This window comes from Nyctibius grandis, chromosome 6 (assembly GCF_013368605.1).
Source record: "Nyctibius grandis isolate bNycGra1 chromosome 6, bNycGra1.pri, whole genome shotgun sequence".
Classification (NCBI taxonomy): Eukaryota; Metazoa; Chordata; class Aves; order Nyctibiiformes; family Nyctibiidae; genus Nyctibius; species Nyctibius grandis.
The window spans coordinates 2685938-2820018 of NC_090663.1; the positions used below are offsets into that span (position 1 = coordinate 2685938).

Sequence of the window (134081 nt, forward strand, 5' to 3'; positions counted from 1 at the left end):
AAGGGAAAAATAGATTTCTTTAAATACTGACCTTTTTAGCTTAACTGGCACCCTCATCAGTTCATCAGCACTGTGTATTTGTGGGTGACAGCTCCTTTCTCCTGAAGGAAGGATAGTAGGGGTAGTGATCACACATCTTGTTATATTTCTTCATCCTCGTGGCTTTAACCTCTTTTTGTTGGCTGATACTGATGTCTTGTTAGCTTGGTTTATCTTTTTCCCTTTTTGAAAACACTGCATTTTTTTAGCTCTTCTAGCAAGCTGATAAATATATTAATCATTAATTGTTGTGGTTTTGCGCTGATGCGCATCTCAAGTGTACCTTGTTCCCATTGCTGATTCCTGTGGAGGTACGAGAGCACCATAAGTCCCTCTGCTTTTTCTCTAGTGACTGTTGGTTCAAAGTAGGAATTCAGCTCTTGTCATGCTGACAGGTATGTCAGCAAGTTGTCACATCCCTGCAGAACTAAAAATCTGCCTCTGATGTGTGAAACTAACTATTGACCTGAGCTTGGTGTAGCTTAAAGAGAGTGCCATGGATGAAGATTATCATCAAATGCCCCAACCCTCCTATTCAACTCTTCCAGAGTTTGCTGTGTGCCATGGGTCTCCAATATCTTGCTTACTGTCTCAGATACAGCTTTTTTTTTCACTCCACTTTCCACCTCCTAGAAGGTAGAATGCTTACTGATCTAGATGCGTATTTTATATGCAGGCATATGTTTATGGTGTTTATCTCTTGCTATACATGTATCTCACCTGGGAGGTGGTTAATTATGATGTCCCTGATGTAAACCAGTTTCTTTAAGAGCTGAGATAGTGTTCGTCAGAAATGATACTTGACTCTGAAAACAAAGCAGTTGGAAGCTGAGCCTCTTAGGAAAGCCTAATTGCTTAGAAATTAAAGTAGCTTTGCTTTCACTTTCAAAAGGCAATAGGTGACGGCTCTGCAAATTAATCAAGAGTGTGAGTAGAATGTCAAGAAACTCAATGTCTTGATCCTACAGTGCCTTGACTATCTGCTCTTAACTCTATGCACTTGGTAACATCCACGTCATTGATGCTGTGTATTTGAAGTTTAAAAGAATCTCTTCAGAGGATTGGGGTCTGTGCAACACAAGTACTTCCCTGTGAGACAGAGCAAGTGGCATCCCTTAGCAAAATGTCTTTGCAAAACTTCTAGAGATCCTAAGGCTTGGTCTGGGAGATGGGTGACTTCATCACTGGTCAAATTCCAGCTGAATTCTGCCTGCTGGCAAGCTGCAAGGGCTCTGGTATAATATGGTTGTCATCCTATTCCATATGAATTGTTAGGTGGATCCTGATGTGTTGATGCTGGATTGTTGCCTTCTGCCAAAAATGATGGAAGGTGTGATGTAGGTACTGTGTGCAGCAGTGCAAGGACTCTTGGAGAAGAGGTCTGTGTGTGTAACTCTGACTCAGTGTTCACATGCAGATAAATTTAACTGGAGAGTATTCAAATGTCACGAGTGTGCCATGGTCACTTGGTCTCTCCAGCTTTGCAGATGAGAGAATGTGAGAATGACATGTTTTTGGAGGAGTCTTAAAGGATAGCCTGCTTTATTTAAATATGCATCCGGGGAGGCGGGTAGTTGTGTGTCTTGGAGAAGAATGCAAGTTTATTTGCTTGCTTGGATGGTTGCTTGACCACCACTTGTAGTGTGAAATATGATTTTGGAGAGCAACTAATAGAATGGCTCCAGTGACTGCAGGCAGATGTGGGGTGGGGCATGCTGTCTCCAATGTCTATTTAATGAGCTCTGTGTTGAAGGTTGGATATAGAAACACAACTCTGCATGCACATCTTCTGTAACCCTTACAAGAAAGACATTGAGGTGCTGGAGCAAGTCCAAACAAGGGCTACGAAGCTGGTGAAGCGTCTAGAGCACAAGTCTTACGAGGAGAAGCTGAGGGAACTGGGGGTGTTTAGTCTGGAGAAAAGGAGGCTCAGGGGAGACCTTATCACTCTCTACAACTACCTGAAGGGAGGTTGTAGGGAGGTGGGGGTCAGTCTCTTCTTCTGAGTAACAAATGACAGAACAAGAGAAAATGGCCTCAAGTTGCACCAGGAGAGGTTTAGATTGGCTATCAAGAAAAACTTATTCAACCATTGGAACAGGCTGCCCGGTGAAGTGGTGGAGTCACCATCCCTGGAGGCATTTAAAAGCCGTGTAGATGTGGTGCTGAGAGACATGGGTTAGTGGTGGACTTGGCAGTGCTGGGTTAATGGTTGGACTCAATAATCTTAAGGGTCCTTTGCAACCAAAATGATTCTATGATTCTAAGGCCTTTGACTGTTGGATTCTTATTTAATTGCATCTTTAATTATACTGAGCAGGTTTGTGAAAGAATTGAGGGGAACCTTGAAAACAGTGTCCTGGGGAGGGGAGCACTGCAAGTTTGGACTTGCTTTTCACTTCTGATCAGCTTTGGAGGCTTTTGAACCCTTAGCTGTTGCTTGAGTATGTAAAAGCACAGAGTATTGCTTTTACCTCCTTGGGGTGAGAAGGAGCAACCTTCTCCCCAGGGTGACATGCCATCCAGTAGCTCTTCAGAGTTATTTCTGAGATGGGGTGACAGGGTCTGCCCTGCATGACACAGGGCTGGATGACCACATGGAAGTACAGCACGAAATGCATCTGTAGTCCAGCTTCAGATAAAATACACTGCACACATGCAGTTTTTGCTGCATCTAGAGTCCAGCTAAGAACCAATCTGGCACTGACAGCTTAAAAAAGAATTTATGGTAGGATTTTTTGTATGCTTACTATGAATAAATACAACTGATCTTCTCTATCCAAGTGCTAGCAAAAGCAGAGCAGGAGTCAGTCAACACCCACCATATTTTGCCTGAAAACCTCTTACAAAATAAATAGTGCTGCACGATAGACTGAACTATTTACAAGCCTACTTTCACTGCAGATAAGAGTGGATGGGAAGAAAGAACATCTTTAATACCTCTAATATCTTTTTGACTTCTGCACAAACTGTGGACAATCCAGAGCACTCAGCTGCAGGTCCATGGATGCCCTTAACATAAAAAGGTCAATAATGTCCACCAGCTAGTCTGTCTGCCTAAAACAAGCTCTGTGGCTGCCTGTAGGTCCCTCCATAAGGGTGGATTTAGAAGTCTGAAGGTAAAATTCCAGTTGCTCTGGTCACCAGTATCTGAGGTAACAACGCTTCCAAAATTAGGAAGTCAGTCTGCTCGTGAGGTTATTTGTTGGGGTACTGTGATGTAGAGGGTTTGTGCTAAATGACCACTAGTGATGATCTTACTGAGTGCTTGAAATTGCCAGTGCAGAAGTATGAGGCAGTTGGTGTTTAGAACAACATTCTAATACATGCTTATATTACCAGGCATTATCTTAATATAGAAATACTGGTATCATCTGAGCACTTAAAATTAAATTTTACTTAAGGGTCCCACCAGGGCAAGGCCGTGTATGTATTACATAGCACTCAAAATAACCACTCTTAGGTACCTAAAGTTCCATGTGGGTCGCTGAGCCTTTGTCTCATCCTGTGGGTTGTTGCAACAAGAATCTGCTAACAAATATCAGCTCTTCCCTCAATGTCATCAACTATTTGGGGCTCTCCTCTTGAATAAAACACATGGCCTTCTAGGGGAGAAGGGATCAGCGTTGTGGCTTGTGTGCTGTAGTGTTGCAGACCAGAGGTGTTCCCTATTTTCCTCTCCTCTAGCAGTGCTGGTATGGCTTTGGGATGCTCTGTTTTGCCTGTGAGCACTCCTTGCCTGTAAAAGGAGGGAGGATGACTGCAGTAAGGAACATTTTTCTGTAACAGGGCATGCCCTTTGCAGAGTATAAGAGGGATGAGCTGTTGGTGGTTGCATATCTTGCATGAACCTTCAGTTAACTAATGCACACAGAGATGTTAGCCTGGAGCATTCCTCCTATCTTCTGTGATGGTGGTGTTTCTTTCAATCCAAATGAACTTTGAGATGAAATGCAAAATAACTCTTTGAAATTAAAGCTTCTTAAGCTTAAAGCACTGTGCAAAAGTCATGCTGGGTAGCAAGATAGGTCAGTGTCTGCAAAACCCCCCAAGAAGTCTCCCATGTGAGTAATTTCTGCCTATTAAAAATCTAAAATTAACCCCTGGGATAAACACCCCATGTTACAACTGGAGAATTAATTTATCTTTTTCTGAGGCACTGAGCGTTTAATCCCTACAGACTCTCTCCCTTGAGACACGGCTTGACAACTTATAGCAGATTTGAGTCTTTTGAACTGGGGCTCCAGCAACACTTTTTGGCTAAATGTCCAGTTTCACATTTAACAAACTTTTAACTTGGAGTGTGTGAAAACAAATTCAGAACTTATCCATCCGCAATCCAAAAGGGCAAGGATTCAGGCCCACTGGAGAGGGCTTTTTGTCAAACAATCCCGCTCAAGGGTTTGATGGCCAACTCATACTGCAAGCCTGTAGGCTAAGGTGGTGTTGTAGAGGCGGCATGAGAAGTGGCTGTGATAATGATGTGTGAGGTTGGCAAGGTTGCAAGGGCTAAATCGTGTGTGTAATCTCGCAGGAGACTTTGCTATGAAACAACAGATGTCATAGCAAGGCCAAGAGGAATGCTAGCCAGAACTGAGCAGAGCAGACCGTGCGTACCTATTCTGGACCTCATTTTGTTTGCTTACAAAAGCATGGTTGTTGCATGGTGGTCAGGGTTCCTCCTCACGCTGTCTTTGGCTCTTCTGGCTGTACAAACATGACGTCCCCAGAAAAGCCTCTGACACTCAAAGGTGCTCACGCTGGGAGATGTCAGCTCTCTAAAATGTTCTTTCAGGAAAAAAAGCAGAACTCTGCAATTAAATTCAGGCAAATTCAAGATGTGCAGAACAAGAATCCTATGGCGTTGGACAAAGCAGGACATGCTGTGCTGTGTATTCTGCTGGGGTTTCCTTTCTTATTAAATGACTTAACAGAAGGCAGTCATAACCCCCTCAGTGTTCCCTCTTTTGTCTGGAAGAGTTAACTTTGCAGCACAAAAACAATCTGTCACAGTAGAATGACTGCATTGAGTGCAACGTAGAAATCCATTTGCTAAGTGGTAGCTTTCTCAGTGGTTTTGCAGAGTGCCTCTCTCTTTAGAGAAACTCTTATGCTGCTGCAGGGATCTTTTAGACGTAGTAAAGTCCATTTTGACAAATTCAAGATGTTTAAGGCGTGTGACCTTGCTATAGACTGCATTGAAGTGCATCTACCTACTGAAATGGCCTTGGTCACCAGCTTGACTTTGGCCACCCCAGGAGTAAGGGTGTGCATACCAGGATGGAGTGGTCAGGGGGGAGGTGGATGTGAAACGCTTGTCACTAACAAAGTGAGGGAGAAAAACAGACTGCACATTGATTCCTACCTCTAGAAAAAACACTCTCAGTCTAAGAGACTTCTGGTTTCCCTTGGAGACCTTGCCAAGAGGAAAATAACCAGCCAGCTTATCTGGCTCCAGCTGGAGAAGTGAAACACCAGTGGAGGTAGATGAGACCCATCCAGAGACAAGGCTATAACCAGGAGTCAAGAAAGGTGTTAGCAGCCCTGGTGTCCCTTGCTCTGGAGGAGATCGGAAGAAGCCCACATGTTTTCTCCAAGGTCAGCTAGTGCTGTGATGCTGGGTTAAAGGCTACAGGAATTGGGGGAAATCTGAAGAGCAATTTTAAATGAAGATGAACTAGCTGTAGATGCTGTTCTGCACAGCACCTGTGTCTGTCTACACCTGGTTAGACCTCTTTGGATCTAGGAAACATGTGGAGATTGCCCAGACTGCTTTTTTTCTGGCACCTTAAAGTCTGTTACAGGTATATATGCTCAAAAGCAGCAGATACATCTGCTTTGTGTGCCTCTGGCTTCCTCTAGACAGCTGAAAACCTAGACAGCAGAATTTGAAGGTCTGCTGCTTGCTCCCATGCCTGCTGCCTTAATATTTCTAAGAGTTGAATGCTGTGAGCAGAGTATGTTTGTGCTGGGAATATTGTGACACTCGGAAGTGACACCCTTATCTCAGATCTGCCTTATAGACAAAGTTGTTCAGTAATAAAACACAGCATTTCTTGCACACAATTTTAAACACTTTATTTTTTATTATTTTTCCTACCGTTCTGCTGAGCCAAGAAGCTTAAAGTGAATGTGCTGTTCTCAGCTGTAGCTTTCTTCCCTGCTGCTCCTGGTAGGGATAGCCTCTGTCCAAGCAACAGCTCCTTTCCAGGCAATAAAGGAACAGGGATGGGGGTATTGGGTTTATCTGAGCAAGGAATGAGCCACAGGTCATTGAGAAGAGGAGGAAGGATCCACCCAGATGCACGGCTGGGATTGAAGAGACCTAAATTTTGCTCCTGTTGCTCTAGTTCCCTCTTGAACTTGGGCAAGAAGCTTTATCTTGGCCTCAGTCTCCTCCAGCCCTTTTTCCTTTGAAGCTTGGGGGTAGAGGGAAGCTCATGCAGGAGCAGGGGTACCTCCTCAGGAGATGCTGAAAGGATGAGCCATTTTTGGACACTATTATCTGCTCCTGTGGCTTTGTTCCTGATGCGTGAGCGCAGCCCTCGGGGCTGTCCCTGGATGTGGGTAATTGCTACAAGCTGAGATGAAATGCAGTGGCATCCCCTGGCCAGGGCTGCCAGCACAAATAGCTTCGCTGGCCAGCGGAGCCAGGAAGCTGCTGAGTGTGAGTGCTTCCCCTCGGAGCTCCTTCCGGAGGCAGGGGGCCTTCCTGCACGGGGACGCCCTTTCCCAGCTATATTTGGAGGATCTGTGCAGCACAGCCCTGTGTAACTCTTGCAGCATTGGTCCAGCCTTGGGCTGCTGTGGTGGAGGGGGAAAAAAACACTCCTAGGTTAGGATGGAGCAGCAGGTCTGTAGGAGGCAAGGTGGTTGCAAGGTGGTGGAGTGGCCCATGGGCATGGTCTGCCTCCCCCCAGTAGAGGTGGTGATAGCAGGGCTGACAACTAGCACTGATTTTTGGATGGTGAGGCTGGAGGCAAGGCTAGCCCTAGGAATCTGCTCAGCTTATGTCTTTCTGCTTTCCCTCTTGGGACTGGAGGTCCTGAGCGGGCTGTGAAGCAGACGGCAAGAGCTTGTCCTAGTGCAAGTTGGCTCTTGTTGCTTTGAAACTCACTATTAGCCTGCAAAGATACACCTTGTTTTTTGTTTTATCTGGAAGGTGAGTGTCCCATGGATCAAACAGGTTGCTACGTGGTGGGGCATGTGGTTGGGGATGAGGTCTCTGCCCTGCAGAGCTGCAGGATGGATGGAGGAGGAGGGGGGCTTTGGCAATACCCTGGATAGCTCCAGCAGCTGGTCTTGCAACTTCCTTCATGCTCCTAGTATAGGTATGCAGGCAGCAGCCCAAGTTGGTCATGACTGGGATTCCCAGCCCTCACCAACTCTTGGGAGTTTGGGTTGGCCAGGAGCTGTTTGTGAAAAGTACTTGGAACCCACCCAAAAATTGCTGGTCTTAAACTTATGGAAACCTTTAGCTCTGAGGAGCTGGCTCCAAAGGCTGCAGGTAGAAACAGGTTGCTTTCATGTTTTTCTGTGCCAAGAAACCATGTTCCAAGATTGTAATGGTGTTAAGAGGAGCTTTTGGCAGCCTTGGGGTCTCCTGGATATTGAGGGCTACCTGGTCATCTTAGATGTGGTGTCCCCAGCGACTTTCCAGGACTCCAGTACCTGTATCACATTGGCACAATGGGCTGGCAATAGGAATACTACCCTGAGGGCACTGTCTTTGCTCAGAGCATATGAAAGTCCATGCTGTAAAATGTAGGAATGGTACAGTGGGGGAAGACTTGTTGCTTCTCCTGTCCTGACTCACCCCATACTCAGTCTGTTCTCAAGGAGTGTTGATCAAAAGTATGTTTATCTCTCCCTCTAATAGGGAAGCCTTTACCTGCAAGATGCCTGTTTCAAAGCATCTTGGCTGCTTCCCTGTTCTGTTCTTCCAGGCTGCCATGCTTTGGACCTTCCAAAAAAAAAAAAACCTTCCAGCTGGCTGAAATCACTGTGCAAATCATGTTGTTTTGGAGCAGAGATGCTACTGCTTCATCAAGCACCAAACTTCTGGAAATCTTTTACGTTAGCAGCAAGTATTCTGTTAGGATAACAACTGGACAATTATTTAACTCCCAGCTTTGGTTCTGTGGTTCTCTTTCGCACTGTTAATCAACTCTATCTTCATTAAACTCTGTTCCAGTGTCGTTACTGGGGCATAATTCCCAGAGGGAGGTGGAACATAAACTTGTGTTTCTGAGCCAAATTTGCTTAACCTACCTAAAATAGTCTGTCAAAGTTGTACTTCTTCAGGCCACCACTAATTCTCTCTGTGCTGCTGAAGATCAGAATGACACTGTATGATCCGATTGTCCTTTGATTTAAGGCCTCTTGCTTACTGGAACTGCAGTGAGAAGTTTCTGGCTTACCCAGATGATGATGGAGGGAAAGCTCTGTGACCTCTGGTGGGCAAGGAGAGGTGTCCTCATGTGTCTTTGCTCCCCTTGTTCCTTGAAACCTGGCTTGTCTTCCTGTAAAGTGCAATTCTCCAAAATGCAGAGGTGCTTGCACTGCCCCTCCAGCAGCCCCAGGCATCACTGGAGCGTTGAAAGGCAACAGTGAGGGCCAAGGTCAAAAATAGCTTCTGTACAAGAAATAACAAAAAGTTAGATTATCTCCAGCCTGGAAAAGGTCACAAGGAAAGAGACTGAAGAGTGCAATGGTGGGAAATGGAGGTACATTTGCTAGATTTTTAAGAAAAAAAAACCTGCATAAAGGAAACTCTTCTTGTGACAGCATGCTTGGCTGTGGAGCTACGTGCTGCAGGATTTTGGAGATGCTGAAATGCAGATGACCTCAAAGAATGAATGAGCCCTTCTCTGGAAGGGACATGTGCTGCAGGTTGTGGAGCACAGAGACCCACCTCTAACTCTGAAAGTCCTTGGTCTCCAGACTTGTTGGAGGATGCCCTAGGAGGCCTCCCTATGAGGTGGTGCTAAAGCTCTCATCTAGGTATTCATTGGTAGCCGTTGTCCAGCCCAGGTCACTAGGCTGGATGCAGGTTTTGTTGATCAGTGGAAGGTGCTGTTCTTGAGATGCTCTTGCTTTGCACCATACCCATCACCAGCAATTCCCATTATGTTCAAAGCTAATGGACTGATAGAAACAGTGCTCCAGGCTTTAATTTTCTCTGCAGGACCAAAACCTTAGTGGGATGTTTGTGTAGGAAGCGTGGCCAGAAACACTCACTCTGTGGACGTTGTAAGGAGATGGGCTGTGTCTTTAGCTGTCTGCATCCTCCTCTCTTCCCCAGTTCTTACTAAGCTATTCCTCATGTTTTTCATAGGACTTTCTAAACCCTTCCTCATAGTTTCTACTGCTTGTTAATGTTTGTAACTCTCCTTACAGAGGAAATGTACCAGGTGAACCTCTTAGTCTTTCAGAAAGTCAGATAATAACTTTGAATCTGGCTGGGATGGTGCTCTCAGCTCTTCAGTATGCTTTGTGGGATAGGGACACTGCTAGTTAGTGATTTCAACCTTTTTCATGAGTGAGGCTGAAAGCAGTCTGGTGACTCAACCCATAACAGATCTAGGCAGTGATAAGTCTGATATAGACTGAAATAAACTGCAAATTCTGCAAAACTGTTCTGAGCTGGAGCACGTACCTTGGGCAATAAGGGATAAGGCTTTGAACTTCTCTAGGGCTGTAAGATCTCTTTTATGTTTCTTGGGGTAAAGCTTGAAACCTGAAGTGGTTTTGGTATTGAGACAGAACCAGCCTGTTTCTGGTGAGGACACAAATTACTTCTCTGGTCTGCTGCTGGAGGACTGAAATGAGAGATGTGATGTCTAGGCAGGCTGCTTGGTGGAGGGTTGCTCGTGGTGAAGACACACAAAGCTGGGGAGCAAGCTTGGGTCAAATCTTTAGTGAAGATTTCTTGCTAAAACTAACAAGGGTACTTAATTTACCAGTGTGGACCAAGATGAATACCTTCATCCCAACTTGTTGGGCACTGAATGTCTACATTTTGAGGAGGTGACAAAAGGCCTGAGGAGATTGTATTACTCAACCAATATGACCGCAACTGGCTCTCAATAATTAGCAATCCACATAGCTTTGCTTCAGAGTACAGTAAAGTATTTTGACTGTGATAGTTCAGGTAGCAATTGTCAAAATAGCCCGACTAAGCTAGAGGGGAGTCCTGGAGCACGTGTTGACAGGAGATGACTGGCAGTTAACCGCTGTGGTGTTCTCAGTATACAGTCAATAAAATACTTGTAATGGCATGCAAGCCCTCTATTCAAACGTGCTGTGGGTATCTGCTTTGTATCTCCAGGCTGAAAGCAGAACTGTGCTAGAGCAGCAGCCTGCACAAGTCATTCCCTTCAAATGCTGCCTTGATTTGCTCCCCTCTGTTTTTGCCAGCTGACAGCAGTACAGCCTGTTGGTAGCTTGGTCTGACAGTGAGACCATGATTTGAAGAAATAAAGTTAATGTCAACTGTGACCCGGGTGGGGAGAGATAGACAACCGTCTTGAAATAGCTGTGTGACCAAGGAGATGAAGTGTATGCAATGCAACTTCTTACCCAAACATTTTTGCATTGTTTTAGGGAAGAGCAGTGCTAGATCCTTAATGTACAATATAAGAGCTTGTCATGTTTGTGCATAAAAGCAAATATCCTTGCAGGAATTACTGGTTTTTTTTACAAAATATATTTTGTGTTTGGCATGTTACGTATCTGGAAGGGGATGGAAGGTCAATCTCTTGCTGCTCTGCAGGAGGGTTGCTCTGGGAAAAGCATCATTGGGCCTTTCCTTCCTTAAAGCTTAGAACAGTATGGGGTTACAGTAAACTTGATCACTTAAGAACCTCCACTCAGCAGCATCATGCATTAATTGGTTTAATAATGTCAACTCTGTGACCCCAATTCTAGCTACTTATCTGGTTCCCAGCAAGTCTTGAGTTCAAGATCTCAATGTTCAGAGACAAAATGATCTGAGGCTGGCACTGTCTTGGGGAAAGAAAATGCTGTGAATAGAGGAGTTGTTTCTAGTTCTGAACTAAAATGTTCCCAAAATCAGACTGCTGTCTAGCTTACCAGGGTGTAAAAATATTCTCTTGTGGGAATAGCAATTGAAGACCAGTCGGAGCTGAATCTAGCTGCCTTTCTTCATATCAGTCTGTCAGAGTTTCTCACGCACTAGAGGTTTTCAGAAGATTTAAGATGCATGATTCTCAGAAGTCTGGTTTTCACCAGGGGAGTGAGCAAAACCTTTAGTCCACCAAGAATATCTGACTTCATTTAGAGGCCAAATGGTTGCTCTGTAGTGGATGTTAAAGCAGTGCAATGGAACATTCCCCTTCAGTAAAAGAAGTCCTAGTTTTGGGTGTTCTGGTGCTTGACAGATCAAAAATGGCATTGAGGCTCCTTCTACAAACCCATCCTTGTGAATGTTTCAAACTGGTTGAACTCTTGTGGACTTTGACCACCCAAAAAAAAAAGCGGGGGAGGACATAGTGTTGTGATGAAGGGTTGTGTTCCTAACATGCTTTACTCAGTCTCTGGGTGTAATTAGTTGCCACATCCCAGGACTTATTGCTCACTGGAAGGCTGGTAAAAGGGCAGGGCATGTGGGAGCTCCCCAGAGAAGGAAATTACTGTCAAGTCACTCTCTGCTTTAATTTCAGTCTTTTTTACCTACTTCCTCAGGATTCCTAGCCAGGAGCCAGTCTGTCTGCAAGAGGAAACCATATGAATGGATGATAGTGTGCCAGCACTTCTGTAGGTGGCTTTTTGAAGTCTACTTGTTATCTTCAGCTAGGACACCCAAAAAATCTCGATGTGAAGGACAAGGGGTAGGTGTTGTAATTGCAGCTGTCTGCAGAACAGGATCTGCAGCTTGGCATACACAAGTCTGTCATGGTGAACAACTCTGAATGCAGCTCTTAAACTGGCAAATAAGGGTTGGTTTCTGTTAGTTTGGTGTATAAAACTTGTTTCCGCTCATTGTTGGGGTAGAAGCCCTCCTAACAGAAGTACTTAAAGACATTTCATATAGTTCAGCCTCAGGTGGAGAAAACAGAAGGGGAGAATCCATGAAGCATGGCTGGGCCATCTCAAAAATAAATAAAAATTAAGTGGTAGAGTCCCAGAAATATTAGATTGTAGCTTTCAAGCTTGGCTGGATGTTCTGTGGGTTCAATGTGTGCACTGAGGCTGAATGTGCCCATTCACATCTGTATGAGTTGAAGGTACCTGGATGGGTTACAAACTCTTGTCTAGGTAAGAAAAGCTTACAGGTATCTTGAGGTGTCTGTGCACCTGAATGCAGTTAGTTGTGTGCAGGTGCAAGGTTTCAGAAATGAATCCTGCACTTGAATATCTTGCACCCTTTTACATGTAGGGATCTTTCCTGTGGTGAGGAAGTAATTTTATGCTCTTCTGACACAGGACTGATGGTAAGACACTAAATTCAGAGACAAAAACAACTTGTTTTTTAATTCTAACTCTGCTATTAAAAAAAAAAACCACCAAAAACCCCTGTTTGCTACACGGCAACCTTTGGGTTTTACCAGTTTGTGCAGGAGTAATACTCTTCTGGGAGAGGATGATTAGACTTCAGCCTAACTGGCTTAATTGTTGAAAACTTTCCTGCTAGTCAGCCAAAATTACCTTGCTCTGTTTTGTTCTGTTCCTTTCCAGTTCCTCTGTCTCAAAGCTTGTCCACAATTGCTTTCCTCACAGGTCAGTTTTCTGAGAAACTCTAATCATTTTATTGTTTGCTCTCGGGATCCTGTTTAGCTCTGCCAACAACATCTGAGTGAGTGATTCCAACTGCAGGCTTTAAACCTACTTGCCCAATGCTTTATGCCAAGCAATGGAGCTGAATTATTAAAACACTGAGTGTTAATGATAAGCTGCTTGATTACAGATATGAATGGGACAAACGTAAGCCACAAAACAGGAGCTGTAAAACATGGAAACCTTACAGTCTGCCTGGAAGTGTCCATGGAACAGTTTCTCCTTGAACCCTTTGTAGACTGGCAGGTGACTTCAAGATTGCTACTGGGGTACCAAATGCTTAAGAGTTTCCCTTTCTGTCTTGCAAAGACTGAAAAGAAAGTTCAAAGCCCCCAGACCACTCTGCAGCAGTTTCTCCCTATTACAAAGGGTTGCAGAAAGCAGGCTTAATCACCTGCCTTAATCAACCTACCAATCATAGTTGGACTTAGATGATTGTTGGTAGGTCCCTTCCAACTGAAAATAGTCTATTCTCTCTCAAGAATGGTTTGTCCAACTGTTTATTCTCTCTTCCCTCCCATGGAAAATGGAGGTGTGTGGCTAGTGTTAGAGGGAGGAAAAAAACAACTGGTGAGGTGGTAGTTGGTGGTGGGGAAGATGCAGATGGATATGACCCAGCCCTCAGCTAGGTGGATCTGCTTGCCTGCAAGACCCTCAGTTCCTGCAGAAGGTCTCTTCTGAAAGTGAGCTTAGCCTTGCTGGAAAGAAGCTTGTTGCTTAATATTTAGGAAAGCCCTGGGTTGAATGCAAACTGGCTGGTTCAACACAGGCCACGGATAGCTCACAGTGGACTGAAATGCAAGGTCAAGAAGGAAGGTCATGAGCTTTGAGTTAACTCCACCTACACTTGAGACAGCTTCACAGCGTGACTACTTGCATTTCTGTTGGTTAATGTGTGTGCTTGAACAAGAAAGATGGTTATTTGTAATACTTTGAGACTCTCTCCTGCTTGGCCTTATACTTTGTCACTATTCACTGAGGGAGCAGATAAGTCCCCGATGGCATAATAGTCTGTGGCATTTAAGGCAAAAATATGTGTGCATTGAGCTGCTTCATAACAGCATCAAGGGATTTATTTATCCAGTTCTCCAGGCAGTGGGAATGCTACTGGTCCAAACCAGTTTTAAAGAACAAGTGCTATCTAATAGCTTGTGTACTTGAGCCAACTGGGCTTTTAACATCAAAAGAGCTTGGTTTTGTTTAATCTGGCAGTAGGGAGAGTAACTCTTTCTCCTTGTCTGGGAGGTGGATCACAAAATCCTGAATTTGCTGTTGAGAGGTGCTACTAGTGTTTATGCTGGAGTGATGGCGAGGACTGTCCCAGCATCCTAAACCACACTGGATGATGGTCCCTCTGCAACAATGTGGCCTGTGTGTGGAAATAAGGCAAAACTGTGGCTGTATCTTCAGGCAGTGGCTTCTGCAGTCTATTTTGCCAGTGATCATCAGGCAGCTGATTTAAGTTTGATTCATGAGAATGCTATTTTAATGGTCTGTGCTTCAGTATGGGCATACCCAGTTACTGCTTTCATGCTCTAATTAGCTCTGAAAGGGTCACTTGTAAATGGCAGAATTTCTATCCCATATCTGTAGGGCTGGAATGGGATGGAAATCTTTTATAGCTAAACTTGAGTGATATTTTTTTTTAAGGAGGGAACTGGCTGCTCTGTTAGTGTTTCTTACCCAGGAAGGTGGTGAAGGTGGCTAATACCTCCTTAGATATGTCCTGTAAATGACCAAAGCGTGTCCCTCCATTCCCTAGAAGGGGTAGGGGACTGCAAGCTAGACAGTTCTACACTTGTCCCTTAGTGCCCCCAACCAAACTGAAACAGCTGTTGAAAGGGGTTTGTCCTGCCTGTGCTATTGAGGGTGCGTTGATAACTACTATGGGCTTTTATTTAACAGTGAGAAAACAGATCCCCTTGTTGCTTCCTTATTGCAGCCTGGAAGTTGTGCTTGTGCTACTGGTGGGGAGGTAAAGCCATGAACTGGTCTGTCCAGAGGTGAGACTAAACTCCTCAATCAGCTTGGCTTAATAGGAGCATCTATTTCTAAGCTTAGTTCTAACACAGCTTTATTGCCAGCGGAGCCTTCAGCTCACCATAAACTTATGTATCTGGCTGGCCCTGTAGGGACCAGGTATTGGCATCCATGTTCCCTTCCTAACAGATGAGCTGAGTCCCAAAGTGTCGTTCCACTGTTGGGTTGTGCTGCATGAGCTTTTACTGTCATTTTACTGGCTTCACAGAGCAGGTGTCTCCTTAAAATTGATGTTCCTTTGAAGTGGTGGTCTCAAAGCTGAGCAGACGTGAGAACCCATGGGTATGTGGAGACCTTCTGTTCTTGGTCCCTGTGAATCCTCCACAGAGGATAGTGGTGCACCTCCTCTAAGAGGACCTCTACACGGATGCTGCATTTCTCACACTCAATTCAAACTCTTTGTTGGCTACTTGGACTTGACATGTTTCTTAAAATGCCTCCTCTACTGCATCCCTTTACCTAATATCCAGTTCTGATCCCACCCTGTGCAGGGTTAAAGGTGTCAAGTTGGTAATCACTTAATTTGGAAAATTAATGCATCCCTGCTACTTGTTACCCTACTGTCCCATCGCTGGGGGAAGGTGGCACTTCAAGGAGAGAAAAGCAAGAGGCTTTTCATGCAACTGAAGCTAAACAAGCATAGCAAACTGTGCATCTGTTTCAGCAGAGAGTAAAACACTGTTGGGCTTTGAAGCTTGTTGTGGAACTTGAAGGGTTTTTTCTGTTCTTGTGTATTTGCTGCCAGCAATTGTATCTGCTCAGTGAGATGAAAGTCATCGTCCCTAAGTGTGAAGAATCTTCACAACCGCATCCCAGCATATGATCCCTTTTTGTGTTAAAAGCGGGGTTTTTAGCTTCTCTGGAAACCGTTACAGTCACTCCTGACTACCAGCTTCTCTGTGCTGCAAGTCCTCATGAACCTGCTGCTGAGCTCCATAAAAACTACTCTTTGCCTGGAAAATGTTGGTGTACGTTAGGCTTGTTTTCATCTCCACTGCTTCCCATGGGCTTTTGCTTGGTACGAAACTGCACTGGCGCCTGGTGCCCTCCTCTTCTTGGTCATGAAGGTTTCGGGTAAATATTTATGTCCGCGGATGTTGTGTGATCTAACTGGATGTGTTAGGCAAGGGGCTTTGCAAGCGTGCGTAGCTAAGACTCAAGGTTATTCCGTATTACATCTTGAGATGTTGCTGAGTGTTCCTGTTTTTTATCTGTTGCCCTCAGTTGTGTAATCCTTTATTGCTCTATTACATGACATCATCTGGATCTGCTGCTCTAGTCTGTTCTCTGAGCTTCATAACATGTTCAGCTGAGTCTTGGGTAAGGACCATCATTTATTTCTAAATCCATTAGCGTTCTCAAAATAACTAAATAAACACCATGCTAAACTCCTTATCGCCGGCATGTTGCCTCTAGCAGCAGTGAAAATATTCACATTGTTTGAGTCGCTGCTAACTGCAGAAGAGAAGGCTGGGTTTGCCAGTGGCTGGACTAGTTACTGAGGGTTTTTTATTTTTCTTTAAGTTGTACTCTTGCACAAAAAAGGCTGGCAAGTGTGTTCCCTACTGGAATCAACAATCTCTTAATGCTCTGAGGCTAAACTAAAGCTGAAGTCAGCTATTCAGCTGCGGCTTTCTGCAAATCTATTGTGTGTTTATCTCTGCCTGAGACCTACTCATTAGGCTGCAGGACTCTCTGTGTAGCTGCAACATCATTTAAGGGTAGGCTTTTCCCATGGACTTACCCACGTAGAAACCAAAGCAACAGAAAAAACATCCTGTGCAAAATGTCACCTCTTAAGGTGACTTCAGTGGCATGGCTGGGTCTTGGCAATCCTGCTGTACCAGTATATGCCGTGTCCTGCAATGGGATGTGTTGGTTCTCAGGCATGTGCTGACAGGAGGGAGATGGAGCCTGGGATCTCTTGTCCTTGGTTGACTGCTGCTACAGGGTCCAGGGAGCAATGACACAGGCGGAGACACTGTGTCCTGTTGTTAATGAGCCACGAAATGGAGATGTGCTTTGGGCTCCATGGAGATGTCCTCTGTTTAATTGCTACAGAAAGGTAAACTGACACTCGGGCACTAAAGTGGCAGGCTAGAGCTTAAGCTACTGGTTGGGAGATGGATTTCAATCCCACAGTCCCTTAGAAGTAACTTTTTCCTTTATACCAGAATAACCATGAGCAATGTTCCTTCAAACTCTAATTCAAATCTTGCCGTCAGGTGGAGCATGCTCAGGAGCCTGAGGAGAGACCATAGCTGCAAGAGCAATGAAGTCCACATGATATTGCTCCTCTCTAGAGCTGCTCTCTCTACATCATCTCCCTTAGCTCTCTTCACCTCTCCTACCCTGTTTACGTGTGATGAACCTCTCCTTTCCTAAAAGAGGTGGAAAGACTTGAGATGATGGTGTTTGGTGTGTTGTAGGGCTCCAAGGTCTGGATTAGATTTAGATAAGGCTTTGTGTTGGCACTTCCCTGGGGAAATATCTCTCTTCTGCTTTCCACACCTATCTAGCAGGGAGCCTGGGAGGCCTTGCGATGTGCTTTAATCAGTCAGCCAAGGTGAGTGCATGGGGCTGCACTGTCTAGTGGAAGCTTTCAGTGGCCACAAGTCCATGCCAAACTTGCAGCTCGCTGGTTGCAGCCTGAAGGGATCTCCAGGCAAATCTTCTGCTAACTAAACTTTTTAGCAGACCACCAAATATCCCTCTTGCTCCCTTTGTTTCCAAGTTAAGCCCAGCTAGTGGGGACCTAAGTCTGACCAAGCCTTGTCTTAGTGTTGTGACCCTATCTTTCTAGTAAGGTGTGAGTTTAGCTAGTTGGACTGCCTGATCTCAAACGCTGCTTGTGAAATGCCTTGTGAAAATAGGTGGCTGGATGAGGAGCAACTCTTTAAGGTCCCTGTAGAGAAGGCCTGAACATCCCCTGTTCCTGGACACATGGGAGGGGGATGGCTTCCTCACCCTGTGGTCTAGGCAGCTTTCAGGGATGGCCAAGTAGTCTCTAGTTAATGTTTTGGCCCTTAAGGCCCCAGACAAGGAGAACAGGGTTTGTTTAGTCCCTGCTAACCAATGTGGACAGGAGAAAAAGCCCAGGCAGCATTGGTGTCCATCATGTGAACGACAACTTAGGATTGCAGGTGTCCAGCCTGCTCTGCTGGCAGGTGGGATCTTCACTCCTACAAACCCTTCCAGTCAGGATGCCTAGGTTTTGTTAGGCAGTCCTTATTCCTGCTGCTCCTGTAGATCCAAGATATACCTGGAAAACTCCTCCAAAGAGGAAAAGGCTTATTCCTCCCACTATCCCCTGCCCCAAATGTGTGCTCCTTAGGAGGGCTGGAGCAGGGACTTTGCAGCCAGATCCTCTCCAAGCTGCAGTTCCCTTCTGTGGCATTCAGCTCCTTTCCAAGCAGGCAATGGTTGGGTGAGAGTTGCTCCCTTTATGTGCTTGCAAGCAACCCTGAAATACCTTCTGGAGATGAGAGCATCTTTGTCCCAGGAAAAATAAATCATGTTTTGGGGCACGGGGAGGGGGCTGTGTCCAGAGTAAGGACTGTGCAGCAAACACAGTTATGATGTCTGAGCACTCAGTCCTGCTTGCATCTCCCTGTTCTAGTTGGTGGTAACACAAGTTGGCTGCGTGGTCCTGGCCTAATAAAACCTGCATGCTGGCCTGACTTTTGCCAGGGAGTTTCTGCCTCTAGCTCTGGCAGAGCATGCTGGAGAGACTGGCTGCCTTCCCCAGCTCCTACCAGTGCCAGGAGGAAATCACCATCTGGGTGCAATCTGCATCTAAAGGAGCCTGACCTTCCCAGCAGCCCTTGCTTTGCACACCAGCTCTGGGCTTTGCTGGCCCCGCGTAGCTCCAAGCATCTGTAGGACAGAGCCAGCAGTGCTTGAGGAGCTGTGGAAAGCTGCAGGAAAACTAAAATCTACCGGAGGGAGACAAAGGAATGAGTATGTACTTCTTAATCAAATATAACTAATTTCTCCTTTTGTCAGACATGACCAGCTCTTCCCTTCGTTGTGAACATCACCAAGGAGAAGCAGAGTGTTGTCTTTGTTTGCCTTAAAGCATCAGGCTTCTGAGTCAGCTCCTTGTGCTGCTGCCTCTCAAACTCCCCTGATCCCCCCTGTGCTGAAGGGATGGTTGTGCCTCTTCTTGGAGTTTTGTGGCTGTTTCTGTGGTCTTCTCTCTATTTGGATGAGTTTCTAGGGGGAAAAAACTCTTAAAGGGTAACTTGAGATGTGCTCCCATGTATCTGGAGGTACTGATACAGTTCTGCCTAATGTTTATTTGAGCCTTTGCTGTGAGCTGGAGGACAGGCACTGAAAAAAAGGTGATAGTTGCTAAACTCACCCCAATGTCTCAGGCTGCAACTGCTCAGACTGAAAGGTCGCTAGTTACCTTGGCCTCTAATACTGAATTTCCTTAACAAATCTGATACCCCAAACCAGTCTGGGCTTCTGCAGACTGTTGGGCCAGAGCAATTTCAAATGTGTGTCCTGCAATGAGATCCTTAGTGCTGTGGTTGAGACCTGTGGGGTTCAGCTCCAGGTGTGAGACCAAAGAGCACTGAGGCAAATGAAGGTGGGATAAACACTTAAAAACCCTTCCAAGTGACAAAAATTCAAAAAGGAGCTGTTATCTGGGGGTTCCCAGCAGCACACTGTGCTCCCTCTGCTGTGCTGCAGCATTTATGGCACTGTCCTGGGAGCAGAGCTGGCCCCTGCAGCTGAGGGAGCTCGATTTGTAAAGCAAAATGACATTTCACTTGAGTTGTAGAAGCAGAAGGCAGGAGGGAATTTAAGGAGCTCGGAGCATGCTTGAAACATAATAAAACAACTCTGCAGGTATGGTGGTACTTAAATATATTTTTTTGTTTTTTGATCCCATGAACAACTTCTTTGCTGTTGTTTAAAGTCTTGGCTGTGTCACAGGCGTGGGAATCCCAGCAGTGCTTCATGCATGAGTACCGGAGAAGAGTTTCTCTGCAACGCTTGGTTCCACCTAGTGTTTCTTTCTGGGCTCCGAACTCCTGCAGTCTCCAGTGCTAGCCCACCAGAAAAACCATATCTTGGTGAAAGCGTCCTATTAAAAAGCAAGTATACCTAGTACCTGTCCCTGGCTTGGAGAAAACCCAAGTGTCTTCTGCTCTTATACATGGCTGATCCTGCTGGACCAGGCAATCAGGTCCTGTATGATCTGGTTGTGAAGGCAAGCATAAAAAAAAATCCTACTTCCCACTGGAGTCTAGCCCCAAACCAGCCTAGGTACAAAGAGCTACTTAATGCCAATCAGGCAGTCAAAAAAAAAAAACAAACTTGATAAGAAAGGATAATGAACATCTGCCTTGAAGGGAGGTTCTCTTTGTGCATAAAGCTTCTTACTTGCTGGAGGGGAGTGCTCAGATGAGGCTCCTCAGAAGCTGAAGGGCTCCGGGTAGGGGTAACTCCTGCTCCTCAGATCTAACTCCCTCTGGGTGACTGTGCTTAGCTGGGTCAGTGGAGACAGCTTGCAAAAAGCAGGTCTGGAGACACTGGGATAGACCAGATAGCGCCAGACAGAAGGTATGGATATCTTCTGTGGTGCCTGGCATCGTATCAGATAAGCTGATACCTTCCAGAAGGCTATACTGGTGGTGGGGCTAATATTTCCATCAAGGGACACCTACTGCTATAATAATTCTTCATCGTCATAGGGAAATATGGTTTGGGGTATAAAAGGAAATTAATACAGTGTCCAGTTTTCCACTGTTATCTCTGTGTCCATAGGATGTAGGTCTTGAAGGAATCCTACAAACCCCTGCAGAAGACTTGTATGAAATACAGCCCTGCAAAGTTGTCCGTGTGTGCTCTTGTGTGTATTCCCATAGTCACCTCTTTCCTGGTCATCATCTTCCAGGAGGAGCTGGCAAGGAGACTGGGTTCCCCATCACTTGATGTAACTGAATGCCATATATCAGCCTGTGCAAGGAGTTAAATGTTGTATTAAATCTGTACAGTTTAAACCTTTAAAACAACTATTAGCTTCTGCAATGTAAGCAGAACTTCAGCAAAACCACAAATTGTTACTTTAAAATACACCCCTCTTCCAAACCAACATAATTGGATTAAAACTAGATCTTCTCACTCTTCTTCCCAGGATGTTTTTTGGGTGGGAGTGGGTTTCTCTTGTGAGCTGAAGGAGATGGCACTTAGCATTTGAAACTGGAAAATGACTTGATTCTTTCAAATCAATCTGGGTTCTAAATATGCATAAAGACTCTTTTCTCCAGTATTTGCTGGATCTATACAGTAGCTTAAGCCTTCAAATTTTGGTGGGGGTTTTCCCACTTCCAGCTGAAGTGGTGTCAAATGGGTTTTCTAGGTGTTTTTTTTCTGGATGTGGTTTGCTGATCTAGAGAATGGGGAAGGTTCACTATGGATATGCTGCCTTCAGACCAAGATCTGTAGCAATCAAAATGAAGATGTCTTAAAGACTTCTCTAAACCCCCTTTACCCCTAATTTCCAATTTTCCCAAATTGCTTGCTGCAGCTAGATCAGCTCAGGGACCCTTCTGGAGGAAGGAAAGATGGGGAAATGGAGAAACAAAACAGTCAGAGTCCAGCCTTTATGGCAGTATAATTATTTATCCTAATATGATATAGTGGACACGCTGGAGGTGATGCAAATGTCCTCTTGCCAGTCCCTAATTGCTACCTTGCTTTTATTTCAGCTGAGGAGTGTTAAGCTTCATTCACCGCTTTCCCAACTGCTTTGTGGTCAGTGCTCCTGGTATTGGCACCTGCCTCTTTGTAGTGAGAGTTATTTGGGCAGGGAGGTGAAAGAAAAGCCACCAAGGCTGCTCAGGTTGTGAGCAAACAAGGTAGCAGCGGTTGGGGAAGACTCGCCAAAAAAAAGCAGCAATGTCTGTAAGAACTCGAGAAATGTGCCTGTTTTTTCTAAAAGCAAAGGCTGCAAGTTGGAGAACATCACTGTGCACTTGTTTATAAAAACTTTAGTGTTGTTGCCACTTGGTTTTGTAAAGAAACTCGAGGTACATCACTGCGCTGTGCCCCAGGGATTCATTTTGAATCCCAGATGGCTGCTTTTGACTCAAATATACCTGTGCCAGGTTATTTCAGAGGAAGTTTTGAAGGGGCAGAGAAAACTGGTGCAGGTGTTGGGACCCCGTGGGGTACATCATCTTGCTTTATGGGAAAAGCAAGATTTACCAGCTCGATGCTTTTTTCCAGCTCTGAAGTTATTAGCAGCATCTCACCTGCTAACGCTTCTAGTAGCCTTGCATCCCTAGAAAAGGGAAAACTGCCTTTTTTTTTTTTAATTGAAGTGACGAGCCTCAATATAGGAGACTGGGGGGAGGGACTGACTTTAAATCGTGCCTTTTGAGCGCACCTGGGGCTGTGCCGGAGTGCGGGCGGTGGGGCCGGGGCGGGCGCTAGGACCCGGGCAGGGCTGGGGCACCGCTCGTCCCTTCCCCTCCCAGCCCGCACCCAGGGGCTACCGGTTATTTCGGGCTGTCTCTTATTTTTCCTCTTGCCAATAAAAAAATAATAAGAAGAAATAAACAGAACGCCCTCGAAACCACAAGAAAAGCCGAAAAGTGTCGAGATGGTGAAGACGGGATGAGAGGAAAAGCCGCGGCAGCCATGGCAGCGAGACGGGTGTTCCACCTCCAGCCGTGCGGTGAGGGGCAAAGCTGGCAGGAGAGGGGGGGGAACAAGTGTGATGAGTTTTGCCGGCAGCTTGTGGGGTGTCGTCGTGTCCCCCCTCCCCTTTTACCCCAGCTCTGCCTTTTGCAGCAGCGGGAGGGGTCGGGGATGCGATGGGGAGGGCGGTCTGGGGGGGTGTGTGTATCCCGCTTGCCCCTCTGGAAGGGTCCTGCGTGGGAGGCAGAAATTTGGGGGAAAAAAATGGAAAAATCTTCATTTTGCATCGTTGCTCAAGGCTTTTTGTTCAGGAGCCGGTTGTTATCGGCGGGGAAGTGGTGCCACCCCCCAAATCTTGGGCTCCTCGGGCAGCAGCGGGATGTCCCAGCCCAGGGAGCGCAGATGCGGCGTGAAACAAGTAGCGGGGGATAAAGGAGCGATGTAAACTTCGTGGCTGGTTGTTCTGGGGGTGTTTTTCCCTCTTTTCTGGTACTTGTTTACACCTAACTAAGGGAGGGAGGGCACGGTGTGGTGGTTAGCTCCGCTCCGGCGCTTTGCTTGTGGATGCGGTTGGCTGATTTCGTGTTGGTAATGGTGTAAAAGCCGCAATAAAATTAAAAAAAAAAAAAGTGAAACTATATGGCTCAAGCTGGAGTAGTGTAAAGGGCTTGGGCAGTCGTGTGCATTGGCAAAAACCCCAGCGGTGTGTGTTTTTGAAAGGCAGGGAGAGGGTGGGTTTAAATGCACTTTGTGATTTACGCTAAACTTTAAAAGTTGTTTTCTGAAGTGCCTCCCCCCCCCGCCTCACCAAAGGAAGCACTTCCTTAATCAGCATGGCTGCGTTAGCGCCGGTTTGACACCGAAATTAAATGACAGGGACTTGGGTTCGTGTAGGAAAGTTTGTTCTGGAGTAAAAGCAACTGTAGGTGGCACAACAGCTTTGCCTGCAGAGCGGGAGGCTGGTCCTCAAACTTCTCCCGAGGATCTCCTCTTGGGGAGGATTGTGCCCTTATTTTTCCCCCTCCTAGTTTAATGAAAAAGTTTGCTTCAGATCTGATGTTCTCCCTCAAGGCTTTCTTCTGCACTGCTGTTTGTCACGTTCAGGACTGTCATTCTCCCTCTTGAGACCCGGTGGTGTGGACTGGCTGTCCATCAGCAATGTGCATGTGAACAGTCTCTGTTGGGAATCTATAACTCTTTTCCCGACGTACAATGTTTGCAGGACTTCTCTTGTGGGTTTTCTCTAGGTGTGATCGTAGCCCTGTCCCTCCTTGGCATGGTTACTGTCCCTCAAATGCTGTAGCTGAAGTGTGGGATAAACTGCTTGACCCACGGGCAGATAAATTCAGTGGTATTTCAGCCTTCTCACCTGGCTTGCTGTTGGAGTTGGGTTCTGTGGCTGGGTTTTTGGAGGCTGGAAAGAAACAGTGATGCAACACTTCACTCCTGTCTACACTGCGACCTCAGTCATTGCTACCACCCCTGCGAGCCGCGCGTCGCTGTTTCCCCGCTATAATCGAGACGCGTTGGCTAATAAATCTCAGCCAGAGTCCTCTAGTTTTGAAATATCTGTGGCTTTTACACAGTTGCCACTCTGTAAGAGTTATGTACCGCAGAGGAAGTTCCTCTCCGGCTCTTGTGTTATTCCTTGGCAGTTTGAACGCTTCAGCTTGTTTAAATGAACACAGCTAGAAATACGAGTTGGGCTTTAAATGGAGCACTCGCTCGACTCCCCCTGTGGCATAAGATATCTGGATGTAAACTCGTAGTGCCTGGACTTCTAGTAAAGCTGTAGTAAATCACTTTAAGGCTGTAAACAGTTGTTAAAGCAAGCTTTCTTCTGTTGAGGCAATATGAAAACAAAGATGTCTTGGTTTTAAAAGCAAAAGGATGCGAAATAGAAGCTTTTTATATTGTCTTAAAGAAAAGTGTCAGTGAAAAGTTTGCTGTTTCTTGCAGAAGGGAGTTTGAGGTTAGCTACGAAGCTGGATTTTAGTCCAGAGTTAAGGGATTTAACCTGGTGTGCTGTTTTATTTGCCTGTATAAGACTAAAACCTCAAACCTTGTCCTTGCCCAACTGTGGTGATGCTCCGTGTATGTACTTTATGCCTGAAGACGGGTACTAAATCCCATTACCTAGGGGGAAAGCTGGTTTGTGGGTTTTTTTTTTTCAGTGAGTAATTCTAATACTGTGCTGTGATTTTTTTAGGTGTCTCTGGGAAGCCGCAGCGCTTGCTCTCCAAAAGCTTTCTATTGCTCTAGCTTGGGTGGCACTTGAGTTACCTCTTGGTAATGCAAAACCACTAAGTTGCATCTTCCTAATGCAAAACCGCTTCTAGAAAAGTCCCGTTTCCTTAGGTAGGATTTCTCTGGGAGTAAACAACTCTCTGGGATGCTTTAATGACTCATCATCATGAAACTGTCATCTACCCTCTAAATATGCAAATTACCGCCAAGCACACCAGCAGACATCCAGCATATGTTAAATCCAAGCTACCTTTGCTGCTAGCAGCAGCTGAGGCATGGCGTGGTGCCGTCACTGCCAAAGGGGCTTAAGGGCTCCACTGTGAAGGATGCAGTGCAGTAAGGTTAAAACTGGGAATGCGGAGGCAATTCCTTAAAGTTCGTAGTTCATCCTAATTTGGATCTGAGCAGTGTTTTTGTGATCATGAAGGTTCCTTCAGGAGTCTGTTCTGGGACCTACTGAAACTGAAAAGCTTTTTTTTATTACTGCAATATAACTTTCTAAATATGATCTAGGATAAGCTCCCCATAAAGCCTTTCTGCAGAGCATGGTGACATGCTGGCCCAGAGCAGAGCACTGCATCTGTCAGTGCTGGCTTTGATATCAAAGCACTTAGCTGTCACTTATAACTCCATGGGTTTTTTCTATTCCCCCTTTCTAAATTCATCCCTGGCTCTGACTTGGAATAAAAAAAAAAGCATTAAGGGCTTCAGTCTAACTCTGTTACTGAAGAAGGGTCTGCAAGCTCTGATGGACTGGTGGGAGCTGTGATTTGGGCAGGACATGGAGGGAATAGAGTCCAGTTTCATTCCTCATAAATGCCCTGCTGAGAAACTGGAAGATGATGGGGAGAAAAGCATGAAAACCTGATATAAGCCACTGGAGTGGGTAACACTGACTCTACACTCGTGTTGGGCAGGAATTTTTCTTCCCCATGTGTGCTTTTTCGGTTCCCCAGGTTTGAAAGACATGATGCAAATGGCAGCAGAAGGGCTTGTGGGGCTGTGGCTGCCCCAGGGGCATCCTTGCAGCCATACCATGGTGGGATGGATGGAGACTAGTGATAATGTGGGCTCTGGTAGGGGGAAAAGTCACAAATTTGAAGCTTGTGGAGAGATGATCTCAGCTGGTTGGTGCTTGGAGCTGGGTAAGCTTTGTATCAAGGTGCTGCGGGTGGTTTTCGAACAGTGAAGGTGATGGAGCAAGTTATTGCTGGGTGCTGCCCACTCATGGGGGCACATAAGGAGGGGAAAATTAGGAGGGGGGCAATTGGGCTGAGGATGAGGTGGTCTTCCTCCCCTTTTGGTGTTGGGGCAGGTGCTGGCACCCTGCAGTGGTGGGAGCTGCCACTTGGGCTCACCCCTGGGGAAAAAGCACCCTACGGGGCAGTGTTGGGCATCAGGTTTATTCTCCTTTTCCTCTCACCTGCTGCCATCTCCGTCTCCGGGAGTTAAATGCTTCTTCCCTCTGCTCCGAGCCTAATTGCATCCCCAGGGTTTAACATGCGTGTGTTTGTTTTATTCAACGTGTTGGCTGTTCCCACCGGAACAGGCTGATTTCTTTCTTTTTTTTTTTACGGATTGGGTTTTTTTTTTTTGCTTATTGTGCACAACAAGCTACTGCACAAGATATTCATTGAGGGGGGAGGAATTGTAGTAATGCCAATACTTCTTGAATATTATAAACCTGGCTTATCAGCCCGACGCAGAGCTGGAATTTGTCTCTTCCTGTGCTGCATCTCTGCTTTCTGAGAGGGGCGTTTAAATACAGGCTGGAGACGCAGCCTTTCCAGTGTGCTCTGCTGGGCTGTGACAGCAGCAGCGGGGCTGCTGGAGCAGCTCTTTTTATTTTTTTTGCACTAATTCCTCTCCAAAAAGGAACTTCTCGGGGAGAAAGCTCTGAGACTGCATGTCCCAACAGTACCCGCTGAAGGAGGTGAAGGGAGACGCGGTTTGCTTCGTACCTGGCTCTCCTCTCTTCTCCGTCCTAATGGAGCCAGCTTCTTTCTGCTACCCCCGACTCACCTTTCTCCGCTCGCCCTATGGCCAGTTCGGGGCAAGTGCTGGCTCTTCGCAGGATTTGGCCCCGTGGCCACAACGTTTGGTGACGCAGAGGTGGACCGGGCCGGTGGACGGTGCGTGACTGGGGATGAAAGGGTTGGGGACCAGAGAGGGGTGGTGATATGGTTTAGTAGTGGACTTGGTAGTGTTAAATTAACGGTTGGACTTGATGATCTTGAAGGTCCTTTCCAACCAAAAAGCTTCTGTGATTCTATGGGGTAGCAGAGAAGCCCCACAGAGATTTGGGGGGGCTTTGGAGATGGTGGGTAAGGAGGGAGGCAATGCAGGTAGGACTTGGTGGATGCATTGGCGTGGTTGTGTTGATGCACTCCTCTCTTGGACCTCTCCTGATGGCGTTCACTTGGCTGCTGTCATCTCCACCAAGGAGCAGCTCTGGTCCCTGCTACACCCTCGTGCCTGGGCAGGCTGGACAGGGAGAGCTGATAAACAACCTCGGCACAGAAAAAAAAATAAAAATAGAAACTGATCTTAGCCAGTCTTTTGTTTCATGAGCTTGTCCACTTGCTGAAATGAATCTGTCAGTGTTTGAAACCTGAAATACCTGCTGGAGGCTAGGTGGGCTCGTTTTGCCTTTAGGGCTCTGATGCTGTCAGCTCTGTCATTTGAACTGTTATTAAAGGTATCAGGTGTGGGTATAGGGGAAGGTACTAAGATCCTCTATTGCAGGTTTGTCTCACTGCAAGGAAATACCTTAAAAGCATCAGCTTGGCTCAAAATTTTACGTGTTGCTTTACTGCAAAGAATCTATGTGGGGAAATTCAGTAAATCCTGCTGTTTTAGGAGCTGAGCCCTGCTGTAAGTGCTGATCCCAAGGACAGGAGTCTCGACTGTAAAACTTTTTCTGGGGAAGGTATCAGGCTTGATGAGATGAGGTCCTGAGCAGCCTGATGTAGCTTTGAAGGTGGTCCTGCCTGGAGCAAGGAGTGGGGCTGGAGACCTCCAAGGGTCTCTTCCACCCTCAGATCCCTTATAAACCATGGTATACTTCCTTTACATCTTATTAACAGCCTGAATATGATGTGCCCTACCTGGAAAAGCTTGTCAGGTGGCATGCAAAAAAAAAAAGTAATGGAGGAGACTGGATGAGCAGTCTCAGCAGAGAGAATGCGTAGGAGGTGTTTAAAAACATGCGTTGCCTGTGGTTTCGTGCAGCGGAAACAAGTCTGTAGCAGGGACTGAGAACGGGGGTATGTGGCTCTGACTGAATCCCTCTGCTGAAAGCGATGCTGTGCCCTGCCTCGCCTTGCTTTGCCCTGGGAAACCCTCGCTGCCTCCTGGTAAATATGATCCCTGGGAAATTTTTACTTAAGTCGCAGTAATTGTCAGAGTTACTGTAGGGGACTCGGAGATGGAAGTGACCCAGTCTTGCCAGCATTTGGATAACTCACTGTTTATTTCTGTTTAATTTTTTTAGGGTTCTGCATTTTCTAAGGCTGACTTGATGTTGCTTTGGGGAGTTATGGTTTTTTCCCTTTTTTTTTGGCCAGCATAGACCATTCCTCTGGGCTTTAAATATCCAGCTGGGGGAGACTTGGCTTTATTGTTATGAAAATCTTGAATTGTAAGGAAAGTGAAGCAGTAGAATAGGCTGGAGGGAGGGGGGAGAGGATGTGGCATCTTCCCTCCAAAGCTTTTTAGGCACTGCACTGGGCAGACAGGCTTGGATATAAGTCTCCTCGGATGAGGTGAGGTCTCTTCAGCTCTATTTTGTGCAACTTGCTATTAGAGCACAGACTTAGTGCCCTGTTTCTCGTTCCCTTATGCAGGCTCCTCAATGAATGCATGTGTTAACCCTTGCACTGCTGCTGCCTGTGCAGCTGAACTGTCATGCTGGGTAGCGTGGAAAAAGCCATCAGTGCCCAGCCCTGCGATCGGGAAGGCACTGTGCTCACAGCATACAGCTGTATCTTTAAGAAATTTGCTATATCTACCTCTCGGCAGCAATTTTTTTTTTTCCCCTCCCTCTCTTCTTCCTGCATCTTCACATCCTCTTGTTTCCCCTGTACTTCTGTCTGTAAGGTACAGTATCTTCTCACTTCAGTTGAGTCAGGCTGCTATAAAGCTTTTTTTTTTAAGGAGGCACACGAGCTCTCTCCGTACAGCATCCAGCAAAAGCCACCAGCTCAGAAGCACAGGGTCACTTTAATTATTCTATTCTTCTTCCTTGCTACCAGAGGCAAATAGCTCTGAGGAGCAGTGGGATCTGGGTGGCTGGAGGAGAGGACCCAAAGCCGGGGCTGCGGTGGCGTGCGGAGCGGTGCCGCTGCTTAGGCGTGAAGTTAGCGGCTCGCTGGCATCGCTGCTGCGGTTGGGAGAGCTGGGTTGGAGGTGCCCATCTGGGAGCTAATGGGTCACGCTCTCACTCCACCCATTCGCCGCTCGCCAATTGGAAGTGAGGGAGAAAGATGCTCTGGATGGATTAATATTGGAGCCATTGAAAAAGCACGAGCCGTTGCTGCCTCAGCCACCTGAGCAAGTGGCGTTGGGGACCAAGTGTGGTGGCTCAGGGGGAGCAGCCAGGAGGGGAGCGGAGGCTGCTTGAACAGCATCTCTAGTAAAGAAGTAGTGCAGGTAAGTTGTGGTCTTAAAAAAAGAAAAAAAAAAATAAAAAAAACTGAAGCACTACTGTTGCTGGGCGATGCATTTGGACAGGAAATCTAGAAAACCAGCTCTGTCAGCTCTTTATTTAATTCACTAAAGTAAGGCAGTACTTGATGCATTTTCAATGGGCTTTGCTGCTTACTGATGATATCTATTGCCTGTGCCGGATGTCTCTGTGCAGTTGTGTTTAAGGCTGGAGAAGTACCTTTTGAATTCAATTTACATTAACCAGAGTGCTGTCTTTCAGGGTTGGAATTTAGTTTCCAGATATGCATGGGGAGATGAGCGCAAGAGATCTTACCTGTTCTGAATTTCTTCTAATTAATGCTAAAACATTCTAACAGTCTGTCTGCGAGGCTTTACATACTGATGTTTCACGTGGGGAAAGTGCGGTGCTGAGTGGAAAACAAAATGCATACGTGTAATCTGTCTAAAATGCGAGCGAGCATCATTCCTGTTGCTGTAGCCATGGAAGCCATGTAGACGAACCATAAACAATGTCCTAATGAATAACTTGATCGTGTATTGTCAGTCTGAAATTATTTCACCACTGGACTGGGGCATTTTTATTTTGGGTTGACAATGGACAGCAAAATCAGGTCTGGTGCTGCTGGGTCTCCCCCGGTCCGTGGTGGTGTCACTGCTGCTGTTTCGTGGTTCCTAGACATAGAAACTGTATGGGGTGGTTTGTGTTACCCTGCCAAGCCTGTCGTGATTGGAAATCCCTGTTTCTGGGGTGAGGGTTGAGGCTGCACAGGGCAGCTGGGCTGCCATTTGGGTATCCTTGGACTGTTTTCACTTTTAATGGCAGGGGGAGGTTTTTTCTTTCAGAAAAAAAAACCTGGAACCAAAACTGAAAATGTGTTTGGTGACCAGTGGCTGGGTTTACTGCTTTGCTTCTGTGTCTTTACATGTTTCCAATATAGACTTTGTTTTTCACTTAACTTCTGGTTTTGGGTGAATTAGAGCTGGTCTCCCGTTTCATCCAGATGCCTTCTGGGTGGTGGTGGTGGGAAGGGGGTGCAGGAATAGCTTTGTTGCAAAGCTTGGCCCAGCCGCTGCTGCCTCTTCAGCAGCTGTTTTCATTTCTGGTGGCAATACGATAGGGGATAAAAACTTTGTAGTAATGCACTTCTGTGTTCCAAAACATGATCCTGGTATCCTGGGGGGATGCTGAAGTGTGGAACTGGTGGTGCTGGAGCATCTCTTCCACTTAACCCCTAACAAGAGGTCTGTAGCTACTAGTTTACACCTTGCAACTGCTTAATTTTGACAGTATTTAACACCACTGAACTACTGCAGGGGACAGCTCCCTTCCTCTGAATAGCCCCAAGCAAGTGAAATGGTGATAGACTGTCACTTAACCACTTTTGCAGGTTTTACACAGTACCACTGTGGATAAGTGGCAGGTGGTGGCCTCTGGAAGACCTGCCTGTACAAGGAGAACATTTCAGCAAAGAACAATATCTTAAGCACCTTTTCGAATCCACATTCAACCCTGACCAAGAGCTGGGGCCATTGCAGTATCTTTTTTTTTTTGATTAAGAGTTATGAGGTTTTTGATAGGGCCCTGCAAGTGAAAGAGCTGTCTGAAAAGCTGTCAGTGAGAGTTAATGCTTTCTAAATTATTTAAATGCTTCAGGAGGAGTCTAGTGAAAAGCCTCAACTGGTCTGTTCTTGGGCCTTTGCCAGCTTGTGGGATCTCTGGAGGTATTTGCTTTCTTTCCTATCCACGTAGCACTTATGCAAGAAATCTTTGCAAGTCTTAAATCTCTTTTTTTTAGAGGGCCCAACAAAATTGAAATCTCCCCCTTCAACCTGGATGAAAAAAAAAAGGCAAATAGCCCAAATTCTCTGTCCGCCAGCCAAATCCCAAAGTGTCGTTGTTCCCCCACTTCTCCTGCTCACCTGTGAAATGCTGGCCAAGAAACATGGTAGAGGAGGAAAAGATATCCAGTTAGCAAAGCAGCTGCATGGCTCTCAGTTTACAGGGTCGCTTCCTCTTGCAGCTCACCTCTGGGAGGCACCCTTGGATATTAATTACCCGGGTGGGCTAAATTGTGATGAGTCAACCTGGACAGCCTGGTGCTGCTGGTAAATCCAAGCTCCGCTGACACCAGCCTTTCATGTGCATGGGTTTTTTTTTTTTTTTGGGGGGGGTCTCTGGTAGTTGTCACCGCTGCAGCCAGTAATCTTTTATTAGCTGGTTTTATTGTGATAGGTGCTCTGGATGAAGAGGGGAATTGTTCAATGCAGTGAGGAAAATGTGTTGAAAGCAGACATGTCTGATCCCTGAGCTGGTGTGTGGGTGTGTGTTTGCCTGGGAGGGAGCAGGCAGGAGGATGCTTCCTGCTTTATCCTTTCAATATGATGCTTTCTACTTTCACAGCCAGCGACTGTGAAAACTAGTTTTGGGGTTTTGTTTACCAGAGTGACCATGGCATGATTTAAGACCTCTGCATGTCACTTCCCTTCATCAGAAGAATATCCAGCTCCTTGCATATAATCCCTGCTTTGATACTTTGCCTGCTGAGCCATGAAGCTACAAAGTTGTGTTTTCCACCTGGAAAACTGGTCATGCTGTGGTGGAGGATACTGTTTAGATAGATTCATGGAGCAAAGCTTCGTGTCCAAGTGACTGGTACTCTGTGGGATAGCCTAGGAAATGTCAGAGGGTTGGTGTCACGTCCTCCAAAAATCAGAAACAGGACACTTCCCAGGGGTATTGAAGATGGTTCATTTTGGTAATCCAGACATCTTAGTCCTAAAAGTGGGAATTTTGGGGAAATGAAACCCCTGTGGGAAGCAAAGAGGTGGTGAAAGTCTTAGGGATACTTCTAGTGGAGAGGCAGGGGAGACAAGTGACACATCTATACAATTCTGTGGCAAGAAGAGTATGTTAAACGTACATAACTCTTTAGAAGTGCCCTTTGCTAACAGAAACATCCTCTCCTGTAAGGATTGCTAGATGACTCAGCCATCTCTAAACATAAAGAGGGCAAAACTTGTGTCCCTGCAGGTCTGAGTCTCTTGACTAAAGCAGCAATTTGCCATTGGATTGGGCTACTTAAAAGCACCTTCCTTCTCAGTGTCTGCTCTGGCCAGCACTTCATCATCATCTAAAAGCTTACCAAGGTGGAGAGGTTTGGAGTAGACTTAAATCTTCCTGGGGCATGGCTCTCTTCTATGTTGTTTTCAAGACCTCAGAAGTTGATTTCTGGTAGGCGTTTGCACGCAGACGATGTTTTAATCAACCCATTTAGGTAAAGCTCTCCATCCCAGCTTTATTACAAAGTGGTGCCGGCATGTACTGGTATACTGTACTGCTGCCTGTGTTAAACCTACGGGCATGCCACGTGGGGATGAGCCCCTCATCCATCCTTCAGTGTCTGGCTGTTTTTCAAAGGCTTGACAGCTTCATGAGGAGAATAAGCCAAGAAAAGCGGGGGGCAGCAGTACAGGAGGGGAATGTAGACAGAGGGAAGCCTGCCCTTCCTGTGAGTACTGGCTGGAGTGTACCTTTAGGCTTTCACCATGATGACCAGTACATTGCTAACTCTTTACTCCACTCTCATGAGACCCCACCTGGAGTACTGCGTTCAGCTCTGGGCCCTCCAGCATAAGAAGGACATGGAGCTGTTGGAGTGAGTCCAGAGGAGGCCACAAAGATGCTCAGAGGGCTGGAGCCCCTCTGCTATGGAGACAGGCTGAGAGAGTTGGGGCTGTTCAGCCTGGAGAAGAGAAGGCTCCGGGGAGACCTTCTAGCACCTTCCAGTACCTGAAGGGGCTACAGGAAAGCTGGAGAGAGACTTTTTACAAGGGCATGGAGTGACAGGTTGAGGGGGAACGGTTTTAAACTGAAAGAGGGGAGACTTAGATGAGATCTTAAGAAATTCTTTCCTGTGAGGGTTGTGAGACCCTGGCCCAGGTTGCCCAGAGAAGCTGTGGCTGCCCCCTCCCTGGCAGTGTTCAAGGCCAGGTTGGATGGGGCTTGGAGCAACCTGGTCTGGTGGAAGGTGTCCCTGCCTGTGGCAGGGGGCTGGAACTAGATGGTCTTTAAGGTGCCTTCTAACCCAAACCAGCCTGTGATTCTATGATACTCTTCAAATAGTGCTGTAGAAAGCAGCATTAGGAAGATATTTAGACATGTGTGTTGGGCATGTGGATATAATCAGAGGGAGGACGAACACAGCTGGTCCTTTGTGGAGCTGGGTAGCTTGTCGTGGGGCTCTGTGTAGCCATTCCCTGCAGCTATGCCTCTGAGGATGAATGAAGGACAAGTTGAGGAGGGATAGTGCTCTGGTGTGCCTTGAGAGAAGGGTTTATCCCTCAGCCTCTGCTGGGAATGAAATGTGGATGCATGTGTCTGCACTGAGAAAGCACGTGTGGCGCTTGCAGAGGGAGGGAGGCTGTATAGCTGCAGTGAAGAAGCATCCTTTAGCTGATCTTGACTCTTATCCCTTCAAGATAAAACTCCCTAGAAGGTAGCAGAGAGCTGATATTTCCCTTTAATGACTTTACAGAAGGTCTTTTTACCCGTCTTGAGTTTTTTCTGTTATGTTTTCCTTTGCCTTTATTGATGCAAAGTGGTGCTTTCTGGGGGGAAGGGTCTACGTTTGGGCTTGCCACAGGCAGCACTGCCCATACGGGCCACTTTCCTGCCCAAGTATTAACAGGCACACCTTGCTCATCTTGCACTTCCTTGACTTACAATGATTGGTTTTGAAACCCAGACTTGTGTGGTTTGGGGTTTTTTTTGTCACACCTCTCTAGGTGTAGAGAAAACCAGGTAAAATCTCAAGCTATTGTCCTGTGTGTCAATTGTTACTGCCCAGAGCAGCAGCACAGGGGCATGCTTCTCATCTGACTGTGCCAGTACGAGCTGTGCTTCCACCAGCGTTTTCCAGTTGAAGTATGCAGGGCTGTAGGAAGGGATCAGCTGCTCAAGGTGTAGGTAGAAAGGAGAAGTGGCGACTTCAGGCAAAACAGCTTTTTGCATGCTGCTGTCCATTCAGTCTTGCTGACTGGAATGGTTTTAAATAATTTGCAGGAAATTTCTCCACCAAGAGATCTCGCTGCTTGGTTCTTCCCTGGAAACTGCCAAAAATCTCATGTTTTATGAGCACAGGCGATGCTATGTGGGAGAATCTTGTAATATTGATATATTTGGACCTAATCAGCTAGTCAGTGTGATCAGATTTGCTGCCTGTCAAGCTCTTTTCTTATTCTTCTGCAGCGATGCAGTTTTGTGTTACGAAAGGATTTTGAGGCTTCCTCATCCTCCTGCCATTGAGCTCTTGCTGCATACAGAGATTTTTAGACTCTTGGTTGCAAGCTCCTTTCAGTCAATGCTCCACACTATTAAAGTCCTCTCCTGCAGCTTTCCCTTGGGATATTATTCCTTGTGTGTGTGGTTTTTCTAAGTCTGTCTGGTTTTCTGCTGACTTTGGGTGGCAGAGAGGAGCAGCATCATTTGGTTAAGTATGTGAAGCAGATAAATTGTGGCTCTCTCCCTGCCCCAAGTTTCATGAACCTGGGTGCAGCTCCCTGGTCACCTGTACAACTGCAGACTTCCTTGTCCTGTGATGTTAATTCATGGTGGGGTGGAGAGAACAAAGACTAAGAAGTGAGCTCAGAGTGTAATATTAAATATTAGGTCTGGTGGAGCACTGGATAGGGTTAGCTTTGTCATCTTCCCCCAGATCTAAGCCTTAGATGAGACAATATGCTTGTTCAAGCTGCATTTGGCCCCAGATCTCTTTGAGGTAGTGCAACCCACTGCAATGTTCCCCATCGTGTGTGGAAGCTGGTGCCCAGATATTTAATGGTAGTGTTGGATGCTTTTAGTATTGACTGAATATCTCCTGGAAGTCATCTTGAAGTGGCCCAAACCTTGCTTCAAAGCTAAAGCCCTACATGTCTTCTGGAAAGCAGATTTATTTCTAGATAACTGGGCAGTTCAGTCTGTCATGCTGAGAACTGGTAATTCCTCCTGGGAAGAAATTGGGAAAGTCTAAAGGCTTCAGCTGAACAAGTGACTTTTTTGTTGTAACTTCTTGCTCAGAGACTCGAGTGTTTTTGCTTTATCAACGTCAAGGCAACATGTTGCATTTGCTGATGAGTTTCAGAAATGTCTTCAGAGCTTTAGCAAAGCAGTGTTGAAGAAGGTGGTAGAAACTAGGATATTGGAGCACACATCAAGTAAAGGATGATGAAGGCACCTAATGTTTTCCAATCAGCACTTATGGGGTAACTAAATGCTCCGGATGTACAGGCTGCCTATGTTTGGAGACAACCCAAGAGCAGCCAATATTAAAGGGGCCTGTAAATGAAAAAGTGCCTTTCCAATAACTCTTTCAAAATGGTGTTGTCTCAAAGTAAACTCCAATTACATATCAAGACACTAGAACTTGCAGAGTTTTACTGGAGGGAAGTCATAAAAGCTGAAGTCTGTAGTACAGCTTGTAGAAAGCTTGTTAGAGAGCTGTTTTGCTTCAATATAAGGCTTGTGCTGCAGATGGCTGTTTACTTGGAAGATGCCAGCAGCAGAACATTGTAATCGAGTTACTGAAGTATCCAGAGAATGTGTTTTTATTTGTAATCCGCTAATATTGCAAGGCTCAAGGGAACTTATTACTATCCTTAAAACAAGAGAGTTAAAATGGTTATTAGATCTGAGACACGTTTCCCACAGGAATTTAATAATGGAGGATGGCATGGTAGGGTTTTATCTGTTTTTGTTGTTAGATGCAAATGTAAAAATGGTAAGAATGTAAGAAATCAGGAAGTATATCAAGCACCTTAAACTGCAGCAAACTCGACTGTCCTACCAGTTAAGAAATAAACTTTGTATACCTCCCCCTTGGTGGTTTGGAGTCACTGCAGTTGCTTCAAGTCAAAGGGCAGTGGCTGGCTTCTGAAATCTCAAGCTGTATCCCTGAGTCTAGAGAAACAGGCTTTGTTTTCAATTTTGCAGCACTTCAGTGCTTCAGCTCTTCACTTTCACCTTTGGATTCAATGCTCATGAAGAGATGAGAAAGAAGCTTTTCTTTGAAAAAGCAGCTAAGTGATGAGACTCTTAATGCCTGTCCAATTTAGTCTCATCTAATAAACATCCCTGTAGGGAATAAGGTGGGGTGGAAGTAGAAACTTATTTGCTGGAGTAAATTAACTCTTAAAAATGAAGAGCACTGCTTAAATTGTCAAAAGAGCTATACCATGTGCTTTTTGGCAGATAATGGAAGATGGCATCTTGTTCTGCCTTTGGACAGGGAGAGCAATTGGAGAGTCCAGTTGTCCTCGTAGGTGTTGGATGAGAAAGCAGAGTCTGGAGGGTGAGGACATGAATGTCTCAGTGAGATACTAGAGGCACGAGAGTGAATTTGCTGTGTATTTAGCTCCTCAGGGTAATGCTTTCCAGCTTTGTCTCTAGAAGCCTGACCTTATGTCTTGCTGAAATTGTTCTGCTTGGATTTTTTTAATTGCTGAAATCTGAAAGAAAACCTGAGGGAAAGGAACGAGCAATATGGGTTTGGTGGAACAGAGGGAAGTGGTGTGCTGGTGTGGAGAGGGGGAACTCCCACCCTGTAGTACTAAAGAGCTCCCCAGACTGTAGATGTTTTCCTCCAGCCTGCAAAGGCTAGTGCAGGGGCTGATTTATACTACATGGAAACACTTCTGCAACTTCAGGCAAACCCTGGAGCGTTGTAAGGTTGATCTCTAATGTATTTGGAGACTTGTATTCCTGCCCAGGCTTCCTGAAGCTGAACATTTGCATCAACTGCTGCAGTGTTTTATAACTGCCCCTTGGTTGAGCTCTTTTCAAGAGTGGAGGTGAGGGGGAAGAGGAAATGCAGGTTGGTGTGTTGTCAGGCTGTGGGTATGTACCTTATTGCTAGAGAAAAGAGGACTCTCCCTTGCTGGCAGCTCTGCAAAACTTGAACCCATTGCTCCTGCCTTCAGCAAAACATGACTAAGGAATCGAGACCTTGGATATTAAAATCCCATAAGCCTTGTGAAAGGGGAGGCATGGGGAGCCTGCTGATATGTTTGCCTTGCTGACTGCTTCTGAGCATGCACTTCAGCACAGTCTAGCTGGCCTTGTCCTTAGCTAGCATCCCATAAACATCAGCTGTGCTTGTTGTGCTAAACTGATTGGGGAAATGTGGGGAGAAGGGAGCTGATGTGTAAGGAGGAGAGATATTCATCCTTCTCTCCCCCAAAACTGTCTTCTTTGTTCTGCTCAGTTAAAAACTTTAGGTGGATGCTGCTTTCTCTAGATTCTCAGAGGTGCAGATGATGTAGCCCCCAATTTACCCTTCCTACCTCCACTTCTGCTAATGTGTTGACCTTTAAGCTAGTCCCATAGCTCTATGCCTGTGTCTGGACTTGTGTAAACACCCCATCACCTCTTACCTCCTGGGCATGTTACACACCGTTCCTGATGTTAATGTGCGTAGACCCTTCCGTGGGGGTTGTAATAACTTTTTGAAAGGCTCCAACAAGACTGTTTTGAAGTCTGAATCCTGTTGGTGCTATGGGACAGCATTATGTGGGGACAAGATAAATTGCCAAGGCTGGACTTTAGCCAGGACATACTAGGGTGAACGCCTGACTTTTCTTTTCCCAAACGTGCCATTGCATCTTTAATTACAAGGTTAAGACCTCTGTTTTATGACTCATCTGAAAAAACAGCACCTCCACCATAATTGCCTGAGTGTGTTGCCTAGGGGACTACTGCTCATTAGTGACTCAGAGGAACCAGTGCCACCTAATGAAATGGCACTGCCTGCTGTAACACCCCAGCCTTGCCCTTTTCATGCCTAGTCCAAGCAGTGACCAAACCAGAGCCTCCTGTGAAGATGTGATGTCAACTGAGGCAATGCTGCAGTTAGAAAGTATTTCTAATGAAGAAACCAACCACCTCTGAATTCCTTTTCATTAGGCATTATCAGCCCATAGAAATAGGCATGTGCAGTTAAAGAAAAAGCAAAGTGTCTCATTTTGCCTAGTGAAGGATGAACATTTTGCTTCAGGCTCCCTCAGAAGCCGTAATAGAAATGAGAAATTGATATACCATCCTGGTGGGAATGTCAGTTCCTCGGGTAATCTGTGTGCCTAGGCGGATTTTGTTTGTTTCTCTGAAATGCGTAAATGCAATCATTACACAATAAGAGCCTCTTTAAAAAAACTTTCCTTTGATCATTAGCATGCTAATCAGCCTGGATGGATCTTCTCCTTCCCTTCCAGGTGGAGGGAAACAATTGACTCGTGTAATGGGTGCCCCTTGGCCACGGTGCTTTTGTTCCTCCAGCCCATTGTTCTGGGATGAACTTGGAACATCGTGTTTCTCTCTTGGACCAGACACTTGCCCTCGGGTTTGTGTGGTTTGTTTGGTTTTTTTAAATGGTCATCAGGGTGCCTCTCCAGGAACCTGTGGAGCCAAATGATGTCTGAGCCACGTTGGGCTATGACAAGTGTGTTAGGGCTGGAAGGTGCTGCCGTCAGTGGTGTGACTTGTATCCGTCTGGCACACAAAGGCTCCCAGTGGACCGGGATGAATTATGATGCTTGAAAACATGACATACTGTAAAAAAGGGGAAAAAAAAAAAAAGCACGTAACCTGTAAGCCAAAATTTACGGGGTAGAGAAAGGGTCTTTGGGAAACAGTGTCATACCTCAGACAAAAAGCAGGAAGCCTAATCTGTAGAACAATAAACCAGGGGAAACCTCTTTCCTTGTTGGCCCAAATTCACCCCAGGCTTGCGTAGGTAATGTTTGATTAGTCTAATGAAGTGGGGAAAGACAGAGCAAATCTATTCCTCTTTCTGATTGCATTTTGGCTGGGAAGAAGCATGTAAAGAGGCAGCATCTAGTAGCAGCTTTTGAAGGGGCTGCTTGGGTGACTGTTGCTCAAGGCTTGAAATAACAAGCTCTGTTAGCTCACTGTAAAATGGGGCATGCACCTGTACAGAAAAGCTGGTACTTCTAGCCCACGCAGTCTGAACTGTCAAATAATGTTAGTGTTAAAAAGAGCCAGGCTGGGTTTGGGTACCAGACTTTGATCCCACCTGAAAGCAGGTGCTCCTGTGCTGTTTGAACATCCCTTTGCATGGTAAATACCCAAATTGCTAGCAGTTAATTCCAGAACTGACTCACTCACAAATAAGTATGTTCCATAATGAATGATGGGGATTTGGTCCTGGTGCTGCTGTGTTTGTGGGTTTGCTTTTGGTCGGCATCATTTCCCATTTGTGGCTTCCTCATCAGACCCTGTTGGTGCAGATGGTGTTTGTTGCAGGACCCCAGCTCAGGAAGTGGGCCAAGGAAGGCTGTGGTGTTCTGGTGCTTATCTTCAAGTGCCAAGCACTGTTTTGGGATATCCTAATGATTAGGAGCAGCAGAATAGGATGTAAAATACTGTTCTCATCTAAATTGAGGTTTTTTTCTAAATTAAGCTGGTTCTTTTTAGCTGAGCATAAGCTGCAACTTGGACTTCATTATGGCTTGTAATTTTATAAAACCCTTGTAGATGCTTAGCTTGTATTATTTTTGGATGCACTTGTTCAGGTTTGATAGGTCACGGAGATGATCAGGCTTGTCCTGATCTTTAGTCTTGTTGTTTTGTGGTTCCAGCCCAGGATGTCTGAAACTGCTTAACTTTTTCTGAGCAGTGACTGTATAGGATATTCTGGTAAATGCTAAAGTCAATAAACAAATGGTTAAAGTCGCCATATTCAGGAAAATCTGATGCCTGCAGTATTTTGGGACTGGCTTTCTTCTGTAATCCAGGCTTACAGGGAGTTTAGCAGTAAGGTGAAGACATTCAGCATCTTGATGATTCTTATGTTTCCTTTTTTTCCTGTCTTTTTAGAGTCTCCACCAGCAGCGATGTCAAGAAATGGATACTTCTTTGAAGAGAGTGGTAAGTATTATTTGACTTTGACTTTGATACTGCATAGTATTGCCTTATTGGAGGGAGAGCTGCACTACAGGGTTAGCTGAGAACTTGAAATGGGCAATACAAAATCCATCTAGCTTAAGCAGCGTGTGAAGACAGTCTTGCACAGTGGTTGTGTAATCGTGTACTGGAAGCAGACTCTGCTTTTTTAAATCCTGTAGATGTTCTAGATATTCAAAGCAGTAAATAATCATCTTCTCATTGTCGTCAGTGACTATTCTGGGTGGCTCCTTGTTTTTCAAGTTCTTTCATGATGTTTTCCTGTAATACGGGCTGGCAGGTGTATTTGCTTGTCTTTTCAGGAGTGGAGATCATGTGTAGGTGTCAGATCCCTTTGGAGACATCCTGCCAAGGGCGTCAGGCAAATGTTGGATGGCTCTGGTAAATGCATCTCTTAGTGCAAAGTGCTCTCAAAGATTTTTCTTTGAAGCAAGATTAAGTTGTGACGTTTGGAAACTTGCATCATCTGCATCAACAAAGGTGGCTGAGCTCCCAGCAAAAGGACCGAAGTATCGTACAACCAAACTTGAAGTGCAATGAAGTCCCAACTTCTCTACTGGCTTTGGAGAAATAGCACATGTGGGGATTGTTAGGGAGAGATCATCTTGAGAGTTCAACTCAAGACCAGCCTATTTGGAATGTAGTCTCTAAGGGCCTGGGGCTTCTTGCCATTGAGAAGGTGCAGTGCTTGGAGTATTCAGGACTTCCAAATGGTGAGAGCAGAAGACTAAAATGCTCCAGCTATTTAGGCCTGTAGATGCTTGTTGCTGTCACAAGACTAATCTTTATTGTTCTAGGGGGCCAAGTCTTTAGGTTAACATCTAGAAAGGGGAAGCTGAATGTCTGCCAGATGTCAGCTGCAGTAGATCCAGCATTGCTATTGACAACGCTTCCTTTGGTACTGGCTTGTTTGCCTTCTCTGAAAACATTACGTGAAGCCAATTTCTAAGAGTAAAAGGATAAAACTAGAATCAAGTACTCTGCTCTAGTAAGAGGTCTTTTCTGAAGGCTGGATTGAGTTGCAGAAGGGCAGAAATTAATGCCTGACCTCAGGGAGGTTTTATTTCTTTGGTATTTGCAGGTTTTCTGAGGGCATGCAGGGCACAAGGTCTGGGTAGCCCTGCTCCTGCCTTGCCTGGCTTGCTTGTGGCCCCTTGGGATGTGGTTGGTGCTTTCTTGAGGACTGGGAATGTAAGAGGGCAGTCCAGGCTGGGACCTGGAGAGATGACTAAGCCTTCAGCTTCTGGCTGAGAGCAGTGTAAGGGCTTGCGGAGAAATGCTTCTGGTTTTGGAGGACGGACAAAGGTGGCTGTCTTCTGGAGCCATCTACTTCATCCCAAGCCTTCCTGCCACAGGGAACACAAGCACAGCTGTCTTAGCATCTGATGTGGAAAGGCTCTACATGCCCCCTTCCAGGACTCGGTCTTGTCTTCCTCAAAATATCCAAACAAAAAACCCCAAAGCAGATCTCTGAATGTTTTTAGAGCACATTTTTGTAGCTGTGGCATTCCCTGTGCAAAGCTCTCCGATGAGATGTGCAACTTGGTGCCGTGGCAGTGAGCATTTATTTCTGCCCTATTTGTGTTATTACTCAGCTTCCTCCTTTGTCTTAAGGAGCCAGCACCTTAGAGCTACCATTAAGGACTTCATGAAACTGTGTATGCTTCTTTCCTGTTATGCTTCTGCATGGTTTGGGGGAAGGAGGGAAGGTTGCTCGCAAGTTCCTCTTCAGCCTGCATGCAATATTGAATGCTGTATTAATTGTGATTTGAAAATACAGTTGATTTCTTGGTTCTTTCATGCTCAAATCTGCTGTCATTCTTGCTCCTCATTACAAACTGACCTTTTTTAAAAGTTCAGTTGCTGTTGAGTGATGAGTCACCTTCTGCCTCATTTAACTGAGGGCTTTTGTGTTTCTGCACAGAATATATGGACAGCACATCTCGGGGGTTGCCAGTGTGAATATTCACATCCCTCTGAGTGGCAGTGCTTTGGTGCTCTCTGTACAGAAGTTTCGTGCACTCAGATTCTTGAAGATTTACCCAAAAACTTAATCAGGGCTAGAGGAAACCACAGAGAAAGAAGTTACCTTTTCACATATTTCAAAACAAGCAGTTTTGAAACTGGAGCTATGTAATCATGAAGCTCTTTCTTGGCACCACTTGTTTAGATCTGCCAGTTCATGATGGAGACCAAGAGATGCTCTTGCCCCACCTTTAAAATAAAAAAAACAATCCCCTAAGCTGTGTATTGGGGGAGGGCAAATTAAAAAAAAAAAAACACAAACCCTCTTCCTTTGATTCCCTTAGCATGTACAATTTTCCCTTTTCTCAGTAGAGAAACATCTTTTGATACTATTGCTCTTTGCACCCTTGAGCTTCTTCCTTATCTCCTCCTGAGATCTTGCATATACATATGGTTTTCTGTATCCTTAGTAATTAGGATGTTTTTGTTTCTGACCATATCTGAGGCTCTGCTCGGAGACTGTGTCTGTCTTTGCCAGGTAACTTTTTTCTTACCCTTGTTGTGTTCTCAATAGCAGCTGCAGCAATGTTAAAAGTTGAGACTTCAGTTTTAGTTTAAACCATTGTAGTGAGGGTAGGCTTGGCTGCAGCACCAAAGCAGTGCTTTGTAAGAATCTCCTGGATATTTACTGTTCATAAGACTTACTGAAGTATTTAATAATTTGTAGCTCTGTTAATTACCAAGGAAAGCCCAGGAAGGATCTTCTAGTGAATGGATGTTAATATATGACTATTCTGGAAGCTTAGAGGGCTGTTATGGTTCCAACCATGTACCAACCTATGTGGTAACTTCTTAACTGGCTAAAAATCTGTAAAGTTAATCAAAGGAGCCCATGTCTTTAGCTACAAGTTCCAGTTTCCAGCATACTTTATATATACCCTATTGCTGGAAGAACTTGACTGAAAGCCGCTTTTGTGGCCTTTAGTGCATTGCAGAAGGTAAATGCATGCAATATGACTGGGGAAAAAAATCTGTTTGGTAGCTTGCTCTGTAGAGGCAACATTAAGAGGAAAAATAAGGAAATAAATTTCTGCCTGCCCAGTTAGAAGTTTCTGATGGAGAGTGTGGTGGCAGCAGGTACAAGGGCAGATGTTGGCCATGTTCTGTTCTCAACCCATGTATATTGTCAGTTTTAATAGTTGTCCTCTGACATATCTTGCTGATGAAAATCCATGTTTTTATTCATTTGTATGAGTCTGTGGAACAAGCCTCTTGCACCAGCAAATGAACAAAATCTGGCACAGCTCAGTAATATTTGGTGTCCCGCTACCCACCCCATGAGCAGGCTGTGTGTTTAAGTCACTTGAATCTTCAGCAAGGTTGTTTTGTCAAATGAGTTTTCTTCCTGGCAAATTTAAGTGACTAATGAGATGATTGTGTAGACCCAATCCAAACCTGAAGATAATTGGAGTCCTGATGAAATGCAGCTTGGCAGTCAATGTTCAGAATAACTACTCATCAAGCCCCACATTGTCTCTTGGCTGTCAGCCTCCTGCACCCTCCTTGGTGGTGGGGGGGGGGAGTATCCAGTGCCTGCTACAAGTGGATTAGCTCTAAAGGCATTGGTCTTAGCTGCAGGTGATTAAATTCTGCCAATGTATGATGAGCTTTTTAATTGACCCAAGAACTTTCCCTGATAAGACACAAAACCAGAGGCTTTCTAGTTCCTTTTGCAAAATCCAAAGGAAGGAGTCCCAGTATAGTGCTGGGGATATCTCAATTGTTGCATTGTTTTGGAGCTGACTCAACAGACTCTGCAGCGTAAAATTTTGTCTTCCAGAGCAAATCCCTCAGTGCTTGGTCCCCTCTGACTTATTAATTGGTTTTGCTGGCAGTTGTGTTGAAGGGCCCCAAGGCCCTTGTCTGGCTTGAGATGTTTGAATATATTTTATCTGCTTGTTTTTGTTTTTCAGTTTGGTATGTGTGCTGTGGGGTTTTTTCTTTTTTTTTTTAAAAAAAAAAAATTGTCTTTATCTGTCTTGGAATTGTTTGCCTAACTAGGAGACTAATCTAAATGTCTTTGGGAAAGAAATCCTTTTGCAATGGGCTTCCCCGATGAGATGCCCAGTTTACCAGCAGGAGATGCACTACTGCTGCCTATGGAGAGCCCGAGGGGGCAGCTTGCAGGTCTCTTGCAGATTTTTATTGGAGAGCTGTCCATCAGGAGGCCCATAATAAAATGAACACTCCTGATTTCTGTGGGTTCGAGTACAGAGCTGAAATTCTACGTGCTGCTGTGTTTCGTAAAAACAAAACAAAAAATAAAAACAGAGCCCCACTGAATTACTTGGATTATTCACAACATTTCCTAGAAATCTGGCTGCAAAATACAATACTGGAATTAATTCAAAAGTGCCTGGGTGTTGGGTTTTTTTTGTAGCAGATCAGTTCTTTCAGTTCTGTTATGAATTATTACTGAAGTGGCAGGAGAAACTTTGTTTCCATCTGGCTCTTCATGACAAAAGACTGACTTGAAGTAGGGTTGGAAGCACACGACTGAAGTTATGCCTAGCCAGTAGTGGAGGGATCTGTTACTTAAAGGATGCAGGTCTGGTCTTGGTGACTCACCTGCTAGACACTTTCTACCTCTGTTTTTTAACAAGAGGAGGTTGTGGTTTAGTCTGTGGTCTTGAAGCACTAATGAAAGCTTAGGTAATGGATTGACATCTCCATAGCAGGTGGCCATTCTTCCAAAAGGCTGCAAACCCACATCTGATGGGCTCCCAGTGACTGCTCAAGAGCCAAGAAGCATCACCCAATACCTCCCTAACTTTTCTGCCCCTTAAGCTACCTGTGGAGGGGATGGGATTGGAGGACACTTCTCTAAATCCCATCTAGATGACCCAGAGAAGTCATTAGTCTACCTGTGCCAACCCAAATTATTTGGCTTAATAAAGGAGGTCTTCTAACAAAAGCATAAGAGGAAAGCCCTAGGCCCCTCTTGCCAATTAGTTGTCAGCAGCAAACCCTCAGCAGTCCAACAAGGCAGTCTGTGGACAACCCTTACTCCCCTCCAGTTGTCTTCTGGGCTGACATAAACCATGTCCACGTGGCTGCCTGCCGCACAATGGGTAAATCTCCTTAGGACAAAAATAGTGAACCTTGCCAGGGAATCTCTTGACTGTGAACCAAAGGAAAAGCTTTAAAATTCTAGCAAGCATCCAGCTGTATGCAGAACTGCTTTATTTAATCAGCGTGGCTTAAATTTTTAATTTTGTGGGAGACAGCTTTGCAAAACGTGACTTGATAGCAGCCTTCGGAGGGTATTGCTCTTGCAGCTACAGCGCTGCAATTGTTCTTGTCTGTGAAATGGAGTAATTTGTTAGGAAGGAAGGAATCTTTCACAACTGCTTTTCAGGCTCTTGTGATACAAAACAATAAGTAACCACTTAACTTTGAAGTTTAACAGGAACATGTAAAATTTAGGCAAATATTTACCTAGAAGGTGCTGTTCCATCAATACAATTGCTCTCTCTTTGTCTGAGAAAGGAGAGCTATTTTGGTAAGTAGGTGATTATGTTGAAATCAGCATATGAGATGTGACCAGAAGCTTGCCTTGGTTAGTGTGTGTGAGCAGGATGCTGTTTGAACCCATTTTTTTTTCTACAATACTGTGCAGATTAGAGAATCATAGAATGGTTTGGGTTGGAAGGTACCTTTAAAGATCATCTAGTTCCAACCCCCCTGCCATGGGCAGGGACACCTTCCACTAGACCAGGTTGCTCAAAGCCCCATCCAACCTGGCCTTAAACGCTTCCAGAACTGATAACACTTGTACAAAGTTCTTCCTGGTCTCTCCTGAATCCTTCGATTGCTTTATCCCTGCCAGTATTAACTAACTGTAAGGTTATTTAACCTTTGGAGGCAACATGAGTGTTTTTGTGCAGAGTGTAAAGGTCAAAATGGAGGTGGAGGCTCCAATATTAATTGAGTTTCCTTTTGAGCCCAATGTTGGGGATTTTGGGTGTTTTCTGAGTCACGCAGTGAATCTGCAAGCCTGCAGTACTTGGGGAACAAAGCAAGCCCTCTGATAGCTTAAAGCTCAGGCTGATCACTTTAGCCTAGGTTAATTAAAACTTCACGTCTTTCTTGAAAATTAGTGTCTATTGGCTAGAGCAAGTTGAAAATCCATGGGAGCAGAAAAATCAGATGAAGCTAACTTTTTTTAATTTAGTGTCAGTATCATGACTAGTTTTTAGGTAGATACAGGGCTTAATTCTTTCTCTTGAGGTCCTTAATACTGTATTACAGATGAGCACTGGGATGCTCAAAGAACCAGACCTGATTTTACAGTAATGCCCATGTCCCAGTTAATGCCCCTCTTACCTTTAAAAGCTATTGAATATATATTGTTATTGCTTCTGTTGTCCTTCTGTACTTGACCTGTAATTCTTCTGAGAAAGTGGATGCAAATAGCTCTTGGGCTCTTCTGAAACAAGAACTTGCCAACTCCTGTGCTGGACTGTCTGCAGCAGAGCTGGCTATTTGGCTGTGTGAGGTTTATGGCTTGAAACACTGAGTGAAGCCAGCTGCTGGATTTCAGCTCTGAATGGATCGGGATCAGTGACAAAAATAGCTAAAGCAGTGATGTTAGAAGGAAAGCCTTTGCTTTTCCCAGGGTAAAATGTCTGAGGCAGCTGAATCCAGCAGGAGCACAGTGCACACTGTTGCTCCTGTTTTCTGGTGCAGTGACCACAAGTGCTGTTTCACAAAACCAGTAAAAAGGACCGTCCTGCAATTTACAGAATCACAGAATCAACCAGGTTGGAAGAGACCTCTGGGATCATTGAGTCCAACCATTGCCCTGACACCACCATGTCAACTAGACTAAGTGCCACGTCCAGTCTTTTCTTAAACACATCCAGGGACGGTGACTCCACCACCTCCCTGGGCAAAATTTACTGCCTTCTGTGCCTAAAAACTCGTTTGAGAAATCAGAGATGGCTTTTAGCGTGGCTTAGCTGATAGTGTTGGCTTGCCAGTCATAAGAGCTCAAAAAAACTCTTTTAATGTAACTTTAGCTTTTGGGCTTTTTGAAGAGATTTTATGGGAGGGGGCAACTGCCACTTCTGAAGAGCAGATGCCACCCCATGAATTCTGGAAGCGGGGGCTTGGATTTGGCTGAGGGAATAAGCATTGCTGTGCAAACAGGTGCTCTCAGTGAGAACACTTTTCCAGACTTGTAGTGTAGACCACCTTGGAAGCTGAGGATAAAATCAATAGTTTCCAGAAAACTGCTTTCAGAGTGTTAACGTAACATACGTGGTCCTTCAGAAATAAAGCCAGTGGGTTGTTTTTTTTTTTGCAGAGACTTGGCAGAGGTTGATAACTTTTGACAAGCTTTGATCTTAGCTTTCCTATTTTGCCCTGCTCATCTAGCTACGTGGATATGTACCTTATCTCATCCATGTAACTCTTGCTAAAACAGTAGCAGCAATATATCTGACTAAAGAAAAAAAATCTGTGTAGCATGCATATGCCCCAAACTGTGCAACGTGGGTAATGCCAAAAGGAAAAATGCCCAATCTCCCCCCAAAACCTCTTTCTTAGATGCTTTGGTGTGCTGTGCTACACAGAGTCTGCAGCAAAGCGTGGACAAAGGCACTTGTACTCCTCACCTCCTGGTTAGTGTGTGTGCTTGCAGATGTTGATTACAATACCGTGATTGGCTTTGCCTCTGAGGCACACCGAGACGTTATGCTGGGTCTGTGTCTGGCAAAAGTCTCATAACCTGGGATGTGAGATGATATTGTTAGTAATAGAGGTGCTTTTCTCCCAGGAAACTGAGTCTGATGATTAAGATTTCAGCTTTCTTGGAGAAGTCTGCAGCCCCTGGGTTGTGAGTGCTGCTCCCACGGAGCAATTAAGCTTTTCTAGGGAACATGTATGATATGGCTGAAGTTATGCTTCCTGCTAACTGCTACTCTGCTGATTTTATTACCCCAGCTGCCACTAAGGCAGCAGAGGGAGAGGTAATGCCGCCTCTGATGGCTGCAGCTCAGTTCACTTCTCTTCCTGACACAGTGCTGGGCTCTTAAAACTCAGCTGAAAAGAAGAATAGCTGCAGGGCAAACACCTTGTCAGAGTTGAGAGGGTTGATAGCAGCAGGACCAGGGAGGTGAAGTGGATCTGAGAAGGTGATGAGAGTAAGGAGAGAAGGCTGGGGATGGATATTGAGATATTAGTGCAAGGCAGGCCTGGGCCAGGCATGAGTTACATGGGAAGGGGTGATGCTTTAGAGGGGAATGGCTACAGAAATTGTTGGTTTCTTTTTTTTTTTTTGTTCTTCCCAGCACCTCCATAAAGTGGTGCAATGGCTTATTTTTGTGTTGGATAGGATGGGCTGAGGTACAGGAAGACTAAAGCACCTGCTACTTATGGTTGCACAGGGTGAATAGTTGGTTTTGTTCCTGCAGCACCAAAGGATGGTGCCTGCTGTCCTTGGCCTTGTGCACCTTTCCTGCTTTTCCACTTCTCTTTGCTATGAGATGAGTCCTGCAAGGTGGACTGAGGGGGAAATCATCCTGACCACAGGATGTTCTTCAAGTCTGCTCGGATCTTCTCAGCCAACCTTAACTCCGTTCCCAGCTCTGGCCTCCGGCTCAGCAAAACCTATTTTCTCTGGTGCTTTTAGACCATATTTCAGGCTGAAGTGGCACTTCCTGTGCTCAGACGTCTGACTCACCCTGTCATGTAGCTCATGGCACTTCAGCAAATGCTGCCTTCATATGAAGTGATAGAGATGGCAGGGGACACTATTTTGGAGATCTTAAGCTCTTCCACGGCCAATTTGAGGCAGTATGCAAAGGTGTCTAACCCCTTACCACCTTCCTGAAGCTCATAGCACAGGCTATAAAGTGTTCCTGAGACTGCTTCCACATGGAAACCTGGTTGATATTTACACAAATTATGCAACGGCCACATCAGATTCTGCTCTGAACTTCTGCAAAACACCAGTCAAACTTTCAGAGGAGCTGAACAGCTGCTGCTGTCGCTTGTGGCATCTGCTGCCCTTCAAGCAGCAGAGGTGGCGCTCGACGATCATCGGGCAATGGGTGGAAAACAGCTGCCAGGGCTGGAGGCAGCTATTGAGCTGTGCTCAGAGGGAAGGGAAGGTGCATCTGCTGTGCACGCAGCTCATCTTCTCCTCTTGAGGTGACCCTGCATTTGACAGGCATTAAGTTGCTTGTGTTTTAAAATGCCTGGCAGAGTAGTATGCTGAAGGATTCAAAGCCAGGAGTTGTTTGAAGCCTTGAGGTGGTTTAGTGACAAAGACACCTGCCCCAGAGTGCAGTTCCTGTACAGCCCAGGTTTGGGATTATTTGCAAGCTGTTTTGTCCGTCCCTTGCCCAAGGGACGTGAGGCTCGGCTGCCTTTTGTTCTGCTCTTTCCTCCCCTAAAGAGGGAGGAACAGAGGATGCTTCCCTTGCCAGAGTCCTCACTGACCTCTGCCCAACCCTCTGATCTTACTCCACCCTTGCCCTTCTTCCAGCTCCTGTGCTGATTCTCCCCTGTCTCCAGCCCTCTCTGCTTTCAGGGCACATTGCTGCTGTGCTTCTATTGAGCCAGTTTCAGTGGACTTGGGAAGTGAATAAATAGTCTTCCTTGCTTGGCTTTTACCCACCTGTGTCTTAATTGCATTAAGGCAGTGGGGAAGAACTCAACCATGTTCTCTGAGCTGTGTGCTCAAACCATCTTGCCCCCATCCTGGATGTGACTGAGATGGAAAAGCCAGGACTGTGGATTTGAGCCTGCCCCAGGCTGATTTTTGTTTTACAGGGCTGCCCAAGCTTTCCTGGCACCAGGGGGGCTGTCGGCACTGGTGGGTGCTCTGCTTTGCTGAGGAAAGGTTATGGTGTCCATTGTGCATTTCAGAGGAACCAAACCCCAAGCTTGGCACTTTGTTTGGCATTGAGATACTTGCATGGGCATTCATAGTACTTCTGATGCCAGCAGGCAGCCTGCCTGGCTGTTGTCCATCCCTCCAGGACACAGGCTGCCCCTCAGCCCCAGTAATCTGCCAGCTCATTGTAGATGTTTCATACCTGGTCGTGCCCACAGTGCTGTGGTACTTCAGGTACTGTGTTCAGGTGTTTCTTATGCTCTCCTCAACTCGCTTCTTTCTGGCTGTTTTGGACAAGTTTCCATCGTGCAGGGATGGAAAGAGCTGCCTAAGCTCCACCAGCAGAGGATGGCACCCTTGGTGTGTTTTGCCATTTGGCAGGCTGGATGGGGACAGCAGCAACCTGGATGCTTTTTTTGAAGCCTTCAGAGTAGTTCTGATAGGACTGATTCACATTTATTTCTATAAGGCAGGTAGATGAAGGAGGCAGAGATTGGGAGCGGGATTAATCTGAGGTTTTGTCGGGTTTCCTGTGCCTCAGAGAAGTAGCTCAGAAGTTACCTGAAGGCTTGAACCCCTGGCACCATCCGAGCCCTCCTGGGGAGATGCCGAGTGCCTGCCGGCGCGTTGCCTATGGCAGGAAGGGCTGCAGCCCCTGTCCTGCCTTGCCGAGTTCCTGTTTGTGGCCTCCCTGCTTGGGGCTTGTTTTTTGTGGTGGTGAACTGTCTGCTCGAGATCCCTCCGAGACCACGTGTGCTGCTTTCAGCTGCTGCTGCCTCTACGTTTGCTTATACGAGGCTTTAAAAAAAGTCATCAATATTTTAGTTTCCATTCAAGCCTCTGCCTTGAAGCTCATCCTTTTCATTTTGCTGTAGTGCCTAAAGCAAGCTAATGAAATATATCCCTCCTGCTTCAAATTAGGCATAAAAGACTTGTCAGAAGATGGGTAGAAGCTGCTGAATAATCCTGGTAATGTAAAAATTGACATTCTATAATGTCCCTAATTCTACTAATTACACATGATACACGAGCATGCCACAAGAGTCCTCCAGCTGCTTCGTAATAAAATGTTGCAGTGAACCAGCTTGCTGTTGAATGAGGCTAGGTTAAACTCTAATTACAACTGTTGCGAAAGGCTAAGGAGTTGTCCGCTGTAATTAAGAGACTTGTCTCGCTTTCTCGGTGCTGCTGCCTCCTGTGACCTGCTCCTCTGCCTCGTGGGGAGCTGTGGGTCGGTCTGTCTGTATCAGGTGTCTCCTTGGAAACCTCATTTTTTCTTTTTTTTCTTCCCCCCTCAGTTTCAAATTCCTGAATCACAAGTGAACCGGCTGTGCTGCTGGTGACTTGAGCTGATGAGTGCGTTGGGTTTAGGGTAGGCTGGGGCTGTGGCGCAGCACTTCTGGGTCGCTGCTTGGTGTTTTTTATGGCTTCCAGTCCGAGTTTTCATCCTGTTTTTTTTTTTGATCTGAGGGGAGCGAGGTGTATCCCTGTGGTTTTGCTGCCTGCACCATTGACTTGGCGAGCAGGCCAGTGTGCGAGGCCCGTGCTGTTGCCCAGCCGGGCTCCGGATCAGCCCTTCAGACACACCTGAAGCCAGCCCGGGATGTGCTGGAGCAGATTGCTTGTGATTTTCAGCCCTCACCAGACAAGGGCATAAGAGAAGCCCCGTGCGAGGCCCCGGGTGCTGACCAGGCCTCAGCAGCCATGGCCGGTGGGTACGCCTGCAGGCCGGTGGCTCCAGGCCCCGGCGCAGCCACGCTAACCGCCCTCCCCGTGTCGTTGGCAGGGTACCTCAAGTGCGACACGGACGATGGCTGCGAGGCCAAGGAGGAGACGGGGGGCGAGGAACTCTTCGATGCCGTGAACTCCTCCATCGTCTCGGGGGACAGTATCCGCTTCTTCGTCAACGTCAACCTGGAGGTGCCGCCCAACGCCACTGGTGAGTGCCACCCCTCCCCCCAAAACGGGGCTCCTTACTGTGAAATTTTGGAGTGATTTTTTTTTGGAAAACCCAATAAAAGTCTGACTGATGAGTGGCTGTTCAGCCATCCATATAGAGTCATAGAATAGTTTGGGTGGGAAGGGACCTCTAAAGGCCATCTAGTCCAACCCCCCCACAGTAAGCAGGGACATCTCCAACTAGATCAGGTTCCTCAGAGCCCCATCCAACCTGACCTTGAATGTTTCCAGGGATGGGGAAGCATATGAAGCATCCTGACTGCTTTTTCCTTCCTTTTTTAAAGCAAGACTTTGACTTTGGGGCCTGGGGCCTTGCTGTTGCTCTCGCTGCTGTAGCCTGATCACTGCAGGAGCGTGATTTCTAGGGAGAAATCAGGATTTTTGGTGTGTGTGGTCTCTGTAGATAACTCAAACGTGGCTCTGGGACTTCACAAGGTTTTTGGAAGTTTTTTTGATCACGTTTTAATTGAAATGCTGGAGGTGAGTCAGAGCTGTGGATCACCTGGGTCAGTCACTGCTCTCCACAGCAGCCGGGAAGAGAAAAGAAAGAGCATAGATGGACTTTTGGGTTGGACACGTGCCTTTTGGGTTTAATCATCCTGGCTAGAGGCAAGCAATCCCTACACCTGCTGTGTTGAGGCAGATAGCAAAAATGAGGAGAAAACCAGCCTGTTGGACATGTCTGATGGAGGTAAGGCCCTTGCAGCACACAGCTATGTCCACAGGTGTGATGTTTTGTCATGCTCTGTTTATAAACACAAACTACCATTTCCAGGTGAGGACCCAAGTGCCAAGCTCCCCCAAATATGCTTTAGTGGGATCTGTGCCTGCTACAAGGCAGTTTCATGCAGGGAAGGAGGATGGCATTTGCTGGCGGTGGTGCCTGCAGTGAAGTGTGGTGGTGGGAGGTGAACCCAACAGTGAAACGCAGCCCTGGGGCTTCTACCCTTGGGGAGCCATGGCATCACCTTTGGTGGCTTGGCTGGTATGGGCCAAGTGGCCACAAAGGAGGTGGTTGTGCAGTCATGTTGCAGATGGATGTGTTGCCCAAAAATGTGCTCTTTGTGTACTGCTTGCCAGGCAGCATCCTTCAGAAACTTTGCCCAACCTGGGCAGCAAGATGGAGGGATTTCCAAACAGCCTAGTTCACACAAATTGTGAGGGTATCTAAAATGCTTGCTCTCGAGGAATAAAATCCCTGGATTGCTCTAGAGGTTGCTTTTGCCTCTAGCACACCATTTTAACCTCCTCTGTAGTGCACATGCTAAATGGTGAAAGTGGAGGGCTAGCAAACCTGGCTTTAGTGGTATGTGCCTAGGAAAACACAGCCTCTGGGACACGGCAGCAGCCTGGGTTTCATCTCAGCAGGTGGAGGCAGCCTGGAGCCTGCTGGTGTGGGCGCTATTTTGGAGATTAAACGCGAGGGCTCTGGATTATACTTGGTGTCACAGTATCGGAGAGTCCTTCAAATTTGCTCAAAGTTATTTTTAGCTTACAAGCAAATCCCAAATGATCTATAGTGAGCAATTATTGGAAATGGTGGTGCAGAATAGGCATGGCCCAGACCTCTACTTGACTATCTTGAAGTCTACTTTTTGAATTGGAGCGGTGACTTTAATTTAGGAATAATATCTAGCAATTTTCAAGCCTACAATTTTACAAATGCCATCTTAATTGAAAGATTCAAGGGGAACTGTACTCTGCTATGACAAGTCTGGGCTTAATGCCGTGGGGTGCATTGTTTAGGGAAGAGGAATGCAAGTGCTGTGGATTCTTCTGTGTCTGAAGGAGCTGACTTTCCTTGTGTGTCCTCCTGGGCTTTTTGTAAGTGTTTTCCCTTCCATTCAAAACAGGACAAAAAAGGCTTCCTTATTTCCCTCAAGCACTGATGTTTGTGATGGTGGTATTAGTTGTATCCTTTTCCTTCAGCTGAGATGCTTAGGATTTTTAAGGAAAAAATGAACTTCTCATGTGCTGGAGTCCCCTTCCTAAATTCAAGAATGGAGGTTTTAAACATAGGCTTCAGGCAGAACAGAAGTCCAGGCTCTCAATAAGGGCAGGTTTGAAGTGTAATTTATTTTTTCTTTTTTTTTTTTTATAACGTGACAATATCAAAGTAGTCTAGGTAGCTAAAATCCAGGTTCTTCTCTACCAGGCATTAGATTTTATACATACTAAGTCTCTGGCTGCAGAGGGCATAGCCGATTTTTCCTGGAAAGCTGCCTTCTCAGGTGGTTGAATGTGGCTGAGATGAGCCCCTTAAGCTCTTTTAATGAAAGTAGCCTAAACTGCTGAAAAAAATACCCTCTTCCCAAGCTTCCCTAAGCTCTTTCCTGAAATGAGGTTTAACTATGTCATGGCCGAGGTATGCGTGGGACTGTACTGTTCCTCGTTCAGCTCTGCAAGAGGACACTTCTCAGAAATGCCCTTGCATTGCTGATGCTCTCTGGGTGTTTTGTTTTATATTCGAGCTTTGCATTCCAGCATCAAAACTGTGGAACTAAGCACTTGCAGTGCTCATCTCTGGCAAGACAAGCTGAAAAAGGAAAAAAAACCCCACTCATTTCCAACCCCCAAGGGGAGCTAGTGCACCAGGATCCTACAAGACCCTCTGGTGCTCTTTAAACACAGTGGAAAAGCAAGTGTGGGAATGACATCTTTCTGTCTCCCATCTCATTTTCTTGCTTTCTCCAAGCTGGGTGAAACCTTTGAGCTGAAAGGTTTACTTGTGCGAGAGGGCTCGATATTGCCCTCTTGTGTCATGCAACCCATCGCAACTGGGGCTTGGGCAGTTGCTGCCTGGCCAGAGAGGGACTGACCGTGGGCCATCTTCTGCAAAGGGGGCTCTCCAGTGCTGCCTGTGTTGATTTGCTCCCTAGTGTCAGATTCTCTTGCTGCATAAAGCACATTTGCTCAATTTCCAGCAGGAAAAACCTCTAAGATGACTTGAAATAAGATAAATAGCTGCTCTGTGATATCTCTGTGCGTGTTCTGGTTGTCACAGTTTGGTCTCTTGGCTGAACGTGGTGTCCAAATTCTGTCCTGCTGGAGACCTTTTCTGGCAAGCTGCTGTGAGATTGCTGCCCACCTTAGTGTGGGGCCAAAAGATCCAAAAATCCCATCTGGGGAGGGGATGAGTTGGTACCCCGGTGTCTGGGTGCTGGCAGGCAACGTAAGTGCAATTACAGATGTGGTGACAGCTCTGCCGTCATCCTGTCGAGCTGTTAATCTCTGTATGATGGATGTACAGCTTGCTATGAGCATAATTGGATGCACTTTACTATAATTCTGTTTTAAAGAGATTGCTGTGTGGAATTAAACGTTGAGCCAACACAACGTAGCACAGCCCATATAACTCCGGCAATTAACCATTGTCATAAAATGCTGGGCTGTGTGTGCAGATGTGTATAGAAAACGATAGCTTGAAGAAATCTAGGATTTAAGATATGGGCTGTCTCATTTTTAATTAATATTGGCTGCTGTTGCATGCAATACTGAGCCCAAATCAGTGCAGATGCCTAGGGCGCTAAAATGCTTCTCAGTGTTGACACTTGGGTCCTTTCTCCTGGGTGTTTTATTGCTTCCTTGCAGTAGCTAATGAAAAGCTTTTTTATTCTCTTCTGCCTCTCATCCTTCCAGCTTAGATTTTGGTGGCAAGACTTCTGTTTTCAGCAAATGTTAGTAGCCCCAAGATGAAGGTGGGTCTTTATCTGAAGCTGGATGCTTTTGGACCTGGGATCTGCATTTTTGGGGGAAGATCAGGATGGTTTTTGGAGAGTGAGATTTGTTCTGAAGTCACAATAAATGTGTACAAGTAAAATGTTAGGTCTGTGCCCTGCTGCATGTAGTTCTTCAGGAGTCAGTACTGCATCCCTGTCCCAAATGAAGTCCCTTTTCCCTGAGACCCTTGCCTGTTGTCAGAGAGTGAGCCCACACCACAGGAGCAGTGACGTTACCTCTCCTGTGCTGCAGGTGGAAAATCCAGCTTGATGCTCTATTCCCTGGGAATTTGTGCCAGAGAGGATGAGGAGCAACAGTGAGTTTGGTGTGCAGTTGGGAGGACCTCTTTCTTCTCCAGACCAGTGTGGTACACGCCCTGCTTATTTCATTGCTACCAGGTTAGCTGTCTAGTGGCTTGCGGGCTCTCACATGGCTTTACAACTGCTTTCCTAGTCTCTCACCTAGCTAGAAATGTATTAACTGTTCTGTCTTAGTGCTATCTGGATGGGAATTTGACTGTCTTTGTATTTTATACATGGGCTTTTCCATAAATCCCTCTGGAGCCTGGGCTGCAGGTGTACATACCTGCATCCCTTCAGCCTGTTGCAGAACCATCAGACTAGGGGATTCAACCACTTGCTGGTTATATGCAGCAGCACGCTTGGAAATAAATCCCTGCAAATGAATACAGCAGTTAGGTTTAGGTTGAGCCTTCAGGTAGGTGGACAAGCCAATGCAAGCCTCACTTGTTGCAGTGGGTCTGTGAAGTGCGTGGGGCCACAGCCTCGCCGTTGGTCACAGTGTTCTTATCTGCTCGACAGCTCCCTTAAATCAGCCAGGCAAATATTTTCATCGTTTGGACCTTGCTCTTGCAGTTTGGGGTTTTAAAACAATTCTTTGGACCTCATTTTTGCAGCTTGGGGTTTTAAAACAATTCACCTTTCCTTTCCCCAGATTGCAATAGGTGGGTTTGCACAGGACTTTTTCCTAAACTTGGGGACAGTTTATAGGGATTTGTGGAGCTGTAGCTGCTCAATTTTTTGCAGTATGTATTGTCACTTGCAGCTGATGATCATACTGGTGGTTTTAGCAGCAGAGAGGTGCCTGAAGCAGTTTTTTGGGGGGCAGAAGGCAAAATCCTGATGGCAGCAAAAAGCCAATCGGAAAGCAGGATGTGGCTTTGTCAGGGTGTGTGTGGGGAAATAACGGAACACGATTTACGCTTCATGAGAAATTAAAGCCTGTTCCACCCTCTGGACAATTGATCATTCCTAGATACGGAGAATCAACAGTTTCCTGTAATCCGCTCCAGCAGCACGCACGTGCACACCCGCCGCCGCTGCTGCTCCCAGCAAAGCCCAGTGCTCTAACTCATGGCCCAGCCTCTGCCGAGATGACTTTTTTTCTTTAAGGGGACGAGGAGAAATGCTAGATGCTGGCGCCAAGGATATTCCAGAGAGAGTAGCGTCCAGAGACAAGTGGTCTGGGCCTGAATGGGTATCATTCTGCACACAATAGTCACATTTCCTCACATTAATACCAAGGTCCTTTTTATGTCTCGAGGCACAATGCTGACCCACGCGTTCCATCTGATAACTCCTGTTTTAGCAGTTTGATGTCAGCCTGGGATGTTGGGCTCCCGAAGCTTCCTATACTCTAATGGAAAGTGGATACATCAATTGTCGTGGACGGAGGAGATGGCCTCCCTCCGAATTTCCTGATGAGGGTGTTTTCAAAGCGGTGCTTACGAAGCCAAAGGAGGTGCGGGGAGGGGGTGGGTGGTTCTACACGAAGGCTGTGTGCTCCTTGTTAGGTGTTTCACCTCGAGTTTACTTTGGGGCAGCTTCCCCTGGGATTTTGAGTGCCCCGTTCTTCCAATTCACATGGGGAAAAAAAACAAAAACAAAAACAAACCCTTTTTGCTCTGCTGCAAACTTAATTACAAAACCTGTTGCAGCTCTTTCTTTAAAAAAAGAAAAAAAATTGCTTTTGTGGTGCGCGCATGTCTGAGGAGTTGGGGGGTGTGACAAATGATACAGCGCTCAGCACCCTTATCTTGTCCCTGGCTCTGTACCAGAGCTCTGGTCAGTCTGAGCTGTCCACCTCTCTTCCCAATTCCTCTGCAATGGTCAGAGAGGAGCGCAAGGCAATAGCTCTTCACCTGCTCATCCGTTGTGATGTCTGTGCTGAGCGTTATTCAGGTGAGGTTTTCCTCCCCACCCTGCCTGCTCCTTTCCAGCCTGCTCCAGAAACTTGCAGCTAGTTGCTTATTCCCACCTGCCTTTAACCTGGCTGTTGGTTTAAGAGGGATGAACCCAGCTGATTCTAGGCTTTCTGCTGCAGCTCAGCCTACCACTCCATCGTGGGAAAGTGGGATAGTTGAGGTGTGGTTATTTAATAATACCCAGAATTACTGAACTCTGGGGATGAGTCCAGCTGCAGCAGGACAGCAAAGCCAAGGATCCTCTTGAGATCCTGCTTGTGCAATCCCTCTCTGCCAGTGAAGCGTTAGAGGTATCTCCACTGCTGCTAACAAGCTCCTCTTGTGACATGTGCTGATGTATTCTTATTTAATTTTTTTAAGGCAACAGATTCTAAAAGTGTAACAGTTTTTTATGCTTATAATGTGGCTCAACACAAGTGATTGAGGCTTAGATTTGCTCAGACCCCTGAAGAAATCACCAATACTCAGATAAAATAGCTTTTTTTTAAATAATTAAAACTCAACAATTCAAACCTTAAACCTTATGCCAGATCCCTGATATTTTTCTGAGAAAATCATGGAAGTGCTAAGGTAGTATTCTGCTCTGATTTATTAGCCTATTCACCATGCAGATGTTCTGGGGAGTGCATGTAATATGAAGTAGTGTGCACTGACACCTGCACAGCCAAAAAGTTCCTGCTGTTGAATTTCTAGTCTTAAGATGCTGCAGACATCCATTGCAGAGCTTCTTCACTACAAAGACTTTGGTGTCTTCTCAGGTGTTAAGGGCAGAACTGGGGACCTGTACAAGGGAGGGGATCTTAAGTGAAAGGAGATATTTTTTTTTGTAAGGCTAAAGGTGAAAAGTCTTAAACTTCGGCACATGACTTTCATGGTTTGTTTTCAGGGCTGCCTTTGCATAGAAGATGTCATTATCTAAATGGGGGGCAGATGGAAAGCAAGTAGGGGATTTTGTTTCTCCAGGTAGCTATCAGGGGTGTTATGTGAAGGGCAGCTGGCATGAAACCACTTTGGAATATAGCAAATAAATTTCCTGCTGCATTTCTTGCTTCCAAGTATTAAATCTCCTTGTTCATGTCAAGAAACTGGGCTGGTCCTGTTCTTCTGCAAATGGTGGGAAATAAAATATGGAGACATGCCGTAGTGCCCTGGCAGGGCTCTGCATGTGCCGCCACAAGGCCACAAGTGCAAGTCTGATGTTGGTAATTCATCACTTGCTAAAATTGAAGTGAACTCCCAGCAAGTCGCTTGTAGCGTGTTCGGTAATGCTGCGTGCTTGTGTGCGCGCGTCCTAGGAGTTCGGGATATGCGTGTTGCCTTGATGTGGCTGCCAGGGGATGTCAGAGATACGTTGCTGACTTTTTGGTTTTTCCCCTGGGCAGGACCTGGAGCACAGCCTAACAGATAAGGTCGGCCACCCCTGGCAGCTCTCCTTTAACTCTGTGAGGACAGAGACAATAATGCCCGTAGCTGGCTGGCTTGCCTAAAGTAAACTTTTGTGGCCTGCTTTGTCCAGCAAGGGGGACCACAAAAATAGAAATGAAAATTTTAGATGAACCTGACCTCTTCTATCTGTTTAAGTATACTTAATCCTGACATTCAGGTATGAAATCTAGTTATTACTCCTGGTAGTGAGACATAATGGATGATTGATGGGTAGTTTCTTTCTTCTTGTCAGTAGAGGATGAATCCATAATTTTCTATATCTGTTTTGTCCCCATGAAGGGCTCCTCCATGGGGATGTAAGGGTCAAGAGTGTTGCATCTTTCCAGCTCCTCTGTAACTGGAGGGAAGGGGGGATAGTGCCATGAAGGAGGAGAAAATGGGTGGCAGGCTGATGGTGGCTGGTATTGGGCTTTAGCCAAGCTATCTCCTGATGGATGTGTCATGGGCAACCTCATGCAGGGTTTTATCCCACATTGCCTAATGGGTTCACCCACAGTACGTAAATGGGTGGTTCATACGTCAGGCAGAAGAGCACTTGGGAAGTCTGTGTATTTTTTCCTCCTTTTTTTGTGTTCCAGTGGATTTGCTATTATCCCTTAGTAATGGCACTCTAGTGGGCCTTTTAAACAGCCCAGAATTGGGATGGCCATATCTGTGTGTCTCCTTTCCCTGGGTCAAGTCTGAGTGGCATATTGCTTGGATGAAATGATGAATGAGGCTCTGAGCCTTCCAAAGCATCACCTCCATACCCAGAACAGCTCTTTTGAGAAGTTTGAAAGACTCTGGTCCAACAGATGTAATTAGATGGTTTTGCTTGTGTTGATAAAGCAGCACTCGGCGCTCATCCGAGATGAGTACCCGAGAGAGCTGTCAGCGGAGAAGATTGATATGTGCTTGAAACAGATAAGAGGAACCAAGAGTTGCTGCATGATAAAAGAACATGAACTTCTGTTGCGTTTGCATGCATCCATAAGGACAGACTGCAGATATGCAGATAGCTCTTTTTAGCATGTGCTCGCTATTGTTCAGGGTTGTGGGTATTTTTTTGTCTCTCTAGAACTATTTCTTGCAAGAGCTGAAAAACCAAAACATGTTTTCTCCTCAATGAATATTTATGGCTTCCAAATCTTCCAGCATACTTTTGCATGTGTAATTAGGCTGTAAGTTGAGTAACTGAGCACTGGAGAACTACAAATGGAAGAGCCTGAGGAAAACGCTTGATGTTTCTGGTTTATTTGGGTGCTTGCTTTTTAATAATAAATGGCATTTTTGAGATGAAACATCTTGTGTTTTCCAAAAGATGTGTCAAAACCAGCAATAATTGGGACCATTGCACCAGCAGGCTTGTCTAGTAAGTGATGCTTTTAATCACATGTACAGCATCCAAGTGAATTTTGGGAGAAGTTGGGTGATGTAACCAAAGCCTCTGAACCATCTTTTGTTTAGTGGGAGATGAAGGCAATCCTTTCCCTATTCTCTATTGCAGTCTACTGTGCTCCCAGTTTGAGTTGCAGAGTTTTAACCCTGCCGTTGGCATGACTTGGATTCCTGTTTGATCAGAGATGCTTTTGCTTAAAGCAGCTTTCTCTGTACACAAAATCATTACTAGTTTTGGAGTTCTGGTGTTTTTAGGTGCACGCAGCTGAATTTCATCCTCAGTCAACTTATTTTTTGGCCAGTAGCAGGGCTGGGCTTGAAGGTGCCTTTGTGTGTGGTCAGCGTGTGAAATGGGATTGCAGCAGTTCTTATAGGTTAGGATCTGAAGTCCAAATCTGGAAAAGAAGCAAAGACCTTATCTGAATAGCTGTAACGCTGTGTTACATCTCTGTACTTTTCCACAGCTTGGCCTCTGGAGAGGTTTTTGGTCTTCAGTGGGTTTTTTCCATGCTGTCACTATACTTATTTGAATGAAAACTGTTCATGTGTTTCATGTATAATTTTGGTAGCGGGTCAGTCTTGTGGGTTTTTTTGGAGAGTGTGAAGATGAGGACTTTGAAGGAGAAGGATGCACTGACAGTACTGGTGGTGCTAGTGATGCTACAGAGAAGCTGCAAGACTGGGCTTATGGCAAAGACTGGTTTTATTTATGTTTTTTAGCTTATACCTAAAAAATTGCTTCATAGATACCCTAAGGAAATGTTAATGTTGGTGCTTGGAAGCTTGAACTGGGAACTTTCCGGGTACCCCCATCCTTGTAACTTGGCTACACATTAAGTGACGTTTAATAGTCTCTAAACAACCATTTTTTTCCCCCAAGAGCTCTGTTGCTTTAGGCTTAGATTTATGGAGGCAGTGTGATGAGTTGATAGGACATAAACGTGCTCATCTTCGAGTTGCTGCGTGTGATCCCTCACAGTCCGCTCCCTTGGAAGTGCCTGGGTGTCATTGTTGACTCTTCAACGAGGACAAGAATGGTTTCCAAACAAGTGACTCATGCAATCTTAACCTCAATCTATCAAACAACGATGCATTGGATTAAATGATTACCTAAAGGATTAGGAGTTAAATTTTTTTGGGAGGTGGGGGGAGAAGTGAAGAGTAAAAATACATAGGGAATCTGAAGAAACAAAAAAAACCTGCAAGACGCAAACCCCAACTGACCAGACAATGCCAAAGGCTGCTTCTACACTTGGTTTACACTTCTAAAATGGGAAATGTTGTAAAAATGGAATCTCTGTTTGTCTGTAGAGATGATCCTCTGCCAAGGGGATGCTACTTCACCTTGTTCTGAGCCCTCTGCATGGTTCATGCTGCCTGTCAGGTACAAGTGATAGTAACTTTTTTCTGATTTGATTTTATTCTTTTCCCCTTTCCAGCTGAAAATGAAAGTGCTGGCTGCGTGTTACTGCACACATCAAGGAAGGTAAGTAGGAAGGTTGTGTGACCAATTTATGATTTTTTTTTCATCATCTAGAAGCAGAGAAAAGGATCTTGAAACACTCCCTGGGGGTGGGGAGGTGGTTTTTACTGGCCAAAACAGAAGGCATATTAATGTCTCTTTCCCTGAATTCCTCTGTCTTTCTTTAAACCTAAAAAGCTGTGTGCTGGTCATTCTCCAAACAATTTCTCTGTAATTCTGATTGTTCTGCTGCTTTTTGCCCCAGACAATTCCTTGACATGTTAATTCATCACTTTCTCTTCTGCAGCTGCCCGCAAAGGAATCCAAGCATATACACCGTAGAGATTCAGGCTGCTGAGCTCCTCTCGAGCCGAAAGCAGAAACACCCAATAGACGCTGCTGTGATTTGGTTTCCTGTTTATTCCAGCTAATCAGATCTGCCTTCACGAGGTTCAGCAAGAATGAATTCCCTGGAAACACACAGTCTAGGGGGACGACTGGGAAACAACGCTTAGTTTACACTTGCTCTTGAGACCATAATTCAATAATGATAAGGTGGAAATGCAAAAAAAAAGCCTCATGTAGGCTGTATTACTACAACCTCTGACTATGCAAATACACAGAAAGTATGCAGAGAGGAAATAGGCTGATATTTAATACCACATGTAGTCTTGGTTTTTGGGGCTGTGAGGTGTGGCTCATGGTGCTTTAAGTTGTCTTGACTCTTGCTTTGTCTGCTGGTTGGAGGGGCTGGCTGCCTGCATGAAACCCAGGTAGCACTGCTGATCCTGGTAAGTCAAATATTGCAGGCTTTGTTGAAGATTGGGTTCTTAAACCTATGTACCAAAGCCTTGGGGGCTTTTTAGAGAAGCCTAGAGAGCTAATTCTGCTTTGCTTTAGGCAATCTGAATTAGTAGGGGGAGGAAAATGTGTAAATAGCGTTAGTAGAAAAACCTTCCCCTCAAGTTAACAACAAAAACAAAACTACCACTAACACAAAAACTAAACATTGTTTGATATTAAGTCATAGAAGTTAAAAAAAGCTATTTTGCACTCAGGAATAGAAGTGTCTTTGTCAATAGTTTGTCTTGTCTAATACTAGAGCCAAGGCTCTGAGTTGTATACGCTTGACTGAAAGTAACTTAAGAACTTAATCACTTAAAGTACAAATTCTAAGCCCAAATGCAGGATCTGCCTCTGATAAGAAACAGTTGGAAACTGCTAACGCATAAGTGTCTCTTCTATTTTATTTTTCCTTTTCAGAGCTGTAGGATTCCTGCTTTTCTGGCCTATAGTTCATGCTTGAGCATTTTAGTGTGCTGTTGAGCAACAAATACCAGAGACCTAGCGTATTTCAGTACGGCTTGAGAAAAGAGACTATTGCCAGTTTTTGCCTCCAGGGAGGATGAATGGAAGTTTTGCACTTAAAATGCAAAGGAAATTGGGACCTGAGTCACAGAGGAGATGGCTCCAAGTGTCCGGGAAGGGGGAATTGATAGCAGAAAAGTGGTCAGGTCAGAAGCTTTGTCTGGAGATGTTTCCCTGCTAGGCTGTCTCTGTCTCTGGTGGTAGCCTGTGGTTCTTGCACCCCTTCAGGGATGCTGGAAGGGCAATCTGTGTCTTGGGCAAGTTGCTATCTGGCATGGCACTTGGTAGGCATAAATAAGGAGAAGCTCTTTGACATGGGTTGAACTACTTAATCACCATCACGGTACATTTCTGAGGGAATTGGCCCAAGTGACCATGGCAACAGCACAGGTAGAGCTCTACTCAGGACGACGTGCTCTTTGGACACTGCTTCTGGTAAGGTTCTTGGAGTGTCTGTAAGTGGAGGTGATCCTCAGAGCAACCACCCAGCAGAGATGTGTTTTGAGCCTTTTTGAGTGTTGAGAGCTCTTTTTTGCACACAGTGTGCAGACATAGTGTGCGACTTTGGCCAAGAGACCTGCCTGAAGTCGAGGGAAGCTGTTTCAATGTGTTCTTCCTTCTTTGGCCCAACAGCCTCTGTTCTTGCCACAACGCAATGTGCAGCTTTGCAATCAAGGATACTCAATGCTATTCAAATGGCTATTGGGTAGCTGTCTTGGGTTTCTTGCTAAGCAGTTTCCAGCATCAAGTTTCCAGCATCAAGTATCGTGGTGTGACTTGACTATCTAGCTAAAAATATTTGTGAAGGAGCAATCATTAATCTCTCCCGAAACCCCTGGGAGCCCTGACTGGAACAGTTCTGTTTAAGCTGTCTCCAAGGTCTTGCTGTACCAGTGCTTCCACTAATTTGATTCTGCTTTTTCTCAGGGAGCAATTGTATTTGTATCCTTTTGTGGTGGCTGGTTGCCTTGCGATGTCTAGTGTGCTTATATTCCCCACTTTTATGGGAGTGATAATAAGGATGGGTATTGCCCCTATTTCCTACAGAGGACCAGGGGAATAAAACAGGACTGAGGCATGGAAAATGATTTACCCAAGGAAAGTGGGAGGGGGGCTTTTTACAAGGGCAAGTAGTGACAGGACGAGGGGGAACGGTTTTAAACTGAAAGAGGGGAGATTGAGATGAGATATCAGGAAGAAATTCTTTACTGTGAGGGTGGTGAGACACTGGCCCAGGTTGCCCAGAGAAGCTGTGGCTGCCCCCTCCCTGTCAGTGTTCAAGGCCAGGTTGGATGGGGCTTGGAGCAACCTGGTCTAGAGGAAGGTGTCCCTGCCACAGGGGTTGGAACTAGGTGATCTTTAAGGTCCCTTCCAACCCAAACCATTCTATGATTCTATGATTGCTTGAAGCCTGTGGCAGAGCTGGAGCTGAATCCTTAGGACTTGCAATAAGCTGCTGACAGTGCTGTCCTGCCACAACAAGCAAATGATGCTGTCATGCAGAGCTCATTGGAAGATCAGCGTTGGTTGAGATGATGGGGGCAGATAATAGCCCTCTTCTGAATACCTTTCATTAATTTCTGCTGTCCCTCAGCTGTCCCTCAACTTTCTTCCTCCACTGTTCTGCTTCTGGTGGCTTCTCTCATGGATAGGGGAAGTTAGTGACACAAAGCCACTCTTTCTTTTTTGAAAGCTCCTCAGCAGTATGGCACTCCTGATGCTCTTTACCTTCCTCATACCTCCATGGGTACCTCCTCTGCCATCCACCTTGTTAAATCCTGTCTAGGTTGTTTGGCCTCTGCTGTTTGAACCTACATCCTAGGTTGGATTCTGCACACTAGACAAGCTGAAATGTGTTACCTTTGGGAGATGGCTGCTGGTCATATGCTGACCCCATGGACACTAGTGTTACAGACAGTGATAGGTGTTTTAACCTGCTCTCATCCAGTGACAATTTGAGACTGACTTGGCCACTTGCAGTTAGATGATCTCTTTTAGGTGGAGCTGTAACGTGGCTGTGTCACTGTCTCCTCTCCTAACAGCAGATGGTAACAAAGCCTTGGGGGGTGGGAACTGAAATCCTGCAGAGGATCCTCCCTCTCCAGGATGCTGTGTAAGAAATGATTGATGCAAAGTAAAACAGCGCTAATTGCAATGGATGTGTACTGACAACTTGATAGTTGCTGTGATAATTACAGTAATTAGTGAGACAGCATTTTTTTCCCCTGTGTCTAGGCTATAAATGGAAAAGGTAGAGAAGGGTACATGTGAGGAGGCGATCCATAAGCCAGGCTCTGGGGTGACCCTGTAACTTGGGGGAGAATGTGCCAAGGTCCTGGTTGTGAAGGCAACCTGGTGTCAGATTTGTAAAAGAAACTCGGAGCTTGATTCTCACTGAGCTTAAGGGGAACTGAGGGTTTAAATGTATCTTGACAATCTGGTCCTCAACATCATGAATTCAAGCCTGGCTGGTTTCCAGTCGGAAGGAAGATCCATATAACAAAGTGCAGTTCCCATTTCCTCACTCAGTACTAAGCTGTTAAAGAAGAGGGCAGGACTGTCAGTCCTTCTTGACCAGTACTGCGAGTGCTGTGTGTGGATTTCCAAGGACTGTGAAATGTGAATGATGCATTTGTAGCTTGATCATTTGATTAATGATCTTCACAGCTGACAAATACAGAAAGGAGTTGAGGTTCTGTAATATACAGCATGGCTCTTTCTTCTATCTCAAGGCCAACAAGTCTGGGATAGCAGAGGGAAGCAGCAGAGGGTTGAGACATATCAGCCTCTGCTGTCTTTTTTTAATTGATTTGAAGCTAAATTTTATGCGCAAAGAAAGAAAACTTTCTTGGGAGTGGGAACAACAGGAATTTAGAAGTGTCAAAGCTAATGAGCTGGATGGCATTGGCTATCTCCCACTTCAGGGTCCCTAACTGGGAGCATCGAGTAGAAATGGTTCCCAGTTTGAAAAGAGCTGTGTTAGGTTGTACTGAGGTGCATATTGGTAATTTTTCAAACCGCTGAGCTTAGAGTCCATTTCTTCCAAATAACTTTTCCCATGTTGCTGCAAACTTCTTGAATTATTTAAACCTAAAGAGGATTTTAAATGCTACATTAAGCATTTTTGCTTTTAGGCTAACTTCTGTGCCTTATCCTAGGCAACAAAACTTTTTAATTCTGCGTTCTGTGTCAGGGTATAAATGGCGCCTGGGCATTCACCTATGGTGACTGTCTTAGGATAAGCCTTGAAAGTGCAGGCCTTATGCTAATAATATAACATAAAACTTCTTTGCTTCTACAATGTGACCTGAACGGTCAAAGTGATTCCAGAATCATTGGTTTGGTGGCAGTAACTTCAACGAAACTGTTTGTGAACTACACCTCCTAGGCTTTTGCTGTTAGGTATTGTGTACAGCTGTCTAATGCTCTATCATCTTCTTAACACAGTACCTGAAATTAAAGAATTTTGAGGAGGAAGTCAGAGCTCACCGAGACCTGGATGGATTCTTGGCCAGAGCCAGCATCATCCTTGATGAAACGGCCACCTCCTTGGATGATGTTCTTCGAGAGATGCTGAAACACTTTGCTGAAGATCCTGAGAACATGGAGCCAAGCTGCAACTTTGAAAAAATCATGAGCACTTTATTCACGGATTCAGGGACCCCACGAGAAGGGAATGGTAATCAACTTCTGATTTGCATTTGCCTGCAGGTTGCTGTTAACTTGTCATCCCTTGGTGGTGTGTTGAACACTCACTACTGAGTGGTCCCCAGACTGGCATATTGCATGTGACGCTGAGGGTTTATTTTTCCATGTCACTCAGACTGAAAGGTCTCTTGTCTCCAGGGTTTTTATGTTTTGATTGAGTCTTGCCCCTATTTCAGTAAGATGATGAACACCACACATGGTGGTGTTCTCTGGGGCAAGAAGTCTACAGCACTGGAGTGTCTTGTCTGTTTGGACCAATTAGGTGTGCTTGTCCTCAGACAAGCGTCCGATGCTCTTCAGCAAAGAGATGCTTGCCGGTGTCTCTTCAGAAATGGCTCATTTGCCTTGTGATTCTCCATCTGAATTCACACAGGCTGGGGAATTTTGACTGCTTTGGATGAGTAATTGGTCGGGGAGGGCTGAGCTTTCACATTACTTCCAGCCCACTGGAAGGGACAAGAGGCACTTTGTTTTGCTCCAGAAACTCAACTAGGGTAACCCTAGCCAGCGTTGTTGGCTCACGTGTCACCTTATGCTATCAGCAAATGTTGTAGTGTAGTCTAAAACACTACCTTTTAGCCTAAGATGTAAAGAAGCTTAACTAAGCATTGTTTCTCTGTAGGCACCCATGATGTTTCAGAGTCAACAGGAATGAATAAACAAACATGTACATCGCACCTCAAATGTAACTGTCACAGCCTGAGTGAATTTGTTTAACAGATATGTCAAGTCCTGAGCATGTAGTAAGCATGTTCATGCTTTGGTTACTTCTTGCTACCTGTCTTAGAGCTTTGCATTTATAATCTTTTTAATTTAGGCTTTTTGCCAATAAAGAAAAATTAAGCAGTGCCATAAAATAATCTGAGAACAGTAATTAAGAAGAGGGAGAGAGGACAGAGGAGTCAGAAGATGCCTCTTCCAGTCCTCTGTGTGTGTGTGTGTTGAATAATGCTAATCTAATAACCTAATATTGCAGTAGGTTGATGTTGGGAGGAGAAAACAGCTGCCTTTCCATGCTGTGAATAGTTTAAGGACAAGAATTCAAAAGCATTAGGACAAATGTTTCCATCTTTCTCTGTCATCTCCCACCCTTGCATCAATCCACTGCGCAGATAAATAAGTATGCTTGGTATTAGCACTCAGCTTCCATTTGAAAGGAAATGTTATTTGCGGTTGCAAACCATACATGGACAGTCTGTAATGCTTCCCTCTCTTCTTTTCCTAGTTCACCTCTTATCAGATACAATTCAAGGGGTCACGGCGACAGTCACAGGGGTGCAGTATCAGCAGTCCTGGCTCTGTATCATGTAAGTACCTGGGTTAGAGCAGCAGAATCCACTGGCTGCTCAAAACTTGGGACTTTTCTTGGTGCTGGGAAGACTAGCAGTTCAGAATGTGCCCTTGTGTGTGCCTCGTGCCTCAAGATGGTGATGGCCTCTCCATCCATCCTGGCTTGTGGGATCTCAGTCTCAGCGTTCAGCTGCTCCTCTTTGCAAATGGGCAAGCAGTAGCCTGGGCAGAGGTGACCACAGTCTATACACAGGGCGTTAGGCTCTTGGATGCTGTTGAAATCTGGTGTTAACAAGCTAAGAATGCTGAAAAAAATCTGAGCCAGAAAACGCTAATTACTGAGAAATGTTAATGAGAGGAACTTCTGAAAGGGACAAGCAAACTGGTTCATGGACTGCTTTGCCTGCCAAAGTCTGGGAACTTGTACCAAAAGTTTTCTTAGGTCCTTTGATGAAAACATCTAAACTTTGTAACTGAAAATTGAAGTCAGAAATTCAGACACTATTTAGACACCGATTACTTTGTCTGACAGTTAATTCAGACACTGATTAATTGTCAACAGTGTTAAACATTGGAGCAGACCCTTAAGACAGTACGGACTCTGTCTGGCATTTGAGACATGGTGGTTTCACCCCAGCTTCCACTTGACCAAAACTGGGTTTTGAAATTATTGTCTCGGGCATGTTGGGTGAGCCAAACTGCCCCTTCACAGAGGAAGGCCATTACCTGAGTCACTAAGCCAACCAAAGCAATGTGATTTGACTTCTGTCTGTTGCTTTATGCATATGCAGTCTCTAAGTCAAGTTGTCAAGAAATATGTTAATTCCCAGAGAAATTACTAGGATATGTTGGATTGGTGCCTAAAGGCTTGGGGAGTGCGTGCACACATTTTAGCCTTCACAGCCAGTTTGCTAGGACAACTGTCACAACAGTTTTCCTTCTACTAGCAGTTCTTCTCCTACCCTCTGCTTATGGCTGAAAAAAATGTAGAGTATTCTGCCTTGGAAATAGATGATTGAGGCAAGAGAGGAAAAAAAAAACCCAACAAACAACAAAAACACCCTTATTTCTTACCTCTTACAAAAGATGTGGCCTCTATGTAAAAAGGAAACTACTGCATATAGGGGCTCAGTTCTGTCAGTTCTACTCTTATGCCAGGCATGTACAGAGCAGTTTGCACAAAGAAGAAAATTAGTTCATACAGTAAAATGGTTTTACTGTACTTACCAACCAAGAGGGCTTTTGATTAGTTTTCTCCCCTTTGGATGCCATAGGTAGGATAATGGCAATAAGGATACGTACATCCTACTCTAGGAAGGGTGGAGGGTAGAAGTTTCTACCGTGCATGTGATGTGGCTCTATGGAGGGCTTTGGAGAGCGTTGACTTAATAACAAAGCATTTCTAGAGGTCATGATACAAATGTTGTGATTGTGTACGTGAAGCTGAAAAGGGTAGGTTCAGCCTTCCTGTAGAAAGTGTGCCAAAGCTTTAAATGCATCCATGTGAGTAATACTAGCTTCCATGACAAGATGTGATTTGAAAAATAAGCTTACAGCCTGAAGGTGTCTTGTGCAAAACTTTCCTTGTTTCTTCCTTTTGTTACTCTGAAGAGGGAGAAGAAAGTAGTGGGAAAGCAGTGATGAGTTATTAACTATAATTATCTAATTATTGCACTGTATTCCTGCTGTAGCTATTGTGCAACAGACTGTGAAACATATTTTTAGATCTTACATTTTTCTTGAAGTCAGATTGCAAAACAACTTCCAAAACTCTGAAGTAAAAGGAATTTGTTGATGAAAAAATTTTCCATAGGAGTGGGAAGAACCTTTAAGATATCCGCTATTCTTTATCGTTCCACTTAGTCTATACTCTTTGCTATTTTTTAAATTAGCACTGCTGTTTTCTGTGCACCTTAACTAACTTTTTATTCCTAGTGGATGAGATAAGCTTGGGTATCATGGTAGGATTATATTAATGAGGAAGAGCAGCTCAGATATGGCTTTGGTAGTGCTTCTTCTGCACTGATTGCAAGGAGAAATATTAAAGCCTAAATTAGCTTAGAGTCAGAAGGAATAAAGCTTGTGCAGAATTTTCACTGAGTTGTGCAGAGCCTGGCTGCAGAAGAGCAGTCTTAATGGACACAAAAATTTGGTTCCCTCTCTCTTCTGTGCTGGAGAGAGGGCTGCTCTTTAGCTGACTTATCCGTGGTGGGGAAAACCTAGGGTGGAATAGCTATTCTGCTTCTGCTGGAGTTGGGGGTTTCCTGGCAGTTTCAGGTTTATTGAACCTCCAGCAAGGTAAGATGTACCATATGGATCTGGGCTATAGCCATGTGACAGAACAAACCATTGGGGCATTGGGGTTCTCAAAGTTTGACTGTTGCACTGAAGTCCAGGAAAACAACTGGCTTCTCATTCACAATAGTCTTTAGGGCTTTTTTTTTTTTTGGTCAAGAATGACCAAAACCTGGTCTTGCTGAAGCCGTACCAGGATACATAAGCTTGTGGAAACCTTGAGACTCCTTCATTAAAATTCTGTGTAGCTGAGAGTAGCACAATGCTGCATGCCCCACTAACCAGCACTCTTCAGCTCTAGAAGAATGAAGGTTGCTAGGTATTTGTGTACGTGATGGTTTTCTAACTAGGAAGCAAATGTTCAGTATTACAGACTGGCTTCATCAGTCAGAAACACTGTCTTATACCTTAGAAACCATAGACACAACTCTTTCTCCTATTCATAGCTCTTGCCAGAACAGCAAGAAAAACTGGCATGGAGATCTCTTGCAGCTTCACTGTTAAGCTGCTGGTTGATTGTTTTGTTAGATAACTTGGGATGAGGGATAGCCAGACCTGTCCCAGAACAAGGAGTGCTGAACTGTTGTTCTCAATCAGTTATTTAACATGAGGAAGCTCTGCTGGTAGTAGGAGCTTAGGGGAGGTACTTTGGTACCCCTCCAGCATGCAATGACTGCAGCAGGTAGATGAGCTGCCAAAAGCGTGCTCCAGGTTCCCCATGAACTGCCCAGATCCACCATGATCCAGAGCCCAGAGGGGGTAAACTGGATGCTTTTCATGTCTGGATCAGGAAAGGTGGGGAAGAAGCCCCTATGAGAGCTATTGGTTTTGGTGTTGCACAGCTCTGTGGCTCAAAAAGCCAAAGGAAGGTCCTCCCTTATCCAATGGAGAGTATAAGGAGAAGTGGCTGTCATCACAAGCCAAGTCCTATCACATCCAATTCTTTCTTTTGCTGTCTGACAAATGGAGATGCAAATGCTTCCCCTCCCCACCCCCCTCCTTGAGGTGAAGGATCCCTAATGCTATGAATGTTAAAGTAACTGCTAGCTGGTGGTCTTTCTACTTGGTGTCCTCCTAGGAGAAACACCAGCTGTGTGGGTTGTTGAACAAATGCTCGCTGAGCTGACTGGAATTCCCCAGGCTCACAATTTCCAGGCTATATTCTTCTTGCCAGGAGAATGGATATAATTGCTTTCTTCCAAAGCTGAAACCTTAGGAAAACATGAAAACAAGCTACTTCGTAGTCTGGATTGAGTAGTTGAGGAGCAATTTCCTTTGGCTGCATTAATAAGGCACGTGGATTGGTGAAGGACTTATTTTCAGTGCATTCAACTGATTTGCTAAAGCTGTTTTAACAGGCAAAGCAGAGGAAAAAAGCCTTTCTGCAAGCAAAGAGTGGTTTAGTAGTTTGTATGCTCTGTGTTGCTATAAAATTGCTTACTCAGAAATCATTGCAATGACACACTATATCAGTGGAGGAGTTTAACTCGGGAAAAACCCAGGTAGCCTTTCAAAAATTGGTATTGTGAGGTTATTTTGGATATCAAGCAAGACTGCTGTTCAAATAGGGTGAAGTTCAAGAGCAGTAACTTCTTGGATTTAATGTATAACTGATGGTTGTGTGAAACACGTTACTAATGGAGCTCTCCACGAAAGTAATGCAAAGCCTATTCCATGTGTCTAAGGATTTGTCCAGACCCAGAGGTTTGTGGGTCTATAGAAAAGCTGTGTTGCTTCTGATTTAGCTGTTAAATAGATTTCAAATAGGGATGCTTCAGTTACTGTGTATTCCTCAGAATAGTGCCCCTTCTTTCAAAGAGCAAAAGGAGATCGTGTGGGAAATTAAACAGTTGAACTGTTTCAAACAAATATTATCCTTTAGAGGAATGATTGCAAGATTTAGAGTCTTGTAAACAAGAGCCTCATCTCCAAAATTTACAACCATCATCTCTCAAGTGTTCTTCGGGTTCAAAGAACTGATTAAATTTCTTTTAGGTGCCTAGCCACCCTTGTTGGACTGTCTCAGGCTATGCTGGAGAGCTGAAACTCTTGCAGGTGCTGTTATGAAAAGGAGTTCTCAAATTCAACCCCCTTCATTAGGAATTTGGGTCCTGAAGGAGATCTATTGGAGAGAAGGATGACTTGTTTCAGTGCCTGTAGCATGTGTATGGAGAGGAGGTGATGTCTCCTTATGCATTGACCTGTAGGAAATACTTTCCCTAAAGAGAGAAACTGCTAGAGAGGATGGGTCTTTCTGGACCCCAGCAAAGTGCATTTACCCGTCCAAAATGATATCCAGCTTGGAGTGACTTTGCTGAAACAACCCTGTGCCAAGCTGCGTGTGAGCTGGCTTGCTGGTCACAGCTTCATTCCTCGCTTGCAAATTCTGGTTTCTGAAAGCTTGTGCCTGGAGCTGCTCTGCGGAGGAAGATTTATTTGCAGTGGATGAGAACAAGAAGTGTCATTGTTTTTCTGCATGGGGACAGGAAAAGGCTGGCTAGCTGATTACCTCTGCTGGGCACTTTTTCTTACTGCAGGGGATAATTTGTTTCTGAATTAACTTCCTTTCTTGCCCTGTTAAAAGAGGGTTTGTGTTTCTCTTGGGTCTCCATAGTTTGACCCTTTTTATGATTTGTTTGAGAAATGTGTTATTATTCTGATAACATCTTGGGTGTGGGGCAGACCTGCAGTGTGTGTGACTCGGTGTATCTGATTTTGGTGGAGCGTTGCCAGTTCTCACCATCCAAGTGCCACGCTCAACGCCGCTAGATATGCAGCCTGGGAAGAGAGGAGGACAGTGAAGCAGGAATGCATCCTATAATTTAAATGCCCTTTTTATGAGCTCAATTATTGGAGGATCAAGATAAAATTGCTGAGAACACAACCTGGCATCTCATTAAATCACAGCCCAGCATTTCCTTGTGTGACTAATACTGGGTGAAAATAGATTTTTCAGCTTGTTGGCCAAGCCAAAGGAGAATCAAATTTAGCTCAACTCAAACCAAAAAGGAACTTGGAGGCTTTGGCCAAACCAGACTTGATTTAGAGTCAGCTGAAAATGTCTTGCTAGTTCTCAGGTTTTTTTGGGGCTTTGGCTATTTACCCTTCAGATTTTTTTTTTTCTTCCTGGTAATTTACTTAAATGCTACTTGAAAAAAGTTGCTTCATTTTGAAAGTGGCTCTCCTCTTGACCTGAGCTACGCTGAGTTTTACCTGCAGTCTTGCATAACTTGGGATTTCTCCATGTGAGCCAAATAACTTTTGTTTTGTCCTTTACAAATATTTGGACAGGTCTGGTAGGAACTGCACTTTTGGTTTGTATTATATTTGTATCTGGATTCTGGAATTAAAACAAAAGTGGGAGCTGTAAGTGCTACACCAGGGAATAGGATTTGAGTTGGCTAAATAATGGATTAAATCAGAAGAAAGGCTTGAGGTGCTGAATGATGCATGGGCAGAAGTGACTCGGCCTTGCACTATAAGTACTGAGGCTCCAGGGTTGTTTTTTTCCCCAAATAAACAGATATAACAGAGTGAGACCAGGCTTGGTGCAGTGAGGCTGCATTCTGCACAGACGCATTATTTCTCCCCTCTATGCAGCAATGCCTCAGGTGCATCTAACTTTCTCTGTGGCACGTGTTTAAATCTTTTTTTTCTCTGGTTTACCCTCACTAAACCACGTCAGCCTGATTTGTAAAGGTATTATTAACTTAAATTGTGTTGATATGTTGACCTAAACTAGGCTGGAAATTATTCAGTGGCCCACACTCAGTTTTACTGGTGTGATACTGGGATTCAGATGCACGAGTTGCTGTCAATAGAGCTCTTTACAGAAGAGTTGGAAGCAACAGTCTCATAGGTGTGAGAAGACTCAAACTCCAGCACTGTGGATAAAACTATTTCAGATAAAAATGGGTAATGATGACAGTGGGTTTCTTGGTGTCTTTTGAATGTGCTTAGTGTTGCTTAATCTTTCATTACTGCCTAAGCGGTGCGAGATCCTCTTATTGCACAGTGTCCCAGTTCCTCAAGGTATGGAAACAGTGGACTCCTGATTTAGAGTAATATCACAGAATCACAGAATGTCAGGGATTGGAAGGGACCTCGAAAGATCATCTAGTCCAATCCCCCTGCCGGAGCAGGATCACCTAGATCATGTCACACAGGAACGTGTCCAGGCGGGTTTTGAATGTCTCCAGAGAAGGAGACTCCACAACCTCTCTGGGCAGCCTGTGCCAGTGTTCGGTTACCCTCACCGTAAAGACGTTTTTTCTCATATTTATGTGGAACCTCCTGTGTTCCAGCTTGCACCCATTGCCCCTTGTCCTGTCAAGGGATGTCACTGAGAAGAGCCTGGCTCCATCCTCGTGACACTTGCCCTTTACATATTTATAAACATTAATGAGGTCACCCCTCAGTCTCTTCTTCTCCAAGCTAAAGAGACCCAGCTCCCTCAGCCTCTCCTCATAAGGGAGATGTTCCACTCCCTTAATCGTCTTCGTGGCTCTGCGCTGGACTCTCTCTAGCAGTTCCCTGTCCTTCTTGAACTGAGGGGCCCAGAACTGGACACAATATTCCAGATGCGGCCTCACCAGGGCAGAGTAGAGGGGGAGGAGAATATAAGGCTTTGGTGTGGCTGCCAGGAAACTTAGCTTGTATGTGAAAGCGATCCAATAACAAAAAGCAGCCTTCAAGAGACAAGTTTTCCCCTCCATACCCAAGAAGCTCTTGAGCTGAAGTGATGTTGTAGCCCTGTGGACTGGCACTGTTGGCAGGACTGTCCTCCCTGGAAAGTACGGCCTTAGAGACAAGTTACTGGAGCTGAAACGTAACCCTTTCATTTCAGGGAGAAAGCTAGCTACAGAAGAACATGTGGCTTAAATATTGCACTACATAATGGATTTTTCCAAATAACTTGCTATATTGCTACATGACTTCACATATTGTAGCTAGGGGAGCAGGGCTCCTGCATGTTGGCTTTCCTGCCTTGGGTAGGAGCAAGCTGAAATCCTGGGCGTTTCATGAGGTTTCAGTTCTTGGATTTACTCGGATGGAGTGGGAACATGCAAGCACGACACTGAAGAGCACTGCTGAGAGGTGGCTGGTAACTCATACCTCCACAACACATGTAAACTTAGGTTCGTATGCATGCCTTGGTGTCCTCCCGGACTTCAGGCACCAGGGTGTGTGCTGGTGTGATCGGCTCTTCCCTGTAATAAGTCTTCTCTGGTCATACTTTGTACTTCAGTAGTTCTTACTAGGTCACAGAATCACACAGAATCACAGAATCAACCATGTTGGAAGAGACCTCTGGGATCATCGAGTCCAACCGTTGCCCTGACACCACCATGTCAACTAGACCATGGCACTAAGGGCCATGTCCAGTCTTTTCTTAAACCCCTCCAGAGATGGTGACTCCACCACCTCCCTGGGCAGCCCCTTCCAATGTCTAATGACCCTTGCTGAGAAGAAATGCTTCCTAATGTCCAACCTGAACCTCCCGTGGCAAAGCTTGAGGCTGTGTCCTCTTGTCCTATCGCTAGTTGCCTGGGAGAAGAGGCCGACTCCCACTTCACTACAACCTCCCTTCAGGTAGTTGTAGACTGCAATAAGGTCATCTCTGAGCCTCCTCTTCTCCAGGCTAAACACCCCCAGCTCCCTCAGCCGTTCCTCATAGGTTAGACCCTCCAGACCCTTCACCAGCTTGGTTGCCCTCCTCTGGACTCACTCCAACACCTCAACATCTTTCTTGAAGTGCGGGGCCCAGATCAGGTACTGCCTGATAGACATGGTAAGGAGAGGGATGACATCTGGAAAGTGTTAGTACAGCTCTGTGAGCAATAGGTGTCCGATACCTGCTTCTGGCCATCTCTGGTCAAAAAGCCCAGAAAGCCTTCCTTTTCCAAATAAACTTATCAGTGAGCTCAGCATCTGAGGTATGAAAATACTGAGAATGAAGCACAAAATAAGGGTCTCTTTTTGCTAATGGTGCATTAACTATTCACTGTTGTTGACCAATTCAGGTGGATAGGGAGAGAACTGAAGGTGTTGGGCCACTGGAGGGTTCTCCTGTTAGTAGAAAGCCTGGAGTTCATGTATCTTCCCCATTGGCTTGTTGAACTGTAACACAAGGAGACTCGTATGCTGTCCAGCCACAGCAGGATTGCTACTGAGGGCTTTGATTTGCTTGTGAAAACCAGTGTTTGTGCTCATTTGATCCCTCAGGAGGGAAGGACGAGGAATGTTGCAGATCCAAACTATGGGTTTAGTTGAGAAGATAGCTTGTACTCTATTTTAAATTACTTTAGAAGAGGTTTATTTCTAAACTAGGACCTGCCTTGTTCTTTCTCCCTTCCAAAGCTGATTCGAGTAGAAAAAGGACAAGGGGCTGTAGTGGAGGGGAGTTAGGAAATAAATGAAATACTGTCATCTTCCTCATGACCTATATTGTTCTAATTAAGCTGGTTTGTTGCTCTTAGATAAGTGCCTTTGTCAGGTTAATTTGTGTAAGTAGGCTGCTTCCAATCCATGATCGGGAAGTCAAAGTCAGTAAGAAAATACTTGGTGGTGTGATTTTTGTGTGCAAGTTATTAAGAACTTAACAGAAAATATAACGTGCTCCTGACTCATCTCCAGCCAAAGGTCTTCAGGAGTCATGACTGAAATAACCTTCAGGGTGCATGGGTGTAAGAATACATCTTACAAGTAAAGAAATGGGCTAGGATTATGGATGAGAAATTAAAGGAGAGATGATTTAAGGGCTGTGGTAGATGTTTGCTACATGGATAAAAGGGAGCAAGCAGTCTAAGTGACTTTGAATCAGAAAAGAGAAAAAATCACTCTGAGATAGGAAAACACACTCCCATTGTACTTTTGGTGTTACAAAACCTATGTATGTATCTCATCAGTGCTTTTCAGAAGAGTTAAGAAGTAGTAGGTGGCTTTAATGGGAACAGATCTGCAGTCCAGGCTGGTGTTAACCTCGTCCTGCAACTGCACCAAGCCACTGTCCTGCTTTGTCAGAATTTGCCAGCAGGAAAAATGATGGCTACTCAGATCACAGCTCTGTTCAAATATCCCAAGGTGGACACAGACCTGGTCTTTCATGGCTTCCACAGATGATCTCTGTGTTTATTGCAAGCAACTTGTTGCTAGTCTTTGTTACGAGAGTCAAACATCCATCGCATGCCCTGCAGGGCTGGCTGGATTGCAGCCAAGGATTTCCCTCTGAGCAGTAATCCTGCCTGCTACAGCCCCTGTAGATCTTGAGCAAGGAGGTCAGTTTGCTTTCTGTAACACACCTGTACCAGAAAGAGGAAAAATAACAGCTGAGAGCAAATAGGAAAAGCCATTCAAAGAGAGAGAGATCTGCTCAAGGCAAAAGAAGTGGAAATATGTTGGTTTGGCATCTTACCTTAATGTTTCCAAAAGCACTTTGGGAGATCAGGTGAAATGAAATGAAGTGTAAACTGCTTTTGAGTAATGTAGGTGTTGGGTTTTTTTTCTTAGAGTTTTTTTTTTTTGTAGAAGCTTCTGTAGCACTGCAAGTTCTAGGTATGTTGCATTCTCTGTCTTTTGATTTCTTGGCTATTGAAAAGCGGATGGGGGAAGAGGAAGAAAACACCTTGAAATTTTGGAAGTTATTTGCCATAAAAACATGGACATTCAAATTCTACAAAAGAGCTAGCAGAATTGGGCTAACTAACTTAAAGTCACTGTTTAAGACTTCAGAAATGACCCTTTTACAACCAACATCTCAAAGTTGAAATGTGTGTTTATAAAGCCTTGCACAACGGAAGAGCATGCCATGTGTCACAGTGCCGTGTATAACAATGCCATCTTCCTTGACAGTTGCACTATAAAGTCCCTTCAGCGACGTCACGTTTGCATCAGCCGCCTGGAGAGGCCTCAGAATTGGGGTGAAAACTCCTGCGAAGTGAGATTTGTGATATTAGTCCTGGCTCCTCCTAAAATGGTGAGTGTTGCTCTTGTTTGCTCTGGTGCTTCAGAGGGTTCTCCCAAGATTGCTTTTCCTTGGTCCCCTTCTAGGGTTAATGACAACATATTATTTTTAAAACACAAGAGGATGTGAAAAGGCCCGAGATCTTCTCAGCAGTTGTCAAGATGGCTTATTTTAAGTGTCTGTGAGGGGTGCATTAGCCAGCTGCGCCGTCGTCTCATACTGGAGGATGGCTCCCAGCCTGGCTGGGAGGAGAACACTGCAGATCAAGTGCGTCTGTAGTCCCTATATGCTTTTTGCTAGGGCTACTTCCATGATGCATGTAATGCTCCACAGATTCTCTCCCTCCAGCTTTACCAGTTTAGCTACTATTTTCAGAGGTAAGGAATGCTGTTCCTGGTTAAAGCCATGCCTGTGAAGGGCACCTTGCACGTCTGCAGCTGATGCCCCACCACAAGGGTCTGGGTTGCTTCCCAGCCAGCTCTCTTGATGGGACTGAGAGTTACACTGCAGATGTGGTTACAGCAGTTGTATATGGACTGGTGTAACCAAGAGGAAGATGCAATTTTGCGAGATCTATTGCAGAACAGGCAAGACTGTTTGTGAGCTGCTTGTAAGGTCAGACTGTGCTGAGGTCCTTTGAGATGTGTTTTCACAACTTTGGCACTCAAAATAGCAAGGTTAAAGCTTGCTTAAGTGTACTTACTGGTTCTTTGGTGTAGACAAGGCCAAGAAATGACATAGTAGTACACGTTTACTGAAATATCACAGAGGGCATCAAGGTCAGTTGGGGATCACCTATCCTGTCTTCCTAGAAAGCACTGGCTTGATCAAGATGGTGTGTTCTTCTAGCTAATGGTTGAACAGTTCAAAGCTCAAGACCTTTTCACACTTAAGCTGGCTGTATACACTTTGGGGCTACTAGGTCTGTTCTTCTGGGAGGTGCTGGAGAGGTTGGGGACCTTGTCTGGAGCAGGACATATCCTGATTCAATTTCCTGCTCTTCAATGCTATCTGTGTGACCTTGGGACCTTCTAGTCTGGCCTGTCTGTCTCCTCCTCCCCTCCACCACCACCCTTGTTTAAATAGAAATACTGGTGTTTCCTTATTTCCCAGTATTTCTGGCAGATCTTTCCCAGCTGAGCAGTTCAATGCTTTTGGCATAGATCTCAAACCCAACAGGCTGAAAACATATTGATGGTTGCAGCAGGCAAACAACTGAACCCACGCACAATTGCATTGATCTCTCTTTCATTGTGTGGTAGTTTGCTTATCTCTGGCCAGCTACGTGCAAAGCACCCAGTGAACAGCTTTGCATCCGCTTGTATCCTGAAAGTTTGCAGTTCCAATGGACAGCATCAAATTAAGGAAAGGGAGTGGAGGCCAAGCAGAGCTGCAGTTGCCAATATGCTTTTTATTTTAAATGAGTTCATCTAGCCAGCTCTAAGTACGCATTTCTGGTACAGCAGTTAAAATAATTAACCTGCTGACAGTAACAGATTAAATGAAGCTTGCTTCGGAGGGGAGAGGAAGCCCAGAAAATGGGCATCTGTTGTGCTGAGGATTCCAGTTCCTTGGCCTTCTCTAATATGGAGGATGGAAAAAACTTGAGTTCTCTTGCAAATCTCTGCGCTCTTCCTCTAAACCATTCCTCTCTCTTTGGGAAAGCAAAGAAAGGGAGCTGCATTGGGCAGCTTGAAGTAACCCCTTGCACCATCCAGCCCAAAGACTGCTGCTTCTTGGAGGTGAAAGGAGAAGCCTCTCCTGTGATGGAAAATCCAGGCTGGTTCAGTCTGAAAGGACCAAGCTTACAAACTGTAAAAACAGATTATAAATCCAAACCCTTCCCTAGAAACTTAAATTGAACATGTCCTAGCAAGCATGTCTGAAGGGACATTCCCTGTGATGGAGGAGAGGTGGAGGCAGGGCAGTGACTGATGACCTTGGGACTAGTGTGGTGCCACCCACATGTTCATGCCTTCACAGGATCCTGCTGTGGATGGTGTGTTTGCAATAGCTTCCACAGGTGCCCTTCATCAGGTGTCTCTGGGGTCCTGGAAGCCAGGCATCTTGCTCTTCTGATGGTGCCCAATGGGGTAAATCAATGGTTTTACCTTTCAGAAGTGAAAGGAAATAGTTTTACAAGGTTTTTTCTGTCTTTTATTCTGCTCAGAAAAGTACCAAAACGGCCACAGAAGTGGGCAGGACCTTTGCCACAATGTTTTCGGACATAACCTTTCGGCAGAAACTCCTAGAAACCAAAACCGAAGAGGAGTTCAAGGAAGCCTTAGTCCACCAACGCCACTTGTTGACGGTGGTGAATCAGAGACCCTCAGCGATGAATGATGGGCACAAGTCACACGGTCCTAAGCCACTCCAGGTAAGGCTGGCCAACATCTGCTGTGCCCCTGCTTCAGTGGTGTCCAAATGCATAAATACAAAGGTTTTTGGGTGAGGAGATGAAGCACTTGTGCTGCTTGAATCCATTGGGCTCTCCTAGCAAGCTCTCAGCACTGAGGTTTCTACAAACGGCTGCTGTGTGTATGTCCACATTTCTCAGCTCCTGCTGTAAATCTAAAAAAATACACTTCAAAGAGGCTAGGTGCTGAAGGGATGCAGAGCAGTAGGGGGTTGAAATGGTTACAGGACTTTGATTCCAGATGCTTAGTCAAGGGTGGGATTAATGGATCACTGTGTGTTGTCAGTCCAAGGTACTTAATCCTTACCATCAGAAGTCTCTGAAGGAAGCTGCTGCTTGTCTTTCCAGGAGCCAAAAGACTTCTCAGCCATCCCTGCTCAGTAATTTCACTTAGAAGTTGCCTGTCAGTATTTGGCCTGACTTCTCACTGTTTGATCTGTAGCTCTGTAAAATGTTACTTGCTTTGTACTTTAAAGTTCGAGGGAAATGCTGTAACTCAACTTTCTTTTCTGGAATTTCCTGTGTATTGGTCATCGCTTTGCTTTTCCGTTCAGAAATTCATTCTTTAACCAGACAGCATACCTGAAAAACAAACTGTGCCATCTCTAGCTTGCTGCTCCTGTCCCTGAATTACAAATAACCTTAAAGCTTTGGGTTGCCTACAGTGCAGAAGCTGGTTAACTTATCACTTCTTTTTTTCCTGGAATAGGCTTAAGGGGTTTTGATCTGCACATCTGGAAATGAGCAAAGCTCATGTTTTTCCTGCAGAATCCCTCTGCTTATAGGTAGTGCTTTGAACTTTCCTAGACCCCATACCTGCTCTTAAGTTTGCAGAACAAGTCCTGAAACCCTCTTTAAAACTTAGGTCATTCAAAGCAGTGGTATTTGGAGTAGTTGCAGTAATGTAATTTAGAAAAAGTAGGTTTAACCCTTTTCACTTGCTCTTTCAAAGTTTTTGTTAGAGCAGTTGAAGTGTCTGTTTCTGTCTTCTGCTAAAACTAGCCCTTTTTAAATGTCTGTAGAGGATTTTCTGCTCTGTGGTTTGGTGAGCAGGAGGGCTGGACGCAACACTGAGCGTGTAGGTGTTAGCCCTGAGAAGTGGTGGTTCCTACCTGCCTTGCTGGGCAAGCAGCCTTGGCCAGGCAGACTTTCGACAGCTCTAAGCCACCACTGTAGATAGTGACACTTGTTTCTTTAGTGCTTGCTCTTGGCACTGACCATTCTTGGTCTGGATTTGGTAAATTGTTGGTTTTAAAATGTTTTTTCTTCAGCTCTCAGGAGATGCAACCTGTGTAGTAGCAACTCTACTTTCTCATGTCTCTTGGAAGAAGCTGTCCTCCACCCTGCCTTGCCAGCATAGACCTTATGATGGAGAGTTCTTTTCCTGGCAAGCAAAGATTTGCTTGGAGAAGTGAGGTTGATTTGAGATCATAGCCTGCGTTCCTCAGTTCTGATGAGAGCCATCTCCAGCAGCATCTCCTCCCCCTCTGCCTCCCCTGTGCAATAGCCTCCTAGAAAGGAAGCATTTAATATGAGCACAAACTCATATGAGACCAGGGGTGTAATTTCAACCTGTGAACCACCCCCAGGGAAATAAAAACCCTAATCCAAAGCCACTGTATTATTACAAGTGAGCCCTCAGAAGCAGGCAGGAGGGTAAAGTCTCTTGATAGCATCAAAACATGCCTCCTGCCTCCCTTCTTCCCTTGGTCCTGCAGCGATGGAAGAGAAATGGGCCTCATGCTCTGTGTGAGAGTCAGATTTTTGCAAGTGCTTGTTTTTACCTTTGCTAAAACACTGAAGGGGACATGGCAGTTGCATACCATGCTGTGCCTACAGCACAGTCAGTTTGCTTTGGCTCATCTTGGAGGCTTATTTAGGCAAGGCTACAATATCACTCATAACTAAGCCAGCCTGAAATCCTCTTGTTTACTGAGGCATCTAATTGTGATTTTGTTCATGGAGGAGCCCCTAACACTTGTGATGCTTTCTGGCTGTGATTTTTTTTGTCTGTTTGATACCTGTGTGGATTTGCCTAGAGGGATGGGCTATGTTGGCTCAGCATCAGCAGGAGGGAGCGTAGCATGTGTCCCTGGTCTGTGTAAAATAGTCATGTGGCCCTCCAGTACTTTAGGGGAGGACTGAAAAGGGTTGGTTGTGTTGGAGCAGGGTTTTTCTGTTTGGCTGTGTAACTCGTAGTGCTGGTTTAGCCTCTAATCCAAACAATGGTCATTGTCAGGGCTAATAAGCCTTGAGCTTGGTGGGGGATGCAGCTCTGGGAAAGAAAGGCCTTCTGAGTAAAGCCACCTAGTACCAGGATGTTAAATCAAAAAGGTGACAGGGCCATGAGAGGTGACAACATGAGTGGGAGTGGAAAGCCAATGGGTCAGCCAAACTTGACCCACTGGAGGAGAAAGAAGCAGGGAATGGCAGCCCAAGAAATTCCCAACACCAGAGTGTAGGAGGCAGCAAATCAAAAAGGTCAAGAATGAAGTGTCAGCATTGTCCTTCCCAAGATCTTTCGAAACCTCGTGAGGTGCAAGCTCAGAAGATGGCAGCAGGCAAAAGCCAGACTGAAACATGTCTGGAGTAGAGGTAGACAATGAAGATGTGTACTGGATAGGTTGGGGGATAAAAGTAAAACCAAAAAGAGCAGTAACTTCAGCGGTCAGTACACTTGGTCCTTTCTCTCCTCAGTGCAACCCAAGCTGAGTATGAGGTTAGTAGGGCAGAGAAGAAAGTAAGAGGAGGATTAGCCATACAGAAGAAACATCTTTCCCCATACTTAGCCACTGATGAGGTTTAGCTTGACATCCCTAGGCTAAACTTGCACACAGGCAAGAAACAAATGTATGAGGGAACCAGGGGTCTCTCAAATTTGCCTCAATGTGCCTTGCAGGACAAGAAGTTAGGCAGTGCTTTTCTCTTCTGCACACTCACCGCTGCCTATGAACAGGCAATGTGCATGATTGCACCTTCCCTCCCCACCCCACACTCAGCCCCAGGCCATCTTCCCCAGAAGATGAGATACCCCAAGCATCATTTTCCCTGTACTCACTGCAGTGAGACGAGTAAACATATTAGTCATTAAAGCTATTGTGATTCTCTGGCTGACTTGTGCCTTCAGGAATGTCTTTCTGAGGGGGGAAAAAATCAAATTGCTTTTCAAGTGCATATGGCTTTGATGTCCAAATATGCCTTCAAATATGGTTTAATCTCATAGTTTTTTTCAGAAATGCTTAAAATGTAGATGTTATCCTGGTGTCTGATGTGTTTCCATCCTGGTTGTTCAGGTTAGAGAGATGAAACTGTCCTGAAGTAATACAGGTGTATTGGCAAAAGGCAAAGTGCAACAGAATTGACTTAAGTAGGTGAAATATGAGATGTGGTAATAGCTGATAAAGGAGCTGGTCCTCTGAGGAATCTTTTGCACCCCAAACTCTAGTTTTTGCTGTGCCCAGTGTGTTCTAAAGGAGAGGTTTGCTTGTTGTGTTTTATTTATGGCTCTCATCTTCAGGGCACTGCAAGGCAGGTGAGTCCCATGAGAAAAGGCAAAGCTATGTGTAGTCTGTTAAACGAGCACTGTAGTGTCAAGTCCTTGCTACAGCAGTAGTTTTTATTGATTTCCACATAAACCAGCCAAAGAGTTAAGATGTCTGTGCTGTTTTAAGATGATCTGTTGGTGTAAATTTTGAATCTGTGATTTCTGGCCTCCCTTACACTCCCTAGCAGAGGTTAGAAGTCTTCTGTGTCTAGTTCTGCAACAAACATATGAAATGTTTTAGATGAGACAGCTGGGGTAATTAGCACTGTATAAAGGTGCATTTGATTTTCAGAGTAGTATGTGTGCTGTGAGTTGAGGAAAAAATCTGACAGGTGCCTCTTTTGTGAGTGTTGCCTACTCTGATGCTTTCCATGTGCTTTCCGCAAGGATGTAGTTGTGAGAATTGGGAGGCTGTAAGTCAATAGCAGCTGTCATGTATTTCTAAAAAGCTCCTTATTGCCTGTGGTGTGCATCAGATCGTACTGCACCTTGCAGGCCCCCAAACCAGAAATAAAAGGGAATGTGTTCAGTTTTTGGAACCCTTTCACAACGATTTTACTGTCTTTTAATGGGCAGAAATTATGGTTTGGTTACATGAAGTTATTCAAACTTGTTCCCTTTTGGTGGAGTTTGAGGTGTAGACAGACTTAGTTCCCTTGCTACCTTGATTTGAGGTCTCCCTTTTCCGTGTCAATGTCAAGGAAGGGAGCACTTGCTGGGGATCCCCTTTCAGAGGCTTCACGTGGATCTGGGAGAAGAGTTTTTTGTGGTGGCGTCTAAAGTAAAGTTGGCTGGAAGGGTGGGAAAGTCATCTCCGACCTGATGTTTGTCCCATGAGTATGCAGGCATTACTCAACACCCCAAGGTCTAATTGTGCTGTTGGCCAGGGTGTTTTCAGTGGGTCACTTCCACATGGTGCATCAGCTCCCTCACCTGCAAAGCAGGGATGCAGATATGAATGGGAGGGGGGAAAAGGGAAGGAAGGGAGGAAAACAGGGTGGTCTGGGGGATTTTCTTTTACAATGCTTTTAAGGATATAAATTGAAGTGCGAAGAGTTTATTATCATTACAAAAATCTGATTTGAATGCCCTATTCAAAATGACCAGTTTTGCTCCTATCGGTATTGAATAAGGAGGTTAATCTCTTTAACAATACATGAGCCTTTAAACTGACACAGCACTTCCTTCCTTTCTTTAGTTGCATGAGTTTCTCAATGTTGGCAAGGGGATTTCTGATGACATTGCACGAAGACTTCCAGTGTACGCTTTGGACTTCACTGATGGTATGTTGGCCAACGTTTATGAAAGCATTGGCTTGATTTTGAATTTGTGATGCGATGTCCTGTTTACACTGTGCATTGAATGTGTTCTTTGATATGTGTAATAGCTCTCTCATTTCTTATTTAAAAGAATATTGTGACAAAACCTGTGAATAGGCAACGTGGTGTGCTACAGATGAGAATCTTGCAGTCTTCCTTTCATGAAGATGCTAGCTGTATGTAGACGAGGATTTTAATTTTTATTAAGCAATGAAGCAATTAAATGGATTGATTGTTGTTGTGTGTAGACACAGATCAACTGATTGCAACCTAATTATTCAGCACTGGCCTAATAGGCCCTTTCTGTTCTCTTCGCAAGCCATCATCAACGGCAGTTATGGTGATGCTGTGGGAGTTGAGAATGCCTAAACAAAATCTGAGCTGCAGTAACTTCAGCTCGGTGCTTTTGAAAACAGGATATAGCTTGTCTGCTGTAGCCAGATCACAGGAACAACAGGACGGTGTTTATATTGAGCCTCAGGTTTCGGGCTTTATATAGCTCCCACAATGGCCTTGTTGGTTTTAAGAGTCACTTTCTCCCTTTTCACTTTCAAACTTTCACTTTCAGAGCTTCTTAAAGGCCATGAAAAGTCTTCAGGGCAAACCATGATTACAGAGCTTCAGCCTGCATCAAAACATGTTGAGTTTCTTACAGCTTATTGGGGAGCTGGTTAATATATTCAAGTATCAAACCCAAGAAGTTTGCACAAAATAAAAATGTAGCGTGTAGGCAGGGAGAATCTTGGGGCTCTGAGATTTAACCTTCCTGCTGTTAAATCCTCCTTCACTCAAGCCACAGCGTGCCAGCCTCCCCCCCTGCACCTCTGCTGAGGGCTGTCTCCCTTGGAGTTGGCATAAGAAAATAAGTTGCTCACCTGAGCCCCGTTTTGTAGACAAGTGTTCTGCTGCAAAACCACCTTCCACAGCAGCTTAAGCTGAGAGCAAGTGTGGCTGGGGTACAGATGTATGTCCTCCACTCCATTTCCACAACGATGGTCACCACTAGCAGAGGAACATAGCAATCAGACATTGGCTGCTTGGCTGAAGGAGATGCCATGTGTCTGTCTGGGGGAGCTGCCAAGTGATTGCTTCCCACAAAGATCCAGCTTTGTCTTCTGAGGCTGCTTCACCCACCACAATGGATTCTGAAGCTACTGGTATCCACTCTGCTGGGAAGAATAAAATGGGATGAGATGCTGGCTTAGCACAGTGGTTGAGTGGTGGATGCTTTCTCCAGGTGGTTTGTAACTGCTGGGGTGAAACTGTTTTCAGGAGGCTTGGGGTGAAAGGAGAGCAGGCTCTGTTTGAAGTCAGGCTAATATGCTATGTTCTCTGGGGACTGAGGGTATGTTGAGGAGGAAGGGGGTCAAGAAATTATTTTTGGGGTAGCAGCAAGGAGTCTGATAAAACAGAAAGTACTTCTTGCATGTGCATCACTGGCACCAGATCTGGCAGGGGACTTAAGCTCCTGATCAGGACACCTCTGGAGTGGATTCAGGACACTTCATCTCTATGGTTGTTGCTTTGTCGGGCTGTCAAAGTCTAACTTTTCATTATAAAGGGGTATTGAAGCACTTCAGAAGGGAAGTGCTGCAGAAGAACCTTGGGGGGACCAATGTGCATCTCAAGACAGCAGTGTGTGCTATGGATGTCTGTGTCCTGAGCACAGCAGGTTCAGAGGCACAAAAGCATCATAAGATGGTCCTGCAGCCAACTTTGACTGTCAGCAGATTTGGAAATCCATTTCTGTGTCTGTGTTCTGGCTCTGCATGTGTCCAAATTAACCTGTGCGTGCTGCCTTTCAGCCCTGGGGCTGTCAGCTATAGCCAGGTCCTCAAGCTTTCTGTGGACTGATGTACATAGCAGATCAGGCTTGGCCTAAACAAGATGCTGTGATTGACTAGCTTGAAAGAATTGTTCCCTTGGTTGCATCTGCCCTGAGTGATGAAATACCATCATAGTGAGAATCCAGCATTACAGATATTCCAGAAAAATGGTTTTGGTATAAAATGCAAATATATGTTAGTGTCAGTGAATTGTTATACAATTTCTGGAGAGTGGAAGGTGCAAAAATGAGCCAAGTGAAACTCAAGACCTCCTGCAGCTCAAATATGAAGTGCTTACCTTAGGAGCAGTTGTGCTCTTTCAAATAGGATATGGGGAAAAGAGGATTTTTTAAAAACCTATATATATTAGTATGTGTCATTTCTTCCCAGAAACCAGAAATTAGAATGTGTTCTTTAAGGATCTGTGTGGAATGAAAACCAGATGGAGCATAAAGCATCTGCTATAAACCACCAAGACCGAAGGTGATCAGGAATGTGAAATTCCTGGATCATCTCAAAGCAGCAGTGTACCAGAACATTGGGGACTTGAGCTATCCAAGTATTTGCACTCCAGACAGCCACACATGCATCATCAAAGAGCTCTGAATTACAAAGATGCCTTTTTTTGAATGGTTGGAGCCTCTAAATCCTCAATCTGAGAAGCATCCTGGGATTTTGGTTTAGACAGATAAACCGATTAAGGGCAGGGTGATAAATAATAAGGCTTTTGTAGGGCCAGCAAATGTCTTGTCAGTTGAACTTTTGTAGGATTGGTCATCTTCACACACTGCACAAAGCTGGCCATTAAATTATCCTTAACCATCATGATTTGGAAGAGGAAAGAAAGGAATCATCTTTCTCTCCTTTTTTTCCTCCAGATTAGGAATTTGTCAACTTTTGGGTCTGCTTTGGATTGTAGAAGCCTTGTGCATTTTACTGAACACGCAAGGATCAAGGAAGAGTTTTCTAAACTTTTGGTGCAGGACTTAAGTGATGTGGATGGCTTGTAGTAGGTGTCTTCCAGCAGTGAAGGTGAAGACAGGTGTCTTGTCATCTTGAGATGAACAGCTGGATTATGCTGAGCCTGAGAACACCTGTAATTTCCCTTTGAAGTTAGGATTAACACAATTTGGCATGTAGTCTCCACTTAATGACTACAACTTTTGTTTATGGGATTCTGCTTTCTTAAAAGCTTGTACAGAACTTCATCCTGATCTTGTCAAATAGGCTCAAAACACGTTATTACTCTTTAAGGCTCAGTCAAACCATAGGAGCTTCCTGAAATCTTTTTTATTTTGAGGCTGGTTTGAATGAAGGAGGGAATTCTGCCTGGACTCAGCTACAAGTTTCCTGAATCCCCTTAAAGTTGCTACCTTTATTCTTCAGTGTGTATTTTCTGGTACAACAGAGGAATAAACACTTATGAATGTAGCACCTGGAGTGGCCGGGGGAAATTTGAGGTGCCTGGGGTGAGCCTATGGTGAGCTTTGATGCTGTGTTCTGCCGTATCCCTTCACCTTTTGGGGAGGGGAGGGTGAAGGGAAGAGAGGAGAGCTGAGATTTACTGTATTTTCCCCTGTTTTCCTTGACCTGTGTCCTTGGCACACAGCTGTGGTGGGTGGATAGTTCAGCTGGAGATATGGGTTCCTCCCTGTCCTTGGTCCTGCAGAGGGTCCTTAACCAGCTCCTGAGAGTAAGGCGAGCGCATCTGCTGGCACCATCCTTGAGATTTGGTGGTGAAGTTTTGCAGGTGGGAGGTCTCCAAAACTCCCTCTAATGCAGGCATGTTTAGAAAGAAGGCTTGAAGGCACTGGAAAAATGGGATTTGAAAGGGAAGTTTTGTCTTGCTGGTTATCTAAGATAGCACAGAGCTTAAACCTGCTGAAATGTTGACTGTGGATTTGCCGTGGCCTGTTGGACTCGATGATCCCAGAGGTCTCTTCCAACCTGATTGATTCTGTATGTGCCAAATCCTCATCGACTCTCCCACCTGGTTGCACTGGCCACCTTGTTTGGCAGGATTGCATTCCTGAGGGAAGAGGAAAAATAAAGGGATTGCAGATAGTCTTTTTCCCTTCTCTTCAGTGCCTCTGCTGCCCTAGGTTAGGTGATGGGGTAGCTCCTGCATCACTCTGCAGCCCTTCATGACTAAATATCACCTTGGTGTAAAAAGTTCAGCCACCTGAAGACTGACTTGTTAAATGCTTTGGGGCATCATGACCTGGGTTTGCAGCTATGATGCTTTTGAAATCTCTCTGTGTCAGTGGTGGATGGGAATGCATTAAAGATGCATAAAAGCATCTTGTTTTGTCTGTGTATGTTTCCTTCCAAGAGACTCACACTTCATGCGAAATGGGCTGGAAGAAACAGAAGTGAAAACTCTGAGCCCTTGTTTTGTTTCTTCATATGTCTCTGGTCTGAGCATATGCTTGGCTTCTCTGCTCCAAAATCACTGAGTGGATTTCCCTTTCCAGCTAAGTTCTTAGTCTCACTTGTACTGTGATTTACTCTTCACAGGACTTTAGGAAATATCCATCTTCTGTTCATCTTCAGAAAATTGGATGGAGTCCAGCAGCTATTAACATAAGTGAAAGCCCAGCTTGAGGGCATTAGCAGAATTTTGTAATGCTTTGAGTTTTTATGGCTCAAAACCTATGCAGATATCCTTACTGTGTGTTTTTACCGTTGAAAGGTGTGATTATTCTTTTTTTTTTTTAAATCAGGGCTTTAATAGACACATCCATGCTGCAGATCAGTGTAATTAAACCTATTTTGCTTTGACTATTTCAGAGAATTGGGAAGGAACATTAATATCAGTCATTTCATAGAACGTCCATCTGTCTCAATTTTGATTCAGTAAATGTTCAATTAGTAGACTTAAGGAGCTCCAGTCTCAGTCTCTTGGTCATTAACTTACTGATGCAGAATACCAAGCAAAGTGAGGCCAGCAATGCTCTGGTTTTCTCTGAAACTCTAACCTTGTCTTTAAAAACTACGACATTTCAGAAATTCAAGCAAGTAAAATAGAACTGTCATGTTGATGAACATAATTGCTTCTTATGGCAATGTGTAGATGTACCTTAATTTCAAGCAATTGCTTCTGTAATAGTCAGCTACTCAAAATTCACAGCTGGACTGAGAGTTGATTTTCTGCTACAACTTTACACTGTGCAGTTGGAGTGACGCATTTTATGAGCCTGATGCGTATTAAATGCCATCATAATACAGCCCACCTTCTTTTAAATGAAGTAATGTCAGTCCCTGGGTTGCAAATAGACCCTGAAAATGTTTAGCCAGATGTTAAATTTTAAAAGGCAAAAGGTAAATTGTGGTTAACACTGGATTTTAGTGCTTGTCTCGGGTGAATCTGTACAGGGAGGCAGTATTTGCTCATGGTTTTAACTGCAATTAAAGAGTGATTAATCATGTCTGTGAAAGGGTATGTTTTATGTTTAATCTGATGTAGTTACTGTCTCCATTATAAAGTGAATTTTGTTGCCCACCAGTAGGGATTCTTTGCTCCTTGGATCTCCTGTGGCTGATTATGGGCTAAAGAGGTCTTGGACCCAGCCATGAGGTGGCACAAGGACCTCCATGAGCTGCAAGGACTCTGACTGCTTGCTTTGCAAGGATTGAAGCTGAAACTAAGCCATGCATCAGCTTTTGTCATGCTTTTCAAGGCTTCTTCCTTCCTTTTCCCCTCTCGTACTGCAATTTATCCTTCTGAAAGATTTTTATAAAGCACCTCATCACTTATGTAGCTTTCTTTGCTCAGCAGATGGGCTTTTTTTGTAATATTAGTTGGTTCTCTTGTCCTCGTTGACTGTCTCTTTATGAATGATTTCAAAGCTTTCAGGCATTCTTGGCTCTGACCTTTCATGTTGGAAAGACTCCTTTGTCCAAAAAGCAGTATTCTGGAGCGGTAGAGAGTCCTCTGAGCAAGGATGTGACCATCTCTACTTACAAAACTACCACTCGGTCCACTGTTTGCCCTGCCAAGTCTTTCCTTTTCTCTAAAGGTCTCGGGCACTTGGGAGTGTGAGGTAGGAGCCTACAGCTCTTGGACTCGATCACATGAGAGAGCTTCATCTGCAAGAAGTAAATTTCAGGCCCTTTGGTTGCTGAGAGTGGTCAGGAATGTGGTCTGTGGTTTGTGAATCTTCACAATAAATTGAAAGGAATCTGCCTTGAAACAGCTGGTCCTATGACTCCTGGAAGGTCAGGTTCATATTTGCATGCTTGAGATGTCTCTTGTCAAGTTTCAGCCCCAGCCCTTTTTTTGAGGATGCTGAGCATCCAGAAGTCTTATTTATGTCTATTCCTCTCATGTCTGCAAACAGGAACCATCACAAGGTGTCCTTTATTCATGTGGCTGCCTGTTCATTACACATCTCTGATTTTTGGTTTTTGCATCCTCCTTCTGTCCTTATCTCTGCACTGTAAATGGTGCAGAAAACAGATGTTAGATAAGATCCCAAAGTCACTGAGAGATTTTTTTTTCATTCTAGTGATACAGTTAGTCTGTTGTGGCAGCGTCCAGATTTTCTCAGTTTTGCACAACAACCTCTAATGCAAAGGCCTCCCTTCTCTGATTCAACTCCTTGGCTTGTAGCTCCCTCTTCAAGAGACTGATGCTAGCAAAAGCTTAGGTAGGCATTTGAGAGCTTAGAGGCAGATGCCTGTGTGGGAGTTCACCGCTCAGGAGGCTTCCAGAAAAGGCAACTGGGCAACTCCAAGCCTGTCCAAGTGTCTCGCAGCAGTGGCATCATCAAGGATGGTGACACAGGCAGGTTGAAGGCTGTTTCAAGGTTTTCTTTGGTGTATCCTATGAAAAGGCTGTTCTGTGGAAAGACTTATGTTCTCCTCGAGCAATACCAGCTGTTGTCATCTCTCATCCTTTCTCTTGTGTGATATGAGCTCAGTGGGGATGGACATCAGCCTGAAAACAGGAAAGGGAAGGGAAAGCTACTTCAGAGGCCTTTGAATTCATATTATGACACTTTAATTCTCTTTCTGGCTGCTTTTGTTTTGGCCTGGTGTGTTTTTTCCAATGGAGGTGAGAGGTGGTGAGTGGATGGAAAAGAAAGAAGCCATTCTTTCAGAAGGGCTTTTTTTTAAAGCAAAACTCTTAATGTACGCATTCCTGACCTCTTGTGCTATTTGTTTTTGTAAGTCTGCTAGCACTAATTGGCTCAGCATAGCATATTATTGATTCAAGTCTATAACCTCAGATTTCCGCCTAGGGAAAATGAAACGCTTCATGTTTTCCTGCCCCAAGGTATCATGAGTTGCGAAGATGAGTGATCACTGTGAAGCTCATTAGGGGCATAGCCCAGAATACCTATAAAGTTGATATTAAAAAGGCCAGGGGATGGGGGGGCTTATAAACCCAAAACTTATGGTTTCTGCTTTGATCCTCTTCCAAGCTTTTGGGGCTGGCAAAGCTGAACAAAAGGCTTCCAGTGTTTCCTGTTTTGATGATGCCAGAAAAGTCTGTTGAAACAGTCTGGTGGCATGTTGGTGCTCCTGCTTCTGGTTCTAGATGAATAAAAGAGCATGGTTGTGCAAAAGCAAATGTTAAAGACCTACCTATACATTTACGACTAAAGCGTGGACTGAATTTCTGCTGATGCAAGTAGGGTTTCAATGCTTTACAAGTGGGCAGTACTAACATGACTTTTGTTATGGTTTCTACTAGGTGTTATTGGAAACAACAAAGCTATAGGAAAATACATCACAACGATGATCTTTCTGTATTTTGCCTGCCTCCTGCCTTCCATTGCATTTGGGTCACTCAATGATGAGAATACCCGAGGAGCTATTGGTAAGTTTACTGGTTTTGTGCATCTGTTATAGGATTCTGTGTATTCAAGCTGAGTAGCTCTGGTCACAGGAAACTTTGATAGTTTTTATTTGATGAATAGAACACCACTGAAGGCTTTTCTAATTGTTACATTCATGACTCTTTCTCAGAAGACTAGAAAAATTGAACACTACTTTGGATAGTATCATCTGACTTAGACAAATACAGGTATATGCTACTGTATTTTAAATGGTGCTCACTTTATAACCTTGTGTAGTTATCTGCACACTTTTCCTAGTACAAACTCGTGTGCTTTTGATCTGAATTTGATTGCCAGTATCCAAACCACTGGTATAGCGGATGATGCTTTGCTCTATCCCAGTTGTGGCCCTGCAGCAGTTCATACTGCTATTGCAGTTCCTAGGAGTCTTAGTTGAAATCTTGTCCTGAAGGCCTCCACAAACACTGGTTATGTTTTTATAGCTGTTTAAAATAAAATTAAAAAAAAAAAGACACAAACCCAAACAAAACCCAACAAAACTCACCCAACTTTTGTAGTTCAACATCTGGAAACCTGATGGCATCCTAAATTATTGGTACAAGTTTGCTGGCAAAGGGTTACTTCTTGCTTTCACGATGTCTCACCTCTATAACCTCTAAACATTGCTCTTGCTCGTTAGTGGTTGGCTTCTATGCCCTGCAAATGCTCCTTGATCAGAGAGGTGTTCATTAAAAACCTTGTTTGTTTCCATCCTTCCTCATGGCTCGTAGATGTGCAGAAGACAATCGTCGGCCAGTGTATCGGAGGGCTGCTTTATGCGCTCTTTTCGGGGCAACCTCTAGTTGTACTCCTAACTACGGCTCCTTTAGCACTCTACATTAATGGTAAGTCTATTTAAATATGTATATCGAGGGACCAATGTGATTGCAAGCAGTGGAGTGGGACTTTGTATGAGAACCTTGCAATCCTGTTAGACCTTTAGTTGCATTTGTTTAATAAATCAATATTAAACGGCTGCTTCTGCTGCTGAGGGAGAGGGGAGGACTTTGATTCAGGTTTAGTTAAAGTTGGTTTCTAAAGGAATCGTCTTGCATAGAAAAAACATTTTGTGAGAATAAGCATTTCTTCTGCTTCAAGGAGGAATTCTTTTTCATCTGATGGTTTTCTCTTGTGGCTGCATTAAACCAACTTGAGGATAAAAGCCTGAGACAAAGTTTTGTGTTGGTTGGGTTTTTTTATTTTTTATTGGTCTGTTAAGGTGTCATCAATAGCTCTCTAGTTACAGCTGCAAGTTGATATTACTGAGCTAGAGGGGTAAAGGAGCAAGCTCACTATCTATAGGAACAATCAGATGGGCTATGACTAGTTTGAAAGATTTAAGACATGAAGTTTTGTCCACAATGCAGTGACTGAGTATAAACACAGTGCAAAAGCATCTGAGATCCCTTGCTCAACAGCATCCCAAAATGTCAGTGAGCAAATTCCAAAGGCTGATTTTGTGGCCTTGATCCCTAGGAAAGATGCTCTGAACAGTGTGGGAGAATGTTCTTCCAAGTGCTTCTCCCCATTTCCACTGAAAGAAGGAGATGGGGAAGGGGAGAAGAGTTTGGGTTGATCCAGTGTTCATCCGGGAGTGTAAGAACAGGAATTAATGGTATCTGCCATGAGTGTGTTGCAGTGGAGTCTTGAAATTGGTTCTTTTTGCCATCAAGCAGATGAGAATCATAGGGCAGTAATGACAAGGGTTTAATCTCACACATGAATGCTTCATTTTTGCAGTCATCCGAGGAATCTGTGATGACTACAACTTGGATTTTAGTGCTTTCTATGCCTGGATTGGACTGTGGAACAGCTTTTTCCTTGTGATGTACTCCCTCTTTAATTTCAGTCTTCTGATGAAGCTCTTTAAAAGGTAGCTATTTTCAAGAGGTCATATTTTGATCAGATTATTCAGCAAATGGAAAAATTATACATTCCACAAGCTCCTTAATTACAAACTTGCCACAAAATGTATTTTGTGAGATGAGGCTAGTATCATTTCGGCTTATTGTTCCAGCCTGAAAGAAGCTTTTAAAGATTCACTGGGTTTTGTTTCTTGAGTTGGAGTTTAACTAAAATGGGTTTTTTTTCATGTAAATACATGAATATGCTGATTTTTCTTTGAATGGAGTTGAATGCAGACTCTGCTAATGGCTATATTAATTCCTGGGATTCTTCCACAGGTCGACAGAAGAAATAATTGCACTTTTTATATCCATCACGTTTGTGCTTGATGCCTTCAAAGGCATTATTAAAGGTAAGTCTTGCAACAATGTTTTTCAGTGTAGATCTCTGCTTTGCTTCGTCATCAAAGGGAAATACAAAGCTGCAAATGTGCATGATGTTTGCTTGTTCCATGTTTATTCACAGTCTTCAGGAAAAAAGAGTGTGTGAGATTGAAGCAGCCCTGGATCAGCAGTTAACCTGGATGTGCAGAATTTCTATTAGCTTAAGTTTCAGTTAGCTGAGATAGAATTAGTGTCTTGTCTTAATAAATGGAGAAACCATATTAACATTGCTGTGAAAATCTTCCCCTGCTACCAGTCTCTTTGGTCCTGGCAAAAAAAAAAAGTAAGTCCAATTTAAATGCAGTGCATCTAGACCTCTTTCCTTGCCACATTATTAAAACTACATGGAGGGGAGTTGAAAGATGGGTTGAGATTGCCCATTCTTACATGAGCTCCGGCACCCTTCTTTAATGGCAACATAAGGACTGCAGTGCCTTCCAGCTTGTTCCTAAAGCTATTCTGCACTTTCCAGCCCCTTGGTCCTCGTTTCTGGGTTAAGTTCTAGGTGAGTATCCATGAGCAGCCTTGGGGTTTAACAAATTTCTCTGGCACCTCTCCTCCTCCTGATCAGAATTGGCAGAAGGTATTTGTGAAGGTGAAAGATGTTAGCAGAAATGCCATCTGAATGGCAACCTTTCTGTTCATCCCAGGGAGGAGTTGGCCAAGTCTGCATTCCCTGTTTTTTATGACCTATTGTCCAACAGCCCAAAGTTTGGGCTATCCTTTGGAATCCTTCAGGACATTACCTAAGCACGCTGAGCGTGTCCATTTGTGTTCAGGATTCTCAAGCTTGGCTCATGGTATCTTGCATCCAAGGAAAACACCTTCAAGGAGCAGGTTTGACACTGCAAAGTAATTTGAAGTTGAGATACTTCCTCGCTTCATTGGGAATCCTTAATTTGGCTCCTTGGGCATATGCTTTGATTGTGCAATCAGGTTTTTTTTTTCTCTGCAGAACACCTGCATCTTTCAAATATCCTGCTTAGACAGAATCACAGAGTCATTTTGGTTGGAAAGGACCTTTAAGATCATCAAGTCCAACCATTAACCTAACGCTACCAAGTCAATCACTAAACAATATCCCTTGGTGAAGGAGAAGCTGTTCTGGGGTTCTTTGCTTTCTCCTTGCTCACTGCCTAGCTGTGTGCTTTGCTTAATGTGTGCTGTTAGTGCCCCGTTCTGGAGGCATGAGTCTCCCTGTGGCACTAAGGTGTTCCTCAACAGAATATTCAGCTTCTCTGTAAAAATTAGCAAATGCAAATGTTCACAGTGGTTCTGTAGTAGAGAGCTGATTTCCCATAGCAGGGGAATGAGGTGCAGGTTAAAGGTACAGAAAGCATCCATTGATCTCGGCTGCCAGACTTCCAGGAATACACAAGTAGTACCTCAGTGGGGACAGGAGAGGATCCTGGAAGGTAATTAGTGTATTTAGTGAATTAGTGTAATTCTCCTTTGTACTTTGGAAGGTCTGAGTTTGTAGGAACAATGGTAATAAAATCAAACCAACACTCCACTTGTTTGCCAGCTCGTGTTGGCTTGAGCCGCATCTGGGAGCGTTCAGTGTATCAACAGATGGGACGCCAGGTCCAGCCATGTTCCCAGATGCAGGACACCGACACTGGCAGGCACAGACTTTATCCTTAACCCTCTCAGTGCTCGTATTTAAACACATGACACCAGTGCATTTCACGGCCACATGCTCGTCTCTCTTCTTCCACTCCTGTTTTGTAGCAGGAGGTGATGGTTGCTGCTGCCATCTCGCCCTCCCACTCAGAACTTCAGCTGAGCAGTTAAGCAGGAAGAGAAAGCTGGTACCTTCTCCCTGCTGTTCAATGTGTCCTGGTAATGGCTAGCCAGCCGACAGCGACTTTGGGCTTCCTGAGTGCCATGGGTTGTGCTGCTCTTGCTCAGATGTTTTCATTAGTCTGTTCATAGCCTTGATTTTTTTTTTTTTGCAAGGTACTTGTAGATGTGCAGGAAAGAAGGGGGGAGGGATGCGATACTGTACAGAGGAATCAAGCCATGTGCGTTCGCGCTCTCCTGGTGACACTTTGTTTTTGCCGTGTGGCCCAGGCGCCGGAGCTGTGTTTGTTTGATCTTGACATCTGCCCTCTGCAGGAAACGGCAGCGAACCGGCTGGAGCAAACAAAGCGAGTTAATGTTGTTGGAGGGAACTTGAGGGCAGACTAGGCTTTGAGAATGGCTCTCTTTCAGTAAGGGCACCACCTGCTTTGCTCTATCTGAATGTGGGCAACGAGATTCATTTAGCTCTGTTATAAAAACAAACTATAAATCTGCAGGAATCAAATACTTTATAGCAAGTCTGTGGTGTGGGACGAAGGCTTCCACTGGCCAGCTTGGCATGTTCTTGTTGCTTTAACTAAAATACAAGAGCAAAGTCAAAATTTCTTCCCCTATAATCAGGATTGAGTGGAGCAATCCTGCCTAGTTTTGATGTGGGTGCAAATTGACTCACAGACCCGAGAGGTCGTGTACATAGATGTAGTCAGGTTGAACGCAGTACACCAAAGATGTGCTCAGCCCTAAATGTATTATCACAATATAGCCCAGTGTGGGAAATTGAGAAAATTCACAAGACCTAAACCAAAGTAACTTGTTTCTTATGCATTCCAGTCCAAATCTAAATATGGAGGCATGCGAATGCATTCTGCGTGGTTGCCAGGTTGTGTGTGCTGTTGGTTTATCATATGCTCAGTACTTGTGCATGTCTCTAGGACTTAGTAACGCTTGGGGTCAGCTGAGATGGTGGACAGGCTTTTAGCCCTGGCCAGCTGCTAATCCCCAGGAAATACTGCCATAATAATTTTTGACAAATGTGTCCTTTAACGTTCAGACCCAGAAACCGCAAATCCTCCGACAACCTGTTCTGCGCTGGTGTGCAGGTCATGGCAGTGCTCTGTGCCTCAGTTTACCTGTTTGCAAAGCAGGTGTGGGTGTCCTGCCTGGGCTGGACACAGCTGTGAGGATGGAGGGAGGAAATGAGAGCAGAGCCTCTTCCGTAGCACGCGATGCAGAAACACGCAGTGCGAACGGAGGTTGTAATGAGGTTACTCCTTACTGGGGGAAGCTTTCTTGTGCTTTGAAAGTGCAATGATCTCGTTTCTGGCTGCTGCTGAGAGCAAATTGAAAGGTTGAATCTTGAACTGTAAACCCTCTATGATCTTTAAATTTCTATACCTAAGTATGAATGTGAAGTAACCGGTCTTTTCTCTTGTGACCTTCATGCCCTATAGACCCTGTCCGTTTGCCAAATGCCCAGACTCCTTTTAAAAGGTGGTCCAGGAAGGGTTATTGCCACTGTTAAAATGGCAGCATAGCTAAACATGGGGTATTTTACATTGGGGTGAGCTCCAAACCATCAGTAACACAAACTGTGCTTTGACCAATTCAAGGTGGTTGCAAATATCAATTGTGCTTTGCAGGAATGTTTGAAGTTTGTTTTGCTTGTTTTCAGATATTTAGAATTACAGTTTGTTTTTCCTGTTTTCCCTGTAGCTGCTGCAGGTGCTTGGGATTTTCAGAAATTTATTATTTTGAGGTGGGAGGAAACATGGGGGAGCTTTATAGCTTAAGCTTCAGATTGTTGTATTTTTGCCTAAAGAGGATGGTCTTGCCCTAAACTTTTGAGCTTCCCTATGCAAAGTTTGAAGGGATATTTTGACTAAAGCAAAGAAAGGTAGAAGGACTGCAAAGCTCTGACGTGGTGGTTTCTATCCTCCTGTATCTTCCCATCAGTATGGGGGAGAGCAGGTGCTGCCTGCTGTCATCTGATCACATAACATGGGAGTAGCAAGGCTGCAAAGCCCAACTCCCCTCTTCTGGTTCTACTCACTCCTTGTGGCACCTCAGGCTCTTATTCCCAAACGAGGCAAAATCATCCCAAAACCACATTTATATGCTTGGAGCCAGCCAATGCCATAGAAATGGGAACACAGCTGTTTAAATGCTCAAGAGCAAGAGTATATTTACAATTGTTGTTTACTTATATAAATGCCTCTGAGCTAACCTAAAACATTTATGGACAGTTCCAGAGGCATGACTGGGTGTTTCAATTGCACAGGTTTACTTCAGTTGCTCTGTAACTCTATTTCAATTTGCAGTGTAAATTTAAATGTTCTGCCAGGTTTTGCATATCGTCAACATTTATCTTTAAAATCTGGACCAGCCTTGGAGGAAAACTATTTACTGTACATTTTGTAGTCCACTTAAGGATCTGAGCAGCCTGGCTGCTCTTAATTTTTTCAGAGATCCTGATGGAATTTGTTTACCAGACTGCTGAAAGTAGGTGTCTATATATATATATATATATATATATATATATATATATATATATATATATTTTAAGAGCAGTGATTACAGTGCTAGGAACAAAATCATGTAAACAATTAGCACTGGAAGTCCTTACAGTTCGGATATGTTTCTTTAGATAAATTTAACTTTTACCTGTTAAAATAAGTGAAAAATAAATTTGCAAAGTTCTGGCTTTATAAGAGAAGCAGCTCTCCTGATCTCTTTTCACTGGTTTGAGGGGTACAGCTATAAGCCTGGTGAAGCGTAATGTTGATACTGCATGATCAAGCAAGAACGAGCCACTTTATTTTACTTGCTTTGATTGTCACAAACCTATCCTAATGCTTGCCTGTTGGTTGTTTGTACAGTTTTTAAGAAATATTACTACCATGGGCGCACAGGAGACAGTTACTTGGAAAAAGCACGAACTGATGCTATTCCAAGCCTCGGCATCAATACCACCTTCTTGATGAATTCATCAGTGAGCAGATCCATGTCCCTAGAGAATCAAACAGGCACGCATGATGTGCATTATGGACGTGAAACTGCCGTCCTTAGTCTCATGTTGATGTTGGGTACCCTTTGGCTTGGTCATACGCTCTATCAGTTTAAGAAAAGGTGAGTTACCTCAGTCTTAGAGCTCAGACTACTGATTATTTCGTATTACCTGTGAGGAATCGCTAATGGTTTAGATCTTAATTTTGTAACCCAGAAAACTCAGGTGGAACTCTTCCATTAGTGGTGGTGGAAGCCAAAGCCAGAGATGAACTTGGCTGGCCACCTGGAAAATGTTAGCAGCAGAACAAAATGTTCGGTCACTGGATGATGCCCTTCCGTGTTTGGTTTGGCGTCGCAAGTGACTTTTTAGAAAGCTTTGGGTGAACCATGTATTTCATGTTAAAACTCCTGTAACTCTCCCCAAATAGGCATTGAACCATTTTGAGGGGGCAAAAATCCCTGATGGTGCCAGAAGGTCTACTGGGAATGTACCTTCAGTGTGCTCTTGGGAGTCAAATGCCCAGCTCTAATTTGGGTTTTACTTCCAGTGCCCTTAAAACTCTTCATTTGAAATGCTTGAGTAAGCAATTAAGCTAAAGTGGAAACGAGACATAAATTGGTGCTTGGAGGACTTTATTTCTAGCTTGCATCTTAGCTTCTGGTTTCTTTATGGGTTTTGCTTATGCATTCATCAACCTTCAAAGGCTGTAGATTCCAGAGGATTTAGGGCGGAATTAAAGACTAATTCTTCACTCCAAATAACTCTTTAGAATTGCAAGATTGGACTGAATTGTCACTTGTTAAAGCATTGATGCTATCTGGACTGAGCAATTGTCCCTACAGTGTGGTGTTGATGGAAGTTTTTTGTCTTTAAATTTCAGCCCATATTTACACGCAAGAGTACGTGAAATTCTGTCCGACTGTGCCTTACCGATTTCAGTTCTGACTTTCTCTGTTGTGGGTTCCTATATCTTCAAGGAAATTGAAAGTAAGTTATTTTTTGTTTCTCTGGCATACTGGGGGAAGCTATTTAGAGTGTATGAAAGAGAAATGAAATCCCAGGAAGGTTTTGCTAAAAAATAGCAAAGTTCTTCCATATAATTTCACAAATACTGTGTCTACCTCCCATCACCCCGAAAACTTATATTTCCTCAATGTTAGATTTAATTCATTCAAAACCCTACTCAAACAAGGCTGAGTGAAGTTTTTTCTCTAGGTAAATTATTTCAGTGTGGAATAATTTCAATGTAATTTAAAGTACGTATCTCTTACAATAAAGAGGATCAACAACTTCTGGCAAAGAACAAAGGGCAGAGTAATTAGCAGGCAGGAAGGGTTGTTGTCAGTCATACAGACGTAGAGTTGATGATTGCAGCCTGTCCTCTTTGTCTCCAGTTTACGTTTTCCTAATTTAGGTGAAATGGTGAAGAGCATCTGGGCAGTTCTAAGTTACACAAGGAAATCTAAAAATGAGACACCATTCATTGGCCAAATAGATCAGCTTTTCCATATCAGGAAGCGATAATGGGGACAGGAATTGCATTGTCCTGTGGTGACGTGAGTGGGTGATGTGAGGAAATGTATGGAAACAAATAAGAAATGGCTTTTTTTTCTGTGATGGCCATTCCATCCAGTTGGATTGTAAAATAACGTGTGGCCATGTGTTGATTTATTCCTAGTCATGGATTTCTTCCAATGGCAGGAAAGTAGGGGCATTTTATACTAAAATGCCTTTGCACAGCTTGTTGGATATGAGGAAGTTTTAAACTGCCTCTGTCAGTTGATTAGCTGAGCAAGAGGAATATACTGCTAGTTAGAAGTAAGGTTTTTTAATCTAAAAATGCCTCACATCTGTGGAAAACACGTTTCTCTCTTTTGTTTTGCTCAAATATATGTAATACCTCACTAGAACTAGCAGTAAAATCTGTCAAATCAGGATGGCAGCTGAGTTCTAAGAGGATGGAGGAAAAGAAAATAAACTAAGACAGCCAAATGAGCCCATATTCTATGGCCTTCTGGCTCCCACATGCCAGAGCATCATGCCTGGTTTGCTGCATTGGTTCCCCGTAGTTCGTGGTGTGGGTAAAACATTACTTGAGTGCTTGTGGATGGTTGAACAAGAAGGTGCGTCCTAACATTATTCCCTTCCTCTTTCCAGTGTCCAAATTTAACTACAACCCATCTGAGAGCTTGTTCGTGCTGGCCCCAGTCCAGTCCCTCTCCATCGGGTCAGTGATGAGTGCCATGGGGCTGGGGTTCCTCCTGTCAATGCTTTTCTTCATAGAGCAGAACATCGTGGCATCACTCACAAATGCTCCGGAGAACAGGTAATACTTTTAGTACTCCTCTTCCTCTGTGGAGGGATGTCCTTGAGTCTATTCCCAGTACTACTTGTCCAAAGCTTGTCTGAACATCTGAAAAGATATTCAGGACATATTCTTCAGAACTTCTGTTGTCACAGATAAAAGTAACTACTGGTTAACTCCTCACCATCCCCAAAACCTGATACTGTAGCAATGAGTCAAAACTGCAAAGCATCAATGAGCTCCTCACCTCAGCCTGTTTCTCCTTTGCCCATGTGTGAATGTTACGTAGATATTTTATATGGTTTGAGGTCTGTGGATGTACCTCCAGATATTTAGGGAGTATCTGACCCATGTGGGACTTTGCACTGCTCCTGCAGTACAGAGAACTTTGAAAATGAAAAGTTGATGACCTGCATAAATGTCATAGCATGATATGCTGCAGCTGAGCATCAGAAAAGTGTTTGGAGCTGTTAGTCTCCAATTGAAAAGGTGGACGTGAAGTAAAACCAGTATGTCTACTGTCTGATAGGTCTGATTTATGTGCAAACTTGAGCTGACATGTTGCACTATTAAAATATTCCCTCTGTTTTTGTGCCAACTGCAATCAGATATGGTATCAAGAATGAATGTGTATGACTTTTCCAGGGAAACTGCAATGTTTCAAATATTTTTTGCTAATATAATGCGTGGGAGGATTCTCTCATTGCATAACACACATTAGCATTCTCCATGTTGTAGCTGGAGTGACACTGAATTAGCGGAGAGTGTCACACAAGCTCAAATTCAGTTACACTAATTTGGTTTTCTTTGACCACTTTATTTTTCCTCTTATGTTTATTATATCTCTTTAAGTGAAGTGTTGCATAAATCTATAATGTAAGTGGGTCATCTCTTTCCTAATATGAGTTTCTTCTAAACTTTTGGTGTTTTCCACTAGGGTGTCTTTAAGGAATGTAAAATATTCTTTGGAGTTCTTCATAGTGGTTTTTTGTAATGCCTTGTTACAGGGCTGAGTTTATGCTGATCTGGTATCAGGGGATGGGTTTTCAGAGACTGGAAAAACTAGGAGTTGACACCTTCTGTTTCTGGTACCATTACAGAATTAAAATATTGTCTATACCAGCCAAATGGATAACGTGCTGTTTGGTGTCTTGCCAAACTTGTCATTCTACTTTCTCATGTAGAAAAAAACGGGAAAAATGATGCTTGCCTGAAAGTAACTGATGTGGTCTGGTAAAGAATAATCACAGCAAGCTTATGGGACAGTGCAAGGAATACTGGGCTGGCTGGGCAGTGTGAAGATAACCTAGGATAAGGCATCTAGGCTTTGTATGTGTGTTGATCTGGAAAAGCTTGGTGGAGCCTATCCGTTGGTCAAAGCAGGTGTATACCACACATAGTGCTGCTAGCCTGCTGAGACCAAAGTGTCCCAAGGGGACTAAAGTGATGCTGCTGTTAGATGTATGGCCTTTGTACATAGAAAGCCCTCTGAAAAGGGCAGACAGGACAATCAAATGATAACCCTGGGGTGCTGGTGGTGCCTTTGCTCTGAGAAAGCAGCACATGAGCAGGGGATGTGCTTTTAAAGTGTGAGCCAACACAGGAAACGTGTTTACAATACCACCCTTCCTGCCAGCACCTTCCAACTTCAGAGGCATTGCAATGTAGACATCTACCTGACCTAGTCACCCCATGGCCTCCTCAGTTAATGGAGGTGAGCACTTCCAGTTAGATGAGTCTTTTTGTTCCAACACTGAACCCCACCCAAGATTTCTGCTGCCCAAACAATGGCATTTGCTGCTCTTTGAGACAGACATTAGGCATAGATCTTCACATGCTGGGTCATGTCTACTAGCTCCATGCACCTCATGTCCTAGAGCATCTGAGATGGCTCCAGGTCTCTGCTTAGGTATTGAACGGAGCTTGCTTGGGTGGCATTAAGACACCTAAATGGTGCTCCCTTTCCAGTTGACGGTGCTTGGAGAGCAATTCAGCTGATCCCTTGTGTTCTGTCAGGGTGACAACTGCTGTCTGCTCTGATGCCCAGGCAGAAACACAGCTGTAGACCTTTAAGTTAGGTGTCAAAGTCTGAAAGCTGAATCCTTCTGTTAACAATTGGGAAGAAAACTCATCCACACGAAGCGGATAAGCAGGCACTTCTTTATTTCAGCGCTGGGGACATGGGGGATAGCTCCACCATACGTGTCCAACTAAACATTAAAATCCACCAGTTTTCATACACTTTCTGTCGAGTCATTATTACATAAGTTCTTTTACATAAAAACTCGTAGTATGCTTGCTCTTAAATTTAACCTTTACAATGGTTGGTTCTGTTAATTATAACCTTATCAATATTCTTATTCTAAAACAATCATTGGTTATCTCTACTCTACTCATTGGAAACTATCCCTGATATTCAAATCAAGATGGGAAGGGTAAAAGGGAGTTTCCAAGCAGCATAACTGGTGTCCGTGATGTTCTCCTTAGTTTTTTAAACACAATATAGAAAAAGTCAGTAACTTCCTGGTGAGGTTTCTCTGGTTATTTCAAACCTCACAGTGCCTATTTCAAACCCGACTCTTCTATATGATCAAATGTTGATTATTTGCAACACTTCCCCAGCCTTTTTCTACACTTCACTCATAGTATCTGAGCAGCTGGCACCAGATGGGTATATTCAGGAAAGGGGCAGACCTTGCAAAAAATGGCAAGGTTGAACTAGAGTTTAGTGTTAGCAACTGCTCTCTGTGTAGTCCTTGTGAAGTGGTCAGCTTCCTTGGTGAAGGCTGCCAGTTTCCCCTTCCCCTAACAAACAAAACGGGGAGGCTACCCTGCATTCACCAAAGTTAGGAGCATATTTCCTTGGTTGACTGATAAGGAGGAGCTGAAGCTTAATGAATTCATGTCCCATTTTCTTATCGTGCAGTAGCAATTACATAACTAGGGGATTACTGCAGCATACCGAGCAAGTGTTCTCGTGGGGAAGGAGGGAGATCAGGGTTAAAAACAAGACCGGTGGGAAACTTCAGTGTCAGTAGTTTGGCAACCCGTGCCCAGGTTTCCAACCACTCCCCACGTGGACTCTGCTAGCAGATATACGTGTGTATTTTGAGTGGACTCTGCAATAAATGTAGTGGCAAAACACTGATGAAATTTTCATGGGCTGTTATTTTAGTGGCTTTGCCTTTCTGCTCAGCGTTGTTCTTTGCAGGAGATGACTGCTTTGGGAGCAAACTATCAAGTTTCATTACCTTTTGTGTTAATGTAACACAGGCTGCAAAGCAGGAGGTGTGTGAAATCGCTCTGTGCGTGGAAGTGCACTTCGGTGTTCAGCAAGAGCAGCTTGTTACAGTTTGCACCGGGTGTAACTGCTGTCAACAAAAACCTCGTTACAGGTTGGTGAAGGGAACAGCTTACCACTGGGACCTCCTGCTCGTTGCGCTGATTAACACGGGGCTATCAGTCTTTGGCCTCCCGTGGATCCATGCTGCCTTCCCTCACTCCCCGATGCATGTCCGCGCCCTGGCCTACGTGGAGGAGAGGGTTGAAAATGGACACATCTATGAGACGTAAGTAGAAACCATGGAGCTGTCTTGGATCAATTTGGTTTCCTTTGTGGTTTCCTAATCCTTTGGGTACACAGTGGGTTACATGGCTGGGGAGTTAGCTGTCTTCTTGAAGATCTGCAAGATATGAATGGGAGATGCACCAAATGAAGCCACCTAAGATGGCATAGCCTGTGACCCCACTTCATCCCCCTTCACCAAAGTGCTTGTTTTAGGACAGCCACAAATTTATGCGCTGATCAGGGAGCATAATCCTTGCAGTCTGCAGGGATTCCACCTACTCCAGTGCAAATTGTCCTCCAGAAGAGTCGGCCAAGGCCTTTTTTTGTGTTTATCCTTGTGGAAAGCTGAGGAGATGCTTTGGCGAGATCTTTCCAGATGTCTTCACCAGAAAAAATCCCATCTGATTTATTGCCTGAAACCTGTCTGGTGGTTATTACAAAGGGTAGGAAAAATGCAGTGTTATTTCAGAGATCTCATAGCATCTTCCATCACGTTTCGGGAAGGCGAGATGCTTATTAAATTCTCTTGTTTTAAGCAGAAGCGACTGTGAAGCTGTGCCTGGGTCACGTCTTTCTATTTAAGACCAGATTTTTTTGTTGTTCTGAGTTGTCCAACACACTCTTATCAGAGACCTGTTTTTTTAAAAAAAACCCAAAAAATTTCTCATGAAACCTGCTCCAGAATAGAGATTATCTGGTCTGTTTAACCTCAGTATGTTACAGTTGAGTGCTTTTACCTCAGAAGTGGTAATTTCCACTCGCATGCCATTAGTTTTAATTATCCTGTCTTCGTTTCCATTTTCAGAGTTGCCACTTATCAAAAGTGAGGCTAAGTGGTCATTTACTTTGGAGAATGGAGTGGGTCTGTCTTTTAACTTCAGTCTCACCTTCACGCTGTTCTTGGTGCCAGCTGGCCCAGCCCAACCTGGCACGGCTGCTTTTTTGGGTTGGTGATGGACAGATTTCACCTTCCACATCTGGAAACTGAGTCCTGCTGTTCCCTGCAATGCTTTCACAGATGTTTCCTGGGAGATCAGTCCCTTGGGCTTGTATTCCCGTTAGTGTGTGTTGGTATTAGTTGTTCCCACAACTATATCTGTCTTGAATAAATGCTAAACCCTATTTAAAAAAAGAAGCAACTTTGTAATAGGAGTTCTGTAGGGTTTTAGTGCATGCTTTTGCTCCTGATGTCCCTGATCTGCTCTGGGATGTCTCTGCTCTCCATTTCTTTGAGATGCAGAATTTACACTCTGAAACCCAAGTACCAAGCCTCTCTCCTGTGTCTTCTGTTGCCAATTTTAGTACCTCGTGGCTTTTTCCCTGTTTTATCATCCTCTGTCTTTATTCTGCATTCTGGTTTATCCTTGATAAAGTCAAGTCCCCTGCCCAAATTAAGGACTAACTTCTGCCCTTGTTCTATGCTCCTTCCCAAAAAGAGCATTGCAGAGCCCTCTTTGGCCATGCTAATCTAGATATGGCTCCAGTGATTATCTTAAAAGGACGGAGGGATGCCTAATCTCACTAGGCGTGTTCCTCACACAGCTCTTCCTCTGCTGGAGGCAAATCGGTACGTAAATGAGTGCTGTGAACTAGATATTGGGAGTGAAGAAGGGAACGAGGATTTCCTAGTTATTTCAACTCCCTTTGAAACTGAAGCTTTTTATTCTCTGCAAAGCACTGAGCTATAAACAGGAGGCTCTGAGCAATGTTTTCATCTTTTTTTTTCCCCTCTTAGCCAGCTCTGCTGAGAAAGAAATGTACTGAAGCTCAATTAGAAAATCGGGAGTTCTTTCAGTGCTGTCTCCCTTAGCAGGCTCCTTTCCTGCACTCAAATCAAAGCTCTCTGGGAGAATGATATAAACAAGAATAAAGATCTATCACAACAAAAGCAACATTTTCTTCTCCCCTGTAGAGTAACCACTTGAGTTTCACGCAGCAATCTGCAAATAGGCTTGCATTACTCATATGGAGGATGTCGGGAATGGCTAATCCTCTGCTAGCCATATTTAAAGGATTCTGGGGAAATTAGCCTGGATTATGTTTTTTAATCTCCATTAATCACTTCATTTCCATTGCAGCACAGGATTTCTGGAGCTGTTTCCTCAAGGGCCAAACCACATTCTGAACACATGCAAATTACTGGATTTCTTCTATTGACTGTTCTTGATGTCCTTACACTGGAAATAAGAAAAGTGCTAGAACTGACAAAAGACCAATTTGAGACTGGGAACTTCAGCTTTAAAGATATTAAGTTTGGTCAATTATGAGCAATTTTAACTATGTTCTTATCAGAAATTCCAAGCTACTTTAAGTGGCATTAGCAGGAGCTGACAGTAGTAGTTGCAGTGCATCTTCTATATGATGAAAGACTCTCCAGTGCTGTGATTGCTGCATCCCCAAGAGATGACAGGCAGAAAATTTCATGAACTTCAAAAATCGATTACGAAAGGACTGCTGCTCTGGGCTGTTCTTGTACTTTGCGGACTTGCATCTGATTGAAATGTGATGGCTTCGTATCTAATCTTGATCCTGAGCTCTTTGGTTCGCACGACTTCACTTGCAAGGAACCTAGCAGACTTGTGCATGCTGGGACTGACACTTGTAGGTCACGAGCGTCCCCAGCAGTGGGTTAGATCTTTGCCTGAAATAGCAGAAATGCTTCCTCTGTAGCTTGCCCAATGACAAAGCCAGGGGGACTCTTGCTGTAGCTGGATGAGACTAAATCAGTTAGTGCATCCTTTTACTCCTGCTTTACTGAGCCACTTGAGAAGGCTTATAGTGGTTCTGGTAGCTCTGAAGGAGTCTGACCACTCCTTATCAGACCATCAAATTACTCAGAATTAGCACTTGTGATTGCACTTTAAACTGCTGGGCTCTGTCATCTCTGAGACTTTTGTTCTGTGCTGAACCAGACCTGGAGGCAATGAAGAGAGTGCCAAACTATATCCACCTAGGTGATGTCCCAGTTCTTCCAGAGTTGGCAAGAGCAGTCTGCAGATAACAGCGGAGAGAAGTGCTCTACTCTTCCTCAGCTTCTCTAGGTATTGGCAGGGACCTCTTGACATAGGAGACTCACAAGAGGATCTGAACAAAATCTGTTTGGAAGGAGGAAAGCTTCAGTTTCTGTTGTTTAAACCTAGCAGTGGAGGGGAGGTTACTTAGAGGTTAACACTTCCTGCATCTCTTCTGTGCATCCTCTCTTGGTAATCCTGGATAATATGTAGGACCTGCCCCGTTATTCACCAAGGAATTCAGGTGTTGTCCTCAGGACTGTGTGTACTGTTTGTGGTATCTGTTGTTCCTTAAGTCTCACGACCGCTTGTGTTAATTCTGCCATATTATCCAAATCCTGAGAGCAAGCCTTAGGCTGTTACCCTTGCCCTCTCTCTCTAAATACAGGTGTGGAAAGCTCCTTCATCCCCACAGCTTCATTATGCTCTTGAATGTATAAACAGATTTGAAGTTCAACCTGACCTTACTTATAAGCAAGACTCTCAGAAACTTAATACCGAAAGAATTCACTGGGAAGCAATCTTTAGGACAGAAGGGATTATGAAGTCCCAGCAGTGCATATGTAAAAGAGGGAAACGTGTTTTGATAGATGTCGTGGCTGGCTTGGTCTTAATCCTCAGAGTATTTTGTGTGCAGGGTTAATTTGAAATATGAGGTATCACATCCAGGGAATGACACCAAAACAGCCTATGGACAAGAATTTCTCCTGATAATAGGGGGATTTACTCACGAGCTTATCCACTGAATTGGTGGATTTATCTTCTCAAAAAAAATTACATTAAGAATCCCTCTTTTCTCTATTTATAAGTAGTCTTGAAAGATGAGGATTTTTTTTCCTGCTATTGTTTCTGGCAATTTATTTTTTTCAAACTAGGAGGAGATGCTCACAGGTTTAATTGAAGTGAAAAGAAAAGCAACCTCTCACCCCCCAAGTAGGCTCTGAAAGTTGCTGTATGCTTTCCTGTCAGTCTTTTTTTTTTCCCTTCATAACAAAAAAAACAAACTGTGGTCTCTCAGCTCTAGAAAATTTGCATTAATTAATTACATGTTTTGCATGGTAATAGGCAATTTGCAGTGCAACTGCTATTATCCACGACAGAACTAAATTTCTACCTCCTCATGTAGTGCTCTCAGCTTTTCCTTCCATATAAACAAGGAGGTCCTCATATACATCAAAAATGCTGACTCGCAGTCAAGAGACTGCAAATGGGTTTGTTTTCTGTTTTTTTTCTTTTTTTTTTCTTTCACAAGACTCTACTTCCCGTACAAGTCAATGAGTTTTCTTTTGGATAAAAGCCAATTGCATATGCTCTGGGTAAATCAAGGAAAGGATTACTGCCCAGAAAGAGGATTCTTGCCTGGGTGTTTTGTTTTTGGTTTTTTCAGTGTGCTAAACAAAATTAGTTTAGAGGGCAATTTAGTTCAGGATAGGATCTGTGGAGCTTTTCAGAAGGGGAATTTGGCATTTTTCCAGCTGCTGTGTTTGAGCTATGGATTAAGTGCCTGGCCTGGATCCAGCAGAGCTCTGCCTTCTCAGTGTCAGCACGGGGCCAGAAGTGCTGATCTCAGTGCAGTGGAGATGAGTTTCCCTTTCCCAAGAGGCACGTGTACTGCACCTACGCAGAGGAGTGAGCCCCAGCGATAAGCTTACACGGATACTGGGATATTATCCGACTCCCCTAATCCCTGTTTTCTTGCTTTCAGGATTGTGAGTGTGAAGGAGACACGGCTGACAAGTCTAGTGGCAAACTTCTTGGTTGGCCTCTCGCTTCTGCTCCTCCCTTTCCCTCTCCAGTGGATCCCAAAGCCAGTCCTCTATGGCCTCTTCCTCTACATCGCATTGACCTCCATTGATGGGAACCAGCTCTTTGAAAGGGTGGCTCTCCTGCTCAAAGAACAGGTACACGGACTGGGGCACCAGCCTGGTGGAACAGAGAAAGAAATTCTATTTACAAACTTAGCACCAAACTGGGCCAAGAGCTATTGTGGAAAGCTGCTGGTGTTGGGAATGCAGTTACCCCCAAAACTCATGTTCTCAAGGCTGATTTTCAGCTCCAACCTGCACTTTGCGTATCCCTTTCACCTTTCTCTGCAAAGAGGGAGTGAAACTTGATGGTCTTCAGTTTAGCCTGGCTGCCACTGAGACAAGTCTTTTCCATTAAAGTGGACAAACAAATGGGAGAATAATGTGGTGTCAAACAACAAGTGGCATGGGTTTTCTTGGGTTAAAAAAAGGTGGTAGCTGAATTGTTCATAAAATTGCACTGTATCTCGTCTGTCTTTGAAATTCTGCATAAATTACTCTCTGCATTTCCCTGCCACAAAAGCGTTTTAGCTCTCTTGTTCAGAGCAATGTCTCGGATATAATCCTTCTCTTTTCAGTCTAAGAATTGCTCTGGAGACCAGTTCTCCAGAGGCAAAGATGAGTGCACGGCTGGAGCCAGGATAGCTGCTACCAGTGAAGACACTACCTAAACGGTGTAGAGTGCAAACCAAAAAGATGTGCAAACCAAAAAGATATTCAAACAATGCCTTTTTTAAAAAAAAAAAGATTGCACAAACTGTTGCTCACTGAATGTAGGGTGTTTGTAAGCTTTAAAAACCTACTGTGATGTGTCAGCTGCAGAGTAAATGCATTTTAAAGATAATTTAAAAATATTAGAAAGCATATGCATTATGTCAGTAAATGGTGATCTTTGATTTCCCCAACAAAGCTTCAGAACAGGTAATTTTTTTGCTATGTTTTATGCTTTCATTTTGACTTGTGTGAAATACCATGAGATAGGATTTTAAACTCAAAATGAAATTACTTGCATTATTGACACCCTTCTGATATGAGATGAAAACAAATCTGGAAGATCTGTTTTCAAGCCATCTCTATTACAAGTACTAAGAAGGTGTTCGCTTGCAGTGTAGGCAGTACATGGGAGTGATAATGACTCTCCAGCTCACCTTCTCTTATGTAACAAGGGTCAAGGGCTTAATAAGCCCAACATTTGGCTCTGCATCTCTGCTCATCTATCTTGATCTCTAATATTACATCCCAGAGATTAAACCTCTGAAATCTGGGTAAAGATTACATTTGTCATGTCAATTTTTGCATGAGGATTGAATAGTTACTGATGTATGTGGAATATTACTTCTGGGTTTAGTACAAATTATGTGTGGAATTTTCCAAGCTTCGGTTTGGGAAAATTAAAAAGTGTGCTCAAATATGGAGATATCCCTCTTCTGGAAACCTTTTAATGAGTCATGGCACAATCTGAAACCCATTGAGTCTGTATTGGTGCCAGCAGACAGTCACTCATACTCTTCATTGATGTATAGACAGTGAGTCAAAGCCTGTGCTCAGACATGAGCAAGTAACTGTCAAAAGAAACCACGAGCAATATTTAGCCTATTAATGTCACTTTTTTCCTCCTCTTTCTCAAAAATGAATAGTTTATGTGAGTTGAGAAAATCACTGCAGTCTGCATACAGCCTCCTCCCACGCTTCCCCAATATCATCTCCTGGTCTTCCCCTACTGAGGTTCAGCCAAGAAATGGGACCACCAGGGGCAAGCATGGAGTCTGATCAGCAGAGAACAGAAGGCTATAAAATAATGAGGAGCTGGGTTTCAGGTGGAGAAACCATCCAGCAGTAACAACACTCGAATGCATCTGCTTACCATCACCCCCTTGCACACCCCCACAGGCACTCCACATGTTGCTGCAAAGCCCTGATAATCCTACTCAGAGGAATCTCATTACTCTACTTATCAAGATATTTTATTGCACCCCAGATGCTCCCAAAGGCAATCTTAGCTGTGTGGGGTGTCTTTTCTTCCCCAGGTTTCTAGTGCCCAGCCATCTTCTGTGTGTTGCTGCCAATGCTGTGGTTTAAGGCACTTGCTTTAAGCCTACAAATCCTGCGTTCAGCTCTTGAACCTGTTAAGGACTCTGGTGTTGATGCACTCTGTGTGTGTAAACTGATGCTTTCCTTAAAACCCTTGTGTTCAAAAGCCCCTGCCACATTCTGCACTCACAAGTCCAGGTTGCTGCATATCTAATTTGTAATTCTTCTCTTCCCAGACTGCTTATCCTCCGACACATTACATCCGCAGAGTGCCCCAGAGGAAGATCCACTATTTCACAGGCTTGCAGGTCCTGCAGCTCCTCATCCTCTGTGGTTTCGGCATGTCACCGTTGCCCTACATGAAGATGATCTTCCCACTCATCATGATAGGGATGATCCCTATCAGGTATGAAGCTCTTCCAGGCAATGCTTGACTGTCTCCTGTGCCTTTTGTCTTCAGGCTTGAACTGCAGGAAGTCTGAGTGGTCTAGAAGGGCATCTGGTACTTTCCTGAGTAGACAGGTCCTGGAAGTGGGTGATGGTGACTTGTTCTTCACCAGCTGCTCAGGCTTCAGGAGGAATAGTGCAGAAAGCCTGTGATTTCACTGATGCTGGGTGTTGTGCAGAGGGTTCTGGGCTGGCAGGTACTTTTCTTACAGCTAGGAGAGAGGCAAGTAAGTCTCCTTTTGCGGTTTGTGAGATGCCTGATCTTCCTGAGAAGCTGGAGACTGAGCCTCTCCCCTAAGCATTTGGTAATGTTCCTATTGCTTTGTAATTTGATTTCCTAAGCTCAGAGCAGAGCTAGAAACTTTTCCTAAGAGGAATCCTTATCTCTTATCCAGTGCTGTGGTAACCTTACAGACCTCCTGCACTGCTGAATGCTATTGCAAATGATCACTTAGGTCAAACTGGCCACATTTAGTCTTAAAAGGTATCTTTAAAACTGGGAGGACCCCACAATATCTTGCAGTCTCGAGAGAGAATCATTGAGAAATTTAACTAATTTCTTCCTTAATGTTCATTAAGAGTGACTGCCCATCATTCTCCAGTTAAATCATTCATGCTCTCCATCCTTTGGATATAATGAGAAGCCATAATAAGATCTTGGAAGGAACAGATCTGTTTCCATCCACTTGATTATTTTTAGGCCAGCATGTCATCCAATGATATCTGGTTGTCTTTGAGCTTGCAGTCTCAGAGATTTTCTGTCTGATCTTAAAGTTCAGGGCTACCAATGTGATAATCTGCAAAGGCAGCTATTGTGGTGTTTTCCTTGGGTGATAAAGATGGGTCCAGTTCTTTCTAAAGCAAAAGCAAATGTCAAAACTACCATGGCTTTCAACAGGATCAGGTTAGAGCTATTTGGGCTGGGTTTTTAAAGATAAACAAAATCTTGGAAAACACTGAAATTATTGTTCCTATGGTAAGAGTTTCTCACCCACCCTTCACATAGGCATCACTTTGGATGACTGGTTAAGTGGCTGGTAAATACTTCAATTGCGTGCAGTGCTGGATGAGGGACTCTTGTGGGAATTGCAGGTCTCCACACAGAGGAGCTCAGTACAGAAAAGAAAACGTGGGGGACACTTTGCCAAACGTTCAAGTATCGGACGTAGTGTAATAAGCTAAATTAGTGTGGAGAGTGTGCTGTCAAAGAACCTGGTTTTGTAATAAAAGCTAGATAATTTAGTGGTGCAAGTATATCTTCTTTTGAGTAAATAAGATAGTCATCTTATACTAGCTCTGTTGCTAACTTGTTTCTCTTCCCACAGCAGCTTTTTGTAGGAGCTGAATAATCAGCCCTACTGCTAAGGGAAAGATGGTGCTACCTGGCACAATACAGAAGTTTGCCCTTGGCTTTCCTTTCTCTGATACCTTTTGCCTTCATGTAGTTTCTGTGGACTCCAGACGAGAAGGCAGCACCATGATGCATGAGTTCTGTAGTTAACAATGACTTTTTCAAAGATTTGGCACTTTAAATAGATGAGACAGAGTAGAAGAAATTAAATATCTTTTTCTCTTTTTTTTTTAAGTAGTGAAGAGAGGAAGAGGAGATGGGAGAGTAGCCAGGGGTCAAAGTCAAGAATCAAACCCAGATGAGTGAGTCATGGCTCAGTCTCCCATCCAGAAAACCAGCCATGTTACTTGTCTGTCTCAAAGCCACATTTCCCTCTGTCTGACAGCATTAGATGCATGATTTGCGTTGTCAGCGGTGAGGGACCATCTTTTTCCACTGGTGTAGTGTTAATATGAAAGATAATGGATTTCAATGGCTTCTCATTATTACAGTGGAGAACAGCCTGTTGGGAGAAAATGTGATCTCTTTGGGTATCCCCAGATCCTGGCTTTGATTCAGAGCTTTGGGGTGATGAGTTTTTGGTTACATTCTAATCCCTGCTCTGGGGAGTACTGAGGTTAAGATTGCTCGAAGAGGAAGAATCTTCTTTCCAAGTTCTCTGTGATGCTTATCTGTGCTCCCATGGCTCTCAAGAATTTTATTTCATGACACTTCTATTTAAGTAGATCCTGGTACTTCTCAGTAGTAAACGCTTTATGGGATCTCTTGCATAGCTTATTGAAAAGGCCCTTCCAAGTCTTAAACTGGCTTCCTAGTGCTTTGTGCCTTATTTTAACAGCTGAAGAATAGCTTCCTTGTTCAGCAAGGAAAAGTGTCAAACTAAACATGCAGTAAGATTTAATAAGAACATCTTCATAGCATATTGTTACAGTGCCTTGCCTTTCTCATCTAAATATGTTAATTCATGAGGATGTTCTTGCACACAAACAAATAAAAAACAGAAGTTAAGGGAATTACTGTCTCCATGATCCAGTGGAAACCAGACTTCAGGTAGGGATGGAGGAATGGATGTGCCAGCCCTGCTTAGCCTCTTGCCATGGTCTCAAGTCTTGCTGGTATATTTGGGGCTTCTCTAAAGACCAAAGTTTCTGGAATGTCTATTAAAGCTGCTTTGTGGGAGAGCTGAAAGGAGTGACGTGGGGTACTTGGAGAACTGAGGAAGTGCAAGACAAATAGCCCGCCTACGCAGGTCTTTGAGCCAGCCCTGTAAATTTAGAGGAGGGCTTCTCCTGGGAGCTCTCAATGCCTGGTGTGACAGTGTTGTGATGACTGTAAGGCTGCATCAGGTGGGGTTTGTGTGTTGGGAAACTATAGGGAAAGTGGTGAAGAAAGTAGAAACTAGAAGTTAGTTGTGCTTCTTGGCAAAGTAACCCATCTGCTAGCAAACTGGAGGCAGCACAGGCAGTTTTGCCTGCCCAGCACAAACCAGGAGCTTAGCTGTGGATTGGGTGGGATGGTACATTTTTGGTGTCTTTAAGACTTTGTGGTGACAGTGCTCTAGGAAAGCAACTTTTCTCCTATGAGGATGTTCTCTTTCCTCTTCAACTGAAACGAGGAGGCTGGGTGAATCTGTTGTATGCATGGCCATGGACAAACTCAGCTGAGAGTCTCGGGATGGACAAACAAAATGTTATGTGGAAAAAAAACCAAGCGCTAATGCTTACTTTCTGGTTCAATCTTAGGTATAACCTGCTTCCAAGGATCATCGAAGCCAAGTACTTGGATGCTATGGATGCAGAGCATTAAACGGGGTCCTCTGCACACAGAGCAGCGAGGACGGCTCTTCCAGAGTTGGAAGGCGGCTTTGCCGAGGTGTAGAACAATCTATCTGCAGTTCTTTCTTTCACCACTTTCTTTCTGCTCTAAGGTGGCATTGGTAATGCACACATATCAAAGACTAATTGAGCGTTGAAGTGTCAGACCAAAACAGCCTTGGACTTGGGAGGCCGATGCTCTTTGGAGCTGTGAGGCAAGCAAGCTTTATGGAAATGCTACTTTCCACATCCCAAAACTGGAAACCCCAAAGATCAGCATGTCCGTATGGTTGGAGCATGCATTCCCAGAGCTGTCATGTGTTCCCTTGTTTGAGGGGTGGGGGGAGTCTCTTTTTTTTTTTTTATGCACCACATTCTTTTCTTCCAAAACACTATAAGGACAGCAACTGACCCTTCTTTTACAGACTGACAGTCCTGTTCTGGCCTTTGGATTCAATTTCCCGTGCATCCAGTATTCCCAAAGTGGTATTCTGGGTGGGATGGCCTCATGTTAAACCACTGATGTCAAGAGAGATATCTGGCCATCTCTTCAGATTAGCAAAGTTGGAAACATATAATTTGTACTGATACAATCCACAGCTTTGGATGAATATTTAATTCCTACAAACGAGCTGGAAATGTTGAGAGATTGGGCTCGCATGGTGATGTTGATGAAACCGCATCTGGGTCTAAGCTATTTGGGAATTATTTTGGATCTTTCTACCCTTACTTCTCAATAATCAAATACAGAAGTGTAGTTTTGCAAGTTTTGCACAACTGCAACGTTCTTGCTTGCAGCCAGAGTCAGATGCCAAAACTTGTCAAAGGGCAGTTGTGTTAATGATTGCATATACATATGTACAGTAGTGCCTATGTGTACATATATACATATGGATTTGTGTATATATTTTGCATAGATATACAAATAGGCCTGATTCTTTCAAAATATCAAAAGTGTTTTGTGCAGTCAGTGTTACACGACCATATACTTGTTCTCTGCTTCGGTGCTGCTTTTTCTCATTTGAGATATGGTCACTTTTTTTCCTTTTGAAGCTGCTCAGTTACTGTTTTTGTTCATGTGTTGCTTTGTTCAAGGTGTTCCTTTGCTTTCTTCTCATGGCTTGAGACCTTCATCGCTCTGTCTTGATGCTCCAACATGTGAATTTTGCATTTAATTTTATTGTACAGCATGCAATGAAAGTTTTCCTCTTCCGCCTAATCAATATTTGTTGGTCATTTCATTGTTTGTTTTGTAGCTAAGCTCCAGTTTTCCCCCACTCCCAGACATTATATTATATTTCTGGATGAATCTAACTTCTGCTGTCTTTTATATTTCAGTTTATTTAATTTGGCTTGTACTATGGTCAGTTTTCTTACTTGGAGTACTGTGAAACAAGCTGCCCTTTAGTTCAGTGCTTGTCCTTTGCTGCCCACTACAGATCCCAGGGAAAGTGTTAAGAAAAACATGGACCTGTGAAGATAATGAACTTTCAAAACAGTAGAAATGAGGGAAGAGGAGTAATAGAAAATGAAACGCAAATCTATTATTAGCACAGAAAAGTTTCTTACCAATTGCTTGCCCGGTAAATGGTGCAGAGTTTTTATCAGCACGTCCCCTACTGATTGGGTGTTCCTCTGCACGATGAGGAAGACCAGATCTGTAAGGAGGGAGGAAGGCATTGGGTAAAAAGCTCCTATGCTGAAACTAAGCCAGACCCAAGCCACTGAAGATTTCGTATATTTGCACTAAATATCAGATGGTATTTCATCTTAATGTAGCTGCCTATGGCTTTAAAACGTGTATGAAAAACTAAATTTTTCTTTTCTTGTGAAACCCTTCATCTTTGTATTGATGCTTGATGGAGGAGAGCAGTAAGAGTGTTCCCAAGAACATGGCCATGGTTTATATATCCCTGAGCAGTCGCAGGGGAAAGTCCTCAGCTTAGAAGGCAAAACATTGTGTGACCTTCATGGCACCAACAAACTCTTGTGGGACTTCTGAGAAGTCTCAGGGTCAGGACAACCACCCCAGTACATCGAAGCAGATAACACCACACACTTGGCTTTCAGTCAGGCTTGGAGACAGCAAGGGTAACTCATGCTGTGTCTGATCAGTGGCATGACAGCAGGTATATGTCCGTGCATGGTTTCTGACCACCTTCGTCAATATTTCCTGGCTTTTGAGTCACTTCTGTGGTGAGATCACTAATAGCTGTTACAAAGGTCTACATGTAGAAACGGGGAAAACAGTCAGCAAAATGGATTTTGGGGCAGTGCGGAGGTGGTAAAAGTATGTCCAATCTTCAGTCAACAGAAAAAGAGCAGGTGACAGCAAACAGTTCAGTACTTGTTGGAAGACAGGGAGTGCAAAGGCCTGGTGATGCTTAAATAACATGCTTTTCCCACGGGTGTCAAAAGATTTAACCAAAGTTAGAATGAAAAGCATCATCCTGTGGTTGAGTAAGCTATTAAATGCACGTGTCCTGGGGTTGCATTTCTGGTGTCTCAGCTCTTGGCAGGAAGAAGTCACCCTGTGGGCTGGTTTAAATCATACTGTGGATGCTGTGGCTGGAGGAAGGAGAGGACATGCACAGAGGAATGTGGGCTTTGATCCTCTTTGAGGAAGATCAGAGACCCTGGGTGAAATTTCTTCCAGCACAGAGCATGGTGGAGATGAACTGGCATGCAGGTCTTGCCAGAGGAAATAGTTTTGCGAGGTACCCTGCACCCCCCACTTAGAAGGACCAAAAATGTCCCTATTTAAAGCCTCTTTGAAAGCATTGATTTCCGATCATATCAAATGTTGCTGAGATCATTTAAAATCTAAATAACTTGGAGGGGTTAAATATCCATCACAACTCTTGTTTATGTCTTTCATTGCTGTTGCTTTACCAGGATGACTTCAGTGTTCATATTTTCTTTGTAGCATCAATAGGATTCTGTTTCACAGGATTTTCTTTTGACAGAAGTCAGGGGCCAAAGAATCAACTGATGGGAAATCAACACAACTGGGGAAAAGAAGATGTGCTGGCTTAGACTGGTTGAACATTTGGACCCATGTCTCAGTATATGGGTAGAAGGGAGATGCAAGACTCAAGGCCTCTTGGCTCATAGGGGGTTGTAATGATTCTGCAGAGGATTTTTTTTCATACAAATATATTTTCTCTTCTTTCTTCTGGTTTTGCTGACTTAAGTGTAGGCGTTTCCAGGAAGTAGGCTAACTAGGGAAGGAGAGTTTGTTCAGAGTTGATTGAGCACTTTAATACTTCTGTGAAGGTTAAGACAATTAGAATGTAAAAGAAGTTTTATTATAAGCTCTATATATACGCACAATGCTATGTGTAACTGTTGCCAAAGAACTGGGTTTGAAAGATGTTGATAGCTATTAAGAGAGCCCATGATGTTCAGCTGGAACTGCAAGGTAGTGAAAAGCTTCTGAAATGAGTGGATTTTGGAAGTTGCCTTTTGACAGCTGCCATAACGATCAGAAACTGGGGATAGAATAAACTTCTACTCTCAAACTTGTAGTTTTTGATCCTTGCATTGAATGTGGGAGCTAGAAGTTAGCTTGACAATTAAAATTGGAGTTATACCTGAATAGTTTTGTTGGTCTGAAACTTATTTTGTTGCCTTCAAAAATACTGTTGACATGCTATGTATGGAAATAGATTTATCTCTCCATGTAAATTAAGGAAAGTTGGTGAAAACAGGGACTGCTGAAAAGGCAGCATAGCACTTTCTAGATTGCTTGAGGAAACAAATCTGACAACTTCACTAGCAACAATCCCCAACTTTTCTGGTATCAATATTTGAAGTGATTAATAAATGTCAAGCTCTACTTGGATATGCATCAGCGCATTGCTGCGAAAGGATGGGGATGGAGTAAATGAATTGAACCAGTTTGCTTCAGAGCTGCCATCTGGTGAAAGGCTTCAAGATGAGCCCAACAGCTGTGAGACGTGATACATGCTTCCTGATGACCTGTGTGAACTGGGATGCTTTGAAAACAAATACAGTAGATGGTCATGTTTCCATATACCGTAGGTCAAACAACTCTCCCCAAAAGGTCCACATCCCCAGCTGCACCAAAAGACTGAAACTGTTTATAAACTTTTGCATATCGTATTTGGCTGCTTTAGAAACTGCTGCTGAACTGTGTTCTGCAGGCACTCATTGAAGAAACATGAAGTTGGTCAAAGCTGGGTATAGCTGGAGAATGCTTGGGGCTGGGAGGGAAGGGTTTTTTTGTGGAGTTCTCAGCAACAAAAAAGGGACCTGAGACATGCCATGTCACCAAAAGCACCGACCATTTTCTAGTCTATGTCCCACTAAGTGTGTATCTACACTACTTGTTGACACATGGTCATGTTAGTCCTTGATCAAGCTTTTTTTTCTTGTTCATTGTGTTCTGTATCTTCCCTTTGTAGTGTTTCTACCTCTCTGGAAGGTGAATGGGCAAAACCAGGGTTGGCTCAAGCTCATCTCTCATGTCCATCCTCCCAAAATTTCAGTGTAAGCTGTTTTCTCTGTCATCGCCTGACCCAGCTCTCATCTTCCCCAGCCCTTCTCTGGAAGTTGGCTCTGGCACCCCCACGATGGAAATGTTGCCAAAGTGCCAAGTGGGTATTTTTCTCTGGAGAACTTGAGCCTGTGTCTGAGCAGCAGCGTGGCAGCGGCTGCTCCCTTGGGGCTCGCTTTGCCATAATAACCAATTATGAAGGGTTCATAATTGTCCTACAGTTGCACTGTCTTCTGCATCCCTTTGGACTATTACTTTATGGCACAGTTTTCCAGTTGGGCTGTCCTTTCATCTGTCAAGCTTCCAAAACAACTTAAATAGACATAATGGGATGGGTTTGCCACATTTTCTGTCTCTGCTGAGGCCTGTGGATGTTAGAAGAGAATAGTCTTCTCTAATTGTTTTCATATCTAATTAAGGCGTTTAAGTACCAAACCCTATCTGTTACACTACTGGCTGCAGATCTGGTTGCAAAGAGCAAGCCATCAATACTGTGTGAGGAGCAGACAGATGAGGGAGTTGCTGGAGTACATGCTTTAGAAACAGAAATCAGCACTTTTCTCTTCAGCTTTTGTGTGTTTTCCTTTCAAACCAAGACAATCCTTGGCTGTGTCTTTCTTTCCCTTGTAGAAAACTCTGCATGAGCTTGGGATCACTTGGCGCTGTTCTGATGTCGCATTAAATATTAAGAGCATGTCCTGGGGGAGATGCTGCCTTCTGCTCCCCATCTGCATCTCTGCTGTAGAGAGCTGCTTACGTGGAGAGCCAAGGTCTGCTCTTGGAGTGGAAGAGGGGGATGTATGTGGCATCTCAGTTGGTCATCTGCGTGACAGATTCTTGCTGCTGCAAAAGCTATCAGTATCCCTCAGCCACAGATGGGAGTCCCAAAGGTGAATAAAATGACCAAGAGTTGCAAAAAAGTTTGCAATTAAATTTTCTCCCTCTTGACCTGAGCTGTGCTGGCTTTTTGCTCTTAGTATAAAAATAACCCAAAACTTTCTGGCAGTAAAGTATCTGTTATGTGATCAGGGTTTTGCAGAAAACCAGCATATCAAATTCAACAGCTGGAGTATCTGTTTCGGTGCTCGGGAGGCTTGCTGAAGGGCTGAGATCTGTTCTCGCTGTGCCCATCAGCAATTGGTGTCTCAGCATGCTTTTTCCAGGCATTGAATTTAGCTAAGTTTCACGTGATTGGATGACTTAAATGGTTTCTGCAAGTGTCCATACGAGCAATGGCAGGTAACGTGGCCATGCTGGTCTCTCCCAGGTGTGGCTGGAGCAGATGGTGCAGCCCTTGGTGCTGTGAGAGGTGGCCTCTCCAGTTGTGCAGGTGATCTCTGTCCAGGAGGCGATTGATTGACACCTGAGTGACATGACTGAGCTCATGCAGTGTACCCTCTCTCCATGAACTGCATATCTTGGGAGATGTTAGCCATGTTTCTATTATTTAAAGCATATATCTCTAGCATCATGTATTTCTGAACTCTGCAAATTTGGGACCAGTGCCACCGATTTCAAACTGCATCCCCAGCAGAGTCCCAGCCTGCATAAACAGGCTTTAAAGTGATTCACATCTTCATTGCAGAGCTTCCTTTGCCTGCCCAGGTGTTAGCAGCTACCTCCTCTCTCCAAGATATCTGACGCCAAAGTCTAAGTAGGAGCCTGGTTTTAAGCGCCCACGTCTGGAAGCTGTGACTGCTGGGATATGCGTTGGATGTGCCCATCCCCAGCAGGTGCTGGGCTGTGATCTGAAGTGCCCAGCCAGGTCTAAGTGGATGTATTTCCCATGGGGGAAAGCTCGATTCAGTTACAAAGCACAGCAGCTGCTGGGAAACGAGAAGCTTATTGCGCTGTTGACCCTTTGAGGATTTTAGTCTCTCGTGTTTGGCAGAGCCGCTCTGATTTAATAAGGTGGCTTAGTGCTCTGTTATTTTTGGAAGTGTGTAGCCCCTTGTTCTCCTTGTCCTCTTTATTGATGTGAAGTTGTACCTTGTTCCCACACAGATGTTACCCCACAAAACAGGAATTGTCTTACTAAGGACAAAAAAAAAACCCCTTACTTTTCCAAAGTACGTGCTCCTGATCGTTCGTGCAAACCGAACTGCCTTCCCCTTGGTGCGACCTGAGAAAAGGGGCTTAAATACTCCCTCACTTCCCCTCCTGCCTGCCTTGGAGGGAGTGTAAATGCAGGATAAGCTCTGAGGAGGTGATTTAAGAGGAGGAAACCTTCCCGAGGCAGAGACGGCTCCTCCTGCATCCCGTTTCCATGCAGGCGAACGCTGGCAGAGCCCTTGGCTCGTGCCATCTGCAACACACCAGGAGATGACCAGCGGTGGGTTTATTTTCTAACGTGTCACATGGCATGTAACTGGTTAAAGATTTCTGTATTTGGTGACCAGGAGGTTTCCGTCACAGATTGCAAGGGAACTATTTTAAGTGAGGGAAAGCACATGTTCCTGTTTAGGGAGATATGGCCTATAGATATTGCACTTGCTAAATATGCTCTCGAAGCGCATGCCTCTCTAGTGTTGATTTTACAGTGAATGATTTCTTTTGATAAGGGTTGCTTGGGGCAGGGAGGGAGGGAGAGGGAATTCCTTTATTGTATAAGGAAACTCTGTATTTAAAAACAAAATAAAAAGAAATATACTGTTTATATATTTCTACTTTGTGCCTAATCAGTGTCCTTTCTTTAACCTTTAGCTCCCAGCATTGCTTGGGCTTCTCTCCTAGTGCTGATGTACGTATTTCTCTGGTGACTGGCGGGGATCCCTGTAGCTGAGATACATCTGTAATCCCCAACACTTGTAGGATTTGAGTATCTCTACTGTGAATGTAAGGACACGTGTATGAGTACAAGTTGGGGACAGACCTGTTGGAGAGCAGCGTAGGGGAAAGGGACCTGGGGGTCCTAGTGGACAGCAGGATGACCATGAGCCAGCAATGGGCCCTTGTGGCCAAGAAGGCCAATGGCATCCTGGGGTGTATTAGAAGGGGTGTGGTTAGCAGGTCAAGAGAGGTTCTCCTCCCCCTCTACTCTGCCCTGGTGAGGCCGCATCTGGAATATTGTGTCCAGTTCTGGGCCCCTCGGTTCAAGAAGGACAGGGAACTGCTAGAGAGAGTCCGGCGCAGAGCCATGAAGATGATTAAGGGAGTGGAACATCTCCCTTATGAGGAGAGGCTGAGGGAGCTGGGTCTCTTTAGCTTGGAGAAGAGGAGACTGAGGGGTGACCTCATTAATGTTTATAAATATGTAAAGGGCAAGTGTCACGAGGATGGAGCCAGGCTCTTCTCAGTGACATCCATTGACAGGACAAGGGGCAATGGGTGCAAGCTGGAACACAGGAGATTCCGCATAAATATGAGGAAAAACTTCTTTACAGTGAGGGTGACCAAACACTGGCACAGGCTGCCCAGAGAGGTTGTGGAGTCTCCTTCTCTGGAGACATTCAAAACCCGCCTGGACGCGTTCCTGTGTGATATGGTCTAGGTGATCCTGCTCCGGCAGGGGGATTGGACTAGATGATCTTTCGAGGTCCCTTCCAATCCCTAACATTCTGTGATTCTGTGACACATGTTGTCTTATTGAGGGGAGTCAAAAATGGGATTCCTTCATGCTTTAATGGGGGAGTGTAAGAAATAACTGCACCTTTTATCTGATGTGGTGTACTGAGAGCATCTAGACCTGGCTAGCATTGCCCTTGTGACTTCCTTGGCATCATCCAAACCAGAAATGAGCCCAAAGTCTGGTGAATTCTGTGTCGTATGGGAACCTGAGCATGATCCACTTCTCCAAGGAGTAAATTCACTAGTTCCCTGCCATGGGATCCAGGCTTAGATAGTTGCCCTCCATCTCTCTAGCCCATCAGGACCTTTGAGGAGCTCACTTTGCAGAAAGAGGGGCTTTGTGCATGTGAATGCAAGCTGAGGTTGAGGTAAGGGTAGGACTGGGAAAGGCTGTGTGGGTCTGGTTAGCATCACCCCAGCCTGCAGGTCTGTTCCTTGTCTCCAGGCACCGCATCTCTCCAGGCACTGTAGGATTCCCCCTCCATGCAGAGGACCAGTTCTGGCCTCCATCAGCATGACCTACCCTAGAAGTAATGTTGGTGACCCTTTTAAAGTAAATATATAATCTGTGTAAACAGGCTGTTAGGAAAAGGGGGGAAATGGTCCTTGCAGTGTTAACTTCAGAGGGCTGTTGAGCATGTGGGCAGCCTTGAATTTTTGGGACTTGAGCTGCTCTGTGCTCTGGTATGGAGCTGCCTGGGGCCCTTCGAGGTGTGCCAGCCCCTGGGGCAGTGAAGGAGTGCTCAGGCTGTGTTTGCTGCACCAGTCTCCCATCCTGTTCTGCAGATGTGGTGAAGCAGGAGCAGGGTGTGGGGAGTCTCATGAGCCCTGTCACGGCTCTGCGTTGCCTTCAGGCAGGTAGTTTGCATCCCCCTTCTTGCAAGATGACTGGAGAGCAAGAGTGTGTTCCTAGCCAAGACAGCTCTCTCCTGGTCAGGCAGGAGGTCCCAAGAATGGACGCAGAATGGGTAAGTAGTTAGGCACCCATCAAAGAAACCCTCCTGGGAGCCATGGGGTCACAGAGAGGCTGGACCCCAGGGATGCGATCTGCAGGACTGTCAGTGCCCGTTTTCCCCTGTGCCATGCCTTGGTATGGAGGTCATGGAAAAAGGGATGGCTGCATCAGGGCTTTCTTCGAACTGACACAAGGAGTCAGTACGTTTGCCTTCCTGCTTTGATTTAAGCTGGAAAGGGTGTTTGCATATTGTACCCGGCACTTCCCAGCCCTATAAAGGACTGAAATATCTTCCTGGAGTGATCCAGGTCTGATGGGGTCTGTCACTGCCCCCAGATGTGCATTTGCCCCTGCAGCAAAGCTGGTGGGAAAGGGCTTGTTACCCTCATCCACTGCATTTTGGGGGGATTGAGCACTCGGAGATGGACCAGAAGGGAAAGCAGCACAAATGTTGCAGCCAACAAGGGCTCAGGTACTTCAAGTTCGCGGTGTAAGAACCAAAAGAGACATTAATTGTAGCTTTTTCTTTAGTGTTTTGGGTGGGGTTTCTGTTTGTTTGTTTTCTGGCAAGCTGTTTGCAGCCCTGAGCCTTCCCAGGCACCAAAACCTGCTGGTTTCCATCAGGGATTTAATCTGTTGAGAGCAGGTGCCATCTAGGGGACAGACACCAGAAGACAAGGAGGGGCTTCATTTCCAAAACTGCAATATTTACTCCACCACCCCAACCCAACTGCAACCTCCAAAGGGCCTCAGCCTACCTCCATGATGCTCTCCCGGTCCCGTTGGCAGTGAGCGTGGAGATCACTGGGCTCAAAATGGGGAGCTGGTGGGTGCGTGGCTTGATGGGAGCTTAGCCAGCCCCGAATCCAGAGCAGAAAGCATCTCCGTGCAGCACTTGTGCCCAAAGCCATGGACTGGAGAAGCCGGCACCAAGGTTTTCACAGAATCACAGAATGTCAGGGATTGGAAGGGACCTTGAAAGATCATCTAGTCCAATCCCCTGCCGGAGCAGGATTACCTAGATCATGTCACACAGGAATGCATCCAGGCGGGTTTTGAATGTCTCCAGAGAAGGAGACTCCACAACCTCTCTGGGCAGCCTGTTCCAGTGTTCAGTCACCCTCACCGTAAAGAAGTTTTTCCTCATATTTATGTGGGACCTCCTGTGTTCCAGCTTGCACCCATTGCCGCTTGTCCTGTCAATGGATGTCACTGAGAAGAGCCTGGCTCCATCCTCATGACACTTGCCCTTTACATATTTATAAACATTAATGAGGTCCCCCCTCAGTCTCCTCTTCTCCAAGCTAAAGAGACCCAGCTCCCTCAGCCTCTCCTCATAAGGGAGATGTTCCACTCCCTTAATCATCTTCATGGCTCTGCGCTGGACTCTCTCTAGCAGTTCCCTGTCCTTCTTGAACTGAGGGGCCCAGAACTGGACACAATATTCCAGATGGGCCTCACCAGGGCAGAGTAGAGGGGGAGGAGAACCTCTCTTGACCTGCTAACCACACCCCTTCTGATACACCCCAGGATGCCATTGGCCTTCTTGGCTATATGTTTTTGGGTGGTTTGCTCTGAGTGTATGGGGAAACCACGAGCAAGCCAGAGCGCAGTGAGCTCGCCTCTCCGGAGGCACAGCTCACATTTCCAGCTCTAGGTTTGCTGTGATGTACTGAAGCAACCTCCCCTCTTTCTGCTGCTCTCCAGAGGGCTGTATCCTGCTCAGTTTTGGAATAGTTTTGGCCAGAAGCGCTTGCTCTGCGTCACCTGCTTCTCTGTCTCTTGAGTTTGAATGGTATGGAGATGTAACACCAGCACCATACACAGATGGGGGCCAGTTTGGTGCTGCATGACTCTTTATCTGAGCCCAAAAAACTAAATCAGCACCTACCTCATTGCATATACTTAAAATCAGGCTCTACCCAAACTCTTGGAGATGGTGGAGGGGAGAGCAGTAGGTGGAAATGCTGCATGTCCATCACTTTGATTAAATAATGAGCTCTAATGATAGTGACTTGCTAATGAAAGTCTGGCAAATGGGTGACCACAGCTGCGAGCTGGAGCTGCAGGGGTGAAGCATTTGTGTTGAAAACTTCAGCTAAATCATTCATTTTCTGCCCTTTCCTTTCTTATTTCAGGCTTTTTGATTTTCCTCTGCTAGCTTCATCTGCCCCCCTAAGAATCCTTTTAGCATCCATCGTAGGCAGCTTTAGGGTGGATGAGAGGAGTCTGCAGGCCAAAGGTTTGTTGCCGGGGCCTCTTCTCCCTCCACCTCACCGCCATCCTGGGGCAAATGTCTCTCCAGCTCGTCTCCATCCTCCCCTGGGACTGTCCCACCTTTGCAGGACATCAGGAGAAGGCATGGGTGCTGCCAGCACACGGCTTGCCCTGGCTTTAGCTGTGCTGGGGCACAGAGATAATCCTTTGAGAGCCCACCCTGATAACCAAAATTAGCAAATCATGGGAGATTTAGGCACGAAAAGCTGCTTGCTGTCCATGCAGACTCCAGCAGAGGGAGCGTGGTTGCGTCTGACAGCATTAATACCTGCTGCTCTTCAGCAAACGAACCTTCTTGAGATGAGCTGTTCGGATGTCTCCTTTGGATGGCCTTTTCCCACCAGGTTCCCAACTGCTCCCTATCTGCTAAAGAGCAAAATGCATGGGGTGCCTTTATAACTAGATGAAAAGTTTAATTTTTTTTTTCTATTTTGGGGAGATCCAGTAAGAAAAAAAACAAACCAAAGACCTAACACTGAGCTTTAAGTCCCAGGTAAATCATTAACTTATCAATTCTCCACTGGCTTTTTTCTTCATGGGAAAAGGATTTTAAGCAGAAAGCCCTTTGCTGGTTGGATCCCATTGCTGAAATCCTTTGGCTACTGATGTCACCACTATGGGACTGGTCCCCAGGTCCCCACAGGGCACTTTGAGCAGCGTCCCCTCACTGTGCCCCTGCTATTTGCCTCCTTCCCAGAGGGTGGGTTTCTGCAAGGAGGCAATTCCCTGTGTCGATGCTGTGGTGCAGAGGGAAACCAAAGAGATGGGGATGCTCAGATGGGCTGAGGGCTTCATGCCTTTGAAGAGGGACAGGGACGTGATCTTGTCCTGGTCCAACCAAAACTGTTCCACTTCAACGTTGTTGTGTATTATTTAGGGACTCTTCTTGGAACATCTTTGGGCACTTTTAAAACTGTGGGTTGATTTTTAAAGGATGTGTGTGGTTTCAAGGTTTAAATGCAGAGCTTCCCTGCCGCCTTGGGCTTTTCAAGTGCCTCAGTTTCCCCCCAAGCTCTGGTTTGTTTAGCACAGACCTCTGCCAGCCCCATTTCAGTAGGCACTGAGGGGTGGAGACCAGCCACTCTGGGCTGGACCCCGAGTCTGGAGGTCGATGCTGAGAGACCCAACCATCTCTTGGGTACCACATTCCCACCACGCTGAGATGGTGTTTGCTGGGTGAACACCTCTGGGGAGCTGGGCTTTGATGCTCATCAGGAGGAGAGGGGGCTGTCTTTGGGAGGGGGGAGCCTCAGAGGGAAAGCAGGACACATGCCCACGGAGAGGAGGTGATGCTTTGAGCAATTTGGATCTCTGAAGCATGTCAATCTTTGTTATTCCTGATCACAACCACTGGAGAAGCACCATGGTACCTACATGTGGTTGCGTTCTTGGCCACCCTGCTGTGAAAGTGGGTTAAGCCCCTCTGTTTCCAAATCAGAGAGGGCTTAGATACCACAGACCAGTTCATCAGGAACATCTCTGGGGGCAAGAGCAGTCCTTTGTGATTGTCCCTGAAAGTGTCGAGTGATTAATATTATCCATCTGGGCAGGTTCTGTCTGCTTGGAGGAAGAAATGTCAACACCTGCGATAGAGGGAAGATTGCTTTGGGATGCTAGTCCTGAAAACACTGAGAGGTTGAGGACCTTGGAGTTAATGAGATTTCTCAGAATTTGCATACTAATAACTGTGCCTATTACCTTGCTATTACAGTTAATAGAGTGTAACGTTAACAATTAATAGTTAATAAAACAGCCACTTTAATGGTCGTTTGTAGATGAAGATGGAAGAATGTAGCTGGGCCCTGCCTTCGTGACAGGGCAGGAGGACTTGCAAAAGACTGGACATGGCACTTAGTGCCATGGTCTAGTTGACAGGGTGGTGTCAGGGCAACGGTTGGACTCGATGATCCCAGAGGGCTCTTCCAACCTGATTGATTCTGTGATTCTGTGACTTTGTCTCTTGTCTGCTTGAAGATAGAGGGGGAAGACTTTGGATATTTTGGGTCTCCAACTTCTCAGCTTTATTTCGCAAGGACAGTTTTCTTTGGGGTTCATCCGTCTTGCTCCAGCAACATCCCTGATCTTCCAAATCCATGCTCTCTTCTCAGCCAAAGACGTAAAGCTACGGTGCACTGGCCATTTCCTCCTCTAATTGACATTAACTGCAATTAGCGCTTCCCAGCGTGCCCCAGGAGCAAGTGTCCTGACAAGATCATCAGCTGGAGAAATGCTGCACTAAGAGTTTTAGGGAGAAGAATAATTTTTTTTGATCCTTTCTTCACACAAAAATTGGCGTTTTTCCGTTCAGCCCATGTAGAGAATGTGCCCTCCAGCTGCTCAGTGCGTGTCCCATGAGCTGGCCAGCAGCTCACTGCCCTGGTTTTCCCAGGGATTTTGCTGCTTCTCAAATTATCAACCAGCTCATTTTCCCTGGAAAGGGGGAGAAAACCCTCCTCTGGAGTCCCCAGACCCGCAGGGGTTTTGCAAGGGAGAAGATGTAGGTTATATCCTAAAGAAATGGGGGTGGGGTGGGAGAGAGGGTGGTTCATTCTACTCCCTGAAGCTATTTCAGTGTTTTGGGGCTCTGCCATAGGTAAGGGGTCAGCCAGAGCACAGGATCCATGAAGTTCATCACCTTTATAAGCACCTTCTCTCCTTCGTTCCTCTGCAAGGACGTGAACCTGACCGCTGTGCGTAAGCCGGCTGCTTCCCGGCGGTGCATCAAGAGGGGAAAAAATCCCTCCCTGTCCCTCCTTGCTAATGTGCAACCTCCAGGGAAGCTGGAAAAACTTCTCCTGCCCATCCCCACCCTGAATCCTTCCTGCCAACCCCCATCCCAGGGGTGGAAAGCAGAGCAGGAGGCGGCAGCTCGTGCGCAGATGGTTTTCCTGGAGCTCTCCGACAGACCGCCTTGGTGTGTGACAGCTGGTCCTTAGGGGATGGTTTTCTTCTTGGGTGAATTTCTCTGGGTTTTGAGACTGCAAAACCTTTTGGTCCTGCAGCAGGGAGTTCTGCAGATCCTCCTTTCACTTTGGAAACACAGGGTGTATTTTTCTGCCAGATATTGGTGGGTTCAGGGCCACTGCAGCAGCCCTGGCTCCCCAGGCCAGGCAGGGATGGGCTTTGCGGGTTGTGTTTCTGTGTCAGTCCCATCCCATCTTGGCACATCACTGCTCTCAAGGGGCTGAAAAAAAAAACCCCAGGCATGGTGCAAAGAGCAAGAAAGCCAGAGCTCCAGCACACCCTGCCCTGGCAAGGAGGCTATTTTAGCCAGCCTCCCACGCACGCTGCAATGCTTGAGCAGCAAAGGAGAAACCCTGGTGTGAAGCACAGCCTCATCAGCCCTCTTGTAGCTCACCGGAGCTTTCCTTGTGGATGTACTTTTGCAGGGAACATCTGCCCCCCAAAAAAAATCTCTTGGGGTTGGTGCCGACTCTGACCCGAGGTAAGGCAGTGCTCTGCACCTCAGAGATTTAAAGGTGTTTTTTCCATAATCAGCCCTCGGTGCTGTCCCGGGAGGGCTGGAGGGTGTCAGGGTGTTTGCACAGCCCCGGGATGGCTGAGGGAGCTGGTGGCACCAGGGATGGAGGTGCCCAGCTCGCTCCCAAAGTGCTTGGCATGGGGCAGGGCAGCAAGAAACACTTTCTGAGCCTGCAAACAGCTCCGAAGCCACCTCCCTGCACCTCTCCTGGCTGGGCACCCATCGCCCCGAGGGGTGCAGGATGGGGCCTGTGCGAGGGGAGAAGCCCCACGCTGTCCTCCCCAGGGAGGCAGCAGATGGGTTGAGCTCCCGGGGGAGCTGCCTTTGGGAGCAGCCAGTGCAGGAGATGACTCTGCTCCGCTGCCTTCGCCCACGGAGGAGCGAACAGCAGCTGGCTGATGCCCTGGGTTGAAGTGCCGGAGAGGGAAATGGATGTGGATCTCTGCAAGCTCTTGCCTGGTTTGTTTATTCTCCCTGTTTCAGTTTTATACGATAAGGGAAAGGCTCGTCCTTAGGGATCTGCCTCTCCCTGGCCGTTTGCTGCTCTTCAGCGCGGAGCTGGAGCAATACGGGACCTCCTCCAAGCAGCGGGGGTGGAAAAATGCATGGAACAGGGAAAGCAACCCTGTCCTGTAAAGAAATAAGATAAAATGAATGGGGAAGGGTGCTCTGGAAACAGCCTTTCCCAGTGCCCCTCTTCTGTCCCTGCTCGCTGGGTTTCAAGCTGCTCCTCCCGCTCCTGCCTCCGAAGGCATCTCCTGCCCTTCCAGCCTCTCCCCTGAGCTCTTCACACGCTCCCCCCATCTCTGCAGGGCTGCGGTGGCTGCAGGACCCAGTCTGGACCCCCCCTCCCCGGTCTTTGCTCCTCCCTGGGGCTCCGAGGGAGCCGGGGACCATCTGGGTCCGTGCCCGGGGAGAGGCGAGGGGAGGGACCGCGGAGGGGAGGAGGATGCTCCGGGGCTGGCCCTGCGCCTTCTCGCCTGCCCGGAGCTCGCAGGAGGATGTCTCACCCCCTCGGCACAGGTAACTCTGGGACCCCCCATTGCCCCAGCCTGGGGAAGGGGGTGGAGGGGGGCTGCAATCCTGCTTGGATTTAAACTCAACTCCCTTCGAGGGGAAAAGGGGCTTTGAAAGAAAAAGAAGAGGATGCAGGTTGTGCCCGGTGCTTGGAGCCCTGCATAGCGGGGAGCCCTATATAGGGGGGAGCCCTGCCCTAAAGTTTCCCTGTCGATGGCTGGGAAATACTTCCAGCGGTGACTACCCCGGGGGTGGGAGCAGAGTAGCTGCTCTCCGGGGGTGTGTGTTGTGTGTGCAGGGGTGATGCTCATAGCCCCGGGCAGGGGCTGGGATGCCGTGGGGTACCCTGAGGGTGTTGTGTGTGTGCTGGGGTGATGCTCACAGCTCCGGGCAGGGGCTGGGGTACCCTAGGGGTGTTGTGTGTGTGCAGGGGTGATGCTCACAGCTCTGGGCAGGGGCTGGGGGACCCTAGGGGTGTTGTGTGTGTGCTGGGGTGATGCTCACAGCTCCGGGCAGGGGCTGGGGTACCCTGGGGGTGCTGTGTGTGTGCTGGGGTGATGCTCACAGCTCCGGGCAGGGGCTGGGGTGCCCTGGGGGTGCTGTGTGTGTGCTGGGGTGATGCTCACAGCTCCGGGCAGGGGCTGGGGTACCCTGGGGGTGCTGTGTGTGTGCTGGGGTGATGCTCACAGCTCCGGGCAGGGGCTGGGGGTGCCCTGGGGGTGTTGTGCATGTTGGGGTGATGCTGACAGCTCCAGGCAGGGGCTGGGGGTGCCCTGGGGATGTTGTG

General features: G+C 45.1%; 1 protein-coding gene across 1 annotated transcript; it reads left to right on the top strand.

Annotated features, from left to right (window-relative positions):
• The first annotated feature begins 26622 nt into the window (after nt 1-26622).
• SLC4A11 (solute carrier family 4 member 11) lies at nt 26623-119514 on the top strand. Its single transcript, XM_068403116.1, has 20 exons — nt 26623-26912; nt 40334-40384; nt 52075-52227; nt 62454-62500; nt 67292-67523; nt 68778-68859; nt 78989-79112; nt 81271-81477; nt 86259-86343; nt 93904-94029; nt 94780-94893; nt 95789-95921; nt 96232-96305; nt 101016-101265; nt 102027-102133; nt 103304-103472; nt 106847-107020; nt 111736-111931; nt 114103-114272; nt 117407-119514. Exons 1-20 carry the CDS (start codon nt 26687-26689, stop codon nt 117468-117470), a joined length of 2784 nt encoding a protein of 927 aa, XP_068259217.1. The 5' UTR covers nt 26623-26686; the 3' UTR covers nt 117471-119514.
• The last annotated feature ends 14567 nt before the right edge of the window (nt 119515-134081 follow it).

Coding starts and splice junctions, on each gene's coding strand:
- SLC4A11 (XM_068403116.1), top strand. CDS start 26,687: ATGTCCCAACAGTACCCGCTGAAGGAGGTGAAGGGAGACGCGGTTTGC. Junction 102,134..103,303: donor TATCTTCAAGGAAATTGAAA/GTAAGTTATTTT, acceptor TCCTCTTTCCAG/TGTCCAAATTTAACTACAAC. Junction 103,473..106,846: donor ACAAATGCTCCGGAGAACAG/GTAATACTTTTA, acceptor ACCTCGTTACAG/GTTGGTGAAGGGAACAGCTT.